The following is a 110,866-nucleotide window of genomic DNA, read 5'->3' on the forward strand; positions in this document are numbered from 1 at the left end:
CCCCCAGAAAGAGATATGCAAAACAAATTCTTTTTTTTTTTTTCTAGAAAAAGGTAGGAAAAAGTAGAAAAAGTAAAAAGAAGCAACTTCTCGGATGTCTTCAAATGTACAAAGTTTTAAAGGCACAAGTTTCCATGAAGTAGGCGATTACCGTTGGTCGGCACGCAGCGCAAGCAGGTACGCGTCAATCGGGTATTATTCGTCTAAAGCTAAGACTCTAAACACTTAGTGGAGAAGGTTTTAGTTTCACAGCTTGTAGGTGGCGTCTGGGTCCTAAGAGCCGAGATTAATGTGCCTCTCCAGCCACCCCGTCCCCAGCTTGGCACCGTTGTGAGCAGGGGTGGAGCCCAGGGACACCCATGCCCTCTAAGCCTCGACCTCACACGGGTGCCACGGCACCCCCAACCCGGGCACAGACACTACGAGGCAATCCCTTCTCCCCGCTCAGGGTCCCGGCCACCTCCCCGGGGCCTGGAGCCCCAGGGCCCCCACCCCACGCGTCCTCCTGGCCCTGGAGCTCAGCAACCCGGCCTCCGTTTTGTCTGAAATCCTACTTTCTGCACAAATTACTTAATTAAAGATAAAATAATACAGAACATAAATACGTTTCAACAGCTTCCAAAACAAATCGAACGTGTTTAAGCTTCAAAAACAAAACTTAAAAAATAAAATAAAATAAAACGAGGGAAGCGTTAGTCCCAGCCAAACCTCGCTGGGTAGAGCCTGCGTTGTGGGAGCCCCTCGCAGCTGACGGGCTGGTCCCCAGAGGTCTGCTCCCACAGACGCATTCTCGCCAGGCTGCGGATGCCGCTGGTCCCGTGGGCTCCCGGCGCGAGGCTGGCGGGGACCCCGGGAGACGGGCGGCCGGAACCCCCAGGCCTCGTCCCTCCTTTTTGTTTTGTGCTGTGGCTGCCTCGGGTCCACTGAGATGCAAAACCAAGGGGCTGCTGTCTGCAGGGAAGAGGGCCCGACGGCCGTCCCCCGCGCAGTCACCAGTCACCGCCAAGAGCGAGCGACAAGGAAAAGAGGGCTTTGTTGGCCGAAGGGAGCGGGGAGATCTGGAAGCAACGGGGCGTCGGGCTCCAAGCGTGGCTGCCCGCAGACGTCAGCAGGCCCTTGCCCGGAGCCGCCGTCTCTTCTCCCTCTGCACCCCTTCCGGAAGACCCGAGGCTCTGTCTTTGCTGAGATAAAGGTTCTCCCTCTCCGACGCCAGTCCCCCCCACGGGCCACGGCGCCCTCAGGGTCTGCTCAGGGTAGTATACACAGGCTGGTCCCAGTTGCCGGGCGGGCTGTGGGCGGGCGGCACGGAGAGGCCGCTGAGCAGGGGCGAGGCGTAGGGCCGACGGGAAGGGTGGAAGTAGGGGCACTGGTAGAGGCTGGACGGGCAGCCGGGGTACGGGCTGTAGTAGCTGGGGGCCTGCAGGTCGGCGTAGTCGCACTGCGAGCTGGCGAAGGAGCTGGCGGCCGCGGCCGGGGCCGCCGTGGTGACGCTGGCCTGGCCACTGTAGGAGCCGTAGTCGGCGCGGCCCGGGGAACCGTGCGACTGGTCGCCGTAGTGGCTGGGGCTCAGCTGCTCCGTCTTGATGTGCGGCCGCGGGGGGCCCGTCTCGGTGGGCGACGCCGAGGCCGACGGGGCTCCCTTGTGGGCCCACACAGGGGACGCCCCGAGGCCGGCTGCCCCGGAGTGTGAGTAGGAGGCGCCCCCGTAGGAGCCGGCGGCGGGCTGGCCGGGCTCCGCGGGCAGGGCCGAGTGGCCGTTGAGGGGCAGGTACTGGTCGAACTCGTGCACGTCGAAGGTGTCCATGTTGCCGATGACCTCGCTGCTCAGCTCTGAGATGTCCACGTTGCTGAAGTCGATGTTCTGGCGCCCGCTGTCTGCCAGACGGCGGCCTTCCGGCTTCAGCTCCGGCTTGCCCCCGTGGTGCAGGTCCGTCTTGGGGGTGGTGGGCGGGGTGGGCGGCCCGTGGGTCTGCCCTGGGGACAGAGCACATTTCAGGCATGAATGCCCCTTCTGTGGGGGGCCGGCCGGCTGGCGACGCACACCCAGGAGGAAAACCAGCCCGCTGACTGCCACAGGTAGAAATCAACGGCTTTTTGTTTCTGTACGTTTCCCAGAAATTCCAGCAGAGCCAGACCCAGACCTCACTGCTCGGCCGAGGAAATTCCGCTAAGCGCTGTTCTGCAGGAAGAGCTGGGCCACGGAGGCCCCCACCCCTACCCCAGAAGACCAAGATGGGGGAAAGGAGAGGAAGTGCCCGGCCCCTTGCACGTGACCACAAGGCCACGCACACAAAGCTCACTCTCCCCCAGGCTCGCGGCAGTAGCCAGCTTCCCCGGGGACTGCTCGGCTGGCCGGGCTCCCCCCCAGCCCGTCTGATCTTGAGGCTGGGCTGCTGACCACCGCACAGGGGACACGAGTGAGTGCTGGGTCAGCACCCGCAGAAAGGCCAGGGGAAGCAGAAACGCCTCCAGGCGGAGCAGAAAACGCCCACGTCATGCGGCACCCGACCAGGGAAAAGTTGTGAGGACGTCAGGGCTCAGAGGGGGCTAAGCAGACCCCCGTGTGCACGGGGGACCTTGGGGCGACGCGGACACCAGCCCTGGGAGCGAGCCCCTGCTCCCCACCCCACTGCGCATCTCACAGCGGATGCCAGACCCCCCACTTCTCCTGCTGGGGCAGGCAAATGCTGTGGGGCCCCAGGCGCCCACCTGTGTGGTCGCCGTGGTGGTGCGCGTCACCGAGGCCCGCGTCCGCCTTGTACACGGCACCGCTGGGATGGGGGCCCAGCTCGGCTCCGGAGTCAGAGTCGCCCTGGCCTGCTTTCACGCTCTTCCTGCGTCGCGGCTGGTACTTGTAATCCGGATGGTCCTTCTTGTGCTGGACCCGTAGCCGCTCCGCCTCCTCCACGAAGGGGCGCTTCTCACTTTCGCTCAGCAAGCTGCAGCACCAAGGGCAGAGGTGGCACGGTGAGGGCACCCACGCCGCCCCCCCCCCGACGCCCACAGGGAGGCCTGTGTGTGCTCCCGCACCTCAGCAGGCACCAGGCGGGCGCCCCCCTTTCTGAGGACGGGGGCTCGGGCCAGAGAGGACTTCTGCTGAGGGTCAAAGGAACGTGCTGGAACGAAACCCAAAGCTTTCCATCTCCATCATCTTCTTACTTCCTTCTGCCCCCAGACTGCGTAAGTCCCCTCCCTTTGGGGCTTTCTAAGGCAGGCGGGGGAGGAGGCAGAACCCAGCTGAGAACACACGAGGATCAAACGAGTCTTCCCGGGAACGAGCAACGAGCGGGGAGGGACTCCGTGGGCATCTGGGCTTCCCAGACCTCCGGGAACACTGGCTAAACCAGTGGTCCTCGCTGAGGCTCACAACACACGCCGGGCCCCTCAAACCCTTCCAGGAGCTCACCTCCAACTGCCTGTGGGACAGGGCACAGAGGACATCCGTGCAAACTCCCAGGGCCCGCTCACGAGGAGAGGAGCAGGAGACGGGAACCGGCGCCCGGAACCCAAAGCCATCCATGTGAACCCAAGGAGACCCCCCTTGGTGGGGACGGGCTGCTCTGAGCAGCAAGCAGCCCTGCTGTGGCCCTACTTTCTGCACAAGCGTCCGGTTCCACCATGCCCAAGTGAGCACAAAGCATGCTTGTGCCCGACCACTCTTGCATCCCCAGACTTTCCTTGCCGAGGGGCGCAGCGCGGGCAGACGATGCAGCAGCTGTCGGGAAGGTGCCCGAGGGGCAGACATGCACCCCCTCCGTCTGCCTTGACTTCTTGCACATGGCGGTCAGAGTGGAGGGGAGCCCTTCAGAAAGAGGGGCGCCTCCAGCCAGCACCACCTCGCCTGATACCGCCTCCCGCTTCTGGACAGAAGCCACCTTTCCTCAGGGAGGCACAGGCCTCGGGCTTGGGGGCCAATCCCAGGTGGGGTCCCTCTCTCCGCAGGCTGTTGGCGGGAGGGAGTGCGCTAGGGCTTGCGTGCTCGCCCTGCAGCCCTCTGTGGCCCCGACCACCTGCGTACCCCGGGGGGGGGGGCAGTCAACGCGGCCGGAGGGCGGTTGTCCGCTGGAACTCGCCCTGGGAACAGCCACTGGGAGCAGAGCCGAGGCCGGGCGTGGGGCCACCTCCAGAGCCCCTGCGAACCCCAGGACCCCCTCCGGCCCGCCCGCGCGGCTGGGGCTCCCGTCCCCGCCCCCGGGGCCTGGGGACCGCGCACTCACCGCCACAGCTTGCCCAGCGTCTTGCTGAGCTCCGCGTTGTGCAGGTGCGGGTACTGATCGGCCAGCTTGCGGCGCGCCGCCTGCGCCCACACCATGAATGCGTTCATGGGCCGCTTCACGTGAGGCTTGGCCTTCAGCGCGCCGCCGCCACCGCCGCGCACCGGCATGGGCACCAGGCTCCAGTCGTAGCCCTTGAGCACCTGCGACACGGCGTCGCGGATGCAGGCCGGGAAGCGTTCGTCCGCCGCCTCGGCCGCGTCGCCCCGGCCGCCGCCCCCCGCGCCCACCGCGCGGCCCAGGCCCTCGGAACCGGCAGGCGACGGCGGCGCGTCGGAGTCCGAGTCCTCCACGTGCGACATGGAGCTGGCGGTGCCGGACGGGCTGCAGGGCGGCTGGGCACGGGCCTCGCTCATGTCCAGCATCGGGGCCGCGCGCGGAGGGGCGCGCACCGGGACCCGCGGGGCCGCTGCTCGGGCTGCGCTGCGGCCGCTCTGGGACCCGAGGTCGCCGCGCGGTGGCCCGACCTGCGTGCCCCCTCCGCCGCCGCCGCCGCCGCCGCCACAGCCCGACCCCGGCCCCTCCGCTGCCGCCGCCGCCGCCGAAGCTCCGTCCCGGCGGAGGACCCGCAACAAGTTTCTTTAAGTGGCGGCCGCGAGGCTCCGCCCCCTGCCCGGGTCCCCATTGGCCCGCGCGCGCCCCGCTGCCCCCGGGGGGCGGAGCCCGGCTGCCCGCCCCTCCCCCACACAAAGAAAGTGCCGCGGTTCCCTCTGCGCCCCCGCGCGCCCCTCCCGGCACCGCCCCGCGCCGCGGGCCCCCTTTCCAGCAGGGGCGGGGAGGAAAAGGGGTCTGGGACCCGGAACGGCGGGGCGCTCCGGGTGCCTCTGCCGGGCGCGCGGCGGCTCCTGCGCGTCCCGCCCTCGGCCCCCTCGCCCAGCCCGAGAAAGCCCGCTCCGCAGGGAGGCGGGTCCGCCAGCGCCTCGCCACAGCCGGTCCTGAGCCCCGACGTCTCGCCCGCAAACCCGAGGCGCCGGGGTCAACTGCTGCCAGCCCGCGGCCCCGGGCAGGGTTGGCTCGGCCGCGTAGCTTCAAAGCCCGGGCTTCCCGCCCGCAGGGCCGGCGCGCCGGACAGGATCCTCCAGCGCGCCCTGAGTTTGCGCGCCGCGCACGTCCAGGTAAAGCGCGCCCGAAGGCCGCGCCCCGAAGCTGGGCGATCCCTGGTCCCCCGCCCTGTCCGGGTGTGAGCGGAGAAGGCGCGGGCGGGGGCGCGGCCCCAGGAACCAGGCAGCGGAGGGGGGGGGGGACGGGAGCGATGGGCAGGGACTGGGCTGACCCTAGCTGCGAGTCCCTGGGGCCGCCCGGCGGATGGCGTGGCCGGACGCGGGGGCCTCGGGCCTTCCGGGCGTGACCCGGAGCGGGGGGGGGGGGGGGCAGCGCCGAGGCCGTCGGGCGGGCGGCCCTGGGTGGTCTGGAGAAGTGAGGGCCGCCTCGGGCGCCTGCAGTGGAGGAGATGGGAGCGCCAGCCAGGAGGGAAGGGGGTGGGCTGTGCCGCCCGGCTTGGGGCGGCGGGGTCGGAGAGGGGACATTTCTCCGGACGCTAGCGCCGGGCCGCGGCTCGGAGTCCCCGCCCGAGGCCGCCCCCGCGAGTTGGCCTTGGGCCTGCCAGTCCCCGAGGGCGGCTCAGATTCTTTCGCCAAACCCGCCGGGAGACGATGGACCGGCCGCCCAGAGCTTCGCCACAGGCCCTCGGGTGGCCGAGTGGGAACACGTGCGGCTGCGAGCTTGTGGCCCGCGCGCCCTCAGTGACCCTAGGCAAGGGAGCCGGGTCCCCCAGGCGCGCGCCCCTCTTCGGAGTTGTGGATGCCTGGGCCAGTGGCGGCCGCTGCGGAGGAATAACGTCGGCTCTCCGTCTCTCCCGCAGCAGAAGGCGCTGGTCTGTTACCAGAAAACTCCGAGTCGAAAGTTAGTGCGTGGGTCGGGCTGAAGCATCTCTCTTGTGCACCTTTTCCAACTTAGGGGCCGCCATCGAACCTCTGACCGCGTCCGTCCCTCCCCCCCCCCCCCAGACACCCTCTCCCCCAGCCCCTGCCCCCCTGGGTTGCAGATTCTTCAGAGAAGAAGAGGTTTCATACCTGGGCCAGCTGCCCATCTAGGGACGTAGGCTTCACCTCACGGGCCCTGGGGCTGCCCAGGGACCCCGCAGCCCTGCATCTAAAACATGCAGGTGCCTGTGTGGGGACACCTCAGGGCCTAAGAGGGAGGGGGAGTACCTGCCTGCCCAGATTTTTTGCCACTTGCAGGTGACCCCAAGGTGCTCCTTTTTTTTTTTTTCTCAGTGGGCTTTGCTGCCCAGGGAACCTGATCTCCTGCCTTATGGGAAAGTGCCACTGGGGGTGTTGCATCTAAGGGGAACAGCCCTGGGGGCGGGGGGGGGGGGCACCTGATGGCAGAGGCAGAGCCTCTGGGAGTGGTCTGTCCTCTTGCCTCCTGTCCTGTGTCTGGTCTCCTTTTGCTCTGTCACCTGCCAGGGAACACCCTTACCTACTGGCCTGTGCTGGCTTCCCCTCAGAGGTCCTGCCCTCCACTTGGGGTCCCCACTGTGCAGTTGGAGGACTCAGGGAGGGCCCAAGGGGAGGTTTCCTGGGGGCACCCACAGAACTTGAACTTACTGCCCCCTGCCAGTGCAAGCAGGAGTTTCATGGAGTGTCGAGGCTGACGGACCTGGCCCAGACTCTCCTTCTCTCCCCCCTCCACACCCCGCCCCACCCCATCCCTCCTTGCACCCAGTGTGACATTGGGCACCATGTCTGGGTTTTCATGAAGAGCCCTGCTTTTCCAAGGACGATGAAACCGGGCTGCACTGGGGACACCAGGTAAGGTAGCCTCTCGCTGTTTCCTGCCGGCCCACAGAGAGTTCCGGACAGGTGGCCACTGGGATCCTCGGAGGGTAGAGGCCGGGCTGGGGGAGTGCCAAACCCAGGTCACACACTGGTGCAGGGTGTGTGGTCCTAGGACCCACCCTCATGTCCCCTGGGCTGCACTGAGCACCCTGGGGGTTGGGAGGGGTGCCGGTGAGCGCCTGTCATTTACGTGCAGCCCACAGCTCCCGCAGAATGGTTGGGGAGGCGCCTATCCTGCCAGGCCTTGACCCCCGGCTGGCCGAGAGCATACGTGTGCACTTCCCCACAAGGCGGCACCCAGGTGCCAGCTCGTCAGCCCAGGGCCGGCCGCACACACATGGGGTGGCTTCCAGGAGTGCCCCACAGCCTCCTGGCCTTCTGGAAGGCCTGTAATACTTGCTAGTGTGCTTTCCAGACTCATCCTGCATTAGTGCTGCCCTCAGTTCATGTCCTCAGCTGGTAGGCAGGCCCCGGGTGGGTCCCAGGGTGTGGCTGTGGTTGGTTCCTGTCTTCACCGGGATTGATGAAGCACCTGCTTTGTGCCAGGGGATTTTGTGGGCAAACACCATGGAGCTGAGACACTCACCATGCTGGGGGGAGGGGTGGGGGGTCCCGGAAGGCACCTTTGAGGAGGTGACATTAAGCTGAGACCTGAAGGTTCCAACTGCTTGAAGAGGAAAGGCCACTCCCTCATGGTGGGGGTAGTGGGGGACAACATGTACAAAGGCCCTGAGACCCTAGAGCACGGGATGGCTGATGTACGTGAAGATTCTAGACCTAGGCCCCTGGCAGAGGCTCCAAGGGCACCTGGGAAGAGGGAAGTGTAGGCTGATGTGCACCCTGAGAGCCTACAAGACCTGGCCAGTCTGGGCCTGGAGGGCCCCAGGGACACCTCTTCCAGGCAAAGGGCCCCCAACTTCCCCAGCCCTTGGCTTCTAGGGGTGCATAGGAAGCCTGTGTGTGTGTGCACCTGCGTGTGTGCACACGTGTGTGTGCATGTGTGGCGCTGGAGAGGCTGAATGGGAAGGAAGGGCTGCTGAGGAGGCCACCATGGAGGACGGTATCCCGCTCTTGTTCCTTGTGTTACCCTCTGCCTACCCTCAGCCTGGCCCGCATCTTGGACAGCCAGGGAGGCCACGTCCACAGTTTGTGCAGACTTTCAGAGAAAGGCACCGGGCGCGGGCCACATGGGCCCGTGAGCCCCAGGGACGGCGTGTCCCCTGTGTGTCTGCCGCCGTGACCTGGGCCTCTCATCGAGCCAGCCTGAAGCAGTTGGCATCACATCCTGGGAACCCCAGCTCGGTCTCACAGATTAATTGGTGCTTTTAATTACTGGCTGGTCTGCAGAAACCAAACATCCAGGACAAAGATGAGCGATCAGCTCTGAGCAGTGGCTCCGCAAAGACAGCCCCGTCCTGCCCTGCTGGGTCTCCGGAGTGAGAGGCGAGGGGGCTCACAGGGGCGCCAGGAGTCCAGTGGCCCCCAGTAACAGACTCCCAGGGCTCCGGGCCAAGCTTTTTGTTGAAACACCCCTCCCGACGTAGTTTGCCAGCTGGCGTGGACCTTCTGGTTTGGGTCAAAGCCCTTCCTCGGTTGGGCTGATGTCCACTTGGAAGCTGGCTGTGTCTGCCCCTCGCCTTCTGTGTGTGCAGAGGCCGCCGGGAGATCGTGCCCAGATTCCCCCCTCCCCTGCCTGCAGGACCAGGGTGTTCTGGGCCAGCCCGTGGTGGGTGCTGGTCCTCAGGACACCTCCCGACCGCCGGGTTGGGGTGAATGTGCTCCAGGCTGCACCTTGTCACCGGCTCTGAGGCCGATCAGGAAAGCCACCCTGCCCAGGGGTGGCCGGGGACAGGACAGGGCAGTTGGACCCCCTCCTGTGGCGGTTCTTTGAGAAGATCGGGGGAGAGGGCAATGCTTAGCCCGGAGGGCTGAGCCCGGCGCACGCTGTCTGCCCAGTGACATGTGCTGTGCAGATGTGTCGGGAACAGCTGTGGACTCTGCTCTGGCTTCCACTCACCCCCTGCTGGACGCGACCCCCCGGCCTCCGGCTGTGCCCATCCATCTCTCCTCTCCCCGTCCTGGGCCTGGGGGCCTGACTCCACCGGCGACGTTCGGGTCTCAGTGTGTATCTTTGATGGCAAGCAGAGACTGCTTCTGCAGCCCAAACCGTCCTCAGGCAGGGTCCTGGGGCCTGCATGCAGAGCCCTCCTTGGGTAGAGGCAAGTGCCAGGCGTCTAGGCCAGGCACCAGCATACCACCTGCAGGGAAACTGAGTCCGCTGAGGTGTCAGAGGCTTGGGGTCTGCCTGGGCCTTCCTCTGGACGTTTCCATCCCGTAAGCCTCGTCTCTGCAGACAGGCATTGTGTGATACCAGGCTCCTGGATCCCCGGACCCCAGACCCCACCCTCCTCCTGGACCCTCATTCCCCTGGGCCCCAGACCTTACCCTCATTCTGGACCATGGGCCCCCTGGCTCCTATGGGCTCTTGCCCCTGGACCTCAGTCCCCAGGCCCCCTGCCCTTCCCCACCACCTGGGCCCCAGCCCCAACCCCCGTGCACCAAGCCCCTCTGGGTTCTGGTCCCTGGGCTCCTCTGAGAGGCAGTGGGGCCGGGAGAGGGCTTCTCAACCCCCATGCAGGAGGGGAGCCAGAACGTTGAAGGTGACTCCAGAAAACCAGCTTTCGAGCCCAAATAGGCTGCCGGGAGCTATGCTCGTCCTTCCGAACTTAACTTTCAGATTTAATGAGGCTTCTGGTTCAAGATGTCGAAGCCGGGACCCCTTGGAAGCAGAGCCCTGTGTCCGTTATGACCGGGAAAGGCCAATGCTAGCTTGAAACGAAAATATCAGAGAGAAAAATCCTCTTTCGGAGCGAGGGGCCCCGGATGGCTCTGCCACCGCGGAAGGTTCCAGAGACGCGGCGGTGCCAGAGGCAAATTAAAACACACCCTGTCAAAAGAGTTCCGCTGTCTCCCAAGTATTTATTTTTCTGAACTTGGCGAAGGAGGGTTGAATTAAGACACTCTCAGGCGGGAGCCTTGAGCAAAGTGGGAGAGCTGGTGGTTGTTTGGAGCCCACCAGGGAGACTCAGAGCAGGACTGGCAGAGGTCTGTCCCCTGAAGCTCGAGGTTAGGGGCAGTTTGTGGAGCTGCTCTGCCTCAGTCCCTCAGGGCCTGGCACTCTGGCTGGCACAGACCCGGCCCGCTTCCTTGGCTGCAAACCCGCAAGGACCCCTGCTGGCCAAGCGTTCTAGCAAAGCGTGAAAGCTGGCCGCCCGCCCTGGCCTCCTGTCCTCAGGGTGTGGAAGGGGGTAGGAGGGAGCTGCAGGGATCTCCCCAAGAAGGCACTGGAGTTCTGGAAAGGAGAGCGTTCTAGGTCACGGGACCTGATGACGTCCCCTGTGGCCCTTTGACTTCGGGTGAGTTCCGGGGTTGCTCTGGGCAGCAGAGGGGTCCGGAATGCCTGTGTGTTCTGCGGGGTCAGCGTGGCCCCTGCATGAGCTGAGGTGCACAGGTGCTGGGGCTTGTGGTAGCCAACGCCTCGTGTTTATTGTTTCTCCGTTTGTGACCCCTCATCACTCCACGCTAGCAACTTCCAGAGCCCGTCCCCACCGCTGGGCCTACCTCCCATCTTCAGGGAGAACGCCACCCATCCTGTTGAGAAATGAAGTGTCTGCTTTAATCACTGGCTGAGAGCCATAGGAAGGTGAGACCCAGCGATGGACAGTGTTGGGGACAAGCCCCCCCAGCCCAGCCCTCAGTCTCACCTACGAACTAAGGTTGGGACCAAACTGGGGGCCTTGGATGTGGGTCCCTTCTGGAGCCCAATCGGGAGGGGAGCGTCGAATCTGCTGTGGGTGAGGCTGTAAGGAGTCCTACGGCCTGTGGGTGGCTGGAAAGAGGCCCCGGTCATCCCGAGGGCCAGCCAGGGACCCGCTGACCGCAGATGCACACCTGAGCCCCGCTCGACGGGCAGCACTTCTGGCCAACACAACAGCTTCAAGGCTGTTTGCTACGCGGCGTTATTGTGGTGACTGACACAGCTCTGGGAGCAGAATTCGGCCTGCAGGCCTCCTGTTTGTGACCCCTGGCCCAGGCGGTTTCCAAAACTTCTTCCTCGTCAGGACCCCACTCTAAGAGAAAACACTTCGCGGCACATTCTCTGGCCCCATAGGGCTCTACGGCCACGGAATGTAATGGCACCGGGGTGTTTTGCTGTCCTCTCGCCTCGCGGTCACGGCACACCAGCGTGCAGGGCCACGCGGGGCCACCTCTCCCGCTGGGGTGCAGGCATGAGAGTGCTCGTGGCCCGGAGCCGAGGGTGCCAGGAGAGGAGACGGGCGAGCCAAGCGGAACAGCCGTCCGTGAGTCACAGTTCCAGAAAACCAGCAAATGGCCCAGCACCTGCTCACCCACCCCCACCTGCACCTGCCAGCATCACCCGGGGTCTTGGCCGCTGCACAGTCAGGGTGGGACCCGCCCAAACTGACCACCCCTCCGGGAGAAAGTGACAGATGTTTGCGCCCGTGGGTTCTGTTCCCCCACCGACAGATGTCGGGACATGAAAAATTGGGGTAAATGAAGGGTGGGTGATTCGGTCGGGCCCAAGCTGGGTCCTCGTGGGTGCCAGAGACAGCTGCAGATGCACGTCGGGGACAATTGCCCCGATGCAGCGGGGGCTGCCAAGCCAGGGTGCCTGGGGACAGCTGGACGAGGTGCCGACGCGGGGCTCATTCCTCCGTGAAGCCGCCCGCAGCTGCTGGGAGTTCGGCCAGCCCGTGGGCCTGTGTGCGCCTCGGCTCTGGGCTGTACCGGAGGAGCTGTGGATGGGCCCCCCCAGGACGGGCCCCCCTGCAGGGATTCTGGCTTGTCCGCGGGTCTCCCTGACACCAGCCCCGGTCTTGAGCTGACGGATCCTCTCAGGGAAGCCTCCCTGTCTCCCCTCTCGTCTTTTTCTGGGCTCTTCCTCTCTGGCTCTGGCCACGCGGGGCTCCGTACCAGTCCCTCTGTAACCAGCTTGACTTTTTCTTGTATGGTTTTTGGCTTGCAAATGTAGGCGTAGGAGCCCCGTGCCCCGGGCTCCTGGTGTGGGTGAAGGGTTGTTCTGGAGAGACCCTCGTGTGCCGGAGCCATCCTGTGCCTCCCCAGCACGAGCCTCAAGGTTTACAAAACAAGATGCGTTTTTGAGCGGAGTGCCTCCTTGGACCATCAGATGCACCCACATCTAAATACGCGAAAGCCCTAAGATGCCCCCTAATGTAGCTGAAGAGGTAAGTTTGGTGTGAATGACAGGACTTACTCCAAAATGTAAAAAGGGTGCCTTCTAGGAGATTCTGATACAACGTAGGGTTTATTATTATTATTATTATTATTATTATTATTATTACTGAAACGAAATTCACATGGCCTCACATTTAAGCATTTTTAAATGTACGGGTCAGTGGCACTCAGCGCGTTCGCAATGCTGAGCCTTCATCACGTCTGTCTAGCTCCAGAATATTTTCGTCATCAAACAAGGGAACTGTGCACAGATTAACAGTCGTTCCCTTTGCCCCCCTGCCCCCTGCCTCCAGCCCCCAGCCCCAGACAACCACTGATCTACTTTCTGTCTCCAGATTTGCTTGCCCTGGACGTTTCGTGTAAGTGGCCTCAGACAACACGTGGCCTTGTGTGTTTGGTACTCTCACTAAGCATGATATATTTTTTTACTTCTTTTTAACGTTTATTCATTTTTGAGAGAGACAGAGACAGAGTGCGAGCAGGGGAGGGGCAGAGAGAGAGGGAGACGCGGAATCTGAAGCAGGCTCCAGGCTCCCAGCTGTCAGCACGGAGCCCGACGTGGGGCTCGAACCCATGAACTGGGAGATCATGACCTGAGCCGAAGTCGGACGTTTAACCAACTGAGCCACCCAGGCGCCCCTTAGCATGGTATTTTTGAGGTTCATCTAGATTGCAGTAGATGCCGAATAATGTACTTGTGCACTTTTGATTAAATTCAGGCAGAAACAGGCAAGCACGGAGCCCCGCTCTGTGAGGTCCGCTCTCACGTGGGTTCTGGCCCCTCAGACTCACTGGACTTCTGCAGTCAGCTCCCAGCAAGGCGGGTCCCGGAGGAAATAGAACATGAGCTCCCAGAAGACCTCTCTGATGGCCTCGCCCACCCTGGGTAAACCCGGAGAGGGAGCCTGGAGCCCAGGGAGCTGGATGCTGGACAAGGGCCCTTTTCTGCTCTGCACAATGCCCCATTGTGCCCTTCTCTGGGGAGAACAATGCAACTCGGCCGGGGGAAGCTGAGGACAAAGGGCCCTTTGTGAGGCCTGTCCCCACCTGAAAGCGGCACCCAGGGTCACACCTGATGGCAGGGCTGTCCTTCCGTGCCTTCCGTCCCCCGAGCACCTCCCGCATCCGGGGAATGCCTGGACACTCGAGCGGGCTCAGGGTGAGGGGCGCTAGATTCTCCCTGCTCTCCCAAACAGCTGTGCTGGCCCATCCCAAGCGCAGGACCTGGATGCTGGAGAGGAGAGGTGCATTGTGGGTTCGCCTGGAAGGACCTGGAATAACTGTCCCTCTGATCCCCAAGGATGGGAGCTCTTGGGCACACGCCTCTCCCCTGAGGGCTTGCCAGGATGCAGAAGGTGTTTGTCCCCACCCCCACCCCCGGCCAATCTGTTACATGTCCCACTTCACCCTTAAGCTCCGAAGGGAGGGTTTTTTCATGGCAAGAAAAAAAAAGTGGGGGGCACTTTTTAAAAACCTCACACTATATGATGCATGTATGTGCTATTACCCCAACAATGCAGGTGGGGGGCAGCTAGCTGGAGGCTGAAGAAGGGTTCATGGAGCTCACCCTGCATACGGTAAAGACATAATTAAACAAGCAAGAAAGACTGATCGTTTGACCACACAAGTATCAGTAATTTATATTTCAAAACGCTCGGAACGAGAAGTCAAAACAGAACCCCAGGACAAACATTTGCAATCTACACACAAGAATAGGGTCTTTAATATGTACAGAGCCGCGGAGAATGAAAAACCCACGCGTGCCTTAATGCTTTGCTTCCAAGCACCTCACGGTTTGCCCATTAGCCACTGAAGGTCTAATGCATCCGCTGCCCTGCACCCTCTATCTCCTAAGGGGGACCCAGGAGTCGACGCACTCGGCACACCTCTCTTGTGGAGTGCCTGGGCTGCTCTATCCCCGTAAGCTGGAGTTGCTGGTGTTCTCACCAGGGTTCCGCTTGGGTCACTGGTGGGTAAGTTCCTCTTTCCTGTGAATCCCAGTGCCCCACTTTCCCCAGTGGCTGGAGGTCCAGTCTTGAGAGCTGGTAGGAGTGTGTGGCCGCATAAGGGGGTTTTGCTGACCTGAGCTCGAGGATCCGGCCGGATTTCAGGACGCAGCCGCTTCCTGTGCCGCCCCTCGCTAGCTGTGTGCCTGTCATCCCAACAACATCCTCCTCGGAGAGTGGAGATGAGGGGCTGGGAAAGGGACACCTGTGGGACACCTGACCACACACCCTGAGCCGTGGCAGCCGGGAGCCCTGGGGTGAAGCCACCCCTCCAACTGTTCCTCTGCCGGCATACGACTCCATACACCGCGGGGACGCGTCGAGGGAGCGCGGGACCCACGAGGGGCCTCTGCCGCTCACAGGGACGCTGACCAGGCCCACCCTGGGCCTGGCCAGACCCAAGCTTTCCAACAACCCTAGAGTGAGGGTCCATGAGGGCAGTCGCCTAGGTCCGGAAAGTGCACCGGGAGCTGATGAATGAGCGAATGCTCAGCCCCTTTCCGGGAGGAGTACACTCAGGTGGTCCCAGGTACCCACCCCGGGCCGCGCCCTCTCCGCCGCAGCGCCCCGTGCGCCCTGTGGGGCGCGCGCGCGCCCGGATCTGGAGCGCGCACCCCGCCCCTAAGCGCGGCCAGCCGCGGCCTCCCAGTGTGGGCGGGGCGTCCGGGCCCGAGGCGCTCCCCGCGCACGCGCACTGGCGGCCCCGCGATGGCGGCGCCCGAGGAGACGCTGAGGAGGCGGAAGGCGGGGAACTCGGGCCCCGAGCCTGAGACCCCGCCGGAGTCAGGGCGCGACCCCACAGGCTGCCCGGCCCGCCTCCGCACGGGCACTTTCTGGCTGACCAGGATCGTGCTCCTGAGGGCCCTCGCTTTCATTTACTGTGAGTCCGCGGAGCCCGGGGCTGCGGTCACTGTTGCCCCTGTGCGCACGCGCCTACACCTCCACCGCCCCAGGACGCCCCCAGCCCCGGGACGGTGCCCCCCGCTTCCCTCCCCGGGACGGCCCTCCCCTGACGCCCTTCCCCCCGGCGCACCCCTCCCCCGGGACGTCCCTCCCCTGACACCCTTCCCCCGGCCTGCCTTCCCTGGACACCCCTTTCCCCGGGGCACCCCTCCCCCGGGACGGCCCTTCCCTGACACCCCACCCCTGGGTCGCCTTCCCTGGACACCCCTCCCCCCCACACACACCCTTTCCCCGAGATGTCCCTCCCCTGAAGCCCCTGCCCTGAAACGCCTCCCCCACGGGACGCTCCTCCCCTGACGCGCCCCCCCCCCCCCGGGGCTGCCTTCCCTTGACACCCCTCTCTGCCTGGGACACTCCTCCCCCCGGGACACCCCTCCCCTGAGACGTCCCTCCCTTGATACCCCTCCCACCTGGGACACCTCTCCCCAGAGATGTGCCTTCCCTGACACCCCTCTGCCTGGGACACCCCTCCCCACAGGACGCTCCTTACCCAGATCGCCTTCCCTTGACACCCCTCCCCTGACATTCTTGCCTCCTCCGGGACACCCCTCCTCCCCTGACACCCCTCCCCTCCCACACCCCTCCCCTGGGTCACCCCCTCCCCCAGGACGCTCCTCCCCTGACACCCTTTCCTCTGACACTCTTCACCCCAGGACGGTTCCCCCCCCACCCCGATGCCTTGCTCCTCTGGGACACCTCTCCCCACGGGAGGCTCTTCCCCCGACACCCCTCTCCCTGGGACGCTCCCCAGGCCCCCAGGACGCTCCACTCCCCACCAGCTCCCACAGGCATCCCTTCAGGGGGATACACGGAGCTCCCCCTCCCACCCCTCCTCCCAGCCGGGTTGGGTGAGGTCCGATGGGGTAGAGTTGGAGGAGCAAGAGTGCTGGCAAGTGACTTCTTACCTGGTCCCCCTTGACCTCTATCCACACCGGGAGCTGGGTTCCCCAGTTAGCCTGGGCAGTGTTTGGGGGGCTCTCACTCCCAGGAGATGGGCCGAGGGGTGCCCCCGCAGAGCTCCCGCCCGCTAGCTGTGCCGGCCCAGTCGCCTGACCTCAGTGTTTCCCATGCTGTGCCCCCGACTCAGGAGCCGCACCTAGGCCCCAGGCAGCCCCTGCACAGCCGAGGAGGTCGTGCTGGCCCCGAGGCCTCACTTCTGCTCCCGTGGCTTTGGGGAGGCCTCTGCACCGTGGCAGGTGAAGCCTGAGCCTCCGCCTCACCTGCGGGGTTTGGGAAGATCCACATTTGACCGGGCCCAGAACTGCCCAGCCCTCAGCAGCCCTGCCCCAGGCGCCGAGCACACCTCCCTGCCCCTGTCCCTATACCCAGAAGGGGCACAAGCCATCTGAGCCTGCGGGAGGTGGAGGAGTCTACACGGGGAGATAGATGCAGGATGAGCCCACACTCAGATTCTCAAACCAGTGTGGGTGTGGGGGGAGAACGGTGGAGACGGGGGGAGTCCCAGACTGAGATGGCCCAGCTGAGCAGACTGGCTCTCTTCCAGGAGGATCCAGAGGGTGCTGGTCCCTGGCCTGGCCCGCCTCCACTGCGCCATGGGCTCTGAGCATCTCGCTCTTCCTTCCCACGGCAGGAACACTGGGGAGTGGGGTGTGCCCTAGGAGGACGAGTCTGGGTTTCCCGTCTCTCGGGGCACAGTGGTGACCCAACACCCTGGGGCGATTTGTGGACCGTGGGGTCGCCAGTGTGCGCGTTCAGCCACGCCTTCCTCTCTTTTAAGTTACTATAAAAATAGTTCTTGCTGGCGCTGCTTTATCCTCTACAGGATTAAACAGTCCTTCTGTGTGTTCGAGCTGTCACTTAGCAGAAAGTGGAGACGCTGTTACCCGAGGAAGCTTTAATAGACGTTTAAAAGGGGGCCTGTAACGGTGGGAAAACCCTGGTGGCTTCGCTGGCAGGGAGCACAGCTTGAGAGCACCAGGCTCAGGCTTTCAGATGAGCGGGGCTGCCTTTGATCTCCGTTGGCAGGTCTGTCTTGCAGCGCGAGCAAGGCAGTTCCGAGCTACTGGGTCAGGCCGACGTTTTAAAACCGGTGCCGAGCACACACCCGCTGGCTTTGACAGAGGCATTTCCCCCCATCTTTTCTCTTATTTGGGGTAGAGTCAGTGTTTTCCAGCTGTATGAAGGAACTGGTTTCCCATCTTCCAGGGACGAGGTTCCGTGGCTGAAACGGCCCCGGGCAAGTGGGCACCCATCCCGCACTGGTCTTTTTCCAGAAGGTTTCGGTAAAGTTTCCGAAGTCCCAGGGTTTTTCACGATGCCGGTTGCCATGGGGGGCTGTCCACACACTTCACTTGACGCTGAGTTTTATAATAGCTCTTGGGGACCGCTGACCCGCCACAAGGCTAAGTGACTGACCCCTGTCCTGCGCTTCACCCTCTGCACGTTGACGAGAGTGCGTACCGCAGGTCGTTAGCCCACCTATGAGCTTGCAGGAAGGACACTGTTTTGCTTCCGCTTCTATCCTGTTTCACAGGATTTCCTTGACTCTTTGCCGATTGTCTCTGTCATTGCTTTTTGTCCCCATGGGATATTTTTCCAGCCGTGTCCCCCTCCCTTCCCCCCATCCCCCGCCGCTTCCAGCCCCTTGGTGTGGACCCTCAGGATACCAGCCACCCACCCAAGAGGCCCCCGACTCTCTCCTGGTTGTGTTCCCAATTTTTCAGACCTCACGTCACCGTCTTTTTTCTTTTTAGTCTCTCTTTTTTGCTGGAATTTACCCCAAACTTTTCAAGAAAGGATTTGGAGGTGAACTTCCTGTATTTTGCGTACACCCCTGGGAATTACTCATTTGCCTGGCTCTGTGATTCCCAGTCAAAGCAAGTTTTCTCAGAACTTTTTGGATTGATGATGAGAAGTCTTCACATAGTCTGACCCCTGCTCTTTCCCAGATGCCTAACGGGAAACACTTTCATTCTTTCTGCTGACACGCTTCTGGGCTCGAGTGCGTGGGGGTTTTCCCTCACAAGCAGTTCTGACACGCTCTCACCCGGCATTATGCAGACCCCCGGGCTGAGGGCCCAGTCCCACGAGACCACCCCCTCTTCCGATGCCAGTCACAAATCCAAGCTGTCACCTGTGCTTCTGATCCACCAGCTCTAAGTCGGGGTTCTCACCGCCCCCCCCCCTTCTCAGCCTCCATAATTTGCTAGAACGGCTCACAGAACTCAGGGAAACCCTCACTCATGTTTACTGGTCCATCGTCAAGGTTACAACTCTCAGGAACGGGGCTGGAAGAGGCACACAGGGCAAGGGGTGGGGAAGGGGCTCGGAGCCTCCAGGCCCTGCAGGGGGGAGGGGTGGCACCACCCTCCCGGCACCTCCGTGTGTCCTTTCACCTGCCCGGAGGCTCCCGAGCCCCTTCCCTTGGGGTCTTTGTGGAGGCCCCGTGACACAGGTGTGGTTGATGAGATCATCGGTCCTGGGTGATCAGCTCGGTCTCCCACCTGCTAATCACAGGTTGGGTCCCCCGGCCACCAGCCCCCAAGCCCCAAGGGTCACCTGGTTGGTGGGAACCCAGGTCAGGTTGAAAGGGGCTTGTCATACACAACAGCAGACGCTCCTCTCGGCCTCCGCACTCGGGAAGTTCCCGACCCCAGGACCAAGGCCAAATCAGCATTTCTTCCTCCCCGGCAGCATCTGAGTAACTTGTGTTTTCCTCTGCAAGTTTTTAGAGTCTCTGCTGCCTTGCCATCTTCACTCTGGGTCCTTGTGATTTATCGGCGTATCTGCATGAGTGTCCCTTGCTCATTCCTTCTCAGGGGACTCTGTGCTCATTCATTCTGAGACTCCTGCCCTAGTTCTGGGCTGGTCCTCTGACCCTGCCCAGTCTGCTGCCTCTAGGCCCACGTCTGTCTGGACATCCCAGTGGGTCTCAAACGTGCCCCGTTCAGGGACCCCTGCCCCATGAAGCCTCCCCACTTGGCTGGAGAAGCTGCTTCACGAAGCTACGTGAGGGTGTGATGGAGAAGATGTGAACGCCCTGGCCAGCTGAGCGTCCAGAGGGGGCTCTGAGCACCGGGCACAGGGGACTGTCACTTGTGAGCAGACAGCACACCTCCTTAGTTCCACACCCTTACCGGGGAGTCCCTGGAATGACGTGTCTTTGAAAATCCTGCTTCTAAAGGGTCTCAAGGCTGGTTTGGGTCCAACTCTAATTCCTGCCTTTGCTTTACCCACTTCATGCTCGTCGTGAACGTGTGGGCACTTGCTCTGTTGGCTTCCCTTACTTTGGTTACATGAGGCAGAGCTCTCCTCTTGCCCCCGAACAACTCAACTCCTTGAGTACCGCGAGGCGCGTCGGAACTTTCTAAAACCGGTAGCGGGGCACCTGGCAGACCCGGTCGGTTGAGCACACGACTCTTGATTTCGCCTCCGGTCGTGGTCCCAGGGTCATGGGATGGAGCCCCACATCAGGCTCCACACTGATCAAAGAGCCTGCTTGGGATTCTCTCGCTCTCTCTGCCCCTCCCCCGCTCACACTCTCTCTTTAAAATAAGAAATAAATAAAGGCAGTAGCTTGTTGCGCTCCTTCTCGGGATGCTTGAGGCCTCACCTGGGCTCTAGCAGCACGGCCGGCGCCCGAGAGCGAGCTGGATGGAGGCAGCGAGGCCGGCACGTGCATCGTGCTTCCAGAACTCTTAGCTGTTCTTTGGAAATTTCGAGGAAGGAAAACGGAACCAAAAGAAATCCCTCATCATTTTGTGTTGTTCCAAGATTTCACTCTTTCTTAAAAAAAATTTTTTTAACGTTTATTTATTTTTGAGACAGAGAGAGACAGAGTATAAACAGGGGAGGAGCAGAGAGAGAGGGAGACACAGAATCTGAAGCAGGCTCCAGGCTCTGAGCTGTCAGCACAGAGCCCGACGCGGGGCTCGAACCCACGGACCATGAGATCATAACCTGAGCCGAAGTCGGACGCTTAACCGACCAAGCCACCCAGGCGCCCCCCAAGATTTCACTCTTTCTGAGAGATCACGGAAGCGAGCTCTTCTCTGTCCTCCAGGCTGCTCAGATTCTAACGAGATGCTCCCTTGACTTTACAAGATTCTCTGTGAAACGCCTCCAGGTTGTTTCAGACGCGAGTACCACCACCGCTTCTGAGCTGTCTACGGCTCCCACCTGTCAAGAAAAAGCCCTGGGTGTTTCTGTGCCAAGACCCGCAGTGTGACCACGGTTATTAAGAACCAGCCAGCGGAGAATGGCGTTTTGGGGGATGGTTCTGCTATAATCTTCTAGAGATTCATCTGAATGGGAGAGAAAATTTTTGCTTTTTGTTTTTTAAAGAAAACATTTTAAGACATCCTTGATAATGCATATTTAGGTAGTCTGGTCACTTCTAGATCATTCTCTTGGTTACCCTCCCCACCCTAGGGGATGGGGGGCTGTCTTCTGTCTTCCTGAGTTGGGGGTGGGAGGCTGACTCCTGCCTTCCTGGGCTGCAGTGGGGGTTGACTAAGCCTTTCTAGGTTCAGTTGGTTGGTTTAGCTTTGAGATGTTATGGTATTTTGAAATTTTAGCTTCTTTCTACTTAGCCATTTCTGTAACAGGAGCGGAAATTGAAATGGGTTTCCTTTTCTGAAATAGTAATCCAAGTTATGTTCATTGTTTCCTGATAGGTAAGGTAGGAATTTTCCTATGCTTCTTGCTTAGAATTGCTTTTTAAAACTAATTGGTGAGACCAGGGGCACCTGGTGGCTCAGTCGGTACAGCATCTGACTCTTGGTGTTGGGGTTGTGAGTTTGAGCCCCACGTTAGGCATAAAGATTACTTAAAAAAAAAAAAAATTCTAAAGCTCACTGGTGAGCCCAAATTGTTTTCCTTCGTGGCAGTGGAATGTGAATTGTGGTTCCTGGGAGGAAGCATGTGCCTCTGCTAATTAGGCCCCTCTGTAGAGGAGCCCCAGTGTTCTGGAACGGGCCGGGGAAGAGATGGGGGGGAGCAGGGGCCTGGGCTCCACCCGGGGGAGCACCGGTGAATGTGGCCTCGAGGGTCCGGGGCATGTGGACTGGGCGGCTCCTGCCCTGGGTGGAGGCAGGTGAGGGAGAAGAGAGCTGGTGTGCTCTCTGTGGCTGGGGGCGGCGGGCCTTTGTCCTCAGGTGACTTTGGCCCCTTCCACCACCAGCGCCCCCCCCCGCCCCGGCCCCCGTCCTGTCAGGGGTCAGGACTCCCTTCTTTTCCCACCGTGGTGAGCCACATAGAGCGGGTTTTCAAGACAATTAAAGAAAAACAACTATTAAGCCTACTCCAGACTTTATTGGGGTTTCCCACTAGAGTCCTCCAGTCCCAGGGCCCCTCCTGGGCCACACTGCACACCCCGCCTCGTCTGCTTTGTCCCCTGGGGTCGGTGGCAGTCTCCCGGCCTTTCCTGACTTTTCGTGGCCTTGACAACTCTGAGCAGTTCTGGTCACTTATTTGGTAGTGTCCCTCATGCTGGGTTGATCTGGTGTTTCTTGTGATGAGACGGGTCATGGGGGGGGGAGGTGCCCTTCTGGTCACCAGATCGGGTGCCTGAGTCCTCACGACTCCCCGCAGGTGATGCTGACCTGGATCGCCTGGTGAAGGTGTGTTTCCGGGTGTGTCCTGTGTCGGGTGCATTTTCCCGTCCCTTCTCTGTCCTCTGGAAGCAGTCTCTGGGCCTGGCGACCCCAGGGGAGGAAGGCCCCAGCCCCCCGGCAGCCCCACCAGCGCCTGTCCATGTATCATTTGGAGCTCCTCCATTGGGAAGGATTCTGTCTCCTCTCCTTAGTTAGGTGCGCTTCCGGTTATGGGCGCAGGCTGTTCCTGATCGCGGCTTCAGGTTGTCCGGCTCTGGCGGTGCCGACGGTCCCGCGTGCCTCACGTGTGTCCCTGTGCCCCGTTCCCGGCGCGCCGGGACCGACCGCCGCTGCCGCACACTGCTGCCGGCCCCTGTCTGTTCCCGGCCCGACAACTAGCCGTTTCTCCAGTTGTGGTTTCTTCACCGGAGAGTGGCGTCGGGAGCCGGGAGTGCTGTCACTAGAGCGGTGCTGCTGCTTCCGGAAGGAGCGGGTCAGGTGTGCACGTGCTCACGCGCATCCGGCCGGTTCCTTGCGCGTGCGTCTCAATCTCCGCGGAGGGTGACGTGTATCGGCGCTTGCGGCTCGGCTGCCAGCCCGGTTCGGTTCGCGGGGTGCGGGCGCCCCTGCTTCCTCGCTCCTCCGAGCTTCCTCGCTCCTCCGAGCTTCCTCGTCCCCTGCTGTGAGGTCCGGGCCACCACCCGCCTGGCGGATCTGTTTTCTCAGCTCCGTGCACCTGCAAAGCGGTTTCGCAATTGCTCTCCTCCGTGAGAGAAACCGACCAGACGCCGGTGTTCACAGACCGTTCCTTTGCCTTCTGTCCCCACGGTTTTTGCTCAGCACCTTTTCCAGAGTTCCTTAGGGCAGCCTTTCTCCCGCCTCCCCCTCCCCCCCCCCCCCCCCCCCGCCCCGTGCACTCAGCGTCGTGGAGTCCCGGTCATTTGGCACGGTCTGCGTTCCGTCCTGGCGTCCCCTGACCTCCAGGCCGTCTCGTTTTGCTAGTTTGTAAACATTAAAGCTCATTTTCTGTGACACGCGGTTCTCTGGGTTTTGACAAATGCACGCTTATCCGTCACCCCGGGCCTGGACGTTCGTCTCCCCCAGACGTCCCTGTTCGCGCAGACCGCTGCCTCGGCCACCGGCCCCTGGGCCATCGCTGTCGTCCGCAGTCTGCCCTGCAGTTCTGCCTCAGCTAGAGTCCGCGGGATCCCGCGGGATGTGGCCCTGGATTCCGGTACTTTGCAAAGGGCGCTTCCGCTCCGCCCGAGCGGCTGGGGGAGCCGGCAGCTCCCCGTCTTCCCTCCCGTGTTGCTCCGTAGCACACGGGACTCGCACACGGGACGTGCCGCACCCGTTCCCGCGTTCCGACGCCGGGGGTGGGGGGGGTCTCCACTCTTTCCCACGGTGGCAGTTATGAACCCAACTCCTGTGTGCTCCGCCCGGGTGCGGGTTTTGTGTCGACAGATGTCTTTAGTTCACGTGGGCGAGCACATAAGGATATAATTCCTGGGTCCTGTGCTCTGTCCGGCTTTGTAAGAAACTGCCAGCGTCGCCCAGAGTGGCTGCACCCAGTTTCCCTTCTCCCCAGCAGCGGACATCCGTTGTTCTGGATGCTCCGGAGCATTTGGCATTTTCAGTGTTTGGGCTTTGGCTGTCCGGGTAGGTGAGGGGTGATGTTGCGTTGTGGCTTTAACGGGCGTTTCCCCCAATAAATGATACTGAGCATCTTTTCTGTGTTTATTTACCATCTGTGTATCTTACTTGTGTGAAACGGGTGACTTCAGTGTCCACATTCTTTGCCCAGTTTAAAAATTGGGTTGTTTCCATATTGTTGAGTTTTAACGGTACTTTAAATATTCTGGATACAAGTCCTTTATCAGGTGCTTTATGCGCTTTGTAAATGTTTTCCCAACCTGTGGCCTGTCTTTTCGTTCTCTTTACAGTATCATTTACAGAGTGGAAGGTTTTCATTTGACAAGGTATGGTTTCCTTTCATGGGTCACGCTTCTGGTGTTGTGTCCGAAACCCCCTTGCCACGCCCAAGCCACAGATTACATCTAGTCTGGGGTCTTTTGTGAGTAGATTTTTGTTCCAAGTGTGAGACGTGTGTCCAGGTTCGTGCTCTTGCGCATGGTCAAGTATTCACTCCAGCACCATCTGTCGAGAAGACCATCTCTCTCCATTAAACACTCTTTGCACCTTCGTCAAACATCAGCCGGCTGTATCTGTGTGGGCCTGTGCCTGGACCCCCGGTCCTGTTCCGTTGACTCTGTGTCTCTCCTTTTGCTAGTACCACACCGTCTTGGCTGCTGTGGCTTTGCAGTAACTCTTGGAATTGGGTACTAGGAGTCCTCCAATTTTGCGCTTTCTCAGAACTCTTCTGGCAATTCCAGGTCCTTTGCTTTTCCATATTCATTTGAGAATCAGCTCGTCAATATCCACAGCAGAGCTTGCTGGATATTCTGACTGCGAGTGCATTGAATCTGTAGATCGGGCAGGAGAGAAGTGACATCCTCGTAATGCTGAATCTTTCAATCCACGAGCACGATGTCTCTCTCCGTTTTTTTAAACCTTTGATTCCTTTCATCAATTTTTGTTTGAATCTGTATACAGATTCTGCATGTATTTCGTTAGAGCTATAGCTATAGCTGTGCACTTTTTTAGGGTTCCTTGCTATTCATTGTAACTAAAAAAATTCAGATTACGGTTCATTGCTGACATATGGGAATACACCTGACTTTTATGTATGGTCCTTGTATTCTGTGACTCTGATAAACTCATCCATTAGGTCCAAGAGGGGTTTTTTTGTATATTTTTTGAAATCTTCTGGGGCTCAGCTGGTTGGGCGACTGACTTTGGCTCGGGTCATGATCTCGCGGTTTGTGAGTTTGAGCCCTGCGTCCGGCTCTGTGCTGACAGCTCAGAGCCTGAAGCCTGCCTCGAATTCTGTGTCTCCCCCTCTCTCTACCCCTCCCCTGCTCACGCTCTTTGTGTCTCTGTCTCTCAATAATAAATAAACGTTAAAAATTAAAAAAAAAAATCTTCTACGTAGACAATCGTATCAAGCGTTAATGGAGACAGTTTTATTTCTTTCTTTCCAGTCTACGACTTTGACTTCTTTTCCTTGCCTCACCGTATGAACTAGGACTTCCTCCACACCATTGAGCAGGGTAGTGAGATATCCTTGTTTTGTTCCAGACCCTCAGGGGAAACCACTGAAGCACCCGTCGCCAAGTCTGGTTTTGGCTGTCGGTTTGTCGTAGCCGCTGTGTAAGCTGATGAGGTTCCCTTCTGTTCCTGATGTGCTCCAAGTTTCTATCATGAGTGGATGCTGAATTTTGTCACGTGCTTTTTTGTGTGTCTGTTGATATTATCACATGGTTTTTCTTCTTTAGTCTGTTAGTGCAGGGAATCACATTGATTGATTTCTGAGTATTGAACTCGTGTTGCATTTCTGGCCTGCGGTTGTGATTTAGTACCCATGTTTCTTCTTTTGTGAGTTTTGGTAGTTTGTGTCTTTCCAGTAATTGGTCTGTCTTATCTAAGTTGCTGAATTTATGGTCCTCAAGAGATTGTAATATTCCTGATTATCTTTGCAATGTGTGTGGGACCAGTAGCAATGTTCCCTTCTTTGTTCCTGATACTGCTTCTCTCTTTTTCCTCATTAGTCTGGCTAGAGGTCTATCAATTATGTTCATCTTTTCAAAGAACCAGCTTTTGTTTTACTGACTGTCTCTATTTTTTTCTTGTTTTCAATTTCATTGATCTCCACTCTTAGGTTTTTAAAGATTTCTTTCCTCCTGCTTGTTTTGTGTATAATTTGCTTTTTTTTTTTTGATAAAGTAGAACTTTAGATTTGAGACCTATCTTTCTTTTTTCTTTTTTTTTAAATTTATTATTTATTTTGAGACAGAGCATGTGTGTGTGCATACACGTGTGCAGGAGGGGGCAGAGAGAGAGCAAGAGAGAGAGTCCCAAGCATGCTCTGCGCTGTCAGCACAGAGCCTGACACGGGGCTCGATCCCACCAACTGCGAGATCAAGACCTGAGCTGAGATCAAGAGTCAGACACGTAACTGACCGTGCCGCCCAGGTGCCCCAAGACTTTCTGTCTTTCTGACACGAGCACTTTACTGTAAATTTTCCTTGAAGTGGTGCTTCCAGAGCATCCTGCAAGTTTTTATATGTTGTATTTTCAAATTTCATTCAATTAAAAAATCTTATAATTTTTGGGAATGCAAGCTGGTGCAGCTACTCTGGAAAACAGTGTGGAGGCTCCTCAAAAAACTAAAAATAGAACTACCCTACGACCCAGCAATGGCACTGCTAGGCGTTTATCCAAGGGATACAGGTGTGCTGTTTCGAAGGGACACGTGCACCCGCATGTTTATAGCAGCCCTATCGACAAGAGCCAAAGTATGGAAAGAGCCCAAATGTCCAGCGATGGATGAATGGAAAAGAAGACGTGGAATATATACACGATGGAGTATTACTCAGCAATCAAAAAGAACGAAAGCTTGCCATTTGCAACTACGTGGATGGAACTGGAGGGTATTATGCTCAGTGAAATTAGTCAGAGAGAGACAAAAATCATAGGACTTCACTCCTATGAGGACTTTAAGAGACAAAACAGATGAACATAAGGGAAGGGAAACAAAAATAATATAAAAACAGGGAGGGGGACGAAACAAAAGAGACTCATAAATATGGAGAACAAACGGAGGGTTCCTGGAGGGGCTGTGGGAAGGGGGATGGGCTAAATGGGGAAGGGGCATTAAGGAATCTACTCCTGAAATCACTGTTGCACTATATGCTAATTTGGATATAAATTAAAAAAAATAAAATAAATCTTATAATTTTGCTTGTGTGTGTGTTTTTTTTAATGTTTATTTTTGAAGGAGAGAGAGACAGAGCATGAGTGGGGGAGAGGCAGAGAGAGGGAGGCACAGAATCTGAAACAGTCTCCAGGCTCTGAGCTGTCAGCTCAGAGCTCGACACGGGGCTCAAACTCATGAACCGTGAGATCATAACCTGAGCCAAAGTCAGATGCTCAACCAACTGAGCCACCCAGGTGCCCCTTGCTTGTGCTTTTAAAACCTCTATTTAGAGGTGTGTGGTATAATATCCAAAGATTTGGGTGTGTTTCCAGATAACATCCTGTGGCTGACTGCTAGTTTAATTCTGTCTGTGCTGGAAACATGTTTTTTAGAGTTTAGCTCTTTTCTTTATGTTTTATCTGCTTCATGGCTCACAGCGTGGAGTGTCTTAGTGAATGTTCCACATATACTTGAAAATAATACCTATTTTGCTGTTGGGTAGAGTGTTCTAAAGATGTCACATTGGCGTGTCTTGCTTTTTTATACATATAGCGATCAGTATGTGTTAGGTCAAGTCAATGAATACGTGTATAGAGTATATACTTGATTGTAGTAAGTGAGGTCAGTTTAAGCACGTAAATTTTGTTGGTAGGTTCACGCACATCTAATCCTGTTGTGTCTATGTGTTGATCGTTTATCATCTGCAGTGTCCTTTTTTGTCCCTCGTATTATTGTTTTTACGTTTCTTGTCTGATGTTAATACAGCCATGAGCTCTCTTTTGATTAATGTTTTTGTGATGTATCTTTTTTATGCGTTTACTTTTAACCTACCTACATGTTTATATTGAAAGTGGATTTCTTGGAGGAGCCTGGGTGGCTCGGTCGGTTAAGCGTCCGACTTCGGCTCAGGTCATGATCTGGTGGCTCTCAGGAGCCCTGTGTCAGGTTCCGTGCTGACAGTGGGGAGCCTGCTTCCGATTCTGCGTCTCCCTCTCTCTCATTCTGTCTCTCTCTCTCTCTCTCTCTCTCTCTCTCTCAAAAATAAACACTTAAAAAAATTAAAGTGGATTTCTTGTAGATAGCATAGATTTAGGTCCTGCTTTTTTCTCCAGTCTGACAATTTCTGTCTTTACTGCTGAGTTTAGAATACTCTCATTTAGAGTGACAGATTAAAATCTACCGTGGGGCTAGTTGTTTTCTATTTGTTTCTTCTGTTGTTTCTTTTTTTTTTTCTCATTTCCTGCCTTCTCTTTGGTTAATTGAGCATCTTCTAGGATTCCATTTTTATATCTGTACTGACTCATTATGTAGAATTGTTTACAATTTTCTTTGCCGTCCCACGGGACTTAATCTGAGTCTCCAAGTACTAGAATCCCACTTTCTGTGTGGCGCACGTCCCTGCGAGTGTGCTCCCGGGGTCTCCTGGCCTTCGTGCTGTTTCCTCCTTACTTCCCTTCAGACGCTCTAGCTGATTGCTGCTGGTTTGGCCCTAGACTAGGGTCGCACGCGGTCCCAACCTGAACGTGACACCGGGAGCCTTAGCCAGTGTGTGCAAAACCGGCAACTAAGCCACCGCCACCGCCGTGCTCCGTTCTCCCCCTCGGTCTCACCCCTGCCCCGTGACGCGGTGGTCCTCACCCTGGACATTCAGCCCTGTGGAGCTTTTTACAGAGTGCAGCTCGTGTCGGGGGTCCACGGGTCCCGTGGTGTCTGCGTGGAACTGCTCTGTGGCCACCTGTGACCCGGCTCTCTCCCCTTCGCCTTCCCGTGCGCAGGCGGGGGTGCCGTGCTCTCTCCCCCATCCTGTGGCGTCTCCGTGCAGACGCTCAAGTCCAGAGGACGTGAACGTGCTCTTGTAGGAGCGGGGCTTGTCAGAAACCAGCGGTCTGAACACGGTGCTCGTGACTTACACGTGAGCTGTAGCGTGGGCTCCAGGCCCAGGGTGGTCCGGGCGTGTGTGATGACGACAAACGCGGAGTGCGGTCTGGGGCCGCTAACCGGCCACTCGCCTGGGGCGTGTCTCGTGCACGCACGTACCACGTGTGCAAGGAGACGCAGCCCGCGTGTGCTTGTGTACGTTTCACGCGTTCCGTAGCTTCTCCAGACCGGACCTTCCGGCATGGCCCCCGGGATTGTGAGAAACGCTCAGACCCCTCGCAGCCCTGCTTTGATCCCAAGCCGCTGCCCAGACCCGGCCTCGTCTTCCCGCCCGGCCGCGCCCCCTCCCCCGGGTGCACACACGCAGCTGTGCTCGTGCTCACGGTCCTTTGCCCTGTTTCTTCCAGTCGTGGCGTTCCTGGTGGCTCTGCACCAGAACAAGCAGCTGATCGGCGACCGCGGCCTGCTGCCCTGCCGGGCGTACCTGGAGAGCGTCCGGCGGTACTTCCAGGGCCGGGGAGGCTGGGACGCCGTGAGCTACGCGCCCACCGTGCTCTGGCTGCTGGACTGGTCGCACATGAACGCCAACCTGGACGCCCTCGCCCTCCTCGGATTGGGCGTCTCGTCTTTCGTCCTGGTCACCGGCTGTGCCAACATGGTGCTCATGGCCACTCTCTGGGTCCTCTACATGTCCCTGGTCAACGTGGGACAGATCTGGTAAGTCAGAAGCCCTGGAGTCCCGCAGGCCAGCCGTGCCGCAGCGCGGCGTCCTGGGGATGTCACAGGCTGGGGAGCAAGCCAGCTGGGGAGACAGAGCAAGATTTCTTCTCACATGAGTGCAGGGGAGCATCGCCATTCCAATTAGGCGGGAGCAGAGACTGCCGGTTGCCAGTCAGTCACGTTCCCAGGGCCTTTCTTCTTTGGGAATAATCACGAGTCTGTTGGGAGTGGCACGGCCACCCCAGAGACCCTGATGTCAGCCTCCTGCGGCCGGGCGTCCTGTGGATGGAGGGAGGGTCTCCGTGTGGGCTTCTGGGAGTGCTCTGGGGGCGAGGGGCGGGGGGGGGGGTCTTGACTTGGAAGCTGTTTCTTTTCCTGCTCTTCCAGCTCCTTCCTTGTTCAGGAGGAACCATTACCAGCTAGTGCCAGGAGCCACAATGAGGCTGGCCCCGCTGAGGGGTCAGGGGAGCGGGCTCCCGGGCCAAGCGGTCGGAGGGGCAGCGGAGCTCCACAGAGGCGGGAAGGCTGGGGAAGGCCTGCGGGAACCGAGAGGCCGTGTCCCAGGGCGGCCCGTGGTCCGGGAAAGGCTGACTGAAGTCGAGCGGCCCCGGGGCGCCGAGGGGTGTCTGAGCAGGTCAGAGGCATCCCCCTCGTCTCTCCGGTGCTGGGCCCGAGAGGAAGGGAAGACTCGCCTGGCAGAGGAAAACCCAGAGCTTTCTGAGAAGTGCCGGGGCAGAGCGTCGGTGTCTGTGTGCACGCGTGGGAGGGAGGGAGGGAGGGTATCGGTGCAGACGTACAGGAAGCAGACACGGAGCGTTGGTGTCTGTGTAGACCTGCCTGAATTGGACGTGGACATCCGCGTCTGTGTGGACACGGAGCGGGTGAGCGCTTCCGGGGCGTCCATTGCGGTGTTCTGACCGAGGAGTCGTCTGTCCTCTGGGCCAAGAGTGTAGTCCGGTGGCCCAGCCGTCTGTGCGGCGCTGGCCCAGGATGGAAAAGCTTGTGCGGTCTTCCCAGGGTTGGGTTCCAACCCAGACAGTCTGCTCCTGTGCCCGTGGAGCTGACCTTCAGTGCTGTCTCGCAGGTGGATTTCGAACGGTCACCCCAGGGCTGTGGCAGTTGCCCGGGGTCTGTCCGGCGGGCCCCTCGCAGCTCCCTGTGGGCAGGTGCTCGCACCTGTTTGAGTGGAGTCTGGGCTGGACTTTTGTCCGGCCCGTTCCTGGCTGTGGGTGACCCCGCTTAGCACTGCACCGGGTCAGGCGGGGATGGGTAGCACTTAGTGTCACGCGGGAGGCCCTTCCTGCAAATCCGGGCTGCGGGAAAGAAGGCCATGCATCTCGGTCACCCTGCACACCCACCCCCGGGGCCCTCCTGATGACGTGTTACCGTTGTCAGCATGTGCTGACACCGCGCGGGGTCCGGGGGACCGTCCCGCGTGCCTCCTGCTTCAAGCAGCTGCAAAGCGGCTGTGCGGCGTGAGGTGTCCTTCTCGCCCGTCTGCTCCTCCCCTCGTGGGATTCCCGGAGGTCCGACGCCCCCGGTGCCTCCCTCCTGCCCCCGGTCTCCTGGCCGGGGGTGTTTACCAACAGAGGGGCGCTCCGCTGGCTTTTCCTGCGACGTCTTCAGAGGCTGCTGTGTTTTGAGACGTGTGATTTTAAACCACGCCTGAGAAGGGAGCGTTCTGGGCCCCTCTGTCCCATACTAGCGGTTGGAGCTCCACACCGCGAGCGCCCGCTGCAGAGACCGGAGAGGGCGGCACGCTTCCTCTGGGACACGTGGCTTGGGGCGTGCCTTCTCGTGCCTGGCAACCAGAGAAAGTTGAACTGTGAAAAGTATTTCCTAGTCATGGCACAGAATGTGGCCAAGGAGGATCAACCCCATGTTTAAATTTCTGAAAACCACTTTGGGTATGTGTGGACAAAAATAGTCTTGTATTTTTCTCATTGGAAAAGCTATTTTGTTCTCCTTCCCTTGGACGTGTAAAAAAAAAAATGTGCAAAATAAAATAAAACTACATTTTCTCAGAAATGGTGCATGAGATGTTTTAGGTGAAAAGTGAAAAAGAAAACAAAATCTGTCAGTGGAGACCAGTGGTTTACCTACCATGCCCGTGATGCCAGTGTCCACGGCCGAGCTGCACGCTGCTGTGGCACAGATGTGGGGCCTTGTGGGGCTCACGGGCACCTGCACCCAGGCGAGGTGGCTGGCGGGACGCAGGCGCCCTCCGCCTCCGAGGTATTTCCAGCTCCACCCTTGGCTCGGGTTTCCCTGACGGATGATAGTTTTGGGATCAGAGTGACATTGAAAACTTACCGAGTGAGGACCCCACTCGGGGGGAACAGGCTTTCTTTTTCGTGACACCCCAAATGACGGTTAGACACAGACCGTTCTTTGCATGTCCCATTTATTTAAAGTTGGGGAAAAAGAATATTTCTTTGAGGTGAGATACGCAGATCATGGACGCTGTTGGCAAAACGTCTCGCAGGTGTCCAGCTGGCGCCCGGTGGTGGGGACGGGAAGCCCCTCCCCCCAAGGCAGGGAGGTGCCGGCAGGTGCACTAGGTGCTTCTCCACAGGCACCACGGCCCCGTGCCTGCCCACGTTTGCTCCTGCCCGGTGGCACTTGGAGTCCCCCGAGGTGGCTGTCGTGGGGCAGAGCCGGGTAGCCTCACGCGGCACCCGGCATGTTCTGGAACCGTGACTGCCCTTTGCCCGCTCTCCCGACTTCGTTCCTGACACCGGGTGTCAGGTGGGAGCTGCTGAATCCACTTTGTGGTGGCAGCGACCGGAGATCTCGTCGTGGGGAGAGTGGCTCCCTTCCAGGCGGTCAGGGCTCTGCAGATCGGTGGCCCGAGCCCTCGGGTTCGGGGAGTGGAGCACCGATCGTGTGAAGTCCTTATGTTGTGGCCGCAGGAGGCGTAGCGGGAGGGGGACTGGGGACGCGGGGGCAGGAACGAGGGACCGGGGCGCAGGCGAGCTGGTGGCATGCCCTTTGCCGTGGGGTCTGTGCTCCGGGGCGCCCTCTCCCAGAGCTCCAGTCCTGCATCCGCGTGGCCTGTGGTCAGGCGTGGGGCAGGCTGTGGGCTGAGGCAGCGCTCCCACGTGGGATGCTCAGCCACCGGACGGGACCGGGGCAGACCTGGGTCTCTGACTCTCCCCACGTCCCCCGTGTTTTACCAAACTCCACATCCTCATGATTTTACCCGCAAGTGTTTCTAGAACCTTCCTGTGCCGTCAGCACCCAGCGTGGCCCCGTGTTCACGACGGCCTTCGGGGCTGTGCTTCCCGCACAGCAGGATGTTTTGTCAAGGGCACGCGGCTGCTTCATTTTGGGCCTCCGCTGCTCCAGTTCCGGGCAGTTAAGAGATGCTGTTTTCACATGTTGGGCAAATCTAAGGTGAGGAGTCGTGATATCTCCATCTACCCGGCCGCCCCCTCCCCACCAGCCTCACGGTGAAGACCTGGGCTGGCGCCAATGGGTTTCTTGGGCCCTGGGGGCCAGGATTTGCAGCCCCTGATAGGGAAGGGGGAGCCCCAAGCCCCAGGGAGGTGGGACTGGGAGCCACTGGGCTGCGGCGGGCAGCAGCAGGGGGCGTGACTCCCTCCACTTTTTTGGGGTGCTGCTGGCCGGCAGGCAGGTAAAGCGGGAGCTCCCGTGTTTCTGTGCCTCCGCTGAGCAGAGGGAGGGATGCGGCAGGTGCCCGGCGGGCCTTCCTAGTGCGCGAAAGGTGGCTGGGCCCAGGACTGTGTTCTTTCTGCGGGAGGAACTAGGGAAGCGGCTCAGCACCAGGGGCCCCAAGCCCCTGCAGGGCTCGCCAGCAGTCAGGGCGTCCCCAGGCCGGCAGGCCCCCGATAGGGATGCAGGACCGGCCCGTGTGAGGGCTCAGGCTTTCCAAGGACACACGTGCAGGGGTGCTGAGCGGCTGTGGAGGCCCCCTCTCCATCACCAGCCATCGAGTGTGGCCGGAGCAGGTTTTGATTTCCTGGTGCTCTGGGACAGGAGCGGTGTGAGGGTGTCCCCGCCCGAGACTGTGTGGTTAGGGGCAGAGATGACTTCTCGGTTCCGTTTGTTTAACCAGGTACAGCATCATCTGTCGGGGAGAGACAGGAGGTGGTGCCCTGGGAGCGGATGGAGCTAGAAGGGGCCTCAGATTAGGTGGCCGGCAGGCAGCCCCCGCCCCACCCCCACCCCCACCCCCCACTGCCAAGCCCGTGCCTCCTGGTCCTGAGACGCCTGGGCCTTGGTGCGCACGTCTGAGCCCACCGTGCGCCCGTGCTGTCCTTGCTGAGAACTTGAGTTTGTGTGCCTCGAACAGTGCCCAGGGCCCCAGAGGTTCTGTCCAGTGGAAGGAAGCCGTGTGGTCCCTCCCAGGGCCCGGCCTGCGGCTGCCGCACGCAGTTTTGTTCGCTGCTGAGGACGCAGCAAAGCCGGATGTGGCTCTCCTGGCTGACGGGCACAGATTGGGTTTCTGCCTAGCTACTTCAGCGTTTCCTGTTAATATGATAAGCTTCATCTTTGGAAGAACTATAGATTTACAGAATGCAGAACAGTATGGGGAGCTCCTGGGCACCCCACACCCAGTTTCGTGTATTGTCAACCTCTTCCTTGTCAGACTGATACTGACCTCTTTTGTCCCAGGATCCCCCTCCCCCAGGAGCCACAGGACATTTGGGCGTCACATCCCCTTAGGCTCCTCTGGGCTGGGACAGTGTCTCTGACCCCCCAGCTTACAGGACTGGTCAGGGATGCTGTGGGTCGGGACCCGTCTGACGCTCTTCTCGCAACTGGGCTGGGTTGTGGGTTCAGGGAGAAGGCCACGGAGATCGTGCACCCATCTCGTCACGTCACGTCACGTCACGTCACGTCACGTCACATCACACGGGTGGTCAGTGCCACTGACGAGCCTCATCTGTGCCACTGCTAACCCTCCCCGCCCGGTGAGGTCCCTTGGGTGACCTTGTCCGTGGTGAAGTCAGTTTGTCCGAGTCCGGGCACACAGCCCAGGTGTGCGGCGGGGAGCTGGGTATTGGGAGGCTTCTGCAGGGGAGGCGGGTCTCCCGGTCACATCAGTGGGGACTTTGGGTGTCTGCCCTCTTGCTCTTGGGGCTTCACCATCCCGGGAACCGGCGACGTGTGACGAGACAGCTAGAGTTCAGCAGCCGCTACTGCATGAGTTTAAGTGGTTTTAAAGATGGGTCTCGCTGCAGCGGCTCTTTCTGTCTCGGACGCTGGAACCTGCTAGAACCCTGGGAGCCCCGACCGTGACTTCACTCCAGCTGCCCCCCAGCATCAACCTTCCACAACGTCGGCTTTCCAATCCTTTTATCTGTGCTTTACTTTGGCAGTACTCCTCAAGGGCCCTTTGTAGCAAGTCAGGATGGCTGTGCAGCCGTCCCTTTCTCTCCCCACCTTCCTGGCCCCCAAAGAAGAAAGGATTATCTCCAGAAACTTGGACCGGCATCGGGGAGGCTCAGGGGGTCCTTCCTGCGGAGGAAGCCGCCTCTGCCACGTCCCTTGGAGAGAGAGGACAGAGCCTGCACTTCAAAGAGCGCCCAGAGCAGATGCCAGAGGGCCGCGGGGGGTGCGGGGGTCACGGTTGGTGCCACAGCGCGCGCTGCGTGGCCGCTCCCTCCGGACGGTGGACGATGCAAGCCTCGTTTTGTCCTAAACGCAGCAGCCCCCCGCAGGGCCCACCACCAGCCGCCCCGGCCTGCGCCCTGCCACCCACGTCCGCCTTGAACGTTGCCTGGGGCCCAGATGCGTTGACGGAGCACTGACTGAAAAGAGAGCTGATGCACAGACACGGACTCCTGCGTCTGTTCTGGGAGGTTCAGGGAGCGGAATGGGGCCATTTCCGTTCCGTGGGGGCAGCAGCCTGCGCCTGGGCACGCACTCCACAGTGAAGGCCGCCCTTCCTTGTAGGGTCCCCTTTCTGATAATCTGTGCTCAGGGTACTGGGTGCCCTTCGAACTTTCTGATTCTAGGGTATGACATTCCATGGTGTTTGACTATGTACAGAAACTATTTACTGCCAGATATCCACTATTACGTTTCCTTTTTCCAAGAGATTTATTTTTTACTTTTATTTATTTTTGAGAGAAAGACAAAGAGACAGACATGAGTCGGGGAGGGGCAGAGAGAGGGAGACACAGAATCCGAAGCAGCTCCAGGCTCTGAGCTGTCAGCCCAGAGCCCGACGCGGGGCTCGAACTCATGAACCGTGAGATCACGACCTGAGCCGAAGTCGGACGCTTAACCGACTGAGCCACCCAAGTGCCCCCCTAAAAGATTTCTTGATTGGCCTGCTGTGAGCATGGGCTGGGACCCCGTATGTGGGGCAGGGCCTGGGCAGACAGGGCTTCTGGCCACACACATAGCACCTAGGGGGTCCCCGTTATGCCCACCTTCCCCACATTTAGTGCCCATGGGGTCTGTGACCTGACCCACGGTGTCCTGGGGTCACTGAAGTGGGCTTTACTTAGCTGGGTAGCAGGATGCTTTAGTCTCGCAAGTTTTTTGACAAAGCAAGGCAAAATTTTGATACGTGTTTCTCCTTTTGTTTTGTAGGTATTCGTTTGGTAAGTGGAAATCAGAAAGTGACGCCGTGGGAGTTTGGCATGTGTGTGGGGTATGTACCCGTGCGCTTTTTCTGCCTCTCGCCTCGCCTGAGAGTCTGTCACCACGTTGGCCGATGTCTGTGATCGAACCTGGAGTCCTGGCCCACGCCGGCTTCCGTGCCCGGAGCGCCGGCCCGGTGCAGACCTGGGGACGCGTGACACTGGGGTGTGCTGTGGGTAGAAGGCAGCGTCAGACGGCTGGTCGAGTGGCCCCACCGCAGCGAGCACGCAGTGTCCTCACGGATCAACACTGTTCCTTGGGTGAAGGTCAGGCCGTCCTGCAGGCCAACCCTTCTCCCCCCCAGGGCCGCGCTGAGTGCCCGGGACACCCCTGGGCAGAGGAGGAGCTCACCCAGGGCTGAGGGCGGTGGGACAGCCCGCGGCGGTTCGATTTCTTTGCTCGGTAAGGGGAGGACGTCGGGCAGTGATTCCATGCCGTGTGGGTAGTGCTGCACCCACCGTGAGCGCGTGGGTAGCGTTTGTTCAGAGGCAAGGGGGCCCCCCGGTGGATAGGGCCCAGCAGAGCCCACCTGTGGGTCTCACCTTCTCACCTGCTGATACACGGACACGTCAGCACGCTCCAAGGGGACGCGAAGAGCCACACACCCCACACCGTGCCGCCCTCGGCGCCCCAGCACGATCCCCAACCGCACGAGGAGCAACGGGCCAGGACGGCAGGCCCGTCCTGGAGGGAAACGATCCTCGACAGAGGCCATCCTCAGGCCAGCCCAGCGCAGCTGTGGGGACTGGTGACTGCACTGAGGCCCTGAAGAATGAGAAGAAGAGCTCTCAGGAGAGAAACCGACGAGATGAGAAAAGAAGCAGACGGAAAGTCGAGAACTGAAAACTACGGTGTGTGAAATGAAGGACTTCCCAGAGGGGCTGGGTGACAGTGGCACGGAGTGGGGCCTAGAGCCCCCCCCCAGGCCGCGCAGAGCTCAGGCACCCGGGGGAGAGCTCGGAGGCTGGCGGCATGTGTGCGGAGCCCCGGCACGAGGGGCAGCTGGCGACGTCCCCACGTTGGTTGGAGACACGACTGCACAGATGCAAGAAGCCCGGGGAAGTCCACACGGCGTGCGCGGGAAGGAAACTGTGTCTCCCGCGGCATTGGGTGGTGCTGACCGAGGGAAAGGGAGCGTCCTGAGAGCGGTAGGTGGGTCTGGACGCGGGTCTGGAAGCGGCCCTGAGGGCTCAGGGCCGGTGAGCGGGCGCCTCAAATGGAAGCCGGGAGCCAGGGCCCGGTGTCGGGGACTGGGTGCCGCCGAGGCGCGCTCCCTGCCCCGGGCGGCCGGGAGGGACGGGACGGAAGACCCGGCCTCCGGGAGGCGTGTGGAGCCCAGAGCGGAGTCCGCGGGTCAGCGTGGAAGACCGCTTCCTGTTCTTGCTTCGTCTGCGGCACGCCTGACTGTTTAAAGCAAAACAAGTCGTTTGCCTTCTGAGACCCGTGACGCTCCCAGAGCGGACGCACGCGACGGGCCTGACGGGGCTCGCAGGGCGGCAGGTGGACCCGCGTGGTCGTGGGTTTCCATGCTGCGAGTGGAGCTGCACACCCCGAGGAGAGTGCAGGAGGGTTCAGGGTGCGTATTGTGACCCCTCGAGCAGTCACCGGAAACACGTGGAGATGCAGGTAAAATGCTGGACAAAGTGGTGTTCTGAGAAATCCAAGTGATCTGGAAAGACAGAGAGGGGCACAGGGACAGGAAGCGTAGCCCTAAAGACCACGTCGGCGATGGCATCGGCGTCACAGACTCACGTTCCAGCTGGAAGAGGAGATCGACAGAACGCCCTGATGCCATCGGACACACGGAGGTCTGGCGGGACGGTGGGGGGAGCACGGCCGAGACAAGGGCCAGAGGCCGGGGGCTGTGCTCATGCCAGCACAGACAGAGGTGAGGAGCCGGCACGGCCAGGACACGGGGGACGTGTCCTCATTCCTGAGAGCACAAGCGGCAGTTGGCGGGGACGCAGGCCGTCCCCTGCGGGACCACGAGTGACGCAGGAGGGGTGCTGGCGAGGATGGCCTGAGGGGGCTGCCAGGTGTCTGGCAGAAGGTCCGGCAGGAAGCGGCCCGCCCCGGGGATCGCGTATGTCCTGTTCAGGCCCCCTGGGACACCCACAAGCACACCAGCCCCGTCCTGGCCATCTGCAAGCAGGACTCTGAGAAGGAGACAGCGTCCCCGACAGCCGTCCCTCCCATCCCACGGGGAGCGGGGGCTGGGTGCTGTGCGAGACCACCTCGTGGCCTGACCCACGCGAGCCCAGTCAGTGGAGCAGCTGCAGGGTCTGAACCCCCAGCGCCCGCTCGGGAGCGTGGGGCCGTGACCGGTTTCACCTTTGAGCCCGAGAGCCCGGGGGGTTGGCAAGGAGAGGCCCCCGCAACTGTCCCAGACGTGGCAGCTCCGAGCTCCAGCCTGCGGGCCTCCCTGGGCGCGCGAGAAGGCCTGGGGCAGGCAGGGCAGGAAGCCGAAGAGGGTCTCCCTGGTGGCCCCGTGCTGGAGGGAACAGACTGCCCTGGGGCAGGGACATCAAGCCCCGAGGCCCCGGGGAGGGGGGCTGAAGCAGAGGCCGTGTCCTGGTGAGGGGCCGCAATTGTGCTGCCACTCAGCTGCCCAGTGGGCTGGAGGGGGTCAGGAGGAGGCTGGGAAGGGCCCTCCTCTGCCGACGGGTGGGCAAGGGCCATGGGGAGAGGCTGCCCCCAGGCCCCGTGCTGGGGTCGCTCACAGAGCACAGTCGGTTTTCCGGCCAGATGACCCCGTCCCGCCGACCCTCCCTGCCGGACCACAGCCTCACTGCAGACGCTCACTTCTGGGTAATCACTTCCTCTCCGGACCCACCGTTTCTCTACACAGCGTTTGACCTAAACAAGAATTTCTAGATGTACGCACGCAGGGGGAAAAGGAGCCTGCAGGCAGCAGGGGTGACCCCGATATTGGAGCCGTCGGGGAAGGAAGGGGTGGGTCTGTCTGCCCCAGCAGGAGCCACGACGGTGCCCACTCACAGACGCCCCGCCCGGCCCGCCCAACAGAGCAGCAGACAGGGCCGGCAGGGGCGCTGGGCACAGGGTGTCCTTGCTGGCCGTGCAGTGGGGCGGGGCGCACGCCAGCGGGGACAGCAGGCAGAAGAACGTCGAAGGAATAGAAGCCGAGGACTGTCCAGACCCGAATGAAGGGCGCATGCCACAGACCCTCCCACGCACGTCGTGGTCAGACGGGTCAGGACCAAAGAGGACCAGAGCAGCTTCCTTGCGGCCAGCGGTGCCACAGGCACAGCACTGCGCACCCCTGTCAGTGCCAGAGAGGAGGGAGGACCCCCCGGCCGGCCACGCCGCGTCCTCAACAGGAAGGCACGTGCGGGCTCTCCCCGCTGCTCTGCCGGGGCTGCTGAGGGCTTCTGCAGGCAGAGACGCTTGAAGTCACAGAAATGGGCATCAACTCGAAGGAAGAGTGTCGGATTCTGGCAAGAGGAACACGAACACGGACTGTTTCTCCGATCTTGAATTACCTTAAAAGGTGGGTGACAAAGCCGGAGTCGAAATTTAAAATCGAAAGTGAGGCTCTCCGTCTGCCCTGGGCCCGTGTCCCTCACCAACTTCTCAGCCGGCCGGGCACCCTCGGTGTCAGGGGCGGCCAGCTGCGTCCGCGTGCGGCCTTCCTTCTCGGGCTTGTGTCTTGAACTTTTCGGCCAGAAGAGAGCAGGGATGGTTCCCCGTCCCCCTTGCCCGTGGAGCGCTTCTTAACCGTAAGAGCGAGTTAGTACCCTGCCAGCCTCATGCGGTTGGGAGCAGGGGAGGCTAGAAGTCTGGGCGTGAAGTTCGCCGTCGGCGAGAGTGTTAGGGTCCACGTGACTGCGAGACACTCCTCCAAGAAACCTGCCTTCTCCCTCTCGTCTTGCTAAAATCTGCTTGATTTACCTGCGGCTGCGGGAGTATTGTTGTTTTCCAGTTGTGACTGAGACCCGGCAGACCCTAACTCCTTTTCCAGGTGGGAAAAGCGCCCGTGCCCTGAATCCGGGGCGGTTACCATAGCTACCATAAAATCGGCGGTCGTGAAGCCAGAGGACGCGCTCGCCTGTGGCGGTGAAGCGGCAGGTGTGGTGGCCGAGGTTCGCGGCCTGCCTCCCCCCGAGGCGACGAGGCTTTGGGAGACCCGTGCCGGCCCCTCTGCCAAAGCCCCCGCGCTTAGGAGAGCTGCGTGGGGAGGGGGCCGCAGGAGGCCTCACGTGGGAAATGGAGGCAGAGCCCAGAGCCCCAGCCCCTCCGGTCCCCGGGGTTGGCGGTGCCCGAGCCTTGCGGGCATCTGTGAGGCCGCGAGGGCGTCCTCGGCGGGAACACTGGCGTCGGGAGACTCGGGCAAACAGCCACCGTTTTGCTCCGAGTTTAAACAAGTCTGCCCCCCATCCGTGCATCCGTGGGCGCTACCTGGCACTCGTGAGCCCCAGCTGTGTCGCCGGGAGCCGGTGGCGCTGCTGACACGTCTCCCGTGGAAGCAGGCCCCCGAGGAAGAAGGCGGCGTGTGGGGTGCGCTTGGTGCGGCCCCTCTGCGTCCCAGGCTGCTCTCTCCCTCGCTAATCTCACAGGACGACAGCCACCGGCCCGGCCACCAAGCCCCAGAGCCACCAAACGGAAAGGACTCAGGCCTCCGGGCGGGGGCCCGTCGGCCTCACCTGGGGCTGCCCGCAGGAACTCGGTTCTTACGAGGAGCAGGCCCTCTGGGCCTGTGTGTACGCGCCGTTCTGGGTTCGTTTTAGTTACATTTATCGTGTCTCTATTCTGCAAAGTGGACTTTGACGAGGCCGCGCCCGCACTGGGTCTCGCGCCGAGCGCTAAGCTGCACGGGGTACACGTTCCCGGAGAACTCGGGCCCCGGCCCGCGGCCCCCGGAGCTGCTCCGTCACCAGCCGTCGCGGGGCGGCTTGATGAGAGTCAGGTGAGACCAGGTGCGGCTCCTTAGCCACACCTGCGCCACGGCAATCGCTCGGCAGCCACGTTGGGCACGCACGGCACAGCCCGCTTCCGCCCCCGTGGGAAGTTCTGGGCGCTCGCCGGCCAGGCCGTGAGCGGGCACGGCTGTTTACCTCTGCGGACTCAAGCTGCCGCCTTCTCTGACCCTGTAAGGACGTGGTAGGTGAGATATAACTCCCTTCGGTTTGGGAGGAGGGCCGCGGGGCCACGTCCTCTTTCTAGCGCCTTCCCCTTGTTCAGAACGACCACACGTTTCTCAGGATGTCCAAGTGTCTGGAACATTTTCCACGGTCCTGAGGGCCCGCTCCCCATCGTCAGTGGCACCTGCTGCTGTCCCGGGACCCGGGCCCTCGAGTGCCTGTTTGCAGCCGGCTGGGACTCCGGCTAAGGTGACGGTCAGGGCAGTAGGGCTGTTTGCTCCAGGACACATGAAGGCCACTGTTAACCGGGTGCTAGGAGGCTGCTTTGCCGCTTGTTTCTCTGCCGAGGCTCTCCGTGTGGCTGTGCCTTGAAGGCCACTGGGTTGGTAACTCTTACTTCAAAGAGTGGGTGTAAAGGTAATTAATTCAGGTCCCCTGTAAGTGCTGTTTCCTGCTCCCCAGCGGAAAGTGCTCTTTGATGATCATGAGCTCAGGGTGGGGCCCTTGCGCCGTCCTTGAAAGCCGTGTAGCAACCAGCAGGCCGGGCCGGCTGGTATTTCCGGTCTTTTCTGCCCAGAAGGGGCTGCTCTTGGCCCGCAGCCTCCCAATGTGGCCTGAGGCCTGATGGCCACCTGTTTTGGGTGAGGTGGGGACCCAGGAAGGGCCCCCTGTCCTCGGGACTGAGTCGTGCGGCTTCCCCCCAGTGTTGGTGCCGATGCAGGGCTCCACCCCTCCGGGCCTGGGCCGGCCGCGGGCACCAGGGGAGGCCAGCTGGCGGCTGCAGAGGGGACAGGCCCCGTGACCTGGAGCTGAGCCATCACAGGGCCCTTGTGCCCAGACACACACATGATGAGACCTCTCTGCTATTCGAGGCCCTGAGGCTTCTGGAGTGTCTCCGGCCCTAGAAAGGATCCGGTAACTTGGATTGCGATTTTAGCTTGAGGGACCCCAGCATGTGCTGGTGTTGGCCTCCAGGCGGTCTCCCAGGCAGGTCCGGGTCCCCACCTCCCCCGACACTGATCTTCTATCAGGAGCTTCGGGAACCTTGGTGTTCACGTGGGCATGTGCTCCCTGAGCACGTTCGGTTTACGCCATAGTCTTCTTTCAAGGGGGTGGTATTTCCATAGCTTTTCGTCATTCTGCCTGTGGCCGCACGGGCTGTGTTTTTTGTGTTTTGGTGCTGTCGTGGTTAAGGTCCTTTGTTGAGGGGCGTGGAGATCTGGCCCCTTCCTTCCGAGGCTCAGCAGCCCAGCTGGGGCGGGAAACAGCAGGTAGAAACTGATACAAGCCCCTCAGGCCGCGTGAACGCTCAGACGTTCGTTAGTGCCGTTAGCGCTGCCGGGACAGTGGGCAGCTGCGGTCCCAGGCCTGCTTCGTTTCCTCAGGTGCGGCTCGCGGCTTGAAACCTCACGCGGTGCTTGGACACGGGAAGCAAGTCAGCAGCACGGGTCCTCCTGCGTCAGACCGCCCAGGCACCCGTCCCTGGGGCGCGAGGGGTCTGAGAGAAGGATTCCGGCGGGCTCCACGGCTCGGGACGTTCCTTTGTAGGAAAAGAGCATTCTGTTTTCACTGCAGGCCCGTCTGGCCGAGAACAAGATGCGTCAGCGACGCTTGGTTTCGGAAAGCAGCTCAGTGGATGAGCTACTCATTTATCCTGGTGTGCTGAACGCCGGGTGTAGTCCTCACCGGCAGGGCCAGCCGCGGGCCACGGGGCCAGGAAGCAGGACCCTGGAGGAGACTGGGGGCTGACCGCCATCTCCTGAGGCCAGGAGGGCTGGATGGCAGCAGGAGGACCGTGGGTGGGCTATGGGGACGGGGGGCGGGTGCACCGTCGGTGTTTCGCGGCACTCAGAGGTGCAGGTGGGGCGCACACGTGCCGTGCGGGGCGTCAGGGGCGAGCGAGTCCCTGCAGGCTGTGGCTGTGCTCACAGAAGCAGCCCCCCGGGCGTTTGGCACTCTCCTCCGGTCGCTGCTGCCTCATTAGGTGCGCTTTTCAGGCAGGTCCTGTGCTGGCATCGGTGCGAATGTGGCCTGGACCCTTGAACTCCGGTGTCTGTCCCAGCAGCACCTCCCACCAGCCGTCGTGAATTAAATGCTGCTTGTGACCCCTTACCCTTGCTGCTCTTAAATTCGTGCTTTAAAAACAGCTTAATGAGGGGTTTACTGGTCCAATTGGAAGTTTTTATTAAAACCTATTAGTGCTGGAGCGGCGCTCGCCTGCAGGAAGCGATTAGACCGCCTCCGAGGGCCGGGCGGACTCTGTGACAGCAGATCCCACCAAACCGTCTCCAGACCCTTGTGTCCCAGCTCTGCGCTTTGCCCGGATCTCATATCCTCTGCTCTAATTGATGGTTCTTCTAATTCCCTTCCCAGCCCCCAAGCCCGAGAAAGCAGTTTCTCGTAATCGCATTACTCCCATAATCAGAGGCAGCCTCTCCTGTCCTGGCCTGTGAGCTCGCCGGGCTGTGCAGCCTCTCGGGGGCGTCTTTCCCTGTGGTTTCCGGGGTGCTCGGGCTTGACACAGCCACTCTCCTCGCATGGCTCCATGGGTGTCCGCTCGCACTCTCCTTGCTCCCCGCCAGTGACACTGGCCGCTCAGCATTGTTTGGATTTGGTCTCTTGTCCGCTTGGGTCCTTAGGAGGGACAGAGAAGCCCGTGCCAGGTGGTCTTCAGAGGTCCCGTGTGACCTGCGTGGGCTGGGAAGCATCTCAACTAGCAGGCATAGCCCTTTCCAGAGTGAGAGGAACCGTCTTGAATGGCTTCTGCCCTTTACCCACTGTGAGCAGCCCTGGCTGGCCACGACCGCCTGAGAGGCCCAGAGACCTCCTGTTGTCGGCCTGTGTTGGGTGTTCTCCGTAGTGACCCGGGCTGCCTGGAATTTCTGGTGCTCTCTCCATCAGGGTCTTGGGGCTGGTCCTGATCCAGGGGGAGCCTTGTTTTCTTTTTTTTTTAATTAAAAAAATTTTTTTTTTAATCTTTGTTTATTTTTGACAGAGAGCGTGTGAGCAGGGGAGGAGCAAAGAGAGAGGGAGACACAGAATCCGAGGCAGGCTCCAGGCTCTGGGTGTCAGCACAGAGCCTGACGTGGGGCTCGAACCCACGAACCGTGAGATCATGGCCTGAGCCGAAGTCAGACACTCAACCGACTGAGCCACCCGGGTGCCAGGGGGAGTATTCTTTTTTTTTTTTTTTTTTTAAACATTTATTTATTTTTGAGACAGAGAGAGACAGAGCATGAACAGGGGAGGGGCAGAGAGAGAGGGAGACACAGAATCTGAAACAGGCTCCAGGCTCCGTGCTGTCAGCACAGAGCCCAATGCGGGGCTCGAACTCACGGACGGTGAGATCATGACCTGAGCCGAAGTCGGACACTTAACCGACCGAGCCACCCAGGCGCCCCCAGGGGGAGTATTCTTGCCTCATTTCCGCCCCCACCGGCCCCGCCATCCTCTCTTTGCCTGGCTGGCTCTATCGGCACACCACTGTTCCCTTCTCCGGTCCCTGGGGTCACCAGTGCAGGGAGACCATGCTCCTGGAGAGAAGGAGCCGTCCTGAGGGGCTGCGGCCCCGGGGGTCACTGAAGGCGCTCCTGGCTGTGACCCACGTGGCACAGTTGCCCCCCGGGGTGTGCAGTGTTCAGCCCAGCGTGTTGAAGGGGGAAAGTCAGGTCTGGGGTGCCGGGGCCCCTTTGGGCAAGTCTCTCAAGGTGCTGGGTTCTCCTCCCTCGTGTGCACACACCGTACATGGTGCTGTTTCCCAGTGTGGTCTTTTGCATCTTCGGTCTGCTCCTTCCCCCGGTAACCCCTATCTTACCGTATTCTCTTACCCTGACGCCTCCTCAGATCTGTGTGCGAACACATGTGCGCACACGCTCAGGTGAAGGTCACCGCACACCCAGATGGGGCCGATTATGGGCCATTCTCTTCACTTAGGACTATCTGGTGAGAATTACTAAGACCTAGAAGAAGATCTGTTTTAAAGACCTTTCTTCCTTACGTGATCACTAACATTTTGCTTATTCTCCATTTTCCCCATCACATCTAGCTACCCATTTCTATTTCTGAAACTTGCTTATCTCTTTAATATGCAGAACTCTAGGATAGAAAAGAAGCATTTTGTTGCTTTTATTCACACTTCTAGTTCTGAATCCATGTGGGTGGCTTTTGTCTGCAATGCTTCTAAATTGCCTTTTATTTTTATTAAATTGTGTAGATGTGGATGTTTGACTAGCATTTGCTTTTGGGGGGCTTTTGGATTTATTTCCAGTGATTTGAAATAGAAATGTGGAAAAGGGTTTGTATCCAACTTAAGACTTTAGAACAGGAAAGTTGTTATAGATTAAATGCGGCAGAGCCATGTGCTTGGGAATTAATCCAGTGTCTCTTGTCAGCCCATGTTTGTGATGGTGACATCACGTTTGATGAACTGTTGAGTCTCCCGGATGCTGGTCCCCTGGGGGTTGAGAACCATGGTTTTATCACCACCCTGTTTTCTGGAGACTTGCTGAAGTCCCTGCGGCCAGGGTCTGTCCGACTGCCACACACTCTTCCCCCACACCCTCCTGCTGTTACCATTATGGCTGCATGCTATTCGGAGTGGCCTTTCCACCCCTACCCCCAGCTGTAGTTCTAGCTCAGCTCCTGGGCACTCCTGAGTGCTTGTCTGTTCCCTCCTTTATCCCTGTGGTCAAAACAGCCGTAGGTTGTCTCCATGGTGGGTCTTTTCAAATAACTGGTTTTATCTGATTTTTTAAAAAATGTGTTCTAGCTCATTAATTTTTACTTTTTATAGGTTGTTTCCTCTTTCTGGGAGGAAAGGGTTTATTATTTCCTAAGATCTTGAGTTGATTGTTTAACTCATTAATTTTCCATCTCTTCTTACCTGCTAATGAAAGCATAGAGGCAGGTGACCACTCCCCTCTGTGTCTCTGGCCACCCACCCTGCCTGTTTGAGAGTCCAGGGTCTTCCTGATAATGGCACACAGTATACTTTTATAATTGTCAGTGCTGATGTCTCTTTGGTCCAAGTGCTGTTTAGAGAAGAGCTTCCAAAGTCCCAAGCCCTCAGGGTTTTGTAGGGTACCTTTTGTTGACCAGTTTCTGATTTTATTACACTGTGAGCAGATAATTGGGCCTTAAGATTGTTCTTCTAATTCTAAGAAACATTAGAAATGTGCGTGGACTAGGAAGAAAGTGTATGTCACAGCTTATAACAAAAACAGCAGTGTCTTTTACCTCTGCTCACCCCCATTCTGTTTCCTGGAGCAACTCCTTTACTTTTTTACCATTGCTGGTATTTATCTCCATATTTCTGAATAATACATTTATGGAGACTATTCTTGGTGTATCACTTAAGCTTTTTTCTATATTCTTCCTATTGTGAATGATAAGGATTACTCTCCCTCCCATATCCTTCTCTTTCCCTCATCTCAGTACAAGTGTGTCACAAATATAGTATATGAAATTCATATTCAGTCTTTACACTGTGTAAATGTCATCTGCTGAGCCAACAGTAAATTGTGCTCACTTGTTTCTAGTAACTCGTTGTTTTCCCTGGAGTTAATAGTTGCCTCTTCTTTTTTGGTTTGCTTTGTTTTTCATCTCTGATCATGCTTTAACATTTCATTCCAAATTCACCAACACAACTGTTTGACTTCTTCCAATACGATTTTTACTGAATCAAACATATTAGATAATCTGTCACTTCCTTTCCCCATTCCCCACCCCCTTCATAGAGATTTTTTCTTGGGAACTATTACCACCTGGAGTGGATGCTTTATAGGTCTCTGGATTTGGAGACTGCGGGGCAGGTTAACTCTTTGCCAGATTGGGTACCACTGACCTATTTGTCCTTCTTCCCATCTTCGAGATCTTTATAGTTCACAGAGACAGGTACCTGCAGTTGTGCTGGGGTAAGGCTCAGAGACACAGCTACTGGTCCACAGCCTTCTTCCCCATGTATATTCTAGAGCGTTATTCTTCCTTAGGAAGAATCATTTTTAAGCCCATGTTTTGATCACATTTTTTTTTATCACATTTGATCTCATTTGGTCATAGCTAAAAGCAACTGGTGAGATGGGTCCTTCCCTTTACTTCTGCAGCGTTAGCAGTCGCCTGTCTGAGGCAGGAGGAACCGTTGCCCCCATGCTCCTTCCCTGCCAGGTAAACACTGATGTGTCCTGAATCACAGTGAACAGCTGGGAGGCCAGAGAATGGCTTTGGTCTCCTCAGACACCATTGCAGCCACTGGCTGGCCTGGAACCTCCCGAGTCTGGCGTGTGTCCCTGGAGCTTCCTGGCTCCGATGCCCCATTGTTGGATGCAAGAGGAACACAGCATCGGCAAGCCTGACCTTTGCCAACGCCACTAACAGGGAGAGGCATTGTTAGGTTAGCCCTGGAGTAGCAGCTGTGTGCCAGTTTCTTTTGTAAATGCTTTGATATTTTAAAACAGAAATTTTAAGCGAGGAAGCCATGCTTTGTTGCTGTTACAATAGCAGCTCTTGTCTGTGTGGATTCATTGAATGGAGACACTGATACCGGTGCAGTTTTAGTGCCGTTAATAGTTCCTAAGTGTGTACAACGCATCTCTTCTTAATGGCTTGTGTCCTCTTACTGAGAATTTTATACCTCTTTTAAAGCACGATCCCTGTACTTATTATGGGCATGTGGTTGGTCTCATATTTAAATACCTTTGGGGGCGCCTGGGTGGCTCCGTCGGTTGAGCGTCCGGCTTCGGCTCAGGTCATGATCTCGCAGTTCGTGAGTTTGAGCCCCACGTCGGGCTCTGTGCTGACGGCTCGGAGCCTGGAGCCTGCTTCCGATCCTGTGTCTCCGTCTCTCTCTGCCCCTCCCCCACTCACATTCTGTCTCTCTCAAAAATAAACGAACATTAAATACCTTTGACAAGGAAGAGCACTGCTGGTTTTCCATTTGGTATTAGCCTTGATGAGTAGCTTTTGAACATTTGGAAGACTGACGTGCGGACAGGATTGTGATTAATTTTTGTACCACATCCATTCACACTTGCCTCCACACTGGCTGCTCCCACTGTGGGACAGTGGCCCCCAGGGCCACATGCCTCTCTCCAGTCCACCTCCTGCACCTGCACAGCCGTGCTTCCCAGCCCCGGGCCCCGTTTCATTTTTCTCCAGCCCACCACCCTCTGACATGGGTCTTTGCGTTATCTGTCGGCTTATCATCTCTCCACCTGCCTTCCTCTCACCAGAGAGTCCGCGCATGAGGGCTGGGGCTTCACGGGGTCCCCCCACCACCACAGCACATAGGACGGGGAGGGGCTCGATCACGGCGTGGCTGGTCCCTGGTGAGCCTGTGCACGGGTCCACACTCGGATGCCGCGAGAAGGCAAGCGGTCTGGGTTTTTCTAGGCTGGCACATTCTTATGTTGTCACTCTTCTCAAGGCCGCTGGCAGCTCAGGGCCCTATGCTCGGTGGAGGGTGTGACTTGGTGTATGGAGAAAACGCATTGGTTTTTTTTCGATGACGTGTCTCCGGAACTCAGACCGCCAGCACAGCCGCAGCATGCGTTCTCGTGCTTCTGAGAGATGGCTGCGTTGAAGCACGTGCGGCCGTCGTCCGGGACGTGGCTGGCCCGGCAGCGTGACAGCCTCGGGTCTGGGCACACAGCACCTACTCCTGCTCGGCCCTGAACTGGGCACAGAAGCGCCGAGCAAGAGGACCACAGTCCGTAGGCTGAACGCAACCAGAGGCAAAGCATAAAATGGAAAACTAACGGTGGAGCCAGAGGCAGCCTCCGAGGCGCCGTCTGAGGTCCGTGCTCCTCGGTAAGAGCCAGGGTGGCTTCGGGGTTAGCAGTGGCACGGCCACACTTTGTTCCCGGGTTTCCAGGGTGAGGGGGGCTCCCGTACAAGGCAGAGCCCCCGAGACCCGGTCCTCTTCATGACGGCCAGGCGCGTGCCCGCCCTGGGGCGGGGCCCAGCCGGGCGCTGACCCGAGGCTGTGGCTTGTCCCTGGCGAAATGGTGCCAACAGGACCTCTGAAAAGGTGGTCTTGACATAGTTTCTGACTCAGAAAAGTTGCAGAGTCCCCGTCAGCCTCCGCCCTGCGTCCCCGCAGGTGGCACGTAACTGGTGGAACAGAGACGTCAGCACTGGCGGGACGGTCAGCTCGACGAGACCGTGGTTGGGTGTCTCTAGCTTTCCCACCAGTGCCCCCCAGTCCCGGGGCCCCTCCTGGGCCACACTGCGCATGACGCCTCGTCCGCTTTGCCCTCTGGGGTCTGTGCCAGCCTCCCGGACTCTCCTGACTTTGACAGTTGTGAGCAGTTCTGGTCACTTACTTGGTACAGCGTCCCTCAGGCTGGGTTTACCTGGTGTTTCTCGTGACGAGACAGGTCACGGGGCGGGGTGGGGGGGGTGCGCTTCTCATCACCAGATCAGGTGCCTGAATCCTCACGACTCCCCGCAGGTGATGCTGACCTGGATCACCTGCTGAAAGTGTGTTTCCGGGTGTGTCCTGTGTCGGGTGCATTTTCCCGTCCCTCCTCTGTCCTCTGGAAGCCGGTGTCTGGGCCCCGCGACCCCAGGGGAGGGAGGACTCAGCGACACCCTCAAATGACTCGTGTATGTACATTAAAGCCACATAGTCGCTATTGAAAATTGGGGGAGTTTCTTGAAGTTATGTGATTACCCTGTTTTTCCTTCAGGGTTTGTCCCCTGACTTTAGGCTTCCCTGTGGCCGTCATTACTGTGACGTCCTGGAGGTGATTTTCCGGTTTCCATCATCCCTTCTGCTGTTGTGAATTGCAGTTCCCCTATGAGGAGGAGCTACCCTTTCTCCCCCATTTCTTTACTAAATACTTGTTAATGTCGCTGTGGCTCCTCATTCTATTCTCACAGACTGGGATCCAGCACCACGAGGACCTGCTCTGGTGCTCATCGCCCAGCCTTAGCTGCGGGGAGCCCCGAGGCTGGCTGCCACACCCTTATTGAGCCCCCCCCCCCGACTTCCCAGCCCTACGGGAGCTGCAGGCCCATCCGGTGATTTCCCTTCTGTAGCCCTCGATTCAGCTCTTTCCCCAGGGGCCTTGCTTCTCTTTCACGGAGAACCGCGTCAGACACCAAGATCCGGGTGCTGGGTGTGCTCGTGGCTGACGGGGTGACACTGCTTCTGTGCCCCACGCCGGACAGAGCCAGGAAGGGTGTGAATGCTTACAGCGCACCACTGACCAGCAGCGAACCACTGTCGGGACCTAGGTGAGCGTCAGAGGAGCCCATCTCAGGTGCCGCACACAGCGCGATCCTGGCTGGGGGCTGGGGAGGGGGCTGCCTACACGCAGACGGTGATGGGGGTCTCTCGGGTCTACGCCTGGGTCAACACCACGGAACCCAGGGCAAGGAGTCTACGGGAACGGTGCGATGCTCATCGGTTTGCTCTGAACCTACAACTGCTGTAAGAGTTTAAAAGTACACAGCACAAAGGATAAGTTTTAGCACATTAAATCTTTAAAAAGCCACGTAGGACGTGTGGGGAAGCCAAATAGGAACTATAACAAATGAACCCGTTGATAAACATGCAGCGTTCACACACACGTATGTGCGTGTTCTACCTAACACGTCTTCTACGTTACATGTTGTGTGTGTGTTACGACGTGTGCGTAGGCATCTACTAAGTAACTGCACTGAGGGGTTGAGGAAGGTGTTTTCACGGCGTGCCCGGGTCTGGTACGCAGATGCGTGAGACGGCGTGGATGTCACGGCTCTTATCATCAGGAGGGGTGTTTTGAGAACAAACTACTAAGCCACTGTGAACAGTGAGCAGTTTGCTGAGCGGTTTTACGTAGCTAAGCACGTAAAATAATTCAGCCCAGTGGTGACGAGAGACGGTTGTCAAGCCAACAAGCAACTGCTGTATCCAACAGTGGCATTTGGAGGGACTGTCTACGGCAGCGCTGGGGGCGGTGGGGCAAGCGGGGACTGCCGGGAGCACAGGACTTGGTGCAGCCTCCTTGGAGGACGTGTGGCTGCCCAGTTACACATGTGCCTGCCGGTCACCAGCCTCGCTTCAGGATGTTCTGCGGCAGGATTAGGGTGTGCGGACAAACTGCGAGGGGCTCAGCACCGTGTTCGTGGCAGGAGAAAATGGAAATACACTTGAAGGTTCAGCTGTGGAGAATCAGTTAAAATTACATCTCTGCATTACTAAACACCACGATGTAATGACACACAAAGATACTTAAGATATGTTAAAATGGGTTTTAAATTGTATATACTACATCCCATTTTTAAAAATATTTTATTTTTATTTATTTCTGAGAGAGACAGAGCGTGAGCAGGGGAGGGGCAGAGAGAGGGAGACACAGAATCCGAAGCAGCTCCAGGCTCCGGGCCGTCAGCACAGAGCCCGACGCGGGGCTCGAACTCACGAACCACGAGATCGTGACCCGAGCCGAAGTCGGACGCTCAACCGACTGAGCCACCCAGGCGCCCCTAAAATATTTTAAGTCATCCCTAAACACAGCATGGGGCTTGAAATCAACCCCGGGATCCAGAGTCACATGCTCTTCTGACTGAGCCAGCAGGCACCCCTGCAATTTGCTTCTACAAAAATCTTCCAAAATTATTTTGAAGTATACGATCAGGGAATTAGTAAGATTTACCTCTGGGTGGTCAGACTGCTTTTCTCCTTAGTTCCAGTTTATCTTCAGTGAACATCTTTGCTTTTGATTAAGGAATAATAAACTTGTCTTAGTATTTACTGAGTTGCTTCTAATAAAATGAGGTCAGTGGTGGATCAGATGTGAGCAGATGTGAGCTGGGCACAGGACTGGAGGAGCCCGGGTGGGGGCGGCCAGAGGAGGAGAGGGAGCCAGTGAAGCTTTGCCTGAGGGGCGCAGGGAGGTCCGCTCCCAGCCAGGTGCCCTTGGCCGGGTGAGAAGTCCTTTCCTCTCCTGGGACCGGGTGCTTCACGGCGCTCGTGGCTGGAGGCGGGACAGGGGTGGGGGTCGGGGGCCGGTTCTGAGCGCAGGGACTGCGGTGGCCTGCCGGTGCTGGGGGCTTGGGAGGAGTGAAGGTTTTCAGAGGACCGCAGGGTGTTGAGACCAGGAAGGGACCCTCGGATCGGTCTCCTGTCTGGACGGGTCCGAGCTTGCCCTGTGCTCTGTGCTGCTGCTGGCAGGAGACGCTAGACGCAGGCGGTGCCTGGAGGGTCCAAGGAGGGGTCAGGGAGTCCTGGGCATTGACTAGGTGGGGAGGGGCTGGCAAGGCCGGAGAGACGGTGGTCTCCGTCGAGCCAGAGCCACGGATGAGGGCCGGTGTGGGCGTGGGAGTCCGGGTGAGTCCGGGTGAGGAAAGCAGGACAGCGAAGTACTTCCTGACCGATATTTAGTGCTGCGGGTGCTCTGGAGTTGGTCCCCAGAGCCGGGGGAGGCGGGGAGGGGATGTGCTGCGTGGCGCCCGGTGCCTCCGCCGGACGGGTGAGGTTACTGCCCTCCTGTCCACTCAGTCTGTGCCGTGTCTCAGGTTTTGTGTGTTTGGGCGGCAAGAAACCTCCTCCTATCTGAGCGAGAGCTGTGCGATGTGCCTCAAAAAAGGCCAGGGCTTGGGGATGAAAGCAGCGACTCAGGAGACAGGAAGCCGTGCTTCTCGCCACGCCAAGTGGCGCTCTCCGGGCCTCAGAAGTTTCCGGACTCCCCACGGCTCGGCCCCTTCCCAAATTCTAAGCATGTACGTGGTTCTGTTGCGAGACTCGCGCGAAGGTCCCGCCCCGGCACGGCGCCCGTTCAGAACGCACACCACGGCGCAGCCCGCGGGGGAAGGCTCGCGCCCGCCACCCCATCAGGTGGCTTCGGGACCCGGTCCGGGATACTTGGCTCAGCATCAGCAAATGGACAACTCTCTGGCTTTTTCCCCGTTTTGATCGTGCCAAAATCAGCAATTACAGTCATAATCCCCGAGGAAAAGAACAACTGAGAAAATAACAGGTGGGCCCGAGCCCGGGGCGGGTGTGAGCCCCAGGGGGCTTTGCATGTGCAGGCCCTGCGCTTTGGGGAGCACGGTGCCGCCTCTCACATGGCCACTGGACTGGAGCAGAGTCCTCGATCTTCTTGGGCGACGTGGCTGTCGTGCGCCAGGCTCCTGGATCCTCCCCTTCCTTCCTTCGGGCCCTATGTGACACCCCGCGTGCGCTTCTGTGCAGAGAACACGCTTCTGCCCTTTGCCTGCTCCCACGCCAGGCCGTCCGGGGCGGCCGTGACAGCTGGCGCACCACCAGCCGTGTCTGCCCACCCTTCAGCCCCCTTCGGAGTCTTTGCCTCCTTACAGAAGCCAGTCCCCCTGAACATGGGTCTCCTATCTCGGAAAGAGAACTTGTTTTCCGAGCCGCACCTGAGCGGTCTGGGTAGCGGAGGCCCCCTGCTCCCACACCGTGGCTTTCCGCTGCCCTCCTGCCTCCTCTTCTGGGAAACGCGTGCTCGTGCCGCTGGCCTGCATGAGACTCGGGCATGTCCCTCGATGGCGTGGGATTTTCTCCACGAGGCTTTTAGATATCTTCTTAACAGACTTAGTCCCATAGTCGCTGTAAGTTTGGCTTCTGGGACACGCGGCAGTTTAAAACATCGCAGTTCAGTGTGTTGCGATTCACGAGCCTGCCGGCAGTCCGTCCTGGATGTCCCCGTAGATGCCGATTCCTTGCTCTGTTCTTCTTCAACTTTTGATTACGAAAACCCTCCAGCGCACACACACCATCTCCGTGTTGACGGTGACCCTGAACAGGCAGCGGCCCGGGCTTTGCTTACCGCCTCCCTTCCTGCTCGGCCGTGACGCGGATCCCACACGCTGCTGTTCCACCTGGACGCGCTTCAGCACGTGCCGCCCCGGGTGGGGTCTGTGACCATGCACCGCCGGGACACCGGGGGGGGGGGGGGGGGGAGGGGGGGACAGCTCCCACCTTCAGTCCGTGCTCGGGGACCGCCGGCTAAGCAAGCGCCTTTCCTACGGCCCCCGTGTCCGAGTGCGCACCGACACGCCCGATGGGTGCCCCCTGCAGCCTCTCCACGCCCCTCCCCCTCTGTGCTCCAGACAGGACTTGTGTAGTCCTGCACAGAGCGGACTGCTCTCCAGGCCCGGTGGGCCAGCCACAGGGCTCCCGGCTACTCCAGAGTCGGCCTTGATTTGGGCAGGAACGTTTTGTGGGTGCCGGGACTCCGGTCGCTGCCGGTCAGAAAGCTCAGGCCACCTTTCCTCTCTCTCTGCGACGGTGAGATTGCTGAGGCCACCTGTCACCAGCCTGACCTGTCCTTTAGCAAGTTCTCGGTCAGCAGCAGTGAAGGGCCGGTAGCCTTGGTGGCCAGTCTGGAGCTCACGTTCTTGTCTGTGTTTTTTTTAATGGTTATTTACTTTTGAGAGAGAGAGAGAGAGAGCGCTTGCGAGAGAGGTCACGTGCAAGTTGGGGAGAGGCCGAGAGAGGGGTTTTGCAGAGGGGCAGACAGAGGATCCGAAGCGGGTCTGTGCCCACGGAGAGCAGCGAGCCCGATGCAGGGCCCGAACTCTTGAACACGAGATCATGACCTGAGCCGACTGAGCCACCCCGCGCCCCGGAGGGTGTGCTCTGTGCTCAAATTCTGTCACTCTGCTTTTATCAGAGTTTTGCTCGGTTGGTTGGTTGATTTTTCTAAAAGTAACTTTCCTTCATCAACTGGTTGCTCTAAATCTTGTGCCTCTGAAAAACTCAAGATAAACAGGTGTTCCTTTCCCTCTTCAGCTTTTGTGACAATCACTTGGTCCCTGAGCACCTACAGGAGTCCTTTTAATGCCATTTGCAGTTGCTGCTGATGCCGTTTGATACTTGAACTCATTTTCCGTATTTTGTTTTAACTTTCCATGTAGGAGATCATAGTTTTTTTCTTCTTTAGGTCTTAGAACTTTTTATTATTTTCACAGTGGCTAAGGATAAGTGTGATTAGGACTCTTAAAATCGTGTCATTACGGGGGCACCTCAGTCTGGCAAGCATCCAATTCTTGACTTCGGCTCAGGTCACGGTCTCCTCGTTTGTGCGACCGAGCCCCACATCAGGCTCCATGCTGACAGTGCAGAACCTGCTTGGGATTCGCTCTCTGCTTCTTCCCGTTCGTGCGTGTGCTCTATCTCTCTCTAAGTAAATAAACTTTAAAAATAAATAAAAAAGGGGCGCCTGGGTGGCTCAGTCAGTTAAGAGGCCGACTTCAACTCAGGTCATGATCTCACGGTCCGTGAGTTCGAGCCCCGCGTCGGGCTCTGGGCTGACAGCTCAGAGCCTGGAGCCTGTTTCAGATTCTGTGTCTCCCTCTCTCTCTGACCCTCCCCCGTTCATTCTCTGTCTCTCCCTGTCTCAAAAATAAATAAAATGTTAAAAAAAGAAAATTAAAAAAAATAAAATAAAATAAAAAATAAATAAAAAATAAATGGCTAAAAAATAAAAAATAAAAATAAATAAAGAATAAATAGCTGCCATGTTTAAAAAAATCAAATCATATCACTATGAAAAATTTCCAGCATACCAAAAAAATAAAAATAAAGGATTATATAGTAAAAACGCATACACGGACCATCTAACTTCTACAGGTTGTATCTTACTTGATTTTTTTTTTTTTCTGTGATTTAGCTAATCTACTCACCTCTCCGTCCGTCCACCAACCCGTCGTGTATTTTGCTGCGTTTCAGAGTTAACGCCACATGGGTACACTTGAGCAGGTCATTAACTGAGCTCCAGTTAAACTGTGAACTGCAGTGTTTTAAACTGCCGTTTGTCCCAGAAGCCACGCTTAGAGTGAATATGGGAATGAATCTTTTAAAAAAATATTTAAACGCTTTGTGGAGAATCAGACACTATAGAGGGACATGTGAGAGTTTTAAACACGCCAGCAGGACGGCTCTTTGAGCTGTTCGGGTCGTTTCCCGCGACAAAGAACTCCCACACAATGAGATGCGAAGATCTTAAGCGCACACTTTGAGAGTCTGACAGACCTATACCCCTGTGTAATCCAAATTCCCATGAAGATACAGAAAATTAGCATCACTACCGTTTATGCAAAGGTAGCGTTCTATCTCAGACCGAGTCTGTAAGAATTTCCAGGAGGGACGCCCGGGTGGCTCAGCCGCTTAAGCGCCTGGCTCTTGGTTTGGGCTCAGGTCACGATCTCACGGTTTGTGGGACTGAGCCCCGCGCTGGGCTCTGCATTGGCAGCATGGATCCCGCTTGGGATTCTGCCTCTGCCCCTCCTCTGCTCCCGCTCTCTCTCTCTCTAAATAAACATTAAAAAGAAAAAACTTCCAGGACCGTTTGCACAATGCTCCCCACAAGGAGGGAAGGTTTGCTTCTTGCCTGGCTTCTCAGCTAACTTTCCAGAAGTCCTACTCAGCTGACACCTCTCTGCAGACAGCTGTGTCCCGTCCCTTCCACACTAGGGACCCTTGGTCTCAGGGGCCTGTGGGGAACTGTGTGAAGGACAGCTGGAGGACTCACCTGTCCGAGAAGATGAAATCGCAATGCCCCACATGAAGCAGGTTTTATGTGGTTAATACCAGGGAAAGTTCTGCTTTCTCATAGGCTGCGGGGTTTTTATAATGATGTCTGGTGATTTCCATTTCTTTGCTACTAACAGAAGGCTCTGAGGTCACAGTCCTACCGCTCTGATTTCTGTCCAAAGGAAAACGGCTTGCAGTCTTTTTAAGCACGGGCTATGACGGCGAAGAACTTTCTGTCTAGTGCTGCTTAGACAGACAAGCCTTATCCGTGCTGCTGACGCAGGCTGGTGGTTCTCCCTTCACACGTGTGCTGGGGTCGCTCCACTTCCTCTCTAGATCTTTCTCTCAGCATCTTCTCCGCGCAAATGATTTGGGGGCCTCGCTGTTGGCAAAGCTTGTGGATTCCCGGTTCTATTCTCAGAACGGAGAGTCCGGGAGGCGCAAGAGTCCACATCTGGTTCGGTGTCTGCTCACCTCCGTCGCTCCTGACGAGTTGCTGCCATTCACCCTGTCCCTTCTCCACACGTTGTAATGTCTCACTGTCCCCTGCTGGGGTCCTGCCTTTGGTTTACAGCAGTTAGGCCGCGTTGCGCCTCTGTGCACGTTTTTTGGATCCTGTCTTATGATTCCCTGAGGTTCTTGAATCTGTAACTTGTGTCTTTTACCAAATTTGGATAATGTTTGCCACTATCTTTTCTGTTTTTTCCTGCCCGTCTCTCTCGTCTTCTCCTAGGATTCCACCCGTGTGTATATGTAGGGCCTTCTGACGATGTGTGTTCCCCGTGCTCTTTTGTTCTCCAGGCTTTACAGAGTCTGCTCTGCGGCCTGCGTAACTTCAGTCGAGCTGTTTTCACTTGGTCCTGTCCTCTCGACGGCTCTTAGGTTCATCTGGTAAAACTGTAATGTGAGACGCTTTCTTTTTCAGCTCTCGAACTCGCTTGGTTCTTTCTTGCCCAGCTTTGTTTCTCTGCCGAGTGGTCCCATCTGTACGTGCCTCGTGGGCAGGTCTTCCTTTACCGGCTTGAACGCCCTTCGCCTGGTCTCTGCGGAGCAGGGCAGCCCGGGGAGACGCGCGGTCCGTGGCGCCGTGTGTGTTGGGCGGGCCGTGCAGGGATGGGCTGAGGCCTGGTTGTAAACGTTCCGTTCGGGGAAGGCCCTCCCTGAGAAGGGTGGCCTCCAAGCAGAGAGCTGGCCGACGGGCCGGAGAAGGGGGCGCTGGCGGTGGGGACCTGAGGCGGGCCTGGGCCTCCAGCCGGGGAGGAGAGCCCAGGGTGGAGGGGAGGGGGGGGGAGGCGAGGCGGTCAGTGGCGTGCCGGTTAGCTGTACCCTCTCCCCGCGGGCCGCTCGTGTGGGGTCTTCCTGATGGCTCACGTCAGCGGACTTAACGCAAAACCTAGTCCTCACTCACTGCGCACTGACCTAAAAGAAAGCCCTTCTGGAGACTTCTCCTGATGGCATCACAGACGTGGTGCCTGAGGATATCACTGCCCCTTCCCATCACCAAGCCACCACCCCAGGCTTCTTTGTGCACAAGGTCCGAGCAGTGCCGGCTGCCGACAGCGCCCCCCGGGGTCCTGGTTCCGTGACCGCTGCCCGCCTGTCCGCTTCCTGTCCCGCCGAACATATGCGCTGCCGAGAGCAGGTGTGTGGGGCGGGCCGCGCCTCACAGGGTGAGATAACTGGACACGCGGGCCCCTCCCGTCGGCCAGGCCCTGCCCTCCTTCAGGTGACAAGGGTGTGCCTCTTAGCAGCATCGAGGACAGCAGAAAGTGTTCGCGGAGTGTGTGGAAGATCTAGAAAAGCAGGTCACTCTTCAGGACCGTGTGGGGCGAGGGTGACCCCACTTCCGCGGGCACGGGGCTCAGCCGCAGCGCTGGAACGAGGCCCGCACCGCACAGAGCCTCCCAGCAGACCTGCCTCCCGGTGTTGTCGGAGAGCAGGGTCCCCCCCCGCCTGCCCCCCGCCGCACCGTGAGCCCAAGCGGCGCAAGCCTGCAGGGCAGGTCCAGGGTGACCTGGACACCGGGCAGCGTCTTCGGGATTGCGGCAGGCCGCTCCAAGACAAGCTCCTGGCTAATTTTCATGCCCGGCAAACAAAAGGCAGAGACACGGTAACACATCGTGCCCTTCAGCCTGATGTATGTTAAATATTTGGAATATATTAATCCTAAGAAATCTCTGTTGCTAGATCTAATTTCCGTTGACAGGAAGCATTTTCATATTTATCCAAAACCAGTAAAGCTAGCGAAGGTCATTGCTCTGAATTTTGCTCTTGGGCTAGCTGGTGACACCTGCACGGTCGTGAGCAACAGGGGACACCTGGGGCTAGGAAGTCTGGTTGCCATGGTAACCGAGCATTACTCTGCGCCGTGGACAGAGGGGGAGGGTCGCGGTGTGGGTGTGGGTCACACAGGTCACTTCCTGCTCCCTGCAGTGCCCAAGGACAGCCTTACGACACAAGATTCGCAATTTTCTAAACAATTCATAATTGGGAGCGTGCATTTTTAAAGTGAGTTTATTTGAAGCCCGAAACCTTTAACCAGCTCTTTCAAACCTATCTACGTGCCAGAAAACTCACTCCTGTTTACAATCTGATTGGACTTAAATCCCGCATCTGAAGCGTGAGGCTCGCTTCTTTCAGAGGCCGGGTCTCCCCTCGCGGGCTGTCCAACAGCAAGGTCGGCGGCCCCCCACGTGCCACGTTTGCCCCGCACAGGGTGGTTCCGGAGGATTCTGGGGCAGATCCGGAGCAGACCGGGGTGGGGGGTGGGGGCAGGAGTGTGGCCCATCTCTGGGGTGGGGCTGGAATCAGTACCGCCCGGCCCTAGTCTGTCTCCTTGGGGCAAGAGTGGCTATACAAGCCATCCTTGTGGCTGAAAGGGGTCGCCTAGGCAAGGCCCGTCTCCGTGCCCTTCCCTGCAGGCACATGTGTGATGCCTCCTGGCTGCAGCTGGTTGCCACGGCGACAGTGCCTGCAGGGGGACAGAAGGTGCCGGTTGGTACCTGTGAGGGGCAGGGTCACCCCAGAGCCGTGCCTGTGGGGTGCTCCCACCCTCAACGACACAAGGGCCCCTGGAGTTTCCGTAGCCAGCAGCCCCCTTGGGCCCCATCGGTGACTGCGCAGAGCACACTCTGGCGTGCTGCTTCATAACTTCCCGTCCTGAGATGGAACCTAGGAAGACGAAGAAAGTGACTTTCCAGGGCTCCGAGCACTCTGCAGGTGCCGAGGGTGGGGCCGCTCCTCTCGAATGACAGCCCGTCTGGAGGGAGGCGTCTTTCTCCTTTTTCCCTGTTTTTAACCCGAAGCTAATGGGTTTCCTGCTTCTCATGCGGACGGTGGCTGTCACTCTTGAAGGATCCATAGGTGCAACGCTTAATTATTCTTTCTAAGTAACTGTAATAGTTTTGGGGAAGGTAACGAGACCTCGGTTGGTATTGCCTTCCTGGAGTGGCCGTCTGCACACCTCCCGCCTCTGAAGCCTTGGTGTAGGTTGTGTTTTTCTCCCAGGTCACAAGTGGCTTAATTTGTGCCGGGTGGACCTGGACTCTGGGTGACTTCCACGCACATGTCGTGCGTGCCTCGCTCGCCAGGCGGGTCTGCCTCCCGTCCCAGGCGAAGGGATCGCCGCGGAGCGGCCAGGCCGCCGCCCCCGTCCCGCGCGGTTCTCCTGAAGGCGCCAGGCACGGGTCCGGCCTCTCAGTGCTGCATTTTCTGGATCTTGAACAGAAGAGCATCTTCACTCTCCTCACGTCCCTAAGTCCACAGGGAAGGTTTGATTTAGGGAGCAGGTGCCCCGAGCTGAGCCAGAGGGGCAAGGGACCCCCACCACTGACAGGTGAGGTCGGGAGATCCAGGCCCCGTGCGCTTCTCTCGTCGGAATACACGGAGGGCCCGAATTCCGCGTGTTGTATGGGGTCTTTCCTCGGAAGTCGCCTGCGGCTGCCCTGGCAGACGCGGGCCACACGTCACACACCGGTTTTAAATGCTGGTTCAGAAGCACCGGCCAAGAGAGCCTCCCCTCTCCGACCACACAGGCTGTCCGCAGACTGCAGGGCACAGGGCTGTGGCCGCCCGGGGACCCGGAAGACGTGGACGTGTCCCATCGACACCTCCGTGAGAGCGGCCTGCCCCACCCCCACTGCCTGTCTCCTCCTCAGAAGGGCAAACAGAGCTGGGGAGCCGCCCCGCTACCTGACAGCTGCTGGGGTGGTCACCGTCCAAGTGTCCGGTCCCGAGCACCGACCCCTCGTCTCTCACAGCTGGGGGCCTTCCCTCCGGTTTCGCAGGAAGCTTCCCCAACGCGGCCTGTTCAGCACTTGTCAGCGTTACTGGAAACAAGCCAGGAGCCACAGAAGTGAAGGTTCCAGAAACAGGTAGCTGCATGGGCCTCATGCTTCGTGGCTCCCTAGTGGGCGTTTGTGACCACTGCCCCAAAGCTACAGGCAGGGGCAGCACGTGGGCCTCATCCCCGAGGAGCATCCATTGGGGCGGAGCCTTCCGGGGGACCCCGTGGAGCTGCAGTGCTCACGTGGCACTCGCACACCAGTGAAGGGGCCAGAGTGCCCCGTCCCCTCTCTCTGCAAGAGGATACGTGTGAGCGCAGGTTGGAAAGGCACAGGCGCCCTCTCGAGTGGGACTCGTCACTGAGGTCGGGCCCCCGGTGGGACCCGCCAGTTGTGTCTGGGTCGCCCCAGCGCCCTGCCGCCCGGCCTGTGGTGGTGCCCCCGCGGCGCCCTGGCCGTCCTCATCGCGACCTCGGGGCTGCGGGAAGCCGTCCGGCTGCACCCCTGGGCATTTGTTTTCCGGGGCCGCCTTCCCGCCACGCCGCCGGAGAACAATGGTGCCTTTGTGCGGATGTGTGCGGCGCAGCTGCTCCGCCCGATGAGATCCAGGCGAGGGAAGCAGCAGCAGGTGGGTCTGTGGGCCACCCTTTCCTCCCCGGCGGTGTCGCGAGCGCTGATGGCCCGAGGGCCGGCGGCCGGGGAGGTGGCAGCTCCAGCCAGATCGGGGGGCGGAGGCGGGGGGGGGGGGGGGCATAGGCAGCTCTGCTCCCCCTGAGCACCCGGGCAAGGTAGGGAACGTTCCAGTAGCTTCGCAAGGAGGCAGGAGGGCAGGTGACCTTCTGCCAGTACACGTGAGTCCCTAAGGCGGCAGGGCGCCCCTTGCCCACCCCATCGCCTGCTTGGCGGCACTTAGGTGGGTCTCTGGGCCCTGCCATTTGCACATCACTTTGATTGGTGTCATTCAAGCTGCATATTAAAATTCCGCTCGTCACATCTGTGCAAAGTGAGGTGGCAATTAGAGAAGGCGGGCCTGGCACTCTGGGGAACGCCGTGCACCCACGTGAGCGTCGCGGGCTACGAGGCCTTTCCGGCGAGTGCTGGCAGACGTCCCCGTGCCTGCGGTGCTCGGGGTGGACACTCCACCTTGCGGCCTCCGGGGCTTGCCTGGCTCTGCCCAGAACGCCCTGGACCCACCTGCCCGCTCGTGCTGCTGCGCGGCGGTACGGGCCTCCCGCCTCCTACACTTTCTCGCCACACGGGGGGAGGGATCGGCCCAGTGGCAGGACGACAGGTACTTTGTCAGAAAGCAGAGGGGCCCGTCGATGAGCGCACGGCACGCTTGGGCCATGAAGTGACACCCCAAGAGAACGAGGTCCAAGTTCAATGACTGTTCTCTCACAATAAAACTAGAGCAGTTGTCATAAAAGGAACGACGTCTGGTTTTTTCTGGTCGAGACAAGAACGGGGGTTTGAAGTAAACTGTAAAGCAAAGGGCCTCCATCACCGTGACGGGGAAGAGCACCTTGAGTCGAGGTACACGGTCAGTCTGCGTCTGGAATTTCCTCAGACAGACCAAGTGCAAACACTTCCTGCATTTTTCCCCCTTCTCCTGGGAGAAGTCAGGGTTCTCAGCTCTGGGCGCGTGCAGGCGGGTGCTGGGGAGCCAGGCTGAGCCCCCGTGGCTATCCCACACGCTAAGTCCCCCGCACACGGGTGGTACCAATGCCCCTTCCCGGCCTCGCCAGAGCACCTTGTGGGACCATCTTGCCCGTGACTAGTGGGGGCCTGGCCGCAGCCTGCCTTGCTTCCCCCCTCCTGTGGGCACCCCTCCCCGGCATCCTAGGCCTCTTTCTGCATCTGGACTTTTCTCTGGGTGGTGCAGGGTGTGCTCTGGTGGCCCCAGTGTCCCCAGCACAGGTGCACGTGGCTCAGCCGGGACAGCCCACGGATGCCATGCTGGCCGGTATAGGGCGGGACTCGCCGCCCCTCTGAGTAGGGGCCGGTTTGCCCGCCAGCCTCGGTGCTGGGCACTGCCTCACAGCAAGCAGACCCCGTCCTGAGACCCAACTGACCTGGAACCGGGGCTTCAGAAATGCACAGAACATACGAGAGCAAATGGGTTCCCCCCATTTTATTATGAAAAATGTCAAACCGCAGACGAGTGTCCGACGGGCACAGTGAGAACCCACACACCTGCCACCGAGACTGAGCAGGCTGTTCGTGGGCGTCATCATGTCCCCCGTCTCCACCTCCAGTGCATCTCAGAGTAAGTTGTAGGCATCGAGCCATCCGTGTGGCCCTAAAATCTCGGGTTCAGGACTCATTTAGGGTTGTCTCTTTGCAGTGGTTTTGTTTTAGAAAGAAATTTACAATGAAATACATAGACCTTCAGGTGCCTCTGACTCACACCCTGAGGGGGTGTCACCCCCCAGGTGTTTGCCCCTGTATCAGTTCCCATTGTTTTCCCCTGTATCAGTTTTGCTCCTTCCAGAACCTTCTGTGAATGGAACCATAGTACATGGACCCTTGTCCAGAGTTATTTTTCGTGTGCGTAAAGTTTCACAGATTCATCAAAATGAGACAAAAAAGAATATGTGTAAGGGCGCCTGGGGGATCAGTGGGTTAAGCCTCTGCTGACTCTTGACTTGGGCTCAGGTCATGATCTCGGGGTTCATGGGTTCAAGCCTAACACGTGTTGGGCTCCGTGCTGACAGCACAGAGCCCGCTTGGGATTCTTTCCCTCTCTCTGCTCCTCCCCTGCTTGTGCACACATGCGTTCCCTCTCTCTCTGCAGGTAAATTAAACTTTTTTTTAAAAAGCATGTGCAACATGCAGAATGCCACGTAGCCTCTTATGAAAGGCCGAGTGACAGCAGCCGGGAAGCTGTCAAGGTCTCACGTTTCCACGACAGGCCAACTCAGTGTCCACGGGCGCACGGAACACCCGCCCCCAGTGTGCCCACGCTGCTCACCACACTGGTCAGCTGGGTCCCAGCTATTGCCGTCACAGCCTGCGGTGGAGTTCCTGGCTGCCCCAGGCCAAGCCCTTACAGCGCTGACAGGAGGCCGTTTCATTTAAAGCCCCTGTCGCCTGTACCCGCGTCTTCCCCAGGCCTCCCCGCTCACCTGGGGCCACGTAGCCTGTACCCGCGTCTCCCCCAGGCCTCCCCGCTCATCTGGGGCAGACTGGGGCCCTCATGTCCGGGTCAGGCCATCTGGCCTCGTACACTCTGTCCTGGTGAGGTGGTCTCAGGGAAGAACCCACAAAGCTCTGCTTCCGTGTTCAAAACTACTGAATTGAAAAGGCTTCCACAAACCCACAGGCGGTGTGTGCTGAGTGTGGGGCCCGTGTCAAGTCCGTGCAGTGCCCTGCAGAGAGCCTGGCTTGGGGTGCTGTGGCCGTCCCACTGCCCTCTCTGACATGTGCCCCCGCCTGGGGGTGAGACGGGTCCCTGGGCCACACCACCTGTCCTGGTTGAAGCATCGTTGAAGTTAAGCTGAGTTTGGAAAATGTTTGGCTGTTGTTAACGTGGCCTTTTGTGTCCTTACTGTCATTCCAGGATGGGAGTCCCAGCTTCTGGAAACAGGATTCCTGGGAATCTTCCTGTGCCCTCTTTGGACTCTGTCTCGGCTGCCCACAGGGACCCCCCCGTCCCAGATCGTTCTGTGGGGCTTTCGGTGGCTGATTTTCAGGATCATGCTTGGAGCGGTAAGCGGAACCTTCAGTGGCTAGGCTTCAGGAAGCGTGCCGCAAAGGAGCCACGCCTCGCTGCCTGCTGGCTGGGCTGTGCCCGCGGGGCCCCTTCTGCTGCTTTCCGTGTTCGGGGGCCTGTTTCTGAGCCCTAGGAGTGCCCCCGGCCCCTAGTCCTGTGCACAAGCACTTCCTGTGGGGCCTATCTCGACTCTGAGCCCGCTCCACAGGGAGACTCACGGGCAGAGTCCCTCCTGGGGATTTCTGGAAGGTCTGAAATGTTTTACGTGGTTTAAATCAGGAAGGCGGGGAGCGGGTCAAGGACACACAGTCCCCTGTGACTGTCACCCCAGAGAAGCCGTGCAGAGTCCTTCCCGTCGGCACCTGGCTTGCTGGCCCCGGGGAGCGTCTCCCAAAAGCCAGGCGTGTTGGCGGCCGCCTCGCTCCGGCGTGGCCGGTCGATGCCGTGGCCCGCGTGCTGCCTGCCTGGTGTCCTCCTGGCTCGCGCCCTCCTGGGCCCCGGCGACCAGGGTTCCCCGGCCACAGACTCCCACGGGGCCCGTGCAGGTGCGCGTCTGCTTCCACTTCCACTCCCCCTCCCGTCCCCCTCAGGTGTCTCGGGAACATCATCCGAACCTTCCATTCAGGAGGGACTTGGTTCCTTTCGGCCTGACTAGTGTCCGCTCTCTTGGGCTTCTCACTCTCCGCTGATAAGATCTTGCTGCTTATGCCGGAGCACTGACTTCCTTTAGGTCGGGAGCCCCGGCCCTCAGGTGTGCTGAGCCACCTGTCTGCTTCGAGGTTTCGCAGGTGCGGGCGCGCACGAGCTCACAGAGAGCACGCTTCTGCCGCACACAGCGGTGGCTCTGCCCGCGTCCCCTTCAGTCCACACAGCCCGCCGTCTCCTGTCCCCCGCGCCCTGGCACCGGCCGTCTGGTGTGCCCTGCGCCCCTGGCAAGAGGCCCTTGTCACTCTCAGCCTGGGACAGCATCCGTGTGTCCGTCCCTGACTTGGGCAGGCCCTGCCAGATCTCTGTGGGGCTGCTTTCCATCCCTGTGCGATCGGCGAGTGTTTTGTGGCCGGGTCCCATAGAGTTCCGTGGTTGCCGCGTCGTCGTCAGATGTCCTTCCCCCACTCCCGGCACCGGTCTGCCCCTCCGTGGCTGGCGTTAATTCGATGCCCTTCGTCCCCATTACCCGTCTGGCCTGCGGGAGCCCGTCTTCGTGCCCTGTCGCCTCAAATCCTGAGTGGTGCCAGCCCTTAACTGGGAGTCGGAGGTCCCCGAGCAGGACAGGCTGCCCCAGGTCCTTTCTTCCTGCCGGAAGCCCGCGCGCTCCCACGCTTCAGACGCCCTCCTGGGCACTCGAGCCCCTCATCCCCGTGTGACGACCGTCCGCGGTCTGGTTACTGCTGCATCTGGGGCTGTGTGGCGGGTGGGGGGCGGGGCACCAGAAGCAGCCGGAGTGTGGGAGGTGGACGTGGTTGGTGAGCAGCACCCAGGCTGCCCGCGAGGGGAGCCTCGGGGGCCCGCGTGTGGCCCCAACGTGGCTGGCAGGGCTCGCGACCCCGGGCGGTGCGCGTCGCTGCAGGTCCCGGGAGCTGGCGTGCGGGGTGAGCGTGTGGCCAGACCCCGCCACAAAGACTCCTCGTCCGGCGGTCAGACGGCGGGCCTGACGTTCGCGGCTCCTTTTCCTGACACACGGAAGTTATTTGCTGTGATTAGCGGGCGTGGTTCCGTGTCCGTCTGGGACGGCAGTTTGGAGTTCTTCTTCAACTACTTTTGAAAATCCAAGGTGTTTGCTGTTCGAGTCCCTCACCGGGGACCGGCCTGGGACCGCAGGCTCTGGAGGCAGGAGAGCGGCGGGGGAGGGGCGCCGGGTGGCGGAGCGGCGCCCACGGAGCCTGACAGCGCTCAGGCGCCTCTCGTGGCATTTTGATTGACTGTTCGCACCAGCTGGGTGAAAACTCATCAGGTGCACTAAAAGGGGTAATTACTCGATTGCGTCTGTGTTGGGTGCCGCTCCTCCTCCTCGCTGGAGAGCGGCAGCGGGGAGCAGGCCCGGGAAAGGACAGCGCCTGTCGCTTACGCGGGGAGAGGGCCGCACGCGCCTGCCGAGGACTGAGCTGCCTGCAGGTGCAGCCCCGGCCTGACCTGCGCCTGCTCACGACCGGCGTCGCGGACGCAGAAGCCACCCGGCCGCCGTCTGCTGCGGTCCCGGCGCGCCGGGCAGTGACCCCCCTGCACACACGGCCCCCGGGCCTCCCGGGCCCCCGAGGCGGGTCAGCGTGGCCTCCCCACCGTGGAGCAGGCTCTGCCTGTGAACAGCTGGAAACTGGGCCTGGCACGTGACGCATGCTGGACAGCAGACAGCGGGGGTGGGGGGCCAGCGGGACACGTGGCGGGTGCCTGGCCGGCTACGAGGGGGCAGGGGCGGGCGGAGGGAGGCCCAGAGTTCCCTCGGCCCGCATCCTGCTAGAATTCGAGGGGCGAGGTACAGAGAGGAGGACCTGGGCACAGAAGGAGCCCCGAGAAGGACACAGCACCCCTGCCGACCTGCAAAGGCGCGTGGCTCCCATCTAATCCCAACAGACGGACACTTAACTGACACGGCCGCCCCGGTGCCCGGTCCGAATAGTTGTGTAAACTGAGATCATCCAACCAAATAAGAAGTACCTTCCACTGAGAAAACTCCAGGCCTAGAAGAGATTTTACTGATCAGTCTGTAAAACATTTAGGGAAGAAAGTGAATCCTGTCCACATGCATCCACGACACAGAGGAACCCCTTCTGGGCTTATTTTTGTGAGGTCAGTGAGGACAAGGACGTTTCAAGAAAAGGAAATTACACAGCAGTCTGTTCAAGAGCACCGGGAAACACTCTTGAATTATTAGCGAACGAACCCAGCAGCGCCTGAGCCGCATGATACACGGAGACCAAGCCTCATGGTAGACGGGCTTTCCGCGGGATATCGAGTGGACGTAAGTGAACCGATACAATTCACCAAATTCTTAACTGACGGAGAAGCGTTAGAATTAAACACTCGTTCACAGCCGATGAATCTCTGGCGCCCTGAGAACAGGTGTCCTCCGCCCGATATGTGAGGCACCCACCCGATGCCGCGCTCACCTGAGGAGACCGCGCGTGTCTGCCGAGGCGGAGCGCGAGGCGGAGCGCGTGCCGGGCGCCCGCTTATCCCGTCTACCTGGTGTCGTACTGAAGATTGTAGCTCGCGCAGAAAAGCAAGGAAAAGCAACAAAAGCCCCGAACGCGGGAAGGGAGGAAGTGAAGGCACCCGTCTTCGCGGCGGAGCGGTCACAAGGTCCTCAGGACCAGCGCGTGCAGTTAGCCAGGTGTGGGATTCACGCACAGGGCACACGGATCAGGCTAGCAGAAGCCGACAGGGAGCGAATCTGTGGGGTCGTCGCTGTCGTGCCGTCCGAGCTCCTGTCTCCCCGCCCGCGGCGCCCCGGGGGTCCCACGGAACCGCTACCCAGCCACCCACGAAGGAGCCGGGCCCAGTGGGGGTGTCGCCTGGAGCCCTGCGGGCAAGATGCCACAGCAGGAGCCTGTGACCCCCACGAGGTCTGGTGACAAAGGAACTTCTACCTTCCCCAAATCAACCTTTTCACATGCGTGGGGATCATCCCCGGAGCGGCGGGCACAGCGTGTGAAAACCTGAGGTACGCGCTCTCCCCAGAGCCCCCCGGTGCCCACGACTCGCCCACGGGGGGCGTTCCTCACGGTCTGCCGCTACCCAGACGCGGACGCCCAGGGTGACACCTGCCTGGACACCGTCAAGGACGTGTGGTCTGTGTGTGTGACATCAGGGCCACCCTGCTGTCCATGTAGACCCTGCTAGGAGAATCCAGCACCCATAGCCCTTTGAGCACACACGCTGTGTGTGAAAAGCCTGGAGAAACCTCACGGCCTTTAAGAAGTACCTGCAAGAGGGGCGCCCGGGTGGCTCAGTCGGTTGAGCGTCCGACTCCGGCTCAGGTCCTGATCTCAGTCCGTGAGTTCGAGCCCCGCGTCGGGCTCCGTGCTGGCAGATCAGGGCCTGGAGCCTGCTTCGGGTTCTGTGTGTCCCTCTCTCTGCGTCCCTCCCCCACTCTGTCTCTGTCTCCCAAAAGCAAACAAACATTAAAAAGAAATTTTTTAAAAGACGTGTCTGCAAGAAACCTGCTCGGAGCTGGTCTCTCGCCAAGAACCCGGACTGTGTAGGCTCTCTCCTTGTGTTCTCTTTTTATCTTCTCCTTAGATCATCTGCCCTTTCCTTCGTTTTTGTCTAGGACTCTGTATCTGAAGCTGTGGTGTCATTTTTGTTTCGTTTCTGTTTTTTAAATGAAGTCTCTGGTTGAGCCTTTATGAATACATTAAATAAATACAGTGGTTTGTTTTTTACCCGCCTCCCCCCCCCCGAAAAAAACAAAAGAAAAAGAGAATGTAAAATATGTCATTAATAACCTCCAAAACCGTAAAATACTCGAAATTTTAACAGAAGTCTAACACTGTTCTCTGAAAGCTACCATCGTTGCTGAGAGAAATGAGAAAGGCTTAAAGAGACAGACACACTTGTGTGAGTCAGGAGCCTCAACACTGCTCAAGTGTCCAGCTCTCCCCAGATCGATTGATAGATGCCACGCAACCCAAACGTAATTCTAGAAGGACTTTCTTTCTAGAAGTTGATGAACTGATTGTTAGATTTGTTTGGAAATGCCAAGGACCTAGAATAGCCAGAAAATCTCGCACAAGAGGCACACCCCTTGTTCCAGGGGTCGCAGTTGGTGAGACGGGCAGTGGGGGCACAAGGACACACAGCCGAACCCTTAGGAGGGTCAGCGAATCCGGAAATAGCCCCACACCAAAATCACCGTGACGCACGCTTTGGACAACTGACCGAGTCAGTGCCACCAAGAAAGACAAGATGCTTCTCTGAGGTGCAGCGCTCAGGTGTCTGGTTACCCACAGAGGCCATGAGCCCCAGCCCGCCACCGCGCGCGGGAATTCGTTCGAGGCGGGTTCCAAACGTGAAAGTGGAAATCACAACACTTCTTGAAGGTAACGGGAGGTTTTTGAATCAGAATCTTCTCTTCCCGACAGACACGAGTGATAGACGGCACCCACAATTCCTCTGCCCCGCACGGGGAGCCCGTGTCCGGGCCCGTAAAGGACGCAAGAAACCCAGCGGTCACGACGATCGGTGTGAAAGGGGGAAGCTTTAGCAGATACCCCTGCAAACACTTGAAAACTGCCCAGCTTTCCCAGCCGTTAGGGAAATGCCTGCCAGTCCACGCGCAGTGGGATGGCGTGTGTGCCCACAGGACCTGCTGAACCCACAGAGGGCAGGACCACACTGCAGCCAGTGTCCTGGCTTGGGCAGCGCCAATCACCGCAGACCGAGTGGCTTGAGCGGTGCTTCCTTCCTCCAGGCATGAGGCCGGCGGTGTCCCAGCGCCTCCCATCCCCGGTGAGGACTCTTCCCGTGTCCTCATGGGGTGCGGGGGGACAGCAGCCCCGGTGTCTCTGATGGGTGCACTCGTCCCGTCTGCTCAGGACCCTGCCCCCACGGCCCCACGGACACTTAATTACTTCCTCAGTCTAAACGCAGCTGCGGGGAGGGCCCGGGGAGGACATGGCACCGGCCCTTCACGGCAGGGGAGTGAACCAGAGAGGGACCGGCCTGTGGTGCTCTCCTGCGGTCGTGAGAAATGGTGCGCAGTTCACGGAAGCCGCGACGCAGTTACCTACGAAGTTAACCTACTCGACCCCGTCATCCTTCTGTCCTCAGGATGCCTGGGAATGCACTCCCCAAAACCCTCCCCCGGCACCAGGAGCTGGAGACCAACCACGGTCCATCAGCAAGAAGACGGCACATCTGGCTCCTCGTGCGGGGGCTTCCGGAACCGGTGGGGCCAGTGTGTGGCCAGGATCCGGGGTGGGGACTGACTGGGGGGGGCATACTGGAACGTGGGGGGCCGGGGAAGGGTCCCCCGTGCTGGCGGGGGAGGCACCCAGGCGTGCCCGTGCACAAAGCTCCTTGGCCACACGCTTCGGGCCTGGATGTAAATCATTTTTTTAAACCCGACGAGGCAAGCCGCCGGGGGCCTCCAGGGAGGTGGCCGATCGGCCCCTGCGTCGCGCAGACAGCTACCTCTGTGGGCAGGGCTGGAGACCGGCACGCTGGCAGGTTTTCCTGGGGCTTCTCCGTCGCGCAGCAGAGAAGACCACGTGGCCGCGAGCCCTGGAAAGATGGTCAGCCTGGCCGGATATGCCGCCTGAGCTAGAGCCACGCGACGCAGCCCCCTGGCCAGGCTCCCCGCGCCAGCTGCGGGGACGCGGGCAGCCACGTGGCACGACCACCCCGTCGGACTCCCTCCCTTGGGGCAGAGGCGCGGGTGTACCCTCCCGCTGGAGTGGCACAGGCCCACCCGGTGCTTCTCTGGAAGAGTCAGGAGCCCTTCTCCCAGGTTTCAACTCAGTCTTCGGCTTTAAAGGCACAGATTCCAAACACATTAGTGGGGAGAGGCTTTCCATCTGCAGAAAATGGCAAACGGCGTGGGTGTCTGAGTCAGTGTTTAATAGGTTGCCTTTCATCATGCTTTAAAAAAGTTTTCACTTTGTTCTCAAATCTCAACTTCTGTAAAGACAGACACAGGTAGGTGTGTCTGTGGCTGAGTCGGCGCTGGCCGGGTTCGTCCTGGAGACGCTGCCTGTCACCGAAGCCTGAGCCCTTTGCTCCTGGAGCTTCCGCTCCCCGAGTCGGACCACACCATGGCTTCTCCACAGGCCTTGGCGCCACGGCTGTCCCTGATCGGTCCTGGGCCGGCCGGACGGCCCGTGCCGGGCCGAAGGCCGAGGTCTCAGGTGCCCCGAGTTCTGGGAGCCGAGGCAGAATCCCTGCTGCCGGGGACTCTTCGCGCTGGACGGCACCGGGGGAGGCACGCGCTTGGCCTCGGCCTGGACGACCGGACAACCGAAAGCATCTCCTTCGCGTACCTCCCTCCCCCCGGCCTCCCTGGTGCGTGCGGGAGGCCTGGGTGCGCAGGCGGGCGGAGGCTCTTTGCGGCCCCTCCTCCGTGAGAACCTGGCGTGACGTGAGCGGTGTGGTCGCTGGCCCACGAGGAGGAGCGTGTGCACGCCGGGCCGCGGGGGTCAGGAGTCGGTCTGATGACCGTTGGATTTCACGGCCGGGATGCGGCTGCTTCTCTGGGCTCTCGCTTTGTCAGCGCGCCTTTAATTTTTCACATATCCTTTCCGTAGTTCCTCCGACACCATGTGCTAAATTATTTCACTACTGGTTCACCTGGTGGGAGTTTCATAAAAAACTTCCCAATTCTTACCGACCAAATGCAGCCGAAACAAGCCACTTTCATCGGGAGCCGTGTCTCTGCGGTGGCCGGCGCGGGTCGTTGGCAGGTTCGCCGAGCGCAGGGTGCGGCAGGAGGGGAGGCCGGGCGCCGGAGCCCCCAGGCACCTCTCAGAGGCTGGCAAGGCACGAACTTTGCTGTTCCGTACGTGCAGGTGACCCCCCCCCCCCCCAGGGACCTGAAGGAGAGAGATGCCAGCGTGTTTCCCACAGGCCGTCCTCAGCAGGTGCCTGACGACCGAGCGCCGGTGCCTCTCACGCTGTGTGCTCCCGCTCGCGGCTGTGTCTCACAGCAGCTGTGGCACCCGAGGTGGGACCCTTCCGGTGCTCGTCGTGGGCAGACTGCCCTGCTATCCTGTTAACACAAGAGAAAAAGCCGTATGTTAGCCACCAGAGCGAGGCCTGTGGTCCTGCATTTTTCAGGTCACTTTGGCAGACCCGGGGGCCACGGCCAGGCTGCGATCATCGGTACTGTGAGAAGACGCTTTGCTCAGACGCAGTACGAGTCACCTGGGATGAACTCGACAGCGTAGACGGAACAGAACGGACGCGTTCCTTCCCAAATGCAGCTTCCCAAAGCTGAGAGGGAACGGGAGACCTAAATGGCTCTGTGTCTATTAAATACACGCAATGCGTCACCAGAACCCGTTCCAGGGAGAAAAGCGCGGACCCAGATGGCTTCCCTGGTGGAATCTACCAGACGCTTCAGGAAGAAACGATGGCAGGGTCTCTTGGGGGGGGGGAGGGGGGACACTTCCCAGGTTGTTTTACGTGACTGAAACAATGAAACAAAGCCTGATCAGGATATCACAGAAAGGAACAAAAGAGACCAGTACCCCCAGGAGCAAAGATCCAGAAACCCTTAGCAAAGCACCCGTCAGTTTGATTCTGGCAATGACAACACGTGGTCTCTCTCAGGAACGTGGGGTGGTTTAACATTGGAAAATCAACGGACACGGTTCCCTACAGTAACAGCGTAAAGCAGCAGCTGTGAGAAAAGCACGCGACACAGACTGACACTGGCTCGTGGCAGCGGGGGGACGTCCTCGGGGGACAGTGTCTGAGACCGGGCCACCGGTCCTTGCTCGAGAGGGACGGGAGCATTCACACCCAGCTAGTGTCTCTTCTCACCGCCGCTCTCAGCGTCACGTTGGAAGTCTTGGTGCAGGAAGACGGGAAAAAGAAAAGGCATAAAGACTGGAAGAAAAGAAAGGAAGGTACTGTTCACACCCCTTGATTCAACAGGCTGAAAACCCAGCGGAATCTAAAAACCAACGAGCAAAATGAACACATGAACTCAGGACACGGGAAGCAAGGTTCGTGCGAAGCCCAAGTCGTATTCCGCGTACTAGGAAGGGACCGTTAGAAAAGCAAGTTGTGAAAATACCGTCTACAGCTGCATCAAGCAGACCTCCAGTACGCGGTCACAGACCCGATGGAAGATGCCTAAGGCGCGTGTGTGGCAGGTGCAGGGCGTCCGTGGCGGGTGACGCGCACTTGGACCCGCGCCCACAGGTCGGAAGACCGCTTCACCCGAATGTGTGTGCAGATTCAGGGCATTTCCTGTCAAAGTCCCACTGGGCTTTCTGGAGAGGTTAACATGCTGATTGTAAGTTTTATATGTAAATAAAGAGAATCTTGAAAAAGAAAAACAAAGCTGGGACACCTGCTTCCTGATTTTACAGCTTAATTTAAAACTGAAGCGTGGTATATTGATCTAAGCTAGAAAAGTGGACCCAGGGAAGAGGGTCCAGAAATGGACCACCTCTCTCCTATTCGGCTGATATTCAGCCAGGGTACGGAGTCAAGTCAATGGAAAAAGGAAAGCCCCTCATTACAAAAGGTGCTGAAGTCACGGGAAGTCTGCAGAGGAACGAAAATGAGCTTGGACGGGATTTCGTTTGCACCAGACCCTACTTTGAGGTGGACCACGGACCTAAATTTAAGAGCGACGCTGGCAAGTTCCTAGAAGGGCACACGGAGGAGTGCCTCTCGGAACGTGCCCGCACGGGTGCAGTTGACTGATTTCCAACCTGGTCACTCCCTGGGGCAACCACAGAATTTGTTTTGCAAACATAAAAGCCAGGAAAACAAAGCTTTCCGAAGATAACACAGTTATCTTAGGGAAGGCAAAGACTGCTCCGATGGCACAAAAAAACAGTAACCATTAAAAAAATTTTTTTGCTACATGTACTTGACTGATATGAAAAATCTCCATCAGCAAAACCACACGAAGAAAACGAATAGGTAAGCTACAGACTAGGAAAAACATCTGCAGCGTGTACAGGCCCAAGCAACAATTAACCCACAGAATACGCAAACCACGGGAGAAACGCAGGCACGAACACACTGGGAGGAAGCAGATCTTCCTCCCGGCCGGGAGCCCGGGAAGCGGGGCCCGGAGCGCCCCCCGCACTGCCCGCCGCTTCGGGTCAGGGATGCAGCCTCGTGGCACAGCCGTTAGCAGGTCCCACCCGGCGAGACGCGCACCTGCCCCCGCGAGCCAGCCTTCCTCTCCTGCGCCGTGCCGGGACAGGGGACAACCGCGTCCACATGGAGGCCCGCACACGCCCGCACGCCGCAGGTCGGCCCTGTTCAGAACGGCCAGGCCCGGGAACAACCCAGGGTCCGTCAACAGGGGTCAGCGGCGGTGCGCTCCTGTGCGGGGCCACGCTCCGCCGTAAAAGGGAGCCCGCTCCAAAGGCGGCAACACGGATGAACCCCACAACGCGCGGAGCACAGCCTGGTGAGTCCGCGGGGGTGCGATACCGGGGAGGCCGAGCCGGCGCCGGCCGCCGTTCCGTCCAGGCGGGCGGGGCCCAGACCAGCTTGGAAACGGGTCACGGAGAACGTTCTCCGGGATGGACATCCGCTTCCTATTTGAGGTGGGGGTACCTCAATCGTCAGAACACGCTGAACTTGAGACTTCGGATGTGTTTCGTTCCATGTAAGTCGTAGCTTCCACCCTCTGACTTGAGGGTATCGTGGAGTTTTACACACGGCCCCTGCGGCGAGACGCGGCCCCGATTCACTCCGCACACCCGGGGACGACGAGCGAGTCCGGCGTAACCGCGCAGCCACCCCCGGCCCTAGGGGACCCCCGCCGCAGAGAGCGAGGGCGGCCACCAGACTCGTCCACGGAAGCCACGTGTGGGGCGCGGGGTCGGGAGCAAGCGGGGGCCGCTCTCCACGTCCAGACCCGCGCGCGGCTGTGACACTCGCTGGCAGGGGGACAGCAGCTTCCCGTGGGCACGCGGAGCGCACGTGTCTGGATCTCCTCCGGAGCCGAGCGGCCCGCCGCCTCCGTGTCCCGTGTCCCAACCGCACCTCGGCCTCTTCCTCCTCCGGGGGCTCCGTCACTTCTGTGGGAGGGAACGTTCTCGTTCTCGGCTGCGAGGAGGCCACAACTGGGTAGCTCCCCCGTTTGCATTTGGATTGCTTCTCTCCCGCCCTCCCCGCCCCCAACCAGGCCCAGTGGCTGCCCTGAGGGAGCAAACCGGAATCATCCAGACCTCCGAGTGGGGGGGGGGGGGGTCAGAGCAGGGAGCTTCTGAGCTGGGGGAGGAGAGAGACTTTGAAGTCTGGCCCTCCTTGGAGTCAGAGGCCTCCAGTAAGACTGCGTCAAATGTAATTAAATGGGGTGCAGCGCGCCGCCCCATGACGGCCAAGCCCAAGCCGATGTCGCCAGTTCCTCGACACCGTGTCCTGGGATCCCCGCTCGGAAAGGAGAGCAGTCACTCCCACCTGCTCCAGCGAAATAACACGGGCAGAGGAAGGGGTTTTCCCGTGAGGCTGCACTGTCCTTCCCAAGAGCGCCTAGGGGGCCAGACCTCAGACTCCGGCGCAAGAGGCGGCGTGGCGGTTTCTGGAAAGTGCTTTCTGCGGTATTCTGACCTCTGGTCCCAGCTTCGGCCCCAGCTCGTGGCCCTGTGCTTGGCCCCTCGGCCCCTCTCTGCCTCCATCTCCAGACGCTCGCCTCCGAACAACCCAGGGCCCGACGGGCACCGAGTCCTACCGCTCACGGGGCCCACGGTGTTCCCTTGCGTTCTGTGCAGCCCATCACACAGCCTGCCGCGGGAGGACCCCGCACGGAGGCCCGGCCGTTCTCCAAGACCTCTCGGGCCCAGGGGGCAGGGCGGAGGGAAAGCAGCGTTAGTCCCCCACCCCCGGGGTTTCAGGCCAGCGCCAGCTCACTGGATTCAGCAGGGGGTCTCTGTGTAACTGTCCCTTGGGCTTGGAGGGTGCTGGCGGGGCCCTGCGGGCGTGGAGACGGGGCAGTCCCGAGAGGCCCCGCCGTGTGCCCGAGCCCCCAGCACCACGTAGGGGGCACGTGACTGTGAACCCCAAACGCACCTGAGACACGGAGGTCCCCCCACCTCGCCTGCTGAGGGGCACACGGGGTCCTCGGGCCCAGCTCCGCCCCCAGAGGAGAGGGGTGGCGGGAAGCCCGAGTGGCATCCCAGACCACCAGGCTGCTCTCGGGAGGAGCAGTGCCTCCTCCCGAACCCGCAACCTCGTTAGTATGGGTGGCCCCAGGGTCACCGAGGCCTCTCCCGAGGGGAGGAGCCGGCGTGGCCCCTGCGTGTGCAGGTGGAGGCGGTGGCCCGTCGGTGAGACAGTGGGGTGCCGTGTGCGCGCAGAATGAGGCTGCCGCAGACCGCTCCCCGGGTGTGGGCGCCCCCTGGAGGAGGCGGCCCACTGCCCGGGTGCAGCTCAGGCCCGGGAGCCCCTTCTGGCCCTCGGGTAGGAGTGAAGGCCGCAGCATGGAGAAGCCCATGTCCTTCCTGTGGGAAGGCCTTGCACCTGGCCTCTCCAGACGGGGGGCTCAGAAGCACGTTCTCAGGCCCGTGACCGTCCGGAGAGGCCCATCTGCATCCCGGGTGCCTCCCTTCGTGCCCCTGCCTCCTCCTGACTCCGGAGAGCGAGCCCGGAACGTTCTTGTGTCTTGCATTCTCCCTTCCCTGGAGAGCAGGGGTGGACGGCTGTGGGTCACTCGGCTCTCTTTGGATCTGGCCTGGCACTGGCTTGTCTGAGCCTTTTTTTTTTTTTCCAGAATTAATTTGGGGCTGAAAAAGGCTGACAGAAGTCTTTGTTCCTTTGACGCTCACTCAGGAAGGAAAAAATCCGTGGAAAATCTGACATCTGCACTATAGGGAGAAGTCAGCGGATGAGGAGGAATATAATTATTCTCTGCTCCCGGAAGAATGTTTCAGATTTTTAAGTGTCTCATATCAACTTAGAATTTGAATGACATTTTAATTATTTTGTTTTTTTCTTCTTTGCCTGGTTTGAATCTCCAAAGAGACCCGCTCTTGGATTCCAAGGGGTGCGGGGAGCAGAGCTGCGCTCACGGGGCTGTCGCGTGACGGCGGCTGCTCTCCTGCCCCGCGAGCAGGCACGCGATCACCGGGAGCTCGTGGCCGTCCGCGTCACCGGGACAGGCTCGCTCGGGTCTGGCTAGCAGGCACGCGGGACTTCTCAGAACTCGGTTTTCCTGTGGACACAAATGTGCCACAGAGCTCTGCCCAGGGGGTGTGTCTCTGGCACTTGTGTGACCTAAGCAAACCTAGTTTCCAGAAAGATGGGGACTCCGGTCTTCAAACAGCACACCCGGGCGCCCAGAGCTCGTCTCCACATGGGTGGAAGGTGCCGCCGAGAGGGCGGGTTGCCAGGGTGGCCGAAGGCCGGGTGTGTGCGCGACCCCCCCCCCAGCCCAGCACCCCATCAGAGACGGCAGTGGGTCGGGGCTCAGGACAGCAGAGCGCTAGCAGCCCTTGGGGATAGATGTGCAAGCCGACCATCTGTAAACCAAGCCCGCGTGCACGGCAGGACCAATGCTAACTCGGTGTGTCAGGAAGCCTGAAGGGCCACGCCGTGTCACTGGGACTCCCGTGTCGCCTCTCATCCCTGCCCCTTTGGGTGTCACCACGTCCTTGCCGCCCACCAGCCCGAACTCTCGGCTGCTCCCCATGCTGCACCCATCCTGCGGGCTCCATGTTCCAGACACATCCCAACCTGGATGGTCCTTCTGCCTGGACAGCCGCGGAGGCCCCTCGTCACCGATCTCGTGTCCCTCTCTGGCCTACTCCGTCCCCACCCGAACCTGACCCCAAGGCCAAGGGGACCCTGGGAGTTCCCGAACACAGCCTTTCCCGGTCTGCTCAGCTCCAGACCTGCCAGCCCGGGCTCCCTCACACCGCTGCCTGGCATTTGTGCCCCTCGCTCCTGCGGCTTGTCCCGGCCTCTCCAGGGCCGCCCACCTTCCTGCTCCAGGGCCCGGGTGCTCTTCTCGGCACCCTCCACGTGCCTGCCCCGCCGCAGCCAGACAAGGCCTCTTCTGCGCCAGGCTCGACCTGTTGAGTTCTATGTGCTGACTACGCGGGTGGGGAGGCGGGCGGGCAGGTGGAAGGGAGGTAGGCGGGAGGGTGAAGCTGGTAGGACTCGGCCCAGAACTGTTGCAGCTGTACAAACCACGGTCACGAGGGAAAGCGGAGCCGCAGCCCACGCCCGCTTTCTGTCGGTGCGGCTTCTCACCTCCTAACCGAGCTGTTATGTAAGAGACGTCGCAGCAGAATCTCTGGGACCCAAGCGGGGTCTCCAGTGCCGGCAGCGGACAGCCCCCTCCTAGGAAGGGTCCGCAGGGAGCTGCGAGTTCCCAAGAGAAAGCCGGGCTGGAGGCATCTGACCGACAGACGAGCTGCTGTGGTCCCCGAGGCTGCAGACGGGCGGCGTGCTGTGGACGCCAGTGTCCTCGGGGCCACAGGCCGCTCAGGGCCCTCCCCGCACGGCCTCTCCCCTGCGTGCCCAGCGGCTGAGCCGCTCCCTGGGCACGCTTCAGACCTGCTGTTCGTGGGGGCGGTGGAGATGTCCCCTCCTGCCCAGCTTCCTCTGCGTCCATAGAAGCGTATGCGGATCCAGGGCCTGTGGCTTTTCTAACCCGTCCGTTTTTAAAGCCTCCCAACCGCATTCCTGCAGTCATGCTCAGGCAACCTGTTTTCAGGGTGCCTGGCCAGCTCAGTTGGAGGAGCCTGGGACTTTTGATCCCTGGGTTGGAGTTCAAGGCCCATGTTGGGTGTAGAGATTGCTTAAAAAATAAAAAATCTAAAAAAAGAAAAGGAGAGCTGAGTCTTGCAGGAAGCACAGAAGGAACTGCCTTTGTAGGAGGAAGCTGGTGTTTTCTACACGTAACACGGGACTTACTCACAGAAAAGCCCCAAGCGGGCCTTTCGTACAGCTTCGTTCATGTCTTCTCTGGTCCGTGTTTCAGGTGCGAGAGAAGTTCTGTCCCTCAAAGCTTCCTTTGGGCGGCCCCACCGTGGCGGGTTTGCGTGTCCTCGGGAGCGGCTCACGTCCTTCTGTCTTGTCTTGGCAGGGCCTCATCAAGATCCGGGGAGACCGGTGCTGGCGGGACCTCACTTGCATGGACTTCCACTATGAGGTGAGCCCCACGCGGGGGACCCGCCCGCCGCGCCACAGGTGCGGCCTCTTGGAGGCCTCGGCTCGGCTCACAGGGCTGCCCCCTCCTGCTTTTTTTCTCGGGAGGGGTGGGGGGTGATGGGTAGGTCACGAGGTGGCTTGCAGTGCCCCAGCACGTGGGGAGGGCCCCGTCCTGGAGGACGGGGCTCCCGGTGCCCGTGGCTGCGGGCCCAGCGGTCCCTTGGGCACCGGTCCCTCCACCGCTGTCCACGGTCCTGCCCGGGCACCCTCTCCAGGCAGGTGGGCTGGCCCCGCGCACCCCCAGGCTGGGAGGTGCTCCACTGTGCGCCCTGCCCCCCAGCCGTGGCAGACGGACGTGGGGGCAGGCCCCAGTCCCGCTATGCCCACGTTTCCAAGGCTCCCACACCCCGTTCCCCACCCCTCCCTGGAACCCCGCCTGGGTCCAAGCCCTTCTGGACGTTCGTGTCCCTTCTGACTGCTCACGTTTGTGGGGGGTGGGGACCGCATTGCCCCGTGAATGAATTAGCCCGAGAGCATTCGGTGTGTGTGCACAGAGAAGCCCTCCCGGGTGCCACGTCCCTCTTGGTGACACTCCTGGCGCGCGCCTGTCGGGACGTTTCCTTCCGCGTTTCCCGCTCCCGGCTTGCGGCTCCGGTACGGGAAAGGCAACGTGCTCTGCCCCTCTTACGAGGCGTTTGCTTGCAGCCCTCCGCGCCTTGGGGGTTTTCAGTCCTGACGTGTTGAGTGGATGCCGACTCTGAGTCCCAGGCACGTTCGGCTTCACGTCCTCTGTCAACCGGCCCGGGGCAGGGACGTCCCCACGTGTGCCGCATTTCATGGGGGTAGGAGACCGTCCTCGGGGCACATGCGCCACAGACTCCCCTCCCCTCCTGCCCACGGGTCCATCCCTGGGTCCTGCAGCCACCTTGCCACAAAGTTCCAGACAGTAAATGTTCCTGGCTCTGAGGAGGGAGGTGGCGTGGGGCCCCCTGGGCTGAGCCAGGACCCCTGGGGCCACCCAGCCAGTCCGGCCGCGTCCCCTCGACTGCCCGCTGTGTGCAGAGGAAGGGAGTCAGAGCAGGAGGAACAGGTGGCACGTGCCAGAGTCCCCGCGGCACCACCTGGTGTCGCGTGCCTGCAGGTGTTGACCAGGGTGAAGGCGGGACCCGGGACTCCAGTCTCTATGTCATCAGGAGCCTCGGCCAGCAGGGAGGGGCCGGATGAGCCTGCACACGGGGTGGGCGAGGTGTCCCAGCCTCCTGCATCCTCAGAAGGGCTGGAGGCGGGTACAGGGAGGCAGAGTTCCTGCATCTCTCCAACCCTGCAAGGGATCCGGGCAGACTGGTGGCGTGTGACCCACGTCTTGAGGAGGGGGCCAGCCAGCCATGATGTCGGTGTGAGGCCAAGGCCTCTGGGAGTCCGTCTTCTAGGACAGACAAAGTCTTGGCTCAGCGATCATAGTGGAATCCAGGGTGTAAGGGAGCGGCTGCCCTGGGGCCCTCGTTGCAGTGCCACTGTCGCAGACCAGGAGCCTGTGCCCCCAGGTCAGGTCCCTTGCAGGGACAGAAGCACCCCGACTATCTAGGAGAAGCTTTTGCCTAGTGGATCATGTTCCCCCATGCTCTAGAAGATAGGTGGAGTGAGGGCACCCGACGCAGGTCAGGAGTGGGGGCTGGGACCCCTCGTGCTATTTGCCGCCCGCAGAGCCCCGTCAGGTTGTCTGTGTGCCTTGAGCAAGGATGGGGGCCACACGGCCTGTCCTCGGTGACCTGGACTCCCCAGTCAGTGGCAGGTGGCAGTGGGATGAGAGAGGGCAGCTCGTTCACTGTCACGGTACTGCTGGTGGGAGGCTCACAGGAGGGACCCTCAGGGGACAGCCAGGGAACTGGCAGGGGTGGGGGGGCAGGCACGCAGGTGAGAGGGAGGGAGGGGCTTCCGGCTAAGACAAGAACCTGGAGTGCCGTCAGCGTGGGGGCTGAGCCCCTGCCTCCCCAGACCGGGCAGTGAGCCGGAGGCCAGCGGGGGGGGGGGGGGGGGGGGGGGGGGGGCGGGGGGGGGGCGGGCTCGGCAGACCTCCTGCCAGCCCCAAGCGCCGACAGGAGAGGCCCGCACCCGACACCGCAGCCTCGGCCCGCGGTGTCCCGTCTACGTCCTCCCGTGACCTGGGCGCAGCTCCTGGCGGACTCAGAGCACAGGAGGGCCCAGGCAGGGCCCCTGCGTGTGTGTCATCAGCCTCGGTAGGGGAAAGAGCGGGTGACCTCCGTGGACGCTCCCAGGATGAGCCACGGTCCCTGCGGGTCTCACGGTGGCCCTGAGCAGCCACAGCAAAGCCAGCCGTCCCTCAGAAGGTGCCGGGAGCCCTGGCCCCCACGCTCACGGGCTCTTACACGGTGAAACCGTCCACGAGAAAGGCCCCGGGATGGCCTCCCCGCCAGGTGCTCAGCGAGGGAGGAAAGGAAAATGCTGTCTATCTGCCGACACCTCTGTTCCCTGTCAGGGTGGCCGCGAGGTACGGTGGCACCCCACGCGGGGCAGCACGACTTCAGGTAGTGGCCGACTTGCATTCCCCCGTGACCTCTCTGCCCAGAACAGACGAGTCGGGATCTGGACTTGTGACCTTTACGATGCTTTAGTTCCCGGACGTACCCTGGACGTGCGCACGCCTGAGCGGGCCCCTGCCCGCGGCTGCGGACACGGGCGTGCGGTGTGGTCTCTGAGCAGCCACACGGGCTCCCGCCTCGCTGGCCACCCGCCGGGATCCACCTGCAGCGCTTCTGGGGTCGGGTCTGTGCCCCACCTCAGGCCGCGGGAGGCAGTGGGTAGACGCCGGCACCGGTTTCGTTCTGAAGTCCTTCACGCAGAGGTGACCTTCCGTCTGGGACACAAGTCACGGTCGGCTTCCGCGACTGTGAGGTCCTGCAGTCCCTGGCGCGTCCGAGGGGCCTGTCACGTCCACTGTGCTCCTAGGCGCGACTTCCACGCCTGGGCGGAACGGCTGGCTTGAGGGCACCCGCGGGGTCCGCCTCAGAGCCTCGATGCCTGAGCAGACCCTTCAGGAGGCGGGTCCGTGCCACGCGGGGGCCCCCCGGCCTCTACCCCTCCGAGTGCGCGTGAGGCCGTCCACACGAGCACTGCCTCGTCGGTGTTCGCTCCCAGGGCCGCGGGCACCAGCCCAGCCCAGCGGGGACTGCCTTCCCGCTGCTCCCTGAGCCTAAACCAGCTTTTGTTTGTTTGTTTGTTTATTTTTGAGCGAAGGAGAGAGACAGAGTGTGAGTGGGGGAGGGGAAGAGAGAGAGGGAGACACAAAATCCCCAGCAGGCTCCAGGCTCCTAGCTGTCAGCACAGAGCCCGACGCGGGGCTCAAACTCACAGACCGTGAGATCATGACAAGCCAAAGTCGGACACTTAACCGACTGAGCCACCCAGGAGACTTTTTTTTTTTTTTTTAATTTTTTTTAATGTTTATTTACGGTCATTCTTGGCACTCTGCCTCCCGGGTCCAGGCCGGCGCTCCTTCCCGGGTGCCAGTGATCTCGGCCATGCCAGGATGCTCTCTGGGGTGACCGAGGCAGGCTGGGCCCCAGGGACGAACAGCAGTGCCGGTGGGAGCCTCCGGCCCCTCCCAGGCAGCCAGGCGTCCTCCCGGGGCTGGGCGGTGTCATGGGGGGCTGCTCACTAAACCCTGGGCATCGTGTCCTCCCTCCCTGGGCGAGCTTCGGTCATCTGCGCGTGTGAACGCCGGCCCGCCGAGCGGTGACCGGCGTCTTTCACGGCCCACACACCCTTTCTGGCTGTGCCCGTTGGCCTTGGGTACAGCCGAGGGCACAGCTGGGGCCGCTCTACCAACGCCCCCACCAAGCACAGCAGGACCTTCCTCCTACATCGCACACCGGCCCCAGCATAGGAGACTTCTGTTTGGGTCTCCGGCCAGTCGGTCCTGTCTTTAACTGCCACCTGGGGACCTGGGTTACCAGCTGTTCATACCATAATTTGATGGGGGTCACCAAACGCCCTCAAATACAGGGGTCCGTAAATCTGGAAGGAACCGGACTCAAGACTGACATTACTGTGAAAGCTACAAATGTTAACATGATGGGAGTGGAGGCTGAGTTAGCTCCCGTGGGTTGGGAGTCAAGGCTTGGTCCCCCGGCAGCTTTCCTGATTTCATAGAAAGGAAGTGTATTTTGTGCGTACTGGGGACAGGAGGGGAACACCACCTGGCCGGGTGCTTGTGGTGGCCCAGGCCCTGGGGTTACCCAAAGGGCGAGCTCTGCCAGACCAAGTCCGTGAGAGGCAGGGGTACAGCCTTAGGGTCAGCGAAGGTCATTGCTACTGGCACAGACCTGAACCCAGGTCCCTGTCACTGCCTTCTTCGTACAGACCCATGCCGCGTGCCCTCGGGGCTGCTTCTGACCCGTGTGCGCCTCGAGGCTTGACCCTGTCTTCCCAAGTTGAAGCTGGTAACAACCCCAAGGTTTTCATCAGATCAGTGACACGCATACTAGAGTGTCAACTCTGTGAGGCCAGTTAGTGTAACCGAGTTCCCGCGTAGGTGAGAACTCTGCAAGTGTCCTTGTTATTGATTTCTAGTTCCATTCGTTATTGTCAGAGATCATATATATGTGATTTGAATCTTTTCAGATGTATTCAGACTTGTTTTGTGGCCCAGAATACGGTCTTCGTGAATGTTGCGTATGAGCCTAAAGCAGGAGTGTCTGTCCCGTATTCGCTGAGTGCTCGTGAAGTCTGGCTGGATGGTAGGAGTTTCGTCCCCGTGTCGCCTTGTTTTGTCTGTCTACTTGCCCGTCAAGTATTGAGAGAGGAGCTGAACCGTGAAACCCCAATCGTGGACTCGCGGACACGTGGGCCGGAAGAAATGACCCTCCCTCGTAGGCCGGTCCGATGCTCCCCCGGCCGGCGGCGTTCGCGCGGCCTGCATCTTCCACGCTGTGATTGTCAGCCCACGTGCGTCCTCGCGTGAGACGTGTGTGGCGTCGGGCCCCGTTGCGTCACCTGGTCAGACTGCCTTCCGGCTGTGTGTTCGTCACCGTCCCCGAGCACGGCGGTCTCGTGGCTGCTGCCGGTTTGCTGTCCCGCCCAGCTGTCCTTTACATCTTCTTGTGTCTTTTTCCGCTTCTTCTGGATTTCTCGGATGTTTCTTACAACCCCTTTCCAGCTCTTTACTCAGCTCATTAGCTACAATCGTTTTGTTTCCGTTTTCGTGGTAATTTGAGGGCTTGCCGTGGGAGTCTGTCGTACGTCACAGCTAGGACCGGGACGGTGACACGCTCGCTCTCTCCCCGAGCCTCCCGCTGCTGCTGTCGCACGCGTCCTGTTACAGGAGCCACAGGCCACGTCGTTACTGTTGTTGTCCAGTCAAATTGGCCTTTAGAGATCGCACATTATATCGGAAAGACAGCCTTGTGGGGCCGTCCGAGCCCTCAGCATCTCCAGGGCTCCCCTCCGATCACCACCTGCTTTCCCTCCACCGGGCGGCCGCCCCTCACACCCCGTGGTGCGGGTTTGCTGCCGCTGGGCTCTTGATCCGAAGGCCTCTCTCCCCCTTGTCGGTGAAAGACGTTTTCGACAGACTTGTTTCGGTCCATGAGGGACGTGGCTCCAGTGCCCTCTTGCTGGGACCCGGGCTCGGGCGGGATGAGAGCCCCCAGTTCTTGCGGAGCCGCCACAGCCACCCCCGGTGTCTCGTGCTCTTCTACCCGGCGCCAGGACGGTCCCGGACCCGTGTGCACAGCTCGCGTTGTTTCCTTCTCCGCCGCCCGTCATCGGGGCGGGAAGCGGAGGCGGCCTCAGGGGGTCTGAGCTCCCAAGGTGAGCACACACGTGGCACCCGTGTCCGCCTTGGCGTCACCAGGGACGGAGCCTTCAGCCCTGACGTCGGGGCCCGCAGCAGGCCAGCCGCCAGCTGTGTGAGAGAACACGGTACATCTCCCGGTGTCACCCTGAGACCCTCTCCTGACAGGCGCGAGCGACGTCCATTCCCTGCCACCAGGGAGCCGCCCACAGGGAGACGCCTCCGTGTCCCCAGGGGACACACCTCCACCCCGAAAACAGATGCAAACTTGAGACCGCGGGGCGGACACCTCACCTCCCGGGCTCCGCGAGCCACGCACGTCCCGGGTTGGCAGTGATGGCGCGACGGGGGTTTTCTGTTGAACCAGAGTACGTGCAGCTCGAGGGTTTTCCAAAACTTGTTCTTGAGACAAGGATTACGCACGTTCCTCTTCTCATTAAAACCTCATGCACATAATTCGTAGTCCCTAAAGTGGGAAAAGGGCCGAAAAAGCCATTTCTATCCTCACGCTTCTCACTGAGGGCCTGGAAGGAGGGCGTTGGAACCGACAGGAAGGAACGTCGCTTTCCCCAAATCCTGAAACTGTTTTCATCACCCTTCGTGTTGTCCTCACGTTTTTCCTTTTTAAAAGTGTCTTTTTAGGGGGCACCTGGGTGGCTCAGTCGGTTGGACGTCCGACTCCGGCTCAGGTCAGGACCTCACAGTTCGTGGGTTCGAGCCCCGCATCAGGCTCTGTGCTGACAGCTCGGAGCCCCGAGCTGCTTCGGATTCTGCGTCTCCCTCTCTCTCGGCCCCTCTGCCACGTGCACTCTCATTCTCTCAAAAATAAATATACGTTAAAAAAAATTTATCTTTTTAAGGGACCCAGCTGTAAGATGACGCACGGGTCCCCCGGCTGGCCGTCCCCCGGCCTGCAAGCTGGGCCGAGCTCCGGACACTCGGCCACCATTCTCTAACGAGCTGCGGCTGCAGTGGTGAGCACAGCAGGCCCTCCTGCCACTGCTTTATGGGGTGCGACGTTCCAGCCACCTCCAGGGTTTACGACCAGATTTTATGACATAGTGGTCTTTTCCAGCATCGGTGCAAACAAAAATAAAACTCTGTCTCCACCTTGCAGGAGAAGGGAGACCTCGGGACCCTCCCAGCCCCTAGGCCCAGACACAGCCGCCCCCGGCAGGGAGCAAACCCACGGGAGGAGCGTGAGCCCTCGGCCGGCGGTGTGGGGCCTTGGGAAACGGAGCCATCCTCTCAAGGACTTGTCGTGGGAGGTGTCGGACACCCGTCACAGTACTTGTTCTCATTTCTGTGTGGCAGAGAAGCCAGGTGGAGGGCACGGGGCCCACTCTGGGGCTCACACCTGCAGACGTGGGGCCCCGTCCCCCCGCCGACCGGCTGCCCCCTGCCGCGCCAAGCGGCGGATGATTCTACTGAGCATGTGTCTCTGCTTCACGATAAGTAAGGTCACAGAAACTCGAAGGAACGGGAATTTGCAGCAGCTGTCCAAGTTTATTACAAATTCAGGTCACAACCTTCTCAAAACCCCAACACGGTCCCTGACCACTGTCCTGTCTAGGCTCCCGCTGCCGCGGGCATGACCCAGAGGTGGCGTCGGTGGGCTGCCAGCTGGGGAGGCCCCGAGCTCAGCCCTCCCGAGAAGATGTGTCTTGCCTGACCTCTGCTGAGAACACGCAATTACTCACAAAACCCTAGGAAATATCCCCTTGTCCCAGAGATGCGGTTCCCAGAAATCTGCCCCAACCAGAGATAAACACGAAGTTCAAGAAATGAAAACTGGCAGAGAACGCGGCGCCCCCAACTGGGGGCAGCCCCAGCCTGGGCGCCCCCTGCCAAGAACACAATGAGCCTGCCTTGGGCAGCGGAGGGTGGCCTGGCCGCTGCAGGGCCTGGAGGCGGGGCCTTGGGGGGCTGGCCAGCCTCACCCCCGACCCAGACAGTTTGTTTCTGCCAGAAAACACTTCAGCGACCACCGCCCGCGCCTCGGGCTCACTCCCACCTGCACGTTGAGGGAAGGAACAGATGAGACGCTCAGCGCCTCTCCCTGCAGCGTGACTCCGTGAGGAGCTTGGCCTCTCTCCCCCATCTCCCCAGGAGCAGGGGGTCCCAGAAGGCAGACAGCTGTCGCCGGGGCCCCCGCAGATCGCAGGAGGGCCCCACACCTCCGGAGAAGCAGATGTGACCCCCTGGTGCGGTGACTTCCGAAGGACTGACCTCTCTGAAGGCCAAGTAGAAACACGTCCCCGTGTCCCGTCACCAGCTGGAGGCCGTGAGCGAGGCTTGTCTGGAAGGGCCCAGCAGAAGAGACTTCCTTGTGCTTGTTGCTCAGTGCTGGACGGTCCACTGTGAAGGACAAGGGGCCGGGGGCTGCCTGTCCGCGGGGCCCCGTGGGCCGTAAACCCCAGATGATCGTGAAGAGGAAGGCGCATCCTGGGCACACGTGCTGTACTCGCTCAGGGGCCCAGGTAGCCCCACCCACACGCCTGCCACCGCGCGTCCGGGCCACGGAGGGTCCGAGTCTGCCGCACCCGGGGTTGAGGGCCGGGGGACCTGGAGAGAGCAAACGAGGCCCCGAGGCCGTGCGGGCAGGTGCGCCCTTCTTGTTCACAGGTGGGAACACGTGTCACGTGCTGAGAGCCCCTGGGACGGACGGGGAGAGGCCCGCGGGGCGCTGCCCCGGGCTGCAGACGTCTGCTCGGAACACGCGTAGACGCAGAGCTGTGAGCTAGACGGGTGTGGACGGAGCCACACTCGGTTTTCCCGCTGGGCCCACCGAAGGGCCCAGAGCCCGTGACACGTGTGCCCAGGCCGGGCTCCCATCGAAGGGAACGTACCTGAACCAGAGGCGGCAGCGTCTTCAGGGCCAGAAGGTAAGGAGCGTCTCTGCAGTTAAGTGACGGCGAAGGACCCGCGTGCCCGCACAGCACAGGCAGCTGGGCCGGAGGGACAGGTCTCCCTTGCAGTGGAACACCAACTGACCAATGAGGAGGAACGGCGGACCCAGAAGTCATGGCTCAGAGGCCAAGAGAGCCACGGATTCTGGCAAGAACCCGCAAAGGATGCTGGAATGCAGGCGGGGGTGGGGAACTCCACGGCCCCAAAGTGCTGGGCACGGCCCGGCCGACACCCCCTAACCGGGTCCAGGCGGAAACGGCCATGCTAAGGCACATGGTCCCCTCAGGCCCCGGGGACAGGCCCGTCCCCTCCTCGGCCTCCTGCCCAAAGTGCAAGCCCCACATCTACCGTGAGGGACACCCTGCAGATGAGCTAGTCTGTGTCTAAGATTCACACGAGGGTCTAGAGAGTCTAGGGGCTGGGTCGCCTTTTGTTAAACACATCCTGCCGGGCAACAGGAGGAACCTGAGTCAACCGTCCCTGGTTGTGACCGAGACAGCTCACCCTTCGCGCTCAAGTACTGAGGGGCCAAGCACACGAGGTGGGGAAGAGTGCCGTTCAGGGAGTCTCTCCTATTCTACCGACTTTTCTCTGAGCCAGAAAGTGTGTCCAATGGAAAGCAAGAAAAGTGTTCCCAGATGGGACGGTGGCCCTTCCCGGGCAGTTGTCCGGCCAGGAGCTGCCCCCAGCCTGAGCCAGGGGGCGGGGCGGCCGAGGGCCGCTGTGTTCGCGACCCACTCCCGCGGCCTCTCGTCCGATCCCGCCACCCTGCGTGTGCAGGGCAGCATGTGACCGGCGTCCTTGGACCAGCAGTCCCCACCTCTGCCCACTCACGACAGACAGAGGGACAGGTACTGGTGTCCATGCCACACAGGTGCCACGCCAGGGCACCTCGGGGCTGGGGAGCAGGTGGGCGCGGGGTCCCGGCAGCAGCTACGGACGAATACTTCCTCCTCCGGCCTAAACCACCTGCGACGAGTAAGTCCTTTAGTGTCAGAAACATCTTCAGAGTTTCAAAGCTGGAACTGCACCGGCCCCACCGCTCTTGTCCGTCTGTCCCTTTGGCGCCGGCCTCCCCCTCTGATGGTGACGTCCTCGTGTGAGGTGTGCGTGCAGGGAGTGTGAGCGCGAATCCTCGAGAGAGAGAGAGAGAGAGAGCGTTGGCACACGGCCTGCGCACGCCTGGCGGCAGCAAGGGAAACAACAAGGCCCCCCGCCTGGGCCGGGCTCCCCCACACCCGCTTCATGGTGGGCCGCACCCTTCCTGGAATCCGAGGGCTCCGGTTGGTGTTTGAACCTGTGGAGCTTGCGCGGGTGTGTGAGGAGGGCACGCAGCCTTCCGCGTGGCCTGCTCCCGGCCTCCTCTCCTGCCAGGGGTCTGAGGGAAGACGGGGCCCCTGAGGTCAGGGGCGCAGGGCCTGTGAGCCGGGCCCTGGGGCGGCCAGCACCGCGGCTGAGTCAACACACAGGCCTCGTGGGATGTGCACACCCGCCCCCCTCACACGTGTGCGGAGGCCATTCCCGGGAACACACACAGGCCGGAACCCCCACCCCCGGCAGCCTCGGAGCAGAAACCTCCCGTGTGCGGGCGCTGGCCAGAAACATGGGCTCCCCCGGTGCCCCGTCCCTTTGGCCAGGACAGACCTGGGCTCCTAGGTCACCAGGACCGTCAGGGCACCACGATGGGTCAGCGTCAGAAGCTACAGGAGACCAGGCAGGGGATGGCGATGCACACCCTGAGCAGTCGCTGATCCTCGGTACCGCCCCCCCCCCCCCCCCCCAGCACGTGAGCCGCTGGAGAAAGGGCCACGGGACCGGCCTCCCCTGTGCCCTTGCCGGCCAGGATGCTCCCAGACCTCTCCCTCCCCTAAAAACCCCCTGGTGCTTCTGGGCCCACCGGTGGGTGCTGCGTGGGCAGGGGTCCCCTGTGGGCAGAGCTCCAGGCTCGGCTGACGGGCCTGCTTCTGTTCCCCAGACGCAGCCGGTGCCCAACCCCGTGGCCTACCTCCTGCACCAGTCCCCCTGGTGGGCCCACCGCTTTGAGACGCTCAGCAACCACTTCCTGGAGCTCGTGGTGCCTTTCTTCATCTTCCTTGGACGGCGGCTGTGCATCCTCCACGGGGCCTTACAGATCCTGTTCCAGGTGAGTCCACGGCCGACGTCACCCCGTAACTGTCCCCGAGATCGCAGGCTCTGCTGGGCTCACGAGGCACGTGGCCCAGGACGTGCGACCGGGAAGCCCTCCGTGGTGCCTTCTGTGGGGTTCCTTTCACGTGCGAGCTGCACGTCGGGTCTCCGAGGAAAGGGCTGGTGGTCGTCTACTTCCACGCGGACAGCTGTTCTCAACCCCCGGCTCCGGGGCCCCTCCGCGGTGGGCAGGGGCTCCACCACCTCCCTCCCCTGGGGCGCTGACCGGCCAGGACCTCTCCTTTCCCTAAACGTGGGCATCTACCTGTCGATCCCCAGGAAAAACACCGTGGGGACTTTCAATTCCTACGTCGTATTTATCGTCCTCGCGGACAACGACCGGTGCCGTGTGTGCGCCGCGTGAGAGCGTTCCTGGGAACACCTATCCAGACGGAGGGGCGCCGGGCCTGGCCGTCCTGCTCCAGACCCTGGGGTCCACCGTGGTGGCGGTGTGCTTTGGCCTGTGCTCCCTCGGTTACTGAGTGTGTCCCGCGGTGCGGACGTCCTGCGGCTGTACCATCCCGGGTGTTTCCAGGTGGTCACTGTCACAGACAAACGGGAGTCCGTGTCCTAGGCGGGCGCGACATCATGCGGGACGCGTCCTCATGCGGGACGCGTCCTCTCCTCTCCCTCCGGCACGTGAGCCCCGCTCGTCCTGCCTCCTCGCTAACTCTGCTCCGGTCCGTCTTTCCGTTGGCCGTTCCGGTGGGTGAGGATCCGACGGGGGGAGTGGGATCCGACGGCAAGAGCCGCCACCTTCACGAAGGCCCTGCCTTCCAGCACCTGCGGTGCGGGACGTCCACAGCAGAGTGTCTCATACCCACCGGGGTGGCTTCCTGCCGGACGCATCACTCGAGTTGATCCTGTCGGCGGAAGTTTTCTCAACCGTGTTCCTCTCTGCTGCTGGGGTGCAGACACAGTGCTGACTTGCACGTATCGGCCACGTCCGACTGCCCCTGCGCTCATCGCCTGTCCCTCTGCTCGCCTGTCCCTCTGCTCGTCACCCCCTGAGGCAGTACGCGCTCCGGCCGCTTTTGTTCTGGGTTTTACGGGTCCCGAGTGGATGCTGAATTTCAGCCAACGGTTTTTTGTCCAGCAGCTGGGAGAGGGCCTCCCCTCCCGGAAGTTGTAACACGGGGAGTTGCACGAACGCCGCGAACGCTGAGCCAGTCTCACATCCTCGGGTGAACGCGGCTCTGCCACACGTGTACTTCGACACGTCCCTGGGAATAACTTGCCGGTATCCGTGTGCATCTGGCGTGGCCGCAGGGAATGACGTCTGTCGCCAGTGGCGGCCCGTCCGGGCCCCGCTCGCGGCGCTTCCGCCCCCCACGCGGCTCCGCGAGGGCAGGCGGCCACGGGGCAGAGGCGGCACCTCGGGGGCTGCTGGACAGGCCGGGTTTGCATTTGTCCCGAAGGCAGATTTAGCAGCAAACGTTTTCCTGGCAACTGGGCCATTGGTCACAGCAGAGAGGTCTCTTCCCGAGTGGAGGCAAGACACGCTCCCAAGTCACAAGTGCACGTATCTCAACTGGTGTTTTTGGACTTGTTTCCACGTCTTTGGGTTTCCTTTTGTTCCTTTCAGCCTTCTTGAACTATTTTTGTTGTTCTGTTATTTCTCTCTGAGTTACACACGTGGCTTCTTGCAGGTGAACGCGTGCTCTTTGCACAGACTGAAAAGTCTGAATTTCCTCCCTGTTTTGCTGCCACGGCCGCCCAGGCTCTGCTCCGGCCCTCCAGTGCTTCGGTGGCTCTGCTTTTTTAATTAATACACTTTTTTAGAACGGTTTTGGACTTACAGAAAAGCTGAGTGCAGAGGGTCCCCTTGTCCGTGAACTTGTTGCATTCATGTGACACCCTGGTCACGATGCGCGTGGCCGGGCCCGTGACCCCTGCTCCCCCACCCTCTGATGAGGGACACGCCCGGGCCGGCAGGGGCGCTGTGCATCACGCCTGCCCCACGCACACTTGAGCCCCGTGGTCCCAGGGCCCCAAGTCAGCAGGAGGCGGCCTCGGGCAGAGGCTGGAGCATCCCTGAGAGCGTCCGCCAGTGTGGGCGCCACCTCGTGCTGGACCCTCCTCCGCTGTCCAAGGATGCCCTGCCAGTGGGCTCCCCTGTCCCCTCCCACAGGAGAACTTCCCCCTCCCCATTCCAAGGCGACTCAGAGGACCCTGGCCAGCACAGCCCACTTGGCGTCAGGGTTACCATGGTGCCAGAGAACCGCTCAGCGTCGTGGGGCCTTAATTAGCCACCGCCTCGGCTGCTTTTCCGGGCTGTGGACCACGGGGACCCTCTCCAGGCTGTAAACCCGCCTGGGCCCGCGAGACCAGCTTGCACCTACTTACTGCTTTCTCTCCAAAACCCTGAAGCCAGGGTTTGACGAGTGGAAGAGGAAAGCACGCTGTCCCGTTACGTGACAGGATGAGGGTGGGAGGTTTGCGCTAACAGAATGGACGGAGAGGCTTCAGCGCCTTGAGAGCGGGATTTGAGAGATCCTCACTTGCCCGCAGAACCAGGGCCCTCGAAGTGCCCTCGTCCGTTCACAGAGTGCTTGGCGGGAGGCCTGCGTCAGGATGGGCGCCAGCCTGCCGGACCCGGCTGGGCCGCAAGTCCGAATCCTGGCCTGGGGCACCAGCGTCTCCACTGCAAGCAGAGGGTCTCAGGCCACGTGGCCAGTCTCGACCCTGTTCTAGGCTCTGCTGCCTGCATGCGTAACGGTATACGGCAATGGTGCAGGAACGCAGGGCAGGGAAGGCCAGAGCCGGACCTTCCCGACCTGCAGTTCCGGGCATCATTCTACAAGACCAGCCCTTCTGCTTGTAGTCCGGGCAGGTCCCCAGTGTCCCCCCTTCTAGTGCCACGCCGTGCGCCAGACAAGGCAGCAGAACGCTAGCACGGCGGCTCTCCTCCGAGGCACGGTCTGATGCCCCCAGGGGCCGGGCCCCAGCTTCCTGGAGCAGGGAGGACGGATGGCCAGCTGGTCCAGCCGCGACGTGTCCGGCCCCCTCCCAGGCAGCGTGGGGTCTCAGGCTGGGGGGGGGGCCGCAGGGCGCAGTCTCGGGGCAGGAGCGGGTGTGCCGGTCACCCCAGCGAGCGGTACGCTGTGGGCACGCCCACCCGAAGGTTTCCGCGTTGTCCTGACGGGGGCCACGCTCCCGTTTCTGCACCCGACACACTGAGGGGCGTCTCTGGTTCTGTTTGTTTCCATTCATTCCTTCGGGGAAGGATTGAGGATGTGAGCATGCTCACCTCCTCCCACGCTCAGTTTACACAGCTGTTCCGGAGGGTTCTGCAATGCCACCGGTCCGCTGTCTCCTTGGAGAGGTGCACGTGAGAGGCAACAGGAGAGCTGAACTGCGCGGTCCCGGACCCCCCCCCCCATTCTGCCACCTCAAGCCTCAGGGAGAGACCCTGGCAGGGGGGCACCCCCTCCTAGCGTGGGAATGGGGGTTTGCCAGGCAAGTGGCTCCTGGTCAGTACAGAGACCAGTCGTTCACCCCACACCCGTCTTTTCCGCCTCCCACAGCGTCCTGCTCCTTCCAGTCTCTAGGAATTTGGGCAGAATCGGGAACGTGTCACACTGGGGGCCTTCACCGGGGATGCGGGCGCAGAGAGCTGCCTCCCCCAGCCCCTGAGCCAGAGTTGGGGTCCTGGCCACAGCAAGTCACCTACAAGCACGGGTGTCCTCTCTAAGACTGGGAGCTGAGAGCCCGGCACGGGAGTTCCAGAAACCCCTTTCCTTTGGTGTCTGTTGCATCACCGGACCGCCTGCTCAGCGTCTCCTGAGCCCAGGATCCCATGCGCACGGCTCAGCGTCCTGAGTGTTCTCCAAGGCTTCCCTCTGGTCCCCGGGGGGGCAGCACGCGGGGCTGCCGGCCCAGGTCTGGTCTCCCGCAGCCCACAAGTTGACCTGCAGGCATGTTTCAGGCTCCGTTGCCGCCGTAAACACAGTGTGATCCGTTCACTGTCCCTTAGGAGAGGCTGTGGCAGTGGTGTCCCCTCAGCACACTGGGGCCACACACGCCAAATGCCCTTTTTCTTATTAAAAGTAACCATCCCGATGGACGGGAGGAGGGATGAGGGGAGTGAGCCAGGAGCGTGCATTTCTGCAGCCTCAGGGCTCCTGCTGCTTTGTCAGAAGCAGACTTCATACCCAACGTTGTGCTCTGTGGCACCCTAGCTCTCCGGGCCAGGACACCCCAGGTGGGCTCACAGGAGGGTGACTGGCGTGGTGGGCGCAGGTAGGTGAGAAACAGGTTTGTGCCACTGCCCTACTCAGACCCACCAAGATAGGAACCAAGGGACAGCCAGGCCTCTGGTCACTTTGGGCCTGTTGCCAGCCTTTCAGCACATCCTCCCCAGCTCTGACCCAGACAAAATTGTCAGAAGCCTGTGGGGCCAGAACATTCTGGATAATGGACTTGGGGGCCTCTTCCTGACGTTTCCTCCTCTCCATGGCCTGCGTGGGAAGGGGGGGAGGGGCCATGGGGAAGCATCAGGGCAGAGCCTCTCCACACCCCATCCCGACTCCAAAGGCGGGGGTGGGCTGGGAGCCCAACGGCCAGGAGGTGGCGCCAGGGGTGGGATGGCTGGCCACCGACCGTGACCCGCAGCGGAGCCGCTTGGTTCCCCGCAAGCTGTTCAGCAGTGGCCCTCCCCGGGGCAGGTCCCACGCAGCCCCTATTCTCACGTGTGGCTGGAGACGCTGGTCACCAGGCAGAGGACCGGGTCTGGGCTGACAGGACCCGTGTCCCCAGATGCAGACTCAGAGCCCCCAGCTGCCAAAGTAACGGTGCCACACAGGGGCACCAGCGAGCCTCAGAAGGCGGCCCGCGTCTCAAGCCTCAGGCAAGGCCTCGGGGCCTCTGGGGATCACACGCGAGGGGGCAGCTGGCTGCAAACGTCCCCCTCTTCGGGGAGTCTGCAGCAGGAGCAAGGGCCCCACAGGAGATGGCCCGGCCTGTGCTGAGCAGCTGGGGAGGGAGGGTCCGCCCGGGCGTGGCCACCAAACCCCAGTTCACTCTGGGCGGATGGGGATGTGGGCCCCGGTGGCCTGGGCCGTCTGCCCCTCCAGGAAGCCTCAGGTTAGGGCACGGCAGAGGGAGTGGCCAGCAAAGCCTCTTGATGGCACTCAAGTGGAAAACACCGGCGATCTGGCACAGAAGCGGGAAGAGCGGGGTCCGTCACACCCCCGGCAGCCACCCGCAGGTTTCCCGCCCCGGGCGCTGCGGCCAGCGGTCAGCACGAACGGCCCGTCGCCACTGCGGGCCAGCAGCCCTCCTTTCGGCAGCCACGCTCGGTCCAGGGTCGTTTGTTGCCCGAACAATTCTCCTTTAAGGAAATGTAAGACATATTTAAAAATTCACGCACGTATGGCCGTTGGGACTCTGCACCCCCCCCCCCGGGCGCAGACCCAGGGCTCCCGGGAGCTGTGCTGCTGGAACGGTGCTCCAACAGGCCGCGGCCGGCTCTGGACTCCGGCCACCTTCCAGGACCGCTCTGTCACGTGGGCATCTGAGCCCGACACACGATGCCCAGGGGTCTCCACTGTGGACTCGCACCGCTGCGACCCTGGCTCCTGCTCGCGTCGCGAGCCTGCTGGTGAGGCTCCCACGACCCAAGTGCGCCTGTGTTTCCTTGGGCTCCTCTCATCTGTGCGCTCAGCACTGTCGTCAAATCAGAATGCTTGCACCTGCCTTCCTCATTCTCGCACTGCCACCTGCCTTCCTGATATTCTTACTGCCACACCTCCCCGGGTGTGACAGACCCGTGCCCCTGGGGGCTGCACTTTGGTCAGCGGTGGTCTGGGCCTCAGTTCACAAGGCGGCCCCTGCCCTGTTCCCGCAGTTTGGCGGACTTTTATCGTGTCCGTTTGTCCGAAGTCCTTGCGGTAAATTCTCCATCTTTCGTGTGACCTCTTAAACTCTCAAAGTGCATTTGGTTCTTTTACGTAGTTTTCCTAGTTCTCTTAATTATGATGATGTTTTCTCATCAATTCCTTACTTTACTCACAGTAGCTGCTTCAACGCTCTTGCCTCCTCGTTGCAGATTTTCTCATGTGATTCTACTCCCGTTCCATCCCAGCGGTGGCAGCTTGTCTGCAGAGGTGACCGGACGCCGGCCACCACGGGCCGTGCTAGCGAGTGTCCTCTTGGTGCTGAGTTCTCTCTCCTGACGAGCGGCTAACTGTTCACGGGTCCGTTCCTCCGTCCCAGGCAGGTGGGACATACCCTTCACTGCAAGGCTGGTCTGGCCCTCACAGGGCCTGCGCCTCGCCAGGGTCTCTGCCGGGTGCCTGGCTTCTTTTCCCCGTGTGAGCTTCCATGTGCCCGTGACTCAGTGGTGGCAGGCCCGAGGGCACCCGGGCCATCCCTACAGTGCTCGTGCGGCGAGCGCCCGACACCTCGACCTCCCCGGAGTCAGGCTTGCGCTCCTGGGGTTCCCTCCCTGTGCTGAGGCCGCCCAAGTGCCTGCGGGGAGAGCAGAGGCCGGAGGAGTGCCGCGGCACTGGCCGCCATGGCTTGTGGGACGGCCGCCTCACCTGCTCTGTCCCCGCTGTCCCGCTGCCGCACTATATCGCCCCTCGGGCCCTTAGCCCGGAGAAGCCCGTCGCTCAGATGTCACTGGGGCTGCCGAGCGATGATAAGGCAGGACGGCTGTGGCCTTGGGCCCCAGAGGCTGACCCCACTTTTCCAGGATGAGGAGGCCGTGGCGGAATGCCAGCTACCATTCCTCTGCCTCGGCCCGTCCCCGTCAGGCTCTACTCGGTGGAAACAGGAGGAAGGGCGTGCGATCAGATTGTTCCGGGGAGGCAGACAGGACGGGGCGTCCCCGTCCTCAGTCTGGGTGTTTACAGACAGAACTCGGGGCGGACACCGGGCCACGTGGTTCTGCCCAGTTCTCAGCTCTGGGGCCAGACCCCATGGCTGCGCCCTGGTGATCTGCCTCCCACCTGCCAAGTGCTGTCAAGAAACCGTGCGACCACCCTGCTCCCCCAACCTCTGTTCCGACGTGGCGAGCGGGCGAGCCCCGACCTGGCCAGCCCCGTGCCACTCCGACTCCAGCCTGCCACTCCACATGCCACCCGTCCTGCCGCGTGTTTCACATCTTTCAGTCTAAACGCTTACACCATCTTTACTGCTAATTCAGCCTGGGACACCAGAGCCCGCCAGAGCCCCGTGAGCCTGTGCCTTGCTCCACTGGGGTGTCCTGGCCCCCCTTCACTCTGACCCACGGGTCTCCTTCCCCTTCGGGGGGTTTCTGGAAAGTCCAGCAGGAAGCCCCCGATGCTGCTCAGCCCGTCTCCCTTCCCTCAAGGGTTTGTCAAGTTGCCTTCTGAAGCACCACTCAGATCTCAGCAGAATCCCCCTGCCCTTCCCCTGGTGTTTTTATTCTCCTTGACACACTGGAGAACGTCAACGTTCTCTGCCAGTGAGGCTCCTTTAAGATTAGCGGCTTGGGACTGGGTTTCTCTGGGGTCTCAGAGGCGGCCGTGAGGGGCCAGAGGCGAGACTGTGCCTCGGTACCTGTGCAGGTTCCACCAATTACGCCTGGAGGGGAGCCCCTGGGCCATGTCCCCGGGCACTACGAGAGTCAGCGCAGTGTCTGTAGGCAGAGGTGGGTGCTGGCGGCCAGCAGTGAGAGGGCGGCTGCCGGGCTCTGCGGGGCAGGGGTGTGAACGCCCCACCTAGCCACCCCAGGTGGGCCCCGGTGTCCTGGCTGGGCCAGAGAGGACTTTGGAAACGCACCCGAGTGCGGGCGAGGGGGAGGACGCAGGGCTCACCGTCTCAGTGGCAGCCGAGCCGTAGGGAGCAGCGGAGGGAGCTTCTGCTGGCACCGCGGCCCCGGAGCTGCACCGAGCCCGCCAGCCCCGTGGGGTCCCGACAGAGCGGACCCCCAGTCGACAGCACGGAAAACACGACTTTTGTCAGAAGACGCAGGCAGCTGCCGACGGCCAAGACGGCAGAGAGGAGGCACAGCTTCCCCTCGAGTCACCTGCTGATGCGGCTGGGAGAGCGTCCGGGCCCCCGGGCCCAGGGAGACCAGCGCCCGAGGTCAGGCGCCTGGAGGAAGGGGACCAGGATGCCGTGTGCAGCACACTGCGGGGGGAGCCCAGTGTGCCCAGGGCACCTGCCAGCAGGGACCAAGGCCCGGGGGAGAAATCATCTAGGGGCTTGGAACCAAGAATTACTCCCGGGAGAGCCGTGAGTCCCTGCCTCTCACGTCCCACCTCGTGATGTGCCCTCATCCTTAAAGCTGCTGAGACCCGCCGGAAGCACGGCTCCTCCTGCCAGAGCCTCCTGAGGCTGGCGGCTGTGACCCCACCTTCCTCCCCAGTCGCCAGGACCAGGACCGGCTGCAACCACAACTCAGGAAATAAGGGGCTGGGGCGTCAGCTGGGACTTGCCCGCCACAGAGAAGAGCAGAGGCAGAGAGGCCCCCGGCACCCACGGGCCACGCGGGGAGACCTGACCTCGACGCCCCGCTCCAGGCCGTCCCACGGTGAGGTCGCTGCACGGGGAGACGGCCTGCTCGGCTTGGTGACGGCCACTGGCTTGTCCAGGCCGTAGTCGCTGCCGAGGTCTGTCCATCTACTCACGTGTGCGGGTGACTGGCTCGGATTCTTCTCGCCTCTGGGCCAATTCTGCTGCTTTCTGGCTTCCTCTTTTTCTCAAAGTCCCTCCTAAAGCAGGTCCGTCTGGCCACTCCCATCCTCACGTCTCCTCGGGGCGTATGCGGCAGGCGGCTGTCTCCTGTGAGCGTCAACTCCTGCCCCGTCCTGCCCCCCCCCTTTCCCCTGCCCCCGGACTTGCGGGCCTCGGCCATCCCAGGGCAGGTCCCAGGTGCGAGCGGGGCCGCCGGCCTACAACGGGGTCTGGGTGCAGAGGAGTCCCCAGCCTCACCCCACATGCAAGAAGCTAATTCGCAACTAAACACGCGACGTTCACACCCGTGTGGCCCCAGAGTAACCAAGCATCTCTCGGGACGCGTCTCAGGACACAGCACCGCTTGTAAAGCTTCTAAAAAACTAGTCACTTGTAATTTTGTGAAAGCGTCAACGGCAACCCGATGCCCCGACAGAAGCAGTCTGCTGGCTGGAAACGACGGGAACGTACGCACGTCTAACAGGCCCCACAGGGACACCCCAGCACTGCTCCCGCGGGGACACCGAGACCCTGCGGGCTTCGCTGGGCCCCGCACGCCCGAGCCCCACTGCACACGTGGTGGCCGCGGGTCTCGGGACACCGAGGTTTCGTGCCTGCCACGTTCGGGGACAGGCAGAGTGACAGAAGGCAGAGGTCGGCTCACAGGTCGTAGGGTGGGGGGGTGGACGACACAGGCACCAGGGGACTATCTGGAGTGGAACTTTCTAGACTTTATGGTGATTTACACAAGAGTCAGCATTTGTCCAGAGCCTGAACTATACGCCTTTATCATCTGTGTCAAGAGAATGGAGTTAGAAAGTAAGGACGCACGTTTGCCAGAAGCTCACGGCTGCTGCTGCCCTCGCCGCCTGCTCCTGCCGGGTTCCCGAGTCCGAGCCGCTCTGAGGGCACCCGTCCATCCCCAGGGAGCGGCAGCCCAGGGCATCGGCACCTCCTTGGAGGACCGGCCTCACGGGACCCTCCCCGCTCGGGTCGGGCGCATCTGGCTGAGCCGTGCGGCCCGGGGCGGCGTGGGTCTCTGAGGCCGGATTCGCGGCCCCATGTCCGTGAACGGGGCGCGGGCCCAGCAGCCTCCCCACCCCTCCCCCTCCAGCGCCCACTGACAGGGCTGTAATCAGGCCTGATTATTTTCAAGTCACTAAAACAACTTAAAAATGTGCAGCTGCCAGAAGGAACTTTCCCCATTTCTGGCTGGGATGCAGCCGTGACAGCCAGCATCTCGCCAGGAAAGAGGCTGGGCGTGCGGGAAAACGCCAGGCTGTTGGCACTCCATCCGCTCAGAGGTTCTGTGACCTTACTTCTCACAGCCAAGGTGCTAAGTCGCTTTTAGGGATGAGCCCTATCAGAAAACTGCCACAGCCTGGGTAGTGGGAAGTCGGCAGACAACTGGTAAAGCGGGCGGCGGTTTCTCCCCAAGCACATCGGGACTTCCTAGACCCCGGGTCACCCCAGACCCTGCAGCAGAACCAGCCTCTCGGGACGGACGGTGGCCAGCCCCAGCTCAGGCGGAGAGCGTGCCGGCAGTCCAGCCACACTGGAGCCGAACCCGAGTGGAGGCCGGCCACGCTATCCCAGCAGGCGCCCCGGGCCCCGGCCGGCCTTGTACATGGTCACTCAGGACGTGCCTCGGGGACCGCTGGCTGTGGAGGATGGGGTGGCCGCACAGGCGCCCCCCACCCCTAACTTCCGGGTAAGCAGCCAGAGCCTCGTCCCCCTCCCGCGTGACTTGGGCACAGGTCCCCGGGGGCTGACGCGGGCCTGTACTCGTCGACGGTCACCACGGCAATTGCCCCAACGCAAACTACGGCATCAAACAGTGCAAGGAGACCAGCTGGCGGTCCCGCGGGTGGGAACCGGGCAGCCCCGGAGGCCGGAATCGCAGTGTCCAGAGGCCGGGTTCCACTCAAAGCTCTGGGAAGAACCCGCCTCCGAGATCAGCTGGGGCGTGGACACCCTGATGAGGGAGAGGGGTCCAGACCTGGCACACCCCATGTTTCTCCAAGGGCCACCCACGCTAGGCTGCCTCGTCCCGGGCAGAGCGTGCCACGGTCGAGGTCCTCGGTGAGCACCCCTGCCCTGGGCTCAGGCGCTGCCCCGCCCCCTCCAGGTGGTCCTTGTCATCAGCGGGAACCTGAGCTTCCTGAACTGGCTGACCATGGTGCCCAGCATCGCCTGCTTCGATGACGCCGCTCTGGGGTTCTTGTTCCCCTCCGGGCCTGGGGGCCTCAAGGACCGAGTCCGGAAGATGCAGGAAGAGGCGGCCCGAGGGGCCCGGCTCACCCTAAGATATGGTGAGTGGACACCCCCGCCGTGGACAGAAGCCCTTCGTCCCCAGGATGGGAACAACCAGCCCATCAGAGAGGGTCCACATCAGCCTCAGAGAGCGTCCTGGCTCGGGTGTCGGGGCTGCGCCAGGCGCCCCTCCCTGGCGGGCACCTGGCCTAGAGTGAGGCTCACCCCACCATCCCCCTCCCTGCCCCCCCCCCCAGGCTGTGTGGTGCGGCAGGCAGTGCACGTGGCACTAGGCATCCTGGTGGCCTGGCTCAGTGTCCCCGTGGTCCTCAACCTGCTGAGTCCCACGCAGGTCATGAACACCTCCTTCAACTCTCTGAGGATCGTCAACACATACGGCGCCTTCGGAAGGTACGTGCGAGGTCTCTCCTCACCCCGTCTGCTGTGTGCGCCCGTGAGACCCAAGGTCCCTCACGGAGACCCACCCCAACCTTCCAAGGGGGCAGCCTCGGTCTAGGGCAGGGTCGTGGGGAGGTGGGTGGGAACCGGGCAGCCCCGGAGGCCGGAACCGCCGTGTCTGGAGGCCGGGTTCCACTCAAAGCTCTGGGAAGAACCTGCCTCCAAGATCAGCCGGGGTGTGGACACCCCAGTCTCAGCCGGGTCTGCTCAGGAGAGAAGCCACGGTGCAGAGGCACAGCAGCCGCCACCGTCGTGCGCCCAAAGCCCCCCGCCTCGGTCTCCCCACAGCATCACCAAGGAGCGCACGGAGGTCATCCTGCAGGGCACGGCCAGCCCCAACGCCAGCGCGCCGGACGCCGTGTGGGAGGACTATGGGTTCAAGTGCAAGCCGGGTGACCCGGGGCGGCGGCCGTGCCTCATCTCTCCGTACCACTACCGCCTGGACTGGCTCATGTGGTTCGCGGCCTTCCAGGTAAGGGCCTCTCCGCCGCGTTCCCAAGGCCACGACGCCCTTAGTGGGGGTGAGCCCTTGCCTCACACGGCCCCCCTGGGAGAGGACGCGGCCGAGAAAGCCAGCGTCAGGGTGTCAGCGGGGGCCTCGTTCACTCAAAGACAGCCTCAGGAAGACGCCTCACACGAGACCCCGGGGCCGGCAGGTGACAACACTGACAGGCCCGTGCCCGCTCCATCCGAGGACAGGACAGTATGGCGGGAGCTGGGCCCTGAGAGGAACGGTCCACGGGCACCTGCCCCACGGCCAAGAGCAGGGAGTGAGCGGCCCCTCCAGAGAGGAACCCAGACGGAGAAAGTGGGAGGGTGGGCCTGGCCCCCAAGAGAGACTAACCCTGACCACACTTGGTGGGGGGAGGTGAGGAAGCAGCAAGCTGAGGGCCCCAGGGACCACGGCTTAACTGTTCTGGCCCATCCAGGGGGCCCCCCACGTGCCCGGCTCTGTGCCCACAGCCAGCACCCCACTCCTTTCTCACCCCCAGACCTATGAGCACAACGAGTGGATCATTCACCTGGCAGGCAAGCTCCTGGCCAACGACAGGGAGGCTCTGTCCCTACTGGCCTTCAACCCTTTCAAGGACAGGGCCCCCCCCAGGTAAGAACCCTTTCCTGGACAGCCCAGCGTGCCCTCAGCGCTGCTCCTACAAATGCGGGCACCCCCGGCCATGCCCCAAACACCTGAAAACATGCCTGAGTGCCAAGGTCCCCACGCTCTGGGCCCCCCACCTTGATCGGCACTGCTCGCCTGCGCCAGAGGGCAGGACGTGGCACCGAGTGTCGAGCCCTTCCTTTTCCGGGGGTCACCTGCCCCCCCACCCCACCCCCGCAGCCTCTCCTTCCAAGGAGCAGCTGCTCTGCAGGCAAGGGGCCAGGCTGCCCGACACGAGTCTTCCCTTGCAGGTGGGTCCGGGGAGAGCACTACAGGTACAAGTTCAGCCGCCTGGGGGGCCGGCATGCTGCGGCAGGCAGGTGGTGGGTCCGGAAGAGGATCGGCCCCTACTTCCCCCCACTCAGCCTGCGAGACCTGGAGGGCTACTTCCAGTCCCGAGACTGGCCGCTCCCGGAGCCGGAGTAGAGGCGGTCCCGGGCCAGTGCGCGGAGGAATAAAGCAGGAAGGCCCGGCTACCTGGGTGAGGTCTCGTGCGCCCGGGGAACCGCCACCCACTCCCACAGAGGAGGGGGGTCCCAGGGCGACTCGTGCTGGCCTCCAGAGTCCGTCCCTGGGCCGCCACGTCCTCTTCCTTACAGATGGAGTTCACTGCGGAGAGCCAGCCCCCGGTCCCTTTGCCGGTCACCAGTACCGCCCTGACCCCACCGTGTCCACCAGCACCAGGGCGCTGGGCCCACACAAGCCCCCGGCCCTGGGGCACCCAAACCCCATCACGTGCCTGGCGGGGCCACAGGGAAGCTGCCACTCCCGACCTGTGCTCTTAGCAGCCCCTGGTGCTGCCCCCACGCCCGGGAGGTGCCCGGGAGAGGGAGACGCCACGGCTCCCGCCCGCCCCCTTCTCAGAACCTGCACGCCTCCCCCTCCCCCAGCTCCAGGGTCCAGAGGCACAGACAGAAGCCCTTTGTTCCTCCCTAGGCGAGCCCCCTCCCACCCCCCCCCCCCCGGCCCGTGAGTGACCGTGGAGCCTCCTGCTCCCTGACTCCCGCCCTGGGAGTGCCCACGGCGGCAATTCCAAGGACTGACGGGCGCAAGTTAAACTACGTGGATTATTCCTTGCCAGGCGTCCTTCTGGGGGTCTCTGCCACGTGACGTGGACTGAGGCCCCACATCGTTACTGCCTGATATTAGCTGGGAGCAGACACGACTCCCACCCCACGGCGGCGCCCCTGCCGATCAGGTGGCCCGACTCCCTGCCCTAGCTGCCCCTCCCCCTCCCCGCACCCGTCAGGAGCGCCTGGCCACCCCAGGGAGGGTCCCGGCGGGAACGAGGTGCTTCAGGCAGGAGGCCCGGCCGAGGGGGGCACAAGCGCGGGTCTGTGTGGAGGGCCCCCCCACACACACAGCCCGCCGGGCGGCGGGGGGGGGGGGGGGCGGCCAGCCGGTCCAGGTGCCAACAGAGAGGCCGTGTTCCTGCTCGCGGGGACACAGGCTCCCTGTGTCTGGCTCAGGACAGACGCGGCCTCAGACGAGGAGCCTGGAGCCAGCGAGTCTGCCCGCGGCGGCCGCACGGAGCTGCCCACCAGCCCGCCGTGGCCTGGGCAGCCCTTCCTAGGGGGCTGTCCCGGGAGCTCTGCCGCTGGGCGGGGGCACGGGGCGGGCGGGCGGCCTGGGGAGACTCCGCCGCCAGCACCACCGCAGGCCCCTGGCAGCTCTCGTTCCGTACCCTGGGCTCACCACACCCCTGCCCGTGGGCGCCACGCCAGGCCTCCTCCACCTCTCCCAGGACAGCCTCCAACGGGATGCTTAGGCCTTCGGGGCACACCGGCCCTCGGACAAGACAAACATCCGCTCGCCCAGAGGCCCGCTGCAAGGGACACACGACATCTCCCACGGCCCGTACCCTCCCAGAGGCCCAGGGTGCCCCAGCCTCCACTTTCAGAGCCTGTCCCGAGGCCCATCATCTCCCTCCTGAGACCCCACCCCTCCTCCACTCGAAATCCTCCCGTGGCCCCAGCCTCACTGAGCACAAGCCTGGGGTCGCGCGTGGCCCCCGTTCCTCACGCCCACCGGTGCCAGACCGCAGGGCCTTTGCTCTGGCAGCTCCCGTGCCGGCTCCACACAGCCCACCCCCCTTGAGGGCCACCTCACCCTGCCTTCGCCGGACCCCAAGCCGCTCCTCTCAGGGCCGAGCGACACCGATACGGGCCTGCTGGATAAACTGTCCGCCTGACAAAGTTGAAAGGTCCCAAATCCGCATCTACTCAGCCTGACCCTGTGGTCTCTGGGAAGCTGTTTCTTGGTCAACCCAAGAGAAACTTCAGGGGCTGGGGCTCGGGGACACATGGGGACATTAGCTCACCCTGCCTGGGTGGTGCAGGTGGACCGGGTGCCTCCTCTACCCACCCCCGGCTCCACCGTAGAAAAATCGTCTCCCGGGGGCGGGGGCGGGGCTCTCTCCTCACTGGGAACAAACAGACGCGGAGGTCAGGCTCAGGTCAACGCTAGGCTAGATATGCTGCCCGCACCTCCTGGGGCACAAGGCTCGAGGGAAGGGCCTGGCCCCAGGGAGCCGAGCCCGCCCAAGCCAGCGACCGACCGACGACCGTGTGCGGGGCCAGGGGCAGGGGAACCTTCCCTTTCTGAGAGGGTTTTCGCTCGGCAGCGGTGACGTGTGAAGGTCGAGCGGGGCTCCTCTCTACCTCGCTCGGACCACAGACCTGCGGGCGCAGGAGTTCCGGGCCCTGCCCGCCACTGCAGGCCTCCTGCATCTGCACGGGGAAGGCCCCCGTGCTCTGCCCCCGGGGCCGCCGGGTTGCGTCTGCACAGGGTCCGCGCACTTCAGGCCCCGTGGCTCTGCGGGCGGACACAGTGACAAAGTCGAGAAGGGCGCAGATTCCTAAAACCTGCCGGGTGGGCCCGGGCAGCCTGAGTGGCCGTTAGCCATCACTGTTCCGCTCAGCTGCTTTTGCGATCACTCACGGGTCACCAGCCTCTGCCGTCTGTGGGGTGACGGCCCTTCCCTGCTCCCGAGGCTCATCTGGGGCCGGTCTTTCTTACCGCCTTCTCAGTCTCGCAGCACCGGCGCTGGGTTTTCCAGCAAGCGTCCCCCGGCCCTAGCGCACAGACACTCGTTCTTCCTCCCTGCCACCTTGCGGGGGTTCCATCGGTGCCATCTTGGACTGAAAACTTCACTTCTTTCTAGTCCTCCTTCTGACCTCGAGGAAATGGGGCCAAGGGCCCCATGGCTCAGCTGGACACTGTGGGCCTGGTCTGTGGATTCTAGAACTGCTGCCTTTCCCTTCAACCCATCCAAAGACAGAGGTGGGGATTTTAGTTTCCAGAAAAAAGGACTTGGGGCTACCTTTTGACTGTCTTCTATTTTACCCCATGCGTTCGCCACCCCCAAGACCCCCCTCCACCTCAGGCCCCCGCATCCTTAGGACCGACGTCCCTCTGGGAAGGACACCCTCGCCAGACGTGAAGTGGCTGCTTGCCTCCCTCGGCCGACAAGTCCCCTTGCTCCGCAGCACAACACCCTGGGCCCTGGGCCGCTCCCCAAGTCGACCTCCCTGCCTTGTACCCTCAGGGCATAAAGATGCCTTTGTCCTCAGGGAACTGGTTCCAAAGCCACTGAGTAAAGCAAACTGACCTTTAAAACTCCTAAAGTAATCCATGAAATCGACAAACCTTTAGTTTAACAAACAGAAAAAAAAAAAAAAAAAAAAAAGATGCAGAGAACTAAAATCAGAAAAAAGAGATCGGGAGCATTACTACTGACCTTAAGTAAAAAGAACTTTAGGAGTACTAAGAGCAGTATGCCGACAAATGAGATCGCGTCGACGAAACAGACAAAATCCTAGAGACGCACCGACTACCAAAAGTGACTCAGGAAAAAACAAAGCTGTAAAAGATCTATCACAAGAGACTGCATCAGTAATCAAAAACCTCCCAGTAAATAAAAACACTGGACCAATGGCTCCACTGCTGAATTCTGCCAAGAATTTAAAAGAGCGTTAACACCGATTCTTCCCAAACTCTTCCAAAAAACTCAGAAAAGGGAACACTTCCTAAGTCCTCTCGTGAAGCCAGTTTTACTTGGTAACAAAGCCAAACACACCAGTATCCCTTAAACATACAGACCGGAAAGTCCTCAACAAAATACTAGCAAAATAACAGCATGACCAGAGAGGATTCCATGCCACGGCCAAGTGGGATTCTGCCCCAGGAGTGCCAGAGTGGCTCAACTTCAGAAAATCCGTCACCGCGGTACGCGCATCCGCATCCGCGTCGACAGAACGCGGCGGGTGGGGCACGCGCAGTCCTCTCAGCAGATGCAGGAAAAGCATCTGACAAAATCCAGCCGCCTGTCGGGATAAGAGCCGCTCAGAAAACTTCCTCAACATAATTCAAGGTGGCCAGCCACGGCCCACGGCCCACGTCATTCTCAGTAACGAAAGACTGAAAGCTTTCCCCCCAAGATCAGAGCTGAAACCAGAATGTCCGCGGTCACCGGAGCCACCCAGCCCTGCACTCGAATTCCAGCGAGGGCAGTTAGTTGAGGAAAACTGAAGTATAACCACCTCTATTCACAAATGACATGATCCCACAGACAGAAAATTCCGAAGATCCACAAAAACAAACACAACAACCCCACGCCACACGGGAGCTAATACACTAACTCAGCAACCCGCAGGGTGCAAGACCGACACGCAGAAATCAGCTGCGCTGCTACACACCGGCAATGAGCAATTTGGCAAAGAAACCAAGGCAACAGTTGCATTTACGAGTGCAGCCAAAAGACAAAATACCTACCAAAAAAACGTAACCAAGGAGGCGAACGACCTACATGCTGAACACTACATAACACTGCTGGAAAACATTCTAAAGACCTAAGTCGGTGAGAAGCATGCCCCTCCACCAACCGTGCGGCTGGAGCGTCAAGAGGACAGTACTACCCAAAGTATCTAAAGACACAGTGAAATCTCTATCGAAATTCCGCTGGAGAAATGGAAAAGCCAATGCTCAAATTCACATGGAACTGCACAGGGCCCCAAATGACAAAACAATCTTAAAAAGTTGGAGGACTCACAGTTCCTGATATGAAAACTTACTCCAAAGCTACAGCTATCAAAACGGTGTGGTCCTGGCATAGCGACAGACACGCGGACCAGAATAGAACGGAGAGCTAACAGACCCTCACACATATGGTCAAGTGATTTTAGACAAGGGTGCCAAGGCCGCTCAGGGAGAGGGCAGTCTTTTCAACAAATGGTGCTGCGAAAGCAGGATCTAAGCACTAAATGATGAAGTTGGGCCCTTACCCCACACCACATTCAAAAATTAACTCCAAATGGATGAAAGAACGGCAACTATTAAAAGTCCCAGAAAAAAAAAAAAAAAGATTTACCAATGGATCCTTAGATGGGATGCCAACAGCAGAAGCAGCAAAAGGAAAACCAGATAAATCGGACACCATCAAAATTTTAAACTTTCGTGCCTCTAAGAACGTTATCAGCAAAGTGAAAAGACAACCCACACAGTGGGAGAAAATATTTGCAAGTCATAGATCTGATAAAAGTCTAGAATCCAGGATAAATAGAGAACTCTTACAGCTAAACCACAAAAAAGACAAACCAATTCAAAAGGACTTGATTAGCCATTTCTCCAAGAAAGGCACACAACTGGCCAAAAAGCACATGAAAAGATCCTCGACATCCTCAGTCGCTGGGAAATGCACATGAAAACCACAACGGGATATTACTTCACACCCACTATAATGGCTCTGATTTTTTTTTTTAATAAACATGACAAGTATTGGCAAGGATGTGGAGAAATTGGCGACAAAACTTTATTCCTTGTCCCACTGTGCAGAGAGACCACATTTTGTTCATGTGTCACCAACAGACGATTTGTCTCCTGCTACAATGTGGAAAACCTTAAAAGTATTGTGCTCCGTGAAATAAGCCAGACACAAAAGGTCACCCATTACGTGGCTCTATTTGTATGAAATATCCTCAATAGGTAAGTCTGTAGAGACCGAAAGACTAGTGATCGCTAGAAGCTGGAGCGAGGGGAGAATAAAGAGTGACAGCACCGTGGGTTCCTCTTGACGGGATGAAGCAGTTGGGGACTAGATGGAGGCGGTGGGTCCACAACACTATGATATACATACTCAGTGCCACCACCTGTTCCCTATAAAATGGTTAACTGTGGTAATGCCGTCTTCACCTTAAGTTTTCAAAATAAAACAAAAGCGAAGAAAGGCCTCCTAAGCGTCCCAAGACCCTGGACCTCCCTGTCTCCGGCGTCCAGAGACCTCACACTGCCACGATCGAGTGGGAACGCAGGGAGAGCCAGCAGATAAAGCGGCCATCCCTTCGGTGTTAAGTGCATAGAGCTAGATTCCCTTAAGGCCAGGACATAAGGTGGTACTTAGCCAGTGGGATAGAAAGCGGGTGTGCAGAGACAGTGTATGACCGCACACGAACTTTCTTCTAACTGAAGGTCTAGGAAGGACAGTTACAGGTACACAAGTACCAATCAGTCGTGGGAAATTTGAGCAGACGGAAGGGCAGCCAAGGTTACATTATGTTGGTGAGGCATAAGCCTTGGCCATCCGGATGGCTTCTGCCGAGGCTTCCGCCCTGTGGTTACCTGGTGTCAGCTCAGCACGCAGCATGGATGGGGTTAGGCCCCACCTCCTCAGGTGTGTGGTCACCTCGCTCCACTGGGACTGACCTGGCTGGGTTGGCAGCAGCCTCCAGGCTGGGTGGCTCATTGTTGGGGACCCATATGTGCCCACGTGTTTCTACATAGTCCAAACTGTTACAGCTTCATAATCCTGGCACCTGGTGGTTTCAGCCCCCCAATTCTCAAAACTGCCTATCACTATTGGCCCAGTGCTCAAAACAAGCTGAAGTTCCTTATTCTAATAGTTCACGTGCAAACAGTGGACAGTGTCGTTTCTTCCCTTCCCGCCCTCGTTCCTTTCTTATCTTGTGCTGGCATCCAGGTTGAGGCCCACCATCTCTCTTAGGACCTCATCTTTTTCTTAGCCTAGAAGCTGTCCGTTTAAAAATCTCACTATGGTGAGCTAATCTACTACCCTTTACAAATACTAGGTAAAATATAAACAAACTTGATATGTGAACTCACAAAAAGAAAAGTGGAAAAATCTGACCCAAGAAGAGAAGCCAAAAAGCCAGAATGGTGCACCCCAGGCTGCAGGGAAGAGGCACCTTGTCCTGACAACGTGGGGACTCCCAACAAAGACCTTTGCATCAAACTAGAACCTTTTCAGGGCCAAACATTTGAGAACAAAACCAATGGAACCCAATCTGGTTCTTTGAAAATACCAGTGAGATGGATAAACCTCTAGCTACAACGATCAAGAGAAAAAGAGAGAAAAGACAAATTATCTATATCAAGAAGGAAAGCAGGGTCATCACTACAGATCCAACAAACACTGAAAGGGTATTAACATTATCAACTTTATTCTGCATTAGAATACTAGATGAAATTTTTTAAAATCCCTGAAAAGACATAATTTACTAAAACTGAGTCACAAAGAAAGAGAAAACCCAAACAGTCTCATAACAATTGAAGGAAATGAATTTGTGATTTAAAACCTCACACAGAAAATTTCAGGCTGAGATGACTTGACTGGTGTATTCTATCCGACATTTAATGAAAGAATGACATCATCCTGCACAAACCCTCATACACTGCTGGTCAGAGTATAAAAAAGGTACAACTGCTCTGGAAACGTCTGGCATTTCTGAAAACACTGAGCATAATCTACCATACAACCCAGCCATTCTAAGTATCTACGCAAGAAAAATGAGAAGACAGACTTGTGAGCCATGCTTTTAGCAGGTTTATTCAGACCAGCCAAATACTGGGAAACAGCCCAGGGGTCCACCAGCAGAAGAGTAGATGAGCCCATTGTGCTCTATCCACACACAAACAGTCCTGAGCAATTAGTAGATCATATTATTGACACACATCACCACACATCTGAACGTCAAAAACATGCTCAACTAATGAATCCAGAGACAGGAAAATATACACCCTATGATTCCATTTATACGGAACTCTTGAGGAGGAAGGAAGTCTCAACTGTGGTGATGGAAAACAGGTCAGTGGATACCCGGGGCCACGATGGGCAGGGGCTGACA

General features: G+C 60.0%; 2 protein-coding genes and 2 long non-coding RNA genes across 7 annotated transcripts in view; 2 read left to right on the forward strand and 2 right to left on the reverse strand.

Annotated features, from left to right (window-relative positions):
* SOX8 (SRY-box transcription factor 8) overlaps positions 1-4,696 on the reverse strand; it is a 4,821-nt gene extending 125 nt beyond the window's left edge. The window contains exons 1-3 of the mRNA XM_042971589.1: positions 4,218-4,696; positions 2,710-2,939; positions 1-1,974 (exon numbers count right to left, since the gene is read on the reverse strand). The exon at positions 1-1,974 is cut by the window's left edge and continues 125 nt beyond it. Of these exons, the coding sequence (XP_042827523.1) occupies positions 1,238-1,974; positions 2,710-2,939; positions 4,218-4,639 (1,389 nt within the window). The 5' untranslated portion in view covers positions 4,640-4,696 and the 3' untranslated portion in view covers positions 1-1,237. The remainder of the gene's footprint in view (positions 1,975-2,709; positions 2,940-4,217) is intronic.
* A 5,873-nt stretch (positions 4,697-10,569) lies between these two features.
* On the forward strand, positions 10,570-14,010 carry LOC122234595. Of its 3 annotated transcripts, none has more exons than XR_006212434.1 (3): positions 10,570-12,381; positions 13,111-13,746; positions 13,912-14,010. It is a non-coding gene; the product is annotated as an uncharacterized LOC122234595 (long non-coding RNA). The 3 variants fall into 3 exon arrangements; XR_006212435.1 differs by having other exon boundaries at positions 13,111-13,277; positions 13,588-14,010; XR_006212433.1 differs by having other exon boundaries at positions 13,111-14,010.
* Positions 14,011-15,094: 1,084 nt separating this feature from the next.
* Positions 15,095-103,599, forward strand: LMF1 (lipase maturation factor 1). 2 transcript variants are annotated; one of them, XM_042972462.1, is made up of 11 exons: positions 15,095-15,277; positions 29,016-29,325; positions 35,896-35,906; positions 64,369-64,517; positions 79,238-79,303; positions 90,000-90,167; positions 100,986-101,169; positions 101,368-101,521; positions 101,858-102,041; positions 102,562-102,674; positions 102,980-103,599. In XM_042972462.1, exons 1-11 carry the CDS (start codon positions 15,106-15,108, stop codon positions 103,152-103,154), a joined length of 1,686 nt encoding a protein of 561 aa, XP_042828396.1. In that variant the 5' UTR covers positions 15,095-15,105; the 3' UTR covers positions 103,155-103,599. The 2 variants fall into 2 exon arrangements, with proteins under 2 accessions (XP_042828396.1, XP_042828397.1); XM_042972463.1 differs by lacking the exons at positions 15,095-15,277; positions 29,016-29,325; positions 35,896-35,906; positions 64,369-64,517 and adding exons at positions 65,538-65,803; positions 79,027-79,132.
* On the reverse strand, positions 82,777-89,231 carry LOC122234763. Its single transcript, XR_006212699.1, has 3 exons — positions 87,344-89,231; positions 85,409-85,580; positions 82,777-85,225 (listed from the first exon to the last, which is right to left on the reverse strand). It is a non-coding gene; the product is annotated as an uncharacterized LOC122234763 (long non-coding RNA).
* Positions 103,600-110,866: the final 7,267 nt, after the last annotated feature.

Source organism: Panthera tigris, chromosome E3 (assembly GCF_018350195.1).
Source record: "Panthera tigris isolate Pti1 chromosome E3, P.tigris_Pti1_mat1.1, whole genome shotgun sequence".
Lineage (NCBI taxonomy): Eukaryota > Metazoa > Chordata > Mammalia > Carnivora > Felidae > Panthera > Panthera tigris.

What these genes read in the sequence shown, in the direction of transcription:
- LMF1 (XM_042972462.1), top strand. Translation starts at nt 15,106, where the DNA reads ATGGCGGCGCCCGAGGAGACGCTGAGGAGGCGGAAGGCGGGGAACTCG. An exon ending in GCATGGACTTCCACTATGAG is followed by an intron (nt 79,304 to 89,999) that starts GTGAGCCCCACG and finishes TCTGTTCCCCAG; the next exon opens with ACGCAGCCGGTGCCCAACCC. An exon ending in CCTTACAGATCCTGTTCCAG is followed by an intron (nt 90,168 to 100,985) that starts GTGAGTCCACGG and finishes CGCCCCCTCCAG; the next exon opens with GTGGTCCTTGTCATCAGCGG.